The sequence below is a fragment of the Phocoena phocoena genome, chromosome 15 (assembly GCF_963924675.1).
Source record: "Phocoena phocoena chromosome 15, mPhoPho1.1, whole genome shotgun sequence".
Taxonomy (NCBI): Eukaryota; Metazoa; Chordata; class Mammalia; order Artiodactyla; family Phocoenidae; genus Phocoena; species Phocoena phocoena.
In genome coordinates this window covers 83,443,896-83,587,282 of record NC_089233.1, presented here as the reverse complement: position 1 = coordinate 83,587,282, position 143,387 = coordinate 83,443,896, and the positions used below count along the sequence as shown (strand labels likewise).

The 143,387-nt window shown below is 47.3% G+C and overlaps 2 protein-coding genes across 12 annotated transcripts; both read right to left on the bottom strand.

Moving 5' to 3' along the window:
* Window positions 1-50,363: 50,363 nt before the first annotated feature.
* Window positions 50,364-104,241, bottom strand: GNAS (GNAS complex locus). Of its 11 annotated transcripts, none has more exons than XM_065891891.1 (14): window positions 102,336-104,241; window positions 101,995-102,114; window positions 64,713-64,785; window positions 61,733-61,777; window positions 57,489-57,543; window positions 57,282-57,401; window positions 55,456-55,553; window positions 52,211-52,265; window positions 52,000-52,073; window positions 51,806-51,864; window positions 51,577-51,697; window positions 51,279-51,409; window positions 50,993-51,060; window positions 50,570-50,716 (listed from the first exon to the last, which is right to left on the bottom strand). In XM_065891891.1, exons 1-14 carry the CDS (start codon window positions 104,239-104,241, stop codon window positions 50,570-50,572), a joined length of 3,072 nt encoding a protein of 1,023 aa, XP_065747963.1. The 11 variants fall into 11 exon arrangements, with proteins under 11 accessions (XP_065747965.1, XP_065747972.1, XP_065747969.1 ...); XM_065891896.1 differs by lacking the exons at window positions 101,995-102,114; window positions 102,336-104,241 and adding exons at window positions 61,198-61,200; window positions 68,476-68,614; XM_065891893.1 differs by lacking the exon at window positions 101,995-102,114 and having other exon boundaries at window positions 50,364-50,716.
* Window positions 104,242-116,469: 12,228 nt separating this feature from the next.
* LOC136134397 (neuroendocrine secretory protein 55-like) lies at window positions 116,470-117,195 on the bottom strand. The gene has a single exon (XM_065891903.1). The coding sequence runs from the start codon at window positions 117,193-117,195 to the stop codon at window positions 116,470-116,472; it is 726 nt and encodes a 241-aa protein (XP_065747975.1).
* Between the last annotated feature and the right edge of the window lie 26,192 nt (window positions 117,196-143,387).

Genomic DNA, 143,387 nt, shown 5'->3' with positions numbered 1-143,387 from the left:
TCTTCTTTTTACTTTGGATTTTCTCTTCTTTTTCTGGTTCCTAAAGTTGACGCTTAGATGACTGATTTCAGGTCTTTCTTCTCTTCAGATATATCTAGTTGATGCTATAAATTTTCCTCTAAGCTCTGCTTTCACTTCATCCCACAAATCTTGAAGAGTTGTATTTTCATTTAGGTCAAATTTAAAATTTTTTCTCTTGAGATTTTTTTCTTAGACCCATGTGTTATTTAGAACTGTGTTGTTTACTCTCCGCATATTTTGGGATTTTCCAGATATATTTCTGTTAATGATTTCCACTTTAATTCAGTTGGGGTCTAAAAGAAGACATTGTATGATTTTTACTTTTTTTAAAAAAATTAATTAATTTATTTATTTTTGGCTGCGTTGGGTCTTCGTTGCTGCACACGGGCTTTCTCTAGTTGCGGCGAGCGGGGGCTACTCTTCGTTGCAGTGCGTGGGCTTCTGATTGTGGTGGCTTCTCTTGTTGCAGAGCATGGGCTCTAGGCACGTGGGCTTCAGTAGTTGTGGCACGCAGACTCAGTAGTTGTGACTCACGGGCTCTAGAGCGCAGGCTCAGTAGTTGTGGTGCACGGGCTCAGCTGCTCCGCGGCATGTGGGATCTTCCCGGACCAGGGCTTGAACCCATGTCCCCTGCACTGGCAGGCGGATTCTTAACCACTGCGCCACCAGGATGTCCGATTTTTACTTTGTAAGGTCTGTTTTACAGCCCAGAATGTGGTCTATTTTGGTGAATGTTCCATGTGAGCTTGAGAAGAATCTGTAATCTCCTGTTGGATGAAGTAGTCTACAGATGTCATTTATATCCAGTTGATTGACGGTGCTGTTAAGTTCAGCTCTGTCCTCACCGACTTTCTGCCTAATGAATGTAACCATTTGTGACAGAGGCGTGCTGAAGTCTCCAACTCTAACAGTGGATTCGCCTATTTCTCCTTGCTGTTCTAATAGTGTTTGCCTCAAGTATTTTGATTCTCTGTTGTTAGGTGAATACACATTAAGGATTGTTATGTCTTCTTGCAGATTTAACCCTTTTGTCATTATGTAATGCCCCTCTTTATCCCTGAAAATCTTCCTTGCTCTGAAGTCTGGCCCATCTGAAATTAATATAGCTACTCCCACTTTTAAAATTAGTGTTAGCAGGCTCTAGCTTTCTCCATCCATTTACTTTTATTCTAATTTTTAAAAAAAATATTCATTTATTTATTTGGCTGCACTGGGTCTTAGTTGTGGCATGCAGGATCTTCACTGCCGCATGTGTGATCTTTTAGTTGTGGCATGCAGGCTCTTAGTTGCGGCACGCAGGATCTAGTTCCCTGACCAGGAATGGAACCTGGGCCCCTTGCATTGGATGCGAGGAGTCTTAACCACCGGGGAACTCCCTATCCATTTACTTTTTTTGTTGTTGTTGTTGCTTTTTTGCAGCGCGCGGGTTTTCTCTAGTTGCAGAGAGCAGGGGCTACTCTTCCTGGGGATGCAGGGGCTTCTCATTGCGGGTGGCTTGTTGAGGAGCACGGGCTTTAGGCACGCAGACTTCAGTAGCTGTGGCTCGCGGGTTCTAGATCGCAGGTTCAGTAGTTGTGGCGCACGGGCTTAGCTGCTCCGCGGCTTGTGGGATCTCCCTGGACCGGGGCTCGAACCCGTGTCCCCTGCGTTGGCAGGCACACTCTTAACCACTGTGCCACCAGGGAAGACCCTATCCATTTACTTTTAATCTATATGTGTCTTTATGTTTAAAATGGGTTTCTTGCAGACAACATATAAGTAGGTAATGTTTTTTAATCCACTGTGACAATTTCTCTCTCAATTGGCAGATTTAGACAATTGCTATTTAACGTGATTATTGATATTGTTGGATTAATTAATATCAATTGGATTAATCATTTGGATTCATTAGATCAATAAAAAATAAGAAAAATAAAAGTTTGGATTTTACCTTCACTTATTTACCCTCCAGTGCTTTTCCTTTCTGTATGTATGCCCAAGTTTCTGACCTCTATTCTCTTTCTCTCTAAGGAACTTTTAACATTTCTTGCAAGGCAGGTCTACTGGCAACAAATACTCTCAATTTTTGCTTTTCTGAGAAAGTCTTCATTTTCCTTCACTTTTTTCTTTTTTTCTTTTTTTTTGCGGTACGCTGGCCTCTTACTGCTGCCGCCTCTCCCGTTGTGGAGCACAGGCTCTCGGACGCGCAGGCTCAGCGGCCATGGCTCACGGGCCCAGCCGCTCCGCGGCATGTGGGATCCTCCCGGACCGGTGCACGAACCCGCGTCCCCTGCATCGGCAGGCGGACTCTCAACCACTGTGCCACCAGGGAAGCCCCTTAGCATATTTTTTTAAATTTTAATTTATGTATTGAAGTATAGTTAATTTACAATGTGGTGTTGTAAATCAACTACACAGCAAAGTGATTCAGTTATATCTACATTCTTTTTTTAATATTCTTTTTCATCATGGTTTATCATAGGGTATTGAATATAGTCCCCTGTGCTATAGAGTAGGACCTTGCTGTTTACCCATCCTGCTTGTAATAGTTTGCATCTGCTAATCCCAACCTCCCAATCCTTCCTTCCCCCACCCCCCTCCCCTTAGCAACCACAGGTCTGCTCTCTATGTCCGTGAGTCTGTGTCGTATGTAGGTAGGCTCATTTCTGTCATATTTTAGATTCCACATGTAAGTGATATCATATGGTATTTGTCTTTCTCTTTCTAACTTAGTATGATAATCTCTAGGTGCATCCACGTTGCTGCAAATGGCATTATTTCATTCTTTTTTATGAAAGCCCCTAGCGTACTAATCAGATTAAAACAACAACAAAAACTCCTGGTCTGATCATTCCAACCTCCCTGCCATCTCTAACTCTGGTTCTGATGTCTGCTCTGTCTCCTTAAATTGTATATTTTGCCTTTTAGTATGTCTTTTCATTTTTTGTTGAAAGCCACCTTTCGACGTGCTGTCCTGGGTAAAAGGAACTGCGGTTCCTTCAGTAAGGCCGAGGTCAGATGTGGGCGGAAAGGAAGGGTTCTCTGGCCCTAGACCTAGTCTTAGTCTCTTGATGAGCCAGTGCCCGGCGGACTGTGAAAGTTACCATTGCCTCTGGCTTTTTCTTGCCCCTCTTAGGTGGGTTGGGTTGGCTGGAGGGGCTGGAGTTGTGTATTTCCCTTCCCCCAGGTAGGTTATGCCTGATGAAAACCTAGTAGGCTGGGCTCTGCTAAAGTAGTTTCTCCTGAGGGCACGCCTTGTTAAGAACGGAATGCTCTGGGGTATTTAAACATGACTACTTGCCTCTCCCCCTGCTTGGAAGGAGGAAGAAACTTCTCTCTGACGGTCGGTCGCTGTGAGGACCCAGTAAAGCCCCCGGAGGCAAAACCACAAAAGCTTGGGGTTCTCCTACCACTGGTCCCCCTAAGTTTTTAACTCTCACAATTGTCTACACCGAGTCTCCAGCAGTTCGTCAAGTAAAGTTCAGTTTTTCCGACCTCGACTTTACCTACCCCAGTGCCGGTCCCCACGGAGGGTTCTGCTCCAGTAAGTCGTGATTCTATCCGCCTGTGTGTCTTTCTAACCGCCTGTGTGTCTTTCTAACCTGGGAGCTAGCAATTTGCCCTGTGATCTCACTTCTCTGATGGATCTAAGACTTGTTGCTTTTTCAGTGTGTTCAGTTTTTTACTTGTTAGGATGGAGTGGTGACTTCTAAGCTCCTTACATGCCAGACCAGAAACCAGGAGTCCCATGTTTTTCTTTAAAAACTTATTTTGGCATTTATAGTTCCTTTGCCTTTACATGTAAATTTTTAGAATCAGCTTATATATTTCTACAAAAATCTTTCTAGGATTTTGATTGGTATTTTACTGAATTTATAGATCAATTTTGGTGGAAATTACATCTCAATAATATCAAGCCTGCCAATCCATGAATGCAAAATCTCTCTCCATTTACTTAGGTCTTATTTCATTTTCTTTCATCAGCGTTTGGTATTTTTCAGGATGCAGATCTTTCACATATTTTGTTAGATTTTAGCCTATGCATTTCAGGATTTTTTGTGCCCTTGTAAATGGTACTTTAAAAATTTCCATTTTGTAATTGTTCTTTGCTAGTGTATAGAAACTTGATTGACTGAATTGACCTTGTAATACGGTGCCCTTGGTAAATGCATTTATTAGTTCTAGAAGCTTTTTAAAAGTAGAATCTTTCATATTTTCTACCTAGACAGTCACGCCATCTGTGACTCAAGAGTTTTTTTTCTTATCACTTTTATTCCTGTTCTTGCCTTTTGCTCCTCTGGCTGCGGCCTCCAGCATGATGTTGAATAGAGGTGATGACAGTAAATATCCTGGCATTGTTGATTTTCGGAGAAAAGCTTCCGTCTTTCACTGTTAGATATAATGTTAGTTGGTTTTCTGTAATTGCCTTTGATTGGGTTGACGAAGTTCATTCTATTCCTAGTTTGTGGAAAGTTTCTGTCATAAATTATTGTGGATTCTGTCAAACACTTAAAATTTTTCTTTCTTTTTCTTTTGCTTGCGTTGAGATGTTCATATAGATTTTCTTGTTTACTTTATTGAATTACATTAATTGATTTTTTTTAATTTTTAAAATACATTTATTTATTTTTGGCTGTGTTGGGTCTTCGTTGCTGCGCGTGGGCTTTCTCTAGTTGTGGCGAGCAGGGGTTACTCTTCGTTGTGGTGCGCGGGCTTCTCATTGCGGTGGCTCCTCTTGTTACCGAGCACGGGCTCTAGGCACGCTGGCTTCAGTTGTGGCACACAGGCTCAGTAGTTGTGGCCTGCGGGCTCTAGAGCGCAGGCTTAGTAGTTGTGGCACATGGGCTTAGTTGCTTCAAGGCATGTGGGATCTTCCCCGGGCCAGGGCTCGAACCCGTGTCCCCTGCATTGGCAGGCGGATTCTTAACCACTGCGCCACCAGGGAAGTCCCATTAATTGATTCTTGAATATTGAGCCAGTTTTGCATTCCCAGGGTAATCTCCTCCACTTTTTCATGATGCATTATTCTTTTTATGTGTTGATGAATTCAATTTGCTAATATTTTGTTTACGGTTTTGTATCCAAGTTCATGAGGGATATTGGTCTGAAGGTTACTTTTTCTTGTAATATTTATTTCAGGTTTTGATACTGGGTAATGGCCTCAAAAATGAGTTGGGGAGCAATTTTTTCTCTTCCGCTTTCTGGAAGATTTTGTGAAAATTTGTATTCTCCCTTAAATGTTTGGTAGAATTCACCACCAAAGCCATCTAGGCCTGGACATTTGGTTTGGTTTGATTTGGGGTTTGTTTTTTTTTTGAATATTTTAAACAACAATTCAATTTCTCTATTACATATAGGAATATCTAGATCACCTATCTCCTCTTTCTGAGCTTAGGAAGTTTATATCTTTCAAAGAATTTGTCCATTTTATCTAATTTGTCAAATTTATAGGTATAATGTTTAAAATATTACCTTATCCTTTTAATGTCTAAGATCTGTAGTGTAAGATCTTTCATTCTTCTTTTATGTTGGTAATCTATATCTTCTCTTTCTCTCTTTTTTGCTTCTTAATCCGGCTAGAGGTTTATAAATTTTATTGATCTGAGGAAACACTTTCTGGTTGAATTGATTTTTCTCTATAATTTTTCTGTTTTCAGTTTCATTGGTTTCTATTCTACTTTCATCTTTATTATTTGCTTCTTTCTGCTTACTTTTTCTAGCTTAAGGTGATAGCTCAGATCACTGATTTGATACCTTCCTCCTTTCCTGATATAAGTATTTAAGGCTATCGTTTTTTTCTCTAGGCACTGCATTAACTTCATCCTGCTTTTGATTAGTTGTGTGTTCATTTTCATTTAATTCAAAATATTTTTAATTGCCCTTGAGACTTTTCCTTGACCCATGGGTTATTTAGAAGTGTGTTGTTTAATTTCCAAATATTTGAGGGTATTTCAGGTACCCTTTGTTCTTGGTTTCTAGTTTAATTCCTTTGTGGTCAGAGAATAGACTCTGTGTGATTCCAGTTTTTTCAAATTTGTTGAGGTTTTCTTTATTTCCCACAATATGGTCTAGCCTGGAGAATGTTCCACGTGTACTTGAAAATATGTGTGTTCTGCTCTTGTTGGGTGCAGTGTTTTATCAATGCCCCTTAGGTTTTCTTCATTCAAAAGACATTTTAGTTGGGTTTTCTGTGTCTTGCCACTTAAAATGTTCCTGCCGATAAAGAATTATGATTGGCCTGAGTCATTTGCCCAGTCCTGTGGCTATAGGTCCGGGTTCTCTGATTGGCATCCCATTCACATCATTGGACTGGAGTTGAGGACAACGGTTCCCTAAAGGCATTGCGGTGCTGGCCAGGCCAAACCAATAAATGCTGACTACGTCCAGTCCTTAGCTTTCACCTGTGCATGCACACACGTATGTTTGCACAGACACTTGCTCATAATCCCAGTAAGTATAACGTTTAAAATTCCTCTGTAGGCATCTCTTAAATGACTCCAGAATCTCACTTATTTTCCAAATGAAGATAATGCAAGTCACCACCAAGTAAAACACAGCTGCAAGCCCAGATTCTCCGGATGAGATACATACATGGCTTTTGATCCTGTCTGAATAATACCCCTCCCGCTGCAGTAACCTATGTGCTAGATGATGAACGAACACACTTCTACCCCTCCAAGGATCTCTTGGTGCAGAGAAGCCATAAAAAAATATTAAAAAATCCTCAAGGCAGCTGTTACTTCTTACCTTCTTACATGTCTGTCAAACATGACACTTTCAATATAACTGGCCAGGCCAACACGAGGTGTTCAGTGGGGCCAATTTAAGCCCCAGGGTGAGACAGGACTTTGAGGAAGGACTGTAAAGGAATAACGAAAACATCTAATGCATTCGCTGAATCACAGTGAACACCAGTTTCCAGACGCTGTGTTGGTTTTGTCCATAAGGAGAGGCCACCTGATTTTAAGGGTGTGTTAATTCACTGACATCTTATGCGGCGGACTGTGGATTCAGTGTGGATGTCATAAAAACCACCAAGCATACCCCTTCCAATTATTTGATGGTTGCAACAATCTATATTTTTCTTAGGTGGTATTGCTTTTGATTGCTATGTTGGAGGAAAGGAGAAGTTCCAGTGTTTTCTTTTCGGTTCTGCCTACCGTGGTGGCAGCTTACTCCATGCCCTAGGAAGCCAGTCAAGGGATTCTGCCTGACACTGAGAATCCATCCCAGCTGTTTACGCTTGAACAGAAAATAGCCCTGGGATGAGCCTGCCGTAGGTGCACCCGATCCTTTTATCTCTGGATCCACATGGTCCTAAGCCAAACGGCAGGCAGCAGCGATGATCAGCGTTGATAGCATCCCGATACTTAGCATCAACTTGGGATGAGTATCCAGTAGCCCAAAGACTTGAGTATGTCCGTTCCTCTGGGGCACATTTCTCTCCGGGGAATGTGAGGAAGAAGACTTATAATTTGCCTTGATGCTTGGGTAGGTCTTAAGGCTACCTGACATCTACTTTAGTCTAAACTAGAGACTGAATCAATGAAGTGAACCAGCATTAAGAATTACATAAAAGGCCTTGACCTGGTTGATTTTCTTCAGTTGGGCCTATTCTCATTAGACCTGGACTTATTTTATGGGGAAAAAAAATGGGTCATCTGTCACTTTAATTCTTGAGACTTTATAATTAATTAACCACAGCTAAGATCACTGGGCACCACACCGTTTCATGAAGTTAAATAAACGTGCCTGTCCGGTTGCCTGTTATGATAACTCGGTCCACTTTGCTTCTGGCAGGTAAGAGTGGCCACCTGGACAAACCACCCTTGACTCCTCCCATCCCCACTGCAATTGGTCAGTGAGGCCCATTGCAACCCTCCCCTCCTCGCTCCCCCAGCCAGGAGAACAGTCTATTAAAGCCCATTTTATTTATTTTTTTGTTTCGTTTTTGTTTTTTTGCGGTACGCGGGCCTCTCCCGTTGCGGAGCACAGGCTCCCGACGCGCAGGCTCAGCGGCCATAGCTCACGGGCTCAGCCGCTCCGCGGCATGTGGGATATTCCCGGACCCCAGACCGGGGCACGAACCCGCGTCCCCTGCATCGGCAGGCGGACTCTCGACCACCGCGCCACCCCTAGAGCCCATTTTAAAAGACTGACATCTTTCTCACCAACGCCTTCTCGTTCCTCAAGGCAAAGGTATGCATAGTCTTTCCAGGCATAATGGGGGACACAGCGCGGGCAGGAGGTGGGGGGACTGGGTGAGTGGGAAACATGGGATGGTTCCAGTTCGCCACTCCTGTCTCCTGAAGTCTTTGAATTCTTTCTTCTGTTTGATGCCGAAGTGTTACTGGCCTTCCCATGTCACTTTGCACAGAGCAGAGTTCAGAACCTTAGCCGAAACAGCAAACTGCAAAAGCAGCTGTCGTGCCTCCTGAAAGAACGCACTCAAATCCATAACTCTGGAAAAGCGAACCCCACCCTCCCTGCCCAAGTTCCCCAAGTCCATTCTCACCAATACATCCAAGACGTGTGCCTGGACACATTAGCAAATTCCTGCCCTTCCTCCACAGTGTAATCCTTTTTCCTACCCTGGTTCTGCGTTTCTCTCCAGACCACGTTGGGTTTGGATGCTGGTTCCCAGCCAAGTAGAGGTTTGAGGTAGGGAAACGGGATCTTTCCCGGGAGGGGGAGGGTTTTTCCTCAGGGAGGGGAGGCACAGTGAGGGGTGTTTCAGAATGATGGGGCCTGGGGGTATCGCAGACTACTCCTGGGTATTTTAATTTCATTTCCGACTTGTCGGCCTTTCTTTCTCAACCATTGCTGTAACTTTCAGTTAAACATACTGTAGACGGTGAACTTGACTGTTTATATTCTGCAATCATAGCATCCATCTGAGATGGTTTGGTTTCCGGTAGTCTTAGGCCTACTTCTAACCAGTACATAGTAGAAAGACTCTGAGATTCTATTCCCTTCCTCAAGGCAAGTGTTTTGAGATTTGGGCTACTGGTACTTTAAAGTTTGCTGACGCTGACAGAAGCAACCAGCTTCTATTTCCCAGCTTCTGCATTTCTCATACCCTTTAAATTGGCCTCTGGATAAAGTTAAGGGAAAAAGGCTCGGTGTATGTATAGGATGCTACCTTATTTTATGCAGACATAATTCTCACACCATATAACTCACCTTTTCAAAGTGTACAGTTCAGTGGGTTTTAGTATATTCACAGCGTTGTGCCACCATCACTGCTTTTTAGTTCCATAACGTTCTCATCAGCCCAAGAAGAAACCCTGTACCCATTAGCGGTCACTTCCCATCCCTCCCTGTTCCCAGCCCCCGAAACCACTAATTTACTTTCTGTCTCTGTGGATTTGCCTATTATGAACTTTTCATATAAATGGAATCATATAATATGTGACCTCTTGTGACTGACTTCTTTGATTTAGCATCATATTTTCAAGGTTCAGCCATGTTGTGTTTTATATATATATATATATATATATATATATATATCAGTACCTTTTTCATGATTAAATAATATTCTATATATGAATATACCACATTTTGTATATCCATTCACCAGTTGATGGATATTTGCATTGTTTCCACTTTGGGGCTATTATGAGTAAAGCTGGTAAGAACATTTGTGTATAAATTTTTGTGTGAACATGTTTTTATCTCTCTTGGGTCTATATCTAGGAGCAGAATTGCAGGGTTGTATAGTAACTCTATGTTTAACTTTTTGAGGAACTGGCGATCTGTCTTCCAAAGCAGCTGCACCATTTGACATTCCCACGAGCAATGTGTGAGGGTTCCAATTTCTCTGCATCCTTGTCAACACTTGTTACTGTCCATCTTTGATTGTAGCCATATTAGTGTGAAGTGGAGTATGTTACCTTTTATGTAAACATGAAGAGGAAAGAAGAATATATCTGTATGTAATTGCTTATTATTTTACAGAATAGCTCTGGGACATTATACGAGAAACTAGAAATACTGATCGCTTCCAGGGAGGGAAACCAGGAGCTGGTGGCCAAGGTGGGAGGGAGATTTTATACTCTCTACTCTTCTTGAAGTTATTTCCATTTTAGATCATGTGGAAATAATTACCTGTACAAATAATTAAATTAACTTGAAGTTTAAAAAAATAAAAGTTACATTTATTGATGTATAGCAGGGCTTGGCAACTATGGCCTGTGGACCAAATCTGACCTGCCTCCTATTTTTCTGTGGCCCATAAGCTAAGTAGTTTTTCCATTTTTTTAAAATTGAAGTGTAATGGATTTACAATACTGTGTTAGTTTCTCTTGTACAGCAGAGTGATTCAGTTCTACGTATATATATATATATATATATACACATTCTTTTTTATATTCTTTTCCATTATGGTTTACCCCACGATACTGAATATAGTTCCCTGTGCTTTACAGTAGGACCCTGTTGTTTATCCATCCTATTTATAATAGCTTGCATTTGCTAATCCCAGCCTCCCAATCCATCCCTCCCACACCCCCCTCCCCCTTAGCAACCACAAGTCTGTTCTCTGTCAGTTTCTGTTTTGTAGGTAGGTTCGTTTGTGTCATATTTTAGATTCCACCTCTAAGTGATATCATGTGATACTTGTCTTTGTCTGACTTACTTCACTTAGTATGATCATCTCTAGGTGCATCCAGGTTGCTGCAAATGGCATTCTTTCTTTCTGAATAGTTTTTACATTTTTAAATGGTTGAAAACAATAAAAGAAGACTCTTTTACAGCACATGAAAATTATTTGAAACTCCGTGTCCGTAAACTTTTATGGGTACACAGCCATACTCATTTGTTTACGTACCTTCTGTGGGTGTTTTCCTGCTACTGAAGCAAAGGTGAGTAACTGCAGCAGGGGCTGTGTGGCGCTTTCGTGGTTTTTATGCCACTGGTTGGAACAAGGCCAATTGGCAGTTGCCCAGTTGGCACCCAATGGCATTTGGAGTGTCATACGTATTGCCATACTGTGACTTAAACGCAAAGTTTCCAGTGCATATCCTTTATGTCAAAACAAGAAAAAAAGACAAAAGCGGACTGACTGTCTTGCTGGTAAGGCATAATGGAGTGTGGATTCTGTTGTTACCACATTACAAGGCGAGATGTTGAGATTCTTGTGCGATGACACTAAAGCTGTGCTTACAGAGTACAATATACATCAACAGGACCAGACTGAGCATTCATCAGAATATTCCCAAATCAGAGGGAAGTGCGGCCAGAAAGATTAGAAAATTTAAAACGATATCTCATCATGACAGAATTTTTCTTCACACAAATAAAAAATGAAAAAGGATCCACTACCCAAATTAGTTGTCAAGGGGCTCATTTGTTAGCCAAGAAAGAAGCCATTTGTAAATGGTAAGATAATTAAATGGTTTTTGATTGCAACAGCTGAATAAATGGGTCTGGGAAAAAAATGTTTTTTAAGAATATTAGCCTCGTATTGAGAGTAGTAGCTTGAAGAATTTAGGACATTGGGGACGAGAACGACTTAAAATCAGGGCAGATGCTGCTACTCAGTTGGTGTTTGTTTAAGAAGTCAATACTAAGTTAAAAGTGACTAAAGGGCTTCCCTGGTGGCGCAGTGGTTGAGAGTCCGCCTGCCGATGAGGGGCACGCGGGTTCGTGCCCCGGTCCGGGAAGATCCCACATGCCGCGGAGCGGCTGGGCCCGTGAGCCATGGCCGCTGAGCCTGCGCGTCCGGAGCCTGTGCTCCGCAACGGGAGAGGCCACAGCAGTGAGAGGCCCACGTACCACAAAAAAAAAAAAAAAAAAAAAAAAAAGTGACTAAAGAATTAGCCTCTCTGAATAGTCTGATTGAAAATATTCTCGCCTATAGTTCAAAGACATTGATAAAACGCAAATTCAGTACAGCCTGAAATTCAGTGCAACCTTAAGTAGAATTAACTAAGATGTGTTACAACCAGAAGTATTAAAATATGTGTGCATTAAATAGTACAGACTTCCAGTTATAAGATAAATAAATGCTGGAGATGTAATGTACAACAAGATGACTAGAGCTAGTACTGATATATGACCCATAAGAAAGGTAGGAGAGTAAAGTCTAAGAGTTCTCATCACCAGGAAAATTTTTTCCCCTTTTCCTTCTTCTCTTTTTCTTTTTTTCTTTTTTTCTTTTTATTGTGTCTATATGAAACGATGGCTGTTAGCTGAACTCCTGTGGTCATCATTTCACAGTATCTGTAGATCAAACCATCATGCTGTACATGCCTGAATCTTGGACAGTTTGTATACCAATCATTTCTCAGTAAAACTGGAAAAAATATGTGTGGAGCAGCCGTTGGCTTGGTTGGACAAAGATGCAAAGATTGTGAAAAAGTCAAGTGTTTAAATCTATGGTAATTCACTGTATTATCCGTCAGCAGGCACTTTGAGGAGAATATCTGAATCTATCACGTATTATTGAACCAGTAGTATCAATAATGAACTTCATTTCTTCTTGTGGACATAAACATCAGTGCTGTGAAATTTTGTCAGAAATACAAGAGGGATATCCTCACTTGTCCTAACACAGAAATTTGAAGGCTTATCAGTGGCCAAGTTTTACTGAGATATTTTGAGCTCTGAGTCAAATTGAAATTTTTCTGAACAAGAAGGACCTCTTTGCTTCAACCACTATTAAAAATATTGAATGGCTTTGGAAATTGGATTTTCCTGTGGACTTGAAAATGTTTTTTAAATGAATTCAAACTAATATTAAAAGTCAAGGGACTTCCCTGGTGGTAAAGAATCCGCCTTACAATGCAGGGGATGAGGGTTCGATCCCTGGTCAGCAAACTAAGATTTCACATGCCGTGAGGCAACTAAGCTTGCACGCCACAGCTACTGAGCTCGCGTGCCTCAGCTAGAGAGCCTGTGAGCCACAACTGCAGAGCCCACGTGCCCTGGAACCCACGCGCCACAACTAGAGAAGAGAAAACCCACCGCTACAACTAGAGAGAAGCCCGTGTGCCACAACGAAGAGCCCACATGCTGCAACTAAGACCTGACACAGCCACACACAAAAAAAAAGTCAATACAGAGCTTATATGTAAAACACATTGTTGTGAAGTCATTTCAACTTTACTGTTTGAATCACAAGTAATGTCAAGCTGCTTTATATACTTCCCGTGCTTTAAAAGTTGAAACAGGGAAGATCTCAATTCCCAAACTTGCTGTGCATTTAGTTTTTGAGTTCAAACTGCAGTTCAAGTTGTGCTTCTTAGACTTTGATGCAAACTCAAAGGAAATCTGAATATTTAAAAATCCATTTAACTGTGTAACTGAGCAGCTTCCACCCAGCCTTCAGCTGGAACTGATCAACCTGTAATGGAATGATGTGCTAAAAGGAAATATCAAGAGAAGAACCTGATAGAATTCTGTAATCTCCTTGTATGTGATGAAGATGCTCAATTAAAATCACAGGCTTGTGCACTGTTACCAGTTTCGGCAGTACCTGTCTGTGTGAAAAAGCATTTTCAAACATGGAAAACAAAACCTCATCACAGATCAGCATCTATAGATGAATATTTGCATTTGATTTTGATTGTAGGGGACACTAACTTTGATCACCAATTAAGCAAATATTATCCCCCCCAAACTATTCCATTCTTCTCATTAGTAGACCTATATAACAAAAATTATAGTTATTATATTTTGAATTTCATCAATTAAAATTTTTTCAAGTTTGTCTCCTCTCTTGTTATATAAGTGTGTACATTCTTGAGTTTGCCCTTCACCCACAGAGCCTAAAATATTTATTATCAGGTGCTTTGTTAAAAAGTTTACATGTTAGAGCAGTTGAACTTAACAGATGTATACAGACCACTCCACCCAACAACAGCAGCATACATATTCTTAAGTGCACATGGGGCATTTTCCAAGATAGACCATATATTAGGCCACAGATTAAACCTCAGTCGATTTTAATAGACATTATACAAAGTATCTTCAACCACAACAGGACAAAGCTAGAAATAATATCAGAAGGGAAACTGGGAAATTCATACATTTGTGCAAATTAACACTCAACCAATGGATCAAAGAAGAAATCACAAAGAAAATACTTAGTGATGAATGAAAACAAAAAACATCACAAACCAAAACTTACAGGATGCAGTGAAAGCAGTACTAGTGGTGGAATTTAGAGCTACAAACACCTACATTAAAAACAAGAAAGATTTCAAATTAACAACCTAAATTTACAACTTAAGGAACTAAAAAAGAAGAACAAACTAAACCCAAAGCTAGCAGAAGGAAGGAAATAATAAAGATTAGAGCAGAGATAAACAAAATAGAGAATAGGAAAACAACAGAGAAAATGAATGAAACCAAATGTTGATCTTTGAGAAAAATCAACAAAAGTTGACAAACATTCAGCTACATGGGCTAAGAAAAAAAGAGAGAAGACTCAAGTTGCTAAAATTAGAAATGAAAGTGGGGACACTACTACAAATTCTACAGGAAAAAAAATAGATAAGAAATTACTATAAAAAGTTATAGTCCGGGCTTCCCTGGTGGTGCAGTGGTTGAGAGTCCGCCTGCCGATGCAGGGGACATGGGTTCGTGCCCTGTTCCAGGAAGATCCCACATGCCGCAGAGCGGCTAGGACCGTGAGCCATGGCCACTGGGCCTGCGCGTCCAGAGCCTGTGCTCCGCAACGGGAGAGGCCACAACAGTGAGAGGCCCGCATACCACACACACAAAAAAAAGTTATAGTCCAAAAAATTGGATAACCTAAATGAAATGGACAAATTCCTAGAGACACCAACCTAAATCATGAAGAAATAGAACATCTGAATAGACCTATAACTAGGAAGGAGACTGAATCAATAATCACAAATCTCCCAACAAAGAAAAGCCTTAGACCCAATGGCTTCATTGGTGAATTCTACCAAACATTTAAAGGAGCGCCAATACCAGTCCTTCTCAAACTTCTGCCAAAAATTAAAGAATGGGGAACACTTTCTAACTCATTCTGTGAGGCAAGCATTACACTGATGCCAAAGCCAGATAAAGACACTACCAAAAAGAAAACTACATACCAATGTAATACACCACATTAAGGGAGTGAAAGGGAAAAAAACAAAACAAACCACATACACATGACAATTGATGCAGAAAACGTATTTGACAAAATTCAACACCCTTTTATGATAGAGTGCTCAACAAACTAGGAATAGAAGGAAACTAGCTCAATATAATAAAAGCCAAATATATCTTTTACCACTGAGTATGTTAACCCACAGTTAACATACTCAGTGGTAAAAGACAAAGATTTTCCTCTAAGATTAGGAACAAGGCAAGGTGCCCTACTTTCACCACTTCTATTCAACATAGTACTGTATATTTTAGCCAGAGCAGTTAGGCAAGAAAAAGAAATAAAAGACATCCAAATTGGATGCCATCTGTTCCCAGATGATATGATCTTACATGCAGAAAACACTAAAGATTATACACACACAAAAAAACTGTTAGAATTAATAAATAAATTCAGCAAAGTAGGACACAAAGTCAACACGCAAAAATCATTTGTATGGACAATCTGTAAAGGAAATTACAAAACCAGTTCCATTTACAGTAGCCTCAAAAAATTTAGAAATTAACATATCAAGGAACTTGTACAATGAACTCTAAAACATTGCTGAAAGAGATTAAAGAAGATATCAGTAAATGGAAATGAATTCCATCTTCATGAATTGGAAGAGTTAATATTGTTAAGAGGTCAATACTACCCAAAGCAAACTACAGACTCAATGTTATCTCTATTGAAATGAAATTAAAATTTTTCTATTTTTTACAGAAATAGAAAAACCCATCCTAAAATTCATATGGAATCTCAAGGAACCCTGAATAGCCAAAACAGTCTTGTTAAAGAAGAACAAAGCTGGAGCCCTTAACACTACTTGATTTCAAAACTTACTACAAAGCTACAGTAATCAAAACAGTGTTTGCTAACATTGTATTAGCGTATAGACAGACATATATATCAATGAAATAGAGTAGAAAGACCTGAAATAATACATAAATACATCATCAAATGATTTTTGACAAGAGTGTTAAGACCATTCAATGGGGAAAAGGACAGTGTTTTAAAAATGGTGCTGTCAAAACTAAATGTCCACGTGCAAAAAAAATGAAATCAGACCCTTACCTAACACCATACAAAAAATTAACTCAAAATGGATCAAAGATCTAATGTATGTAAGATGTAAGACCCAAAGCTGTAAAAATCTTAGAAGAAAACATAGGGACAAAAGCTTCACAATGCTGGATTTGGCAATGTTTTCTTGGATATGAACCAAAGGCACAGGCAACGAAAGAAAAAAACAGAAAAATTGGACTTCCTAAAAAATTTTAAATCTTGTGCATCAGAAAACAATATTAACAGAGTAAAAAGGTAATCTACAAAATAGGAGAAAATATTTGCAAGTCAATAAGGGATGAGTATCCAGAATATAGCAAGAAAACTAAAACTCAACAACAACCAAAAATCCTCATTAAAAAACAAAGGAGGGCATCCCTGGTGGCGCAGTGGTTGAGAGTCCGCCTGCCGATGCAGGGGACGCGGGTTCGTGCCCCGGTCTGGGAAGATCCCACATGCCGTGGAGCGGCTGGGCCCGTGAGCCATGGCCGCTGAGCCTGCGCTTCCGGAGCCTGTGCTCCGCAACGGGAGAAGCCACAACAGCGAGAGGCCCGCGTACCACAAAAAACAAACAAACAACAACAACAAAAAAGGACTTGGGAATTCCCTGGTGGTCCAGTGGTTAGGACTCCGTGCTTCCACTGCTGGGGGCCCGGGTTCAGTCCCTGGTCTGGGAACTAAGATCTCGGCAAGCCGTGAGGCACAGCTGGGAAGATAAAAAAAAAAAGACTTGAATAGACATTTCTCCAAAGAAAATATAAAAATGGCCAATAAGCTCATGAAAAGATGCTCAACATCACTATTCATTCTGGAAAATGCAAATCAAAACTACAGTGAGATACCACCTTACACCCATTAGGATAGCAACTATCAAAAAAACAAAACAAAACAACCAAACCCCTAAATAAACAGAAAATAACAAGTATTGGCAAGGAAATGGAGAATTGGAATCTTTGTGCACTGTTGTTAGAAATTAAAATGGTACGTCCACTGTGGAAAACAGTATGGCAGTCCCTCAAAAAATGTATTTGTATGGCCGCACTGCGTGGCTTGCTGGATCTTAGTTCCCCCAACCTGGGCCCCGTCAGTGAAAGTGCCAAGTCCTAACCACTGGACCACCAGGGAATTCCCCGCTCAAAAAATTTAAAATAAAATTACCATATTATTCATAGTTCCGCTTCTGGCGATATACTCAAAGAATTGAAAGCAAGATCTTGAAGAGAGAGTTTTTACACCCATGTTTATAGCAGCATTATTCACAACTGCTGAAATGTATTGATAGAAGCAACCCAAGTATCCCTCCATGGGGGGATACTTGCAACATGTGGTCTATACTACATACAATTGACTAGTATTCAGTCTTCAAGAAAAGGAAATTCTGACACATGCTACAAAATGGATGAGCCTTGAGGACATATGTTAACTGAAATAGGCCAGTCACAAAAAGAAATACACTGTAAGATTCCATTGATATGAGTTACTTAGCAGAGTCAAAATCACAGAGACAGTGGAATAGTAGATGCCAGGGGCTGGGGATTGGGGAGTTTAAAGGGTATAGAGCTTTCATTTTAAAACATAAAAAGAGTTATGGAGATGAATGGTGGTGATGGTTACACGATGTTATGGATGTATTTAATACCACTGAAGGAGAAAGATGCTTTTCTTTCTCTGGCCTCCTGTGTTAGATATTTGGAAATAGTCACCCCAAGTCTTCTTTTAGAATAAAGTTTTAAATTTCTTTGGAAAAAAAATGTTAATAGATGCTTAAAAGGTTAGAATTAATGATGATGATAATAATAACAACAGAAACCTACTTGGTCACAGTTGAAGGATGCTAGAGGGTAAATATATTATTTTGAACACTAGTAAATAAAGATGGAGAATCCAGCACTTCCCTTGCCTATGCTATACACATTGTATATTTGGGTAACCAAATAGATGAGAGCAAGTTTCTTTTCAAAAGAAGCATTCCAGCTAATACATGGAAAAGGAATGCTACTATGAGTTTTTGACCATCTTCCAGCCCCTGATGAATTGATGTAGACACTGAACATCAATGATGCTTTCGACAAAAAGAGGGAAAACAAGACAACATGTTTTTTCTAATGAAAGTAACAGCCCCACCTATGAAGTCCAGACTGTGGAAATAAATTGTTTCAAGGAAGAATAAAGGGAGATGGAGGGGGACCTATGGACCCAAAGGAACTTGGAAATTATGTCAAGGAATCTTATTATTGGATCCTTATTGATTTGTTATTTTTCAGAGCAGTTTTAGGTTCACAGCAAAATTGAGTGGAAGATACAGAGATTTCCCTTCATACTCCTTCCCCGCCACCCCCAGCTTCCCCCGTTGTCAATATCCCCCTCCAGATGGTGCATTTGTTACAATAGAACCTACACCACTGGCATATCATGATCACCCAAAGTCCATAGTTTACATTAACGTTCACTCTTGGTGTTGTACATTCTATGGGTTTGGACAACTGAATAATGACATATATCCATAATGACGGTATCGTACAGAGTAGTTTCACTGCCCCCCCAAATCCTCTGTGCTCAGTCCTTTTACTGATACCCCCTTCCTTCACCCCCGATCTTTTTACTGGCTCCATAGAATGTCATATAGTTGGAATTATACAGTATGTAGACTTCTCAGATTGGCGTCTTTCACTAATAATATGCATTTAGGTCTACTCCATGTCTTTTCATGGCTTGATGGCTCATTTCTGTTTCATGCTGAATAGTAATTCCGCTGTCTGGGTGCACCATAGTTTATTTGCACATTCACCTACTGAAGAACATCTTGGTTGCTTCCAACATTTGTCAATTATGTATAAAGCTGCTATAAACATCTGCGGGCAGATTCTTGTATGAACATAAGTTTTCAACTCCTTTGGGTAAATACCAAGGAGTGCGATTGCTGTATTGTATGTTGAGAGTATGTTTAGTTTTAGAAGAAAAAGCCAGACTGTGTTCCAAAGTGGCTGTACCACTTTGCATTCCCTCCAGCACTGAATGTCTTTTGCAGAGTAGAAATTTTTAATTTTAATGAAGTCCAGCTTATCAGTTATTTCTTTCAAGGATTATATCTTTGGTGCTTTATCTAAAAAGGCATCAACATACCCAAGGTCATCTTGGTTTTCTCCTAGGAGTTTTGTACTTTTGTGTTTTACATTTAGCTCTATGATCCGTTTTGAGTTAAATTTGTGAAGGGTTTAAGGTCTGTGTCTAGATTCATTTTCTACATACGGACGTCCACTTGTTCCAGCACCATTTGTTGAACAAGCTATCTTTTCTTTACTGTATTGCCTTTGCTCCTTTGTCAAAGATCAGTTGACTTTATATATGCGGGTCTACTTCTGAGCTCTGTTGTCCCATGGATCTATTAGTCTGTATTTTCGCCAGCTCCACCCTATCTTGTAGCTTTATACTAAGGCTTAAAGTAGGATAGCATCAGTCCTGCAACTTTGCTCTTGTCCTTCAACATCATGTTGTCTATTCTGGGTCTTTTGCCTCCAAATACCTTATAGATTCACTTTGCTGATATCCACAAAATAGTCAGTTTTGATTGGGATTGCAATGAATCTGTCGATCAAGTTGAGAGAGACTGACAACCTGACTATATATATATAAACATCTTTATTGGAGTATAATTGCTTTACAATGGTGTGTTAGTTTCTACTTTATAACAAAGTGAATCAATTATACATATACATATGTTCCCATATCTCTTCCCTCTTGCGTCTCCCTCCCTCTCACCCTCCCTAGGTCACAAAGCACCGAGCTGATCTCCCTGTGCTATGCGGCTGCTTCCCACTAGCTATCTGTTTTACATTTGGTAGTGTATATATGTCCGTGCCACTCTCTCACTTTGTCCCAGCTTACCCTTCCCCCTCCCTGTGTCCTCAAGTCCATTCTCTACATCTGCGTCTTTATTCCGGTCCTGCCCCTAGGTTCTTCAGAACCTTTTTTTCTTTTTTAGATTCTATATATATGTGTTAGCACACGGTATTTGTTTTTCTCTTTCTGACTTACTTCACTCTGTATGACCGTCTCTACAGACCTGTCCTCTTTCATGTGAATATCCAAGTCTCCTTCTCACATGGATATTTCTTTCCCCTCAATGCTTAAACACACTCAGATTGCTTCCATCTTAAAGAAGCAAAACAAAGACCAACTTTCCTTGACCTACCTTCCTTGGGTCACCCCCCAGCCCCCAATTTCCTTCTCTCCTCAACAAACACTTTGTAAGGATTACCAACTGTCCCAGTTACTATGGTTACATAACAAATGACCCCCAAACTTAGTGACATTTATTATTGGTTTCTTTGGGTCAGGACTTCAGGTAGAGCACAGTGGGGATAGCTTGTTTCTGTTCCACAATGTCTGAGCTTTGGCTGGTTATCCCAAAATCTGGGGCTGGCTTTGCCTGAAGGCTTGTTTACTCACGTGAGGAGGTGGGTGATTGCTATCAGCTGGGATCAAAGTGGTCTCTTCATGGACTACTTTGGGCTTCTTCCCAGCATGGCAGCTGGATTCCAAGGATGAATGTATTGAACAGAACCAGAGGTTGTTAAATTCACTGAGACAGAAAATAGAATGGTGGTTGCCAGGGGCTAGGGAGGGGGGACAGTCGGGGGTTAGTGTTTAATGTGGACAGAGTTTCAGTTTTGCAAGTTGGAAACAGTTCTGGAGATGGGTTGCACCATGATGTGAATGGACTTAACCCTACTGAACTGTACATTTTAAAACGCTTTAACTGGTACATTTTATATTACACAACTCGAGAGAGAGAGAGAGAAAGAGAGAGAATAAATATGAACCAGGGAAGCTGTGTCCTTCCGTATCCTTTTAATGACGCAGCCTCACAGACCACATGGCATCAAACCCCCGTTCTCTGTTGGTGAAAGAAGTCACAGGTGCCCCCAGATTCCAGGGTTTGGGGATAGAGTCCACATCTGGATGAGCAGAGGCGAGATTCTAGAGGAGTGTGTGGAGCCAGCGTCACTGCTGTGGGCGTTTGTGGGAAGCTCCGCTCCCCACGTTAACCGTCACAGCCTCCACGGCCTCAGCGCACAAATCCCTCTTCTCTCTCGTCTGGCTTCTGCTTTTTAACTACTCTTGTGGAAGTCACCAGTGACTTCCATGTCAATACATCAAATAGGTTTCTTGCTTTATTTTCTTGTGATGTATGGAAACGTTCAAATATATTCAAAAGTAGAGAGAATCCTCCGACTTCAATTATCAGTATTTACGAGTCAGTCATTTGGAAGAAAATCTCATCTCACTATACCTCCCCCGCAGCAGCGCTGGACAGAGGTGACATCTCCCTTCCCTTGAGACATTGGCTCCCTTGGCTTCTTGGCACAAACACCTCCTGGTGCCCCTTCCCTTTCCAGACCTTTCTTCCTCAGTCTATTTCTTGATTATCATCCTCTCTGAAACTCCAAAGGTGAGGGCACGCCAGCACCTGCTCTCGGCTTTCTTCACCATCACCCGGTCTCACTCATGCCCTTAGCGTCAATCACCACCCACGTGCAGGTGACTCCTGGGGCAGAGACCACCAGTTGAGACCAACGTCCATCCTCTCTTTCTTAGGAGCCCTGGCTTCTAGCTGGGCACCAGGCTGCCAAGCTAAAGCCACATTTCCCAGCCTCTCTCTCTACTTTTAATTTTTAAAAAATTTTATTGAAGTATAGTTGATTTTCAATGTTGTCTTAATTTCTGCTGTACAGAAAAGTGATTTAGTTATACATATATATTCTTTTTTTTAAATAAATGTATTTATTTTTGGCTGCGTCGGGTCTTCGTTGCTGCGCGTGGGCTTTCTCTAGTTGCAGCGAGTGGGGGCTACTCTTCGTTGCAGTGCGCGGGCTTCTCTTGTCGCGGAGCATGGGCTTTAGGAGCGCAAGCTTCAGTAGTTGTGGCACACAGGCTCTAGAGCGCAGGCTCAGCAGTTGTGGCGCACAGGCTCAGTTGCTCCACGGCATGTGGGATCTTCCCGGACCAGGGCTTGAACCCGTGTCCCCTGCATTTGCAGGCGGATTCTTAACCACTTTACCACCAGGGAAGTCCCTATATTCTTTTTCATATTCTTTTCCATTATGGTTTATCACAAGATATTGAATATAGTTCCCTGTGCTATACAGTAAGACCTTGTTGTTAATCCATTCTATATATACTAGTTTGTATCCACTCATCCCAAACTCCCAATCCTTCCCTCCCCTACACCCCTCCCCCTTGGTAACCACAAGTCTGTTCTCTATGTCTGAGTCTGTTTCTGTTTCATAGACAGGTTCATTTGTGTCATATTTTAGATTCCACATATAGATGTTATCATATGGTATTTGTCTTTCTCTTTCTGACTTACTTCACTTAGTATGATAATCTCTAGGGGCATCCATGTTGCTGCAAATGACATTCTTTCGTTCTTTTTTATGGCTGAGTAATATTCCATTGTATATATGTACCACATCTTCTTTATCCATTCATCTGTCAATGGACTTTTAGGTTGTTTCCATGTCTTGGCTATTGTAAATAGTTCCCAGCCTCTCTGGGAGTACTATGGGAGGCTGGGAACTATTTACAGCTGGGGGTACTATTTGACAAAGTTCTGGCCACTAGGTAGTGAGAGGAAGTGACACATACCCACTCTGGGGCCTTCATAGAGAGGACCCCGGCCTCTCCCTCCCCGGGGCCCCTTCTGATGCTGGAATGCTGTCGTTGTGATGAGCCAGGCTGCCCCTGCAGACAAGAGCATCACCCCACGCAGGTAGAAGCAACCTGGGCCCTGGAACACCTCGTGGAGTGGGGCTACCCTACCTTCTCAGTCATCTACATGTCATAGAAGTGACATCCTTCCATCCTATTGTACCCCTGTTACTTCAGTTCATCAAAAGAAGCCAAACTTATACCCTAACAATCAATTCCATCAATTCTGTGATGCATTTTTTCACATTTTATCTGAAATCAGAACTATTTGGTCAGAGGCATGTCATGGTTGAATCTCAGTGCTTTTTTTCCCCTTTCTTAGTGGCATCTAAAATAATGGTGCGGCTTCCAATCGGTGGCATCTTAGATGACGTGAAATCCAGTCTCGATGCCACATGTGTCTCCTCAACCCAGACTGTCCTCAGAACTCTGGACTTAGTCATCCAATTGCCTACTTGGCATCCCTGCTTGGGCATCTCAAAGGCAATGAACTCAGTGTATCCGTGACCTCCTCTCCCCCCTCCCCACCCTCCACCAAAGCTGACCCTTTGTCCAGCTCCCTGTCTCAGTAGACAGCACCACTGCCCACCAGTGACATGCACCAGAAGCCTAAAGCATGACCCTTGAGAACCTCCTCTCTCCAACCCCATATCCTATCCATCACTGTGTTTGTTTTTCCTCCTCACTTTTTTCCACTTTTCCAATGTACATTGTCATCATCTCTGTTTTGAATTATGGCCTCACCCTCCCAACCCTTCCCCCTTCTTCCTATCTAACTCACCCCCAATCCAATCACCCCATCGTAGCCAGAGGGATCTTCTAAAAACCCGGATTTACTCATTTCATTCTCTTTACCAAGAATCCTTCAGCAGGCCTCCCATTGCTCTTAGGATAACGTCCCTAATCCTTAAGCTGGCTCTGAAAAGCTTTGAATTATCCACCCCTCGAGCATCAAAGGGGCCTGAAGCAAGTGTACAAATGGAGCTTACTGGGTCTCCACCCTCCTCTTTCTTCCTTGCCTTGGTCCCACCTTCAAGGGACTGGACATGCATGTGTGTTGACACCCATGCCACACATCCAAGCTCTGTCCACACCCTCAACCACAAACCACTGCCCCTTGGTCACTCCTCAGGCCCAGAGTGTACACACCAGGACTCCATCTGCCCCTGGAGGGTGGCCCTGGAGGAGAAGCCTGAGCGTGTCCATTTTTCTATCCAGAGTTGGCAATCTTTTAAAACTTTTTCCTATCTTTCAGACATGTATTCCATTTCCCTCATCATTTTCTGAGATGTTATTTCATGTCATTTTCTCATACTTCCGTGGGGGTGTCCACTTTGTCTGGAATCTCTAAGAACTCTTTGGCACACATGGGATCCCAGTACTTTGATGTGTGGGTTACAAATGTTTCCCCCCAATTTGTCCTTAGTCTCTTAATCTTGCTAATGGAGATTCTGGTTGTTTGGTTGGTTTTGTGCTATGGAAGTTTAGAAGGCCGTCAGTCTTTGTCATCATGGTGTATGATTTTACTGTCATTGTTGGAAAGGCATTTGCTGAGCCCCTAATTCTTTCAATCACCAATATTGTATTCTTTTTTTTTTTTTTGCGGTACGCGGGCCTCTCACTGTTGTGGCCTCTCCCGTTGTGGAGCACAGGCACCAGACACGCAGGCTCAGCGGCCATGGCTCACGGGCCCAGCCGCTCCGCGGCATGTGGGATCTTCCCGGACCGGGGCACGAACCCATGTCCCCTGCATCGGCAGGCGGACTCTCAACCACTGCGCCACCAGGGAAGCCCACCAATATTGTATTCTTGTTCTCCTGTGGTTTCTTCCCCCACCATCCCATATCCTTGTCCATATGGAATACATATTGATGTAAGGAATGAGGCAGGGATCTGGCCTGGATCTGGCATTTCTGGGTTCTGCTTGTCCAGCATGTCTTCTCTCTCCTTCTGGCAAGAACCCCTCTTTCCTGTGGGGCACCCTCTCATTGAGCCTAAAGTGGCCCATCCACCACCCATCCTTGACCCGTGTCTGACCAATCAGATGACTCCATCCCTCTGGCCACAGTGATTCGTTCAGAAAAGGGCATGTCTTGTAGGTTGGACCAATCAGAATTCTTCCCTAGGACTTTTTTCTACCAAAAACATTAGGAAAGAACCAGGTTTTCTAGGCTTCAGTTGTTAAGGTACTATGTGAGTTTGGCTATTGGTGGCCACCATGCCCACCTTAGAGAGAGCTTATTGGAGAAATAGAGACAAAGATGGAGACCTGTTGATATTATTGGGCACCTAGATCCAGCTCTCCTACCCATTGGACTTTTGAGGTACATTGGACTTTTGAGGTACTTGAATGTATTTAAAAAATACATTCCTTTTTTAAAAAGTTTTATTTATTTATTTATAATACATTCGTTTTTTAAAACTTAGTTTCAGTTGAGTTTCTGTCTCTTGCAAACAAAAGAATCCTGATGGATACATGACCTTATTTTTTACATCAAATGCTAAGCCAGGGATCATCTATTGCTTTGCCCAGAAGAGCATCCCTTTCTCCCTCCCTCCCCCCGCAAACTCCCCATTTATACTGGGAAAGCTTTTTCTTCTGTTCCAGCTTTGTGGTTTAAATAGAAGCTGTCACTGTATAGGCCCACCTTCCCAGTCACCTTTGATTGGCCCAGGAATGGCTTCTGATTCAAACCTAGTCTATCTTCCTTTCTTTAATTTTTTTTTTTTTTTCCCCAAAGAGTTAGGAGATGAGATGCAATCCATTAAAATAATATATAACTTTCTGGGAGATCAGGAGTATATTCACATTCATATTGTTTAACATCCAAAAGATATTAAAGACTATAGAGTAAAAATTTCTACCAGAAACTCATAAAAATCAACAAGAAAACTATAGTAACCCTAATAGGAAAAAATATAAGAAGATATGAACAGGCACATTACAGAAGAAGAAATGTGAGAGGCTGATAAGTATACGAAGAGATACTTAAACTCATTAGAAATCATAGACTACAATTTAGAACAATAACAGCTATCACTTTATACCTACTGGACTGGCAAAATTTTAAAAGGTGGTTATTCCACAATGAAGACCTGGCGCTGCCTAAATAAATAAATAACTATTTTAAAATAAATAAATAAAACGTGGTTATTGCCAAGCATTGGGAGGATGTGAGGATATACCCACCTTTGTGCCTGCTTATAGCTCAGACTGGAACAGGCACTCCTTAGTGAAATGAAATATATGCTCTACTGCCCAGAAATCCCACTCCTGGGTGTATGTCCCAAGCAGTGGCTACATGGGCCTGTAGGGGACGCATATCGGTATGTTCATCACGCCATCGTTTGGGGGAACATGGAGTTGAAGGCAGCCTGGGTGTCCATGGTGGTCACTAAGACTGTCTACAAATATCCCAGCTTTCTCTTTCCACAGCCACGTGGTAGGAGTGAACTTCCCTGCCATGTAAGGTAGGGGGGACCATGTGAAGTACTTTTGCCATCAGAATGTGGGCAGGAGGGATGTGTGTCCCTTGCAGATGGAAATCAAGAGTCAGCGCGTGCTTTGCTACATTCTTTTATCTACAGTGGACATGCAGCGTCTATGAGAAATAAGCCTTAGTGATTTTAAACCATTATACAGACATACCTCAGATGCTGCAGTTTTGGTTCCAAGCCATGGCAATATAGCAAGTCACGTGAATTTTTTTCTTTTCCCAGAGCATATAAAAGCATGTTTATAAGTGTGCAATATCATTATGTTTCAAAAAACAATATATGTACCTTAATTTTAAAATACCTTATGGCTAAAAAATGCTAATATCATCTGACAAGGCAGGATTGCCACAAACCTTCAATTTGTTAAAAAAAAAAAAGCAGTATCTGCAAAGTGCAATAAAACAAGGTATGTCTGTAATCTGGGGAGTATTTGTTACTGCAGTGTAACCCACTCTGTCTGACTGATACAGAGGCCACAAGTAGACATTGGAAACCATGGAGGAGACACATACACAGCATTGTGGACGGATATTAAAAACAGTGCTGGATGACTATTCACAATAGCCAAGACATGGAAACAACCTGAATGTCCATCAACAGATGAATGGATAAAGAAGATGTGGTGTGTGTGTGTGTGTGTATATATATACACACACACACACACACACACAATGGAATACTACTCAGCCATTAAAAAGATGCAGCAACATGGATGGACCTAGAGATTATCATGCTAAATGAAGTAAGTCAGAAAGAGAAAGACAAGTACCATATGGTATCACTTATATGTGGAATCTAAAATATGACACAAAGGAACCTACCTACGAAACAGAAACAGACTCACAGACATAGAGAACAGACTTGTGGTTGCCAAGGGGGAGGGATGGGTTGGGAGTTTGGGATTAGCAGATGCAAACTATTATATATAGAATGGATAAACAACAAGGTCCTACTGTATAGCACAGGAAACTGTATGTAATATCCTGAGATAAAGCATAATGGAAAAGAATATGAAAGAGAATATATATATATATATATATATATATATATATATATATATAAAACTGGATCACTTTGGTATACAGCAGAAATTTACACAACATTGTAAATCAGCTATACTTCAATAAAATAAATTTTAAAAATTGCTGGATGGGAAAAAATACTGAAGGAGGTCTATACCATCACACCATTTATATCAATTAAAAATAATGTACCCCGGGCTTCCCTGGTGGCGCAGTGGTTGAGAGTCCACCTGCCGATGCAGGGGACACGGCTTCGTGCCCCGGTCCGGGAAGATCCCACATGCCGCGGGGCGGCTGGGCCCCTGAGCCATGGCCGCTGGGCCTGTGCGTCTGGAGCCTGTGCTCCGCAACGGGAGAGGCCACAACGGTGAGAGGCCCGCATACCGCAAAAAAAAAAAAAAAAAAAAAAAAAATAATGTACCCCATGTTGCTGAGTGGGGTCAGAAGCAGGAATGATTGTCACATCCTTATATCAGTATGTCAAGGGCAGGGACTTCCCTGGTGGTCCAATGGTTAAGAATCTGCCTTCCAATGCAGGGGATGCGAGTTCGATCCCTGGTCAGGGAACTAAGATCTCACATGCTGAGGGGCAACTAAGCCCGTGTGCCGCAACTACTGAGCCCGTGCGCCACAACTAAAGAGAAGCCTGCCCTGCAGCTACTGAGCCCACACACCACTAGACAGCCCGCGCGCTCTGGAGCCCACGTGTCACAACTAGAGAGAAGCCCATATGCCACATCGAAGATCCCGCACGCTGCAACGAAAGACACTGTGTGCTGCAACTGTAAGACCCAATGCAGCCATAAATAAATAAATAAATACTAAAAAAATATGTCAAGGGCAGTTGTGGATACAGAATTCAGAGAGGGCAGTTCTGAAAAGCTCTTGCTGCAAAAATATTTGATAAACTATTCTTGGTTTGATGTGGTGAAAGTTCTGTAGAAGATTCCTGGAGATAAATATGAAAAATGGAATTTAAATATTGTAACTGCTGCTTCTCTGATGAACAAAATTGAATGACTGAAGGGAATGTTACTTGATATTTTGTAATAACCTATAAGGGAGAAGAATCTGAAAATTTATATATATATATATACATGTATAACTGAATCACTTTTCAGTACATCTGAAACTAACAGAACATTGTGTATTAACTATACTTCAAAAAAATCCTAAGAATTAAAAATCCGTCCAAATCTATTTTTAAAAATTGAATGCCTGAAGGTAGGCAAGCAGAGCTCACTGGGATTGTTGGAAACTGGTGCACAGTATACTGTAATCCCTGAAGGAGGATAAAAGAGCAATAAGAGAGGGTTGAAAGTAAAATTTGAAGGTCTAATGAGTGGTGAGTGAAGTCTGGTATGTGTCTGTGTTTAGTTTGGTGGTTAATCTGAATCCAAGTTTGTTGGTGCTGGCTGATCATCTAATTATTTAGGGACTAATGAGATACCATAAAAGTACCCAGCACAGTAACTAACACATATTTAATCCTAAATACATCATTTCGTTTGTTGTTGGCATACATTTTTTCACTTATTCTTAGAGTTATCACATTTGTCAAATCCAAAGTTATAAACTCACTGGACAAATACAAATACTGATTAAATGCATGTGATCTCTTCAAAATATTGAAATCATATCTGTATGTTAAGAAGAAACATGTTCAGGGCTTCCCTGGTAGTGCAGTGGTTGAGAATCCACCTGCCAGTGCAGGAGACATAGGTTCGATCCCTGGTCCGGGAAGATCCCGCGTGCCGCGGAGCAACAAAGCCCGTGTGCCACAACTACTGAGCCCACGTGCCACAACTACTGAAGCCCGTGCGCCTAGAGACCGTGCTCCACAACAAGAGAAGCCACCAGAATGAGAAGCCCGCACACCGCAACAAAGAGTAGCCCCCGCTCACTGCAACCAGAGAAAAGCCCGCGTGCAGCAACCAAGACCCAACGGATCCAGAAACAATAAATAAATAAAATAATAAAATAAATAAAATTTTTAAGAAACGTGTTCAATATTAAATTCACATGCAAATTCAAAATAGGTAATGACATCTGATATGTCTTTTTCTGTGATTGTACTGTTTTAATATATAAACTTGTTTTAATTTTTAAAAAATGTGCCCCAGGGACTTCCTGGCAGTCAGGTGGTTAAGGTTGTGCGCGTCCACTGCAGGGGGTGTAGGCTGGATCCCTGGTTGGGGAACTGAGATCCCGCATGCTGTGAGATGCAGCCAAAAAAAAAAAAAAAGAATAGGTACAAATATGCCCGGAACAATCTACACGTTTTCCCAAGGACACATACACACGAAAGGATACACGTCAAACATACTGGAATTGCTGTCAGTGGTGGGAAGGGAAATGCAGCTAAAAGGGAATAAGTAGATCGGTAAAACAAGAGGCACCTTGCACAGACCAGTGACGGCCTGGCTGCAACCTGGGGACCATCGTTAACTCTTTTCCTGAGGTCCAGTAAGGGGAAAAAGATTCTCGCCTTGTACCTCCTCCCTAGAGGCATCCAATAATACCCGTTTACTACGTATCCTGCTGGGGTGGGTTAAACACATGCAAACAAATATATGTGCTTCCCCCAACACCACACACGCATGCAGCCTTTTTATACAAACGGAAGCATGCCAAAGGGTACACTGCTTGGCCCGTTGCTTGTTTCTCAGTCCATTTTTGATGGTGAAGTTGGAAGAGCTGGGGCGTGGGACAGGGTTGTCACTATATGAGAAAAAAAAAACGCTGGGAGAATAAATCCATGATGCAGATATCCACCCTTGATCTTTCTAGAGTGTTATGAATCTCCATTCAACCCCCCTTTTGCTTAAGCTCTTTCACATTGAGTTTCTGTTACATGTAACCAAATGAATCTTGATCAATACAATCGAATGCCACTTGGATCGTATATTAGGTTTCCATACTCTTGGGCCTCTTTTCTGGATTTCCCGTTTCGTTCCAATGCTCTGTTTATAACATGTTTATAATATTTAGAATGTGTTTTTTTTTTTTTCGGTACGCGGGCCTCTCATTGTTGTGGCCTCTCCCGTTGCGGAGCACAGACTCCGGACGCGCAGGCTCAGCGGCCATGGCTCACGGGCCCAGCCGCTCCGCGGCATGTGGGATCTTCCCGGACCGGGGCACGAACCCGTGTCCCCTGCATCGGCAGGCGGACTCTCAACCACTGCGCCACCAGGGAAGCCCTAGAATGTGTTTTATAGCTAGTCAAGCAAGTCTGTCCACAACCTCCATTTTCAGAATTTCATCTGCTTTTCTTTTATATGATTCATTCTCCCAGATGAACTATAGCATAATTTTGCAGCTTTCAAAAAATCAGGGGAGGGAATTCCCTGGTTTCCCAGTGGTTAGGACTCTGCCCTTCCACTGCAGGGGGCATGGGTTCGATCCCTGGTTGGGGAACTAAGATCCCGCAAGCTGCCTGGTGCGGCCAAAAAAAAAAAAAAAAAGACCCGTACTCTGAGGTTGCATTACATTTAGAGGTTGGTTTAGAGAGAATTGTCATCTTTAAATGTGGAGTCCTCCTAGCCAAGGAGGGATTTTTTTTTCATTTATTCCCATTTTCCTTTCTGTATTTCAGTAAACTTAGTTTGTTTTTTTTACTTTATTTTTGGCTGCATTGGGTCTTCATTGCTGCGTGCAGGCTTTCTCTAGTTGCGGTGAGCTGGGGCTACTCTTCGTTGCGGCGCGTGGGCTTCTCATTGCGGTGGCTTCTCTTGTTGTGGAGCACGGGCTCTAGGTGTGCAGGCTTCAGTAATTGTGGCACACAGGCTCAGTAGGTGAGGCTCGGCGGCTCCGGAGGGCAGGCTCAGTAGTTGTGGCGCACAGGCTTAATTGCTCCGTGGCATGTGGGATCTTCCCGGACCAGGGCTCAAACCTGTGTCCCCTTCCTTGGCAGGTGGATTCTTAGCCACTGCGCCACCAGGGAAGTCCCAACTTAGTTTTTATCTAATAAAATCCTGCACTTGTTACGTTTATTCTTAAGTATTTTATAATTTTTCTTGCTGTTGTGACTGGTGTCTTTTTCCGGTTTTACTTTGTAAGAGGTTTTTGTTAGTATATATGCTGTAGGCTCGGAGTGTATTTATTCTGTACCTAGTCCATCAAGTGGTTTTAGGGTGGGTCTAATTGTTGCAAGAAATGGAGACTCCCTCAAAGTAATCAAAAGTGTGTGTGTGTGTGTGTGTGTGTGTGTGTGTGTGTGTGTGTGTCGGGCGTCGGGGAAATTGAGTGGTGGCCGAGGGGAATCCAGGTAAGGAGATGAGGCCGACCGCAGAGGCAAGGGACCTGGGAGGCGGGTGAGAACCCAGGAGCTGCTTGCTCGCCCTTTCTGCTGGAGGTCCTCTGCTCTCTCCTCACGGCTCCTCTGCTTACCTGCCTATCAGCTCCGTTCTACCAGCTCGGCCATTTGGCTCCTCCAACGTGCTCCCGGTTACGATTTCAGCTCCAAAGTGGTCCAGCTGCCCCTACCTGGGTCCCCTGTAATGCTTCCTCTGCAGCATCCATCACCCGGTGGCTGCTTCAGTGTGGTTCTTTCCTCACATCCCTGAGGGAAGAAATCTGATGGCATCACCTCCCCTTTCTGTGCCCGCAGGTGCCCTGCGTCTCCACCTGTTCCTCCCTCCTTCAGTCCCCTGTAGCTGGGAGAATGGGACCATTTGGAATTTTAAAATCACACACAGACACACACGGACACGCTCATGGAGCTTTTGGCCGTCAGCAGAACCATTTCTGTTTTTTTCAAGGCGCGGAGGGGGCAGAGCAGGCAAAGCTTCCCACAGCCAACGGAGAGCTCAGCCGGTTCCAGAGAGGGTGGAGAGGCGAGGTTAAGAGCAGGGATTCTAGGGACCTCCCTGGTGGCCCAGTTGTTAGGACTGGGAGCTTCCTCTGCAGGGGGCACGAGTTCGATCCCTGGTCGGGGAACTAAGGTCCTGCACACCGTGCAGTGGGGCCAGAAATAAAAGAGCAGGGATTCTGGAACCAGAGGGGGATGGGAGCTCCAGGAGCCTCATAACCTCAGCCAAGCGACACCTCCCTGTGCCTGTTTCATTCTCCATAGATGGTGGCATTAAAACATAATGTAATGTAGTATAATGTAATTTAGTTCACGTAATTTAATGTGTGATATTATGCCCCATCATACACATGTAATTATGATATAAAATATATAGATATGTGGTAATGTAACATGTCAATAGATATTAATCTATATCATAAAATATAGTGTGGTATAATAAATTATATATAACTGGTAATATATCACCTTATACATGTGTAATTATAATGTGAAAAGTTATATCAGTATGTAGTAATATAAAAAAAACCATTACTAATAATCTGTAATAAAATTTATAATGTACAATATAAATTATATATAATTTAATATATAATAATATCTAATGTAAAATTCACCTATAGGTGTGATTATAATGTAAACTATATTATATAAATATATCTAGTAATATATTGTTAATAATCTAAGTATCTTATGACACAAATAGGATTTAAAGCCTCTTACAATTGTTAAAAGTATTGAAGTATTTTGACAAGGCCTAGCCCATAATCAGCACTCAGTTAGTATAAAATTTTATGGTTATAGTTGTGTAGTTTATGAGTAGCAAAGTACTAAACAGTGCCTGGCCCATGGTGACTACTCCATTGATGCTAGCTTTTACTGGTATATAGTAGGTGAGTATTAAATCAGTGCCCAGTGCACTTAGTAAGTTTTCTTTGAGATTTTCTTAAGCTATACAATCATGTCATCCACACATAATGACAATATTACCTTCTACTTTCTTGTGTTTTTAATTCCAATTATTATTATTATTTTGTCTAATTGTACTAGAAGTGCAACCTTTCAGAGCAAAATTAAATAACACTGATGAGAGTAGATTGTTTTGTTGTTCCCGGCTTCAAGAATGTTAAGAGTATTGCTAGCTGTTGGATCCATTCTCACAAACAATGATATTAAGGAAGTGTCCTTTTATTACTAGTCTTCCAAAGCCTTAAAAAACAAACAAACAAGCAAACAAACAAGCAAACAAAGCAACCAGGAAGGGACCCAATGCTCTCAAATGCCTTTTCAGTCCCCAACGAGCTACTGAAGTTATCTTCTCTTTTGACCTGTTAAATGGGAATCATATTGACCAATTTTGTGATACTCATCTTTGCATTCTGTCCCTAAACCCATCTTGCTCTGGTCTGAATCCTGTTTGCTATGATTCAGTTCGTCTCTCACTTTGTAAAATACATCAAGCACCAGGGTCAGGAGGCAAAGGATCCATATCATTCTGGGGAAGAACCAAGTGAGCCAGAACCAAGCTCAGCATGACAACATTCCTCTAAATCCTACCAACTGGTGGAACCAGCTTTGACAAACCCAAAGCAAAATCTGTCATAATTGCTTATTTTGAGGACAAGGGCAGAGACTAACTCTCAAGACTCATTTGAATTTAAACTCTTACAGTGAAGGTTAGAGTTTCAGAAGACACACTAAGTTGTACCTGGAGAAGCTCCTGATCAGATGTGAGTATGAGTTAATTCTATGTCTGAATTTAAAACTCCTAACTAAAAAAAAAAAAAGTGACATCAGTTAAATTTTTATTTGCGGTTCATAGGTGTAAAACAAATCCTTTTTTTTTTTTTTTTTTTTGGCAATACGCTGGCCTCTCACTGTTGTGGCGGAGCACAGGCTCCTGACACACAGGCTCAGCGGCCATGGCTCACGGGCCCAGCCGCTCCGTGGCATGTGGGATCTTCCCAGACCGGGGCACAACCCTGTGTCCCCTGCAACGGCAGGCGGACTCTCAACACTGCGCCACCAGGGAAGCCCAACAAATCCTTTTTTGTAGAGAAAGAAATAGAAGACAGTTTTACTTTGTTTCGGTTTTCTTGTTTGTTTAATTTTATTGGAGTATAGTTGATTTACAATGTTGTGTTAGTTTCAAGTGTACAGCAAAGTGATTCCGTTATACATAGACATATATTCATTCTTTTTCAGATTCTTTACCCATATAGGTTATTGCAGAATATTGAGTAGAGTTCCCTGTGCTATACAGTAGGTCCTTGTTGGTTATCTATTTTATATATAATAGTGTGTGTATGTTAATCCCAAGCTCCTAATTTATGTCTCCCCACCCACCCGCCGCCCACGTTTCCCCTTTGGTAAACACAGATAAGACAGTTTTACTTTGAGCACACGACAGGTTTCATCGAGGATCGAACCTTCATTGATTGAACTTGTTGCAGGCACACAGCAGGGACCTCATGGTGTCTCAGCTACTATTACTAGTCAATAAAAGTAAAAGCCTTAAGACAAATTATAAGCTACTATTATGACTTCAATTAATTGCTGAAACTGTTATAAGAATATTTGAACCTCTATATGATGGTAATGGAAATGTTTATAGTTGTGGATAGAAGCAATTATGGAATTCTTTATGGGGTAATTTGTCAACTGATTGTACAATGAGCTATAATTTTATGGGTAAAGGTTGAATGCTTTGCTCTCATGTGCTGTCACTTGAATTTAACCTGGCTTACCTGCTGATTTTTAGATTTTCCAGTTACTAATTAAGGAAAGGCCTCTTCGCTTTTGTGAAATGTATTCATTTCTTCATTCGATTCTGGTTCCTAGAGACAAATAAGAATTATTCTAGCTGTTTCCGTGACAATAATTCTGTTTTTCTGAGAAGGTGAGAACATTTGAGGTTTTCCTTAAAACCAGTCTGATTTCTCCCTCACGTTTTTACCGTTTTTTTCTTTAGGAGCCCCTATTTTTCTGATCTACAGCTTTTTAGTGGCCATTCTATTTGCGATCTGATACTAAAAGAGGTTTTGGTTTGAAATTAAGAGGAAAAATGTAGCATCAAATCACACGAATGAAACTACATGAAGGGTTCATCAAACCTAAGGAATCTAAGACATTACAGTCTTGAGAGGCATCAGAAAAATTTTGTCATTGTGGACTCTGCCACCAAAGGCTACTTGATAATTGGGAAAGGAAGAAAGAGGGAGAAATATTGAATAACTAAAGATTTACAAAATGCAATGGGATTTAAAATGGGTCTTCAGATGTTTGCTAAACACTAATACATCATAAAACCCCAAGAACATAATTTAGAATGCCCCCACTGATCAGTTACTACGATATCCCCAGTTTGCCAATCTATAAAATTCTAAAGCAGATGCCAGATGATCAGGGAGTAAATGATGAGCATACACAAAAGCATTCTTAACCTTTGCTTCGGGGACTGTTCAGTAATCCCAACCCTCTGTGTGGTTTTCCATTCCTCAAAGACCTTGTTCCCTGAAACCCAACTCAATAGAGACTGTCTTTCCTTCGAGGTACCCCGACCTTGGGGAACAGGGTCACAGTACATTTTTTCGTTAGCTGTTTCTCTCCTCTTGGAAAAAGAGCAGAACCAATTCTTGTTACTGGTCCATGGATCCTCATTTCTAGCAGCTGATCTCAATTATTCTCAGACCTGAACTTCATCCCTCAGCAGCAAAGTGGAGGAACAGTATTGGTAGGTGGGGTCAGGGAGGTCCTACACTCACCTTCCTATTATTGGAGGAGCCATATTGATGAGCTCGTCGATTTCAAGAGAAAATGGACGCAAACGCCCTCCGGTTTCTCCAGGTGTTTTGTCCCCAAACTCATGACTTTGTGCCAGGTGCTCTTCTGGGCTCTGTGGTGAGGCCGTTGATTCCAGATTCTGATATGTGAGTCTTTCCATCTTTCACTCTCTTCCTAACCCCAACCCCAAGTCCGACCTCCTTCCTCTCTGCCAGAATCTCAGCTCTTCGTGTGTATTTCTGTAGAACCTCACTTAGGAAAGGAAGGAGTCTGGATGCAAGGCCATAGACCACCTACGTAGTAAGTCCCCAAAGACCCTCATTACAAAAGCACATTTGTGTCTCAAAATGTGTGCTTGAAAGACATGGAGGGCACTCAGCCTTCCTTGGGGTTGGGCCCAGCGGCTCGAGCGCCTTCCTCAGACCCTCACACTCTTCTTACCCTTCAGGTCTCGGTTCCAGTGTCACCTCCTCCAAGAAGCCTTCCCCGACCACATCTTTCTAAGCAACTCCACCACTGCATCACATCATGTCACTTTACATAGACCTTGTGACCCTCTGACTCACCTCGATTATTTATTAGGTTACCATTACTGTCTCAATCTCTAGAATGACAGAGCTTTCCCACTCGGTTCACTCCTGTCACTCTGGAGCCTAGCACAGCGTTTGGGGGATAGTAAGTGTTCAATAAACATGTGCTGAGTGGATAAAATAGTCTGTGCTGTGACAAAGAGAGAAAATTACTCTCAACAGATTTATGCAGAGAAACTACCAGAACACCATGGCGATAAAAAACGAACCCAGGAATTTATATTAGCAATCCCCCTGCCCCGGTCCCATTGAGCCCCATGTCAACGAAATCCCCATTTTGGAAATGCACTTTGCCTCTCAGTAGAGAAGTACTCCATGGGAACAGAGGCCAATCTGCCTGGTCGCCATCAGCAGGTCCAGCACTGGTCTACTGGAGGCATTGGGCGAATCAGTGATGGGGAAAGGGTTTCCTAGATGGCGGATTGTCTATCATTCAGCAACATCACTGAGTTTATTTCCAATACGACAATTTTGGGTGTTTTTTTTGAAGCAAGAGTCTTGGGTCAGAGTTTAAAATCGCAGGCTCTAGAGTCCCATTATCTGGATTTGAATCCCAGCTCTGCCACTTACGGCCGTGTGATCGTAGACCAAGGAAGTTGTTCAGCTTTCTACTCCTTGATTTCCTGGAAAACACAGATAATAGTAGCCCCTCGAGTTATTCCTTGTAAAGCACTAAACCAGGTCAAGCAGGTAGTAGGCACTAAACATTATAGCTCTTCCTTTTGTCATTAATTTACTTTGGCACGTCTCTCGTGGACCACTGATGTGATTACATCTAATTCTTTTTTTAAAAGAATATTTATTTATTTATATATTTGGCTGTATCGGGTTTTAGTTGTGGCATCCGATCTTTCATTGTGGCGTGGGCTTAGTTGTCCCACGGGCGTGTGGGATCTTAGTTCCTGGACCAGGGATTGAACCTGTATCCCCTGTATTGGAAGGCAGATTCTTAACCACTGGACCACCAGGAAAGTCCCTACATGTAATTCTTATTCATCGTTCTTTGCCGTGGCCACTCGTAACACTGGAAGTTTTTAAAAATTTAATCTTGAGATTTAGGATTTTTTTTTCCTTGTTCTAAAATTTTTGTTACAAAATTAACATATTCAAAATTAGATAGGTGTCATGTACAGCATGGTGACTATAGTTAATAAGACAGTATTGTCTATTTGAAAGTTGCTAAGAGAGCAGATCTTAAAAGTTCTCATCGCAAGAAAAAAAAATTTTGTAACTGTGTGGCAATGGATGTTAACTTATTGTGGTAATCATTTTGTAATATATACATGAATCAAATCATTATGTTGTACACCTAAAGCGAATACAATGTTATATGTCAATTACATCTCAATTTAAAAAATTAGGGTAGTATAATGAACCCCCATGGACTCATCCTCCAGGTTCAACCAGTATCAACTCACAGCCAATCTTGTTTCGCCTCTGCCCCCTCTCAATGATGTCCTGGAACTGGCTTGCTCTGCCTGCCAAGACCTGATTTTCTTCCCAATTCCATGTTCAGTGACACACTGCTGGGAGTTTGCAACCAACTGTGATGGGAGTATTTACATCATGGAAATTGGCAAATGCTACAAATCAAGCCTTCCTTCTCTCTGCCACCTTCGGGCGGGAGAGCCTGTTGTTAAGGGATTACCAGACTATCCACTGCTCCCACTCCCACCCCACTGGATTCTTTTGGGACCTCATATTACTTTGTTTCAGTGGGTACACCTAAAATACTAGAATTCCTTAAAAATGATCACTATAATTCCCCTGTCACGTACTAAAAAATTAACACCAATTTTTAAAATATTGTCAAATATCCATTGTTCAGATTTTCCTGATAATTTCATTTTTTAATTTTTTTCATAATTTTAAAAAGTAGTTGGTTTGTTCAAATAAGAATTCCAAATAGGTCTATCCTATGGGATGCAATCAGCAAAATCTAAACTATGGAAAACTGTAGAGGACAATAACCGTTTTCCTTCAACAGCTAAATTGTAAAATGTAAAAGAAAAAGAGGGAGAAACCTACAAATTAAACAAGATTTAAGAGTCATATAGGGGCTTCCCTGGTGGCGCAGTGGTTAAGAATCCGCCTGCCAATGCAGGGGACACGGGTTCGAGCCCTGGTCCGGGAAGATCCCGCATGCCACGGAGCAGCTGAGCCCGTGCACCACAACTACTGAGCCTGCGCTCTAGAGCCTGAGAGCCACAACTACTGAAGCCTGTGTACCTGGAGCCCGTGCTTCACAACAGGAGAAGCCACCGCGATGAGAAGCCGCGCACCACAACAAAGAGTAGCCCCCGCTCGCCGCAATTAAAGAAAGCCCACACGCAGCAACAAAGACCCAACGCAGCCAAAAATAAATAAATAAATATTAAAAAAAAAAAAAAGAGTCCTATAAACCAAATACAAGGGACTTCGCTGGTGGTCCAGTGGCTAGGATTCTGTGCTCCCAATGCAGGGAGCCCAGGTTCGATCCTTGGTCAGGGAACTAGATCCCACATGCCGCAACTAAGACGCAGTGCAGCCAAACTTAATTACTTAATTTTTTTTTTAAATAATTTTTAAAAAAACAGCACAAATACAACATGTGGGCCATATCCAAGCAGTAGTTTTCTATGCTTTCTCCTAAAAACTTTATTGTTCTACCTTTCACATGCTGATTTTCCCCCATCTTTATTGAGGTGTAATCGACAATGGAAAATGTATATATTTAAGTAGTACAGCTTGATGTTTCGACATATCACCACATTACGCTCATTAACATATCCATCACTTCACATAGATAGCATTTTCTTTTTATTTTTTTTTTCTTTGTAGTGAGAACACTTAAGATCTACTCTCCTAGCAAATTTCAAGCATACAACACAGTATTAACAAAAGTCACATTGTGTACATCAGATCCCCAGAACTTATTCATTTGCGTAACTGAAACTTTACCTCCTGAACAATATCCCCTCCCCCGAGCCCCCCCCCCGAGCCCCCCCATCACCCCAGCCCCTGGTAACCACCGTCCTAACTCTCTGCTTCTATGAGTTTGACTCTGTTAGATTCCACATATAAGGGACATCACACAATACTTGTCTTTCTGTGTCTGGCTTATTTCACTTAGCATAATGTCATCCAGGTTCATTCATATTATTGGAAATGACAGGATTTACTTCTTTTTTAAGGCTGAATAATATTCCATTGTATATACAGTATTTTCTTTATGCATCTGTCCATAGACAGATTTAGGCAGTTTGCATATCTTGGCATTTGTGACCGACGCTGCAATGAACAGGAGAGGAGGGATACTTGAGATACTGATTGCATTTCCTTTGGCAGATACCCAGAAGTAGGATTGCTGGATCATATGGTATCTCTATATTTAATTTTTTGAAGAACCTCCATACTGTTTTCCATAATGGCTGCACTAACTTACATCCCACCAATAATGTACAAGGGTTCCCTATTCTCCACATCCTCACCAACACTTATATTTTGCCTTTTTGATAATAGCCATTATAACAGGTGTGAGGCAATATCTCATTGTAGTTTTGATTTGCATTTCCCTGATGATTAATGGTAGAGTGCCTTTTTATATACCTGTTGGCCATTTGTATGTCTTCTCTTGAGAAATATCTACTCATGTCCTTTGCCTATTTTATAATCAGGTTTTTTACATTTTTTGCTCTTGAGTTGTGTGAGTTCCTTACATATTTTGCATATTAACCCCTTATCAGATACATGGTTTGCACATATATTCTTCTATTCCATACATTGCCTTTTCACTCTGTTGATTGTTTCCGTTGCTGTGCTGAAGCTTTTTGGTTTAATGCAATCCTACTTGTCTATTTTTACCTTTGTTGCCTGTGCTTTCAGTGTCATATCCAAAAAATCATCACCCAGACCAATGTCCAAAAGCTTTTTTCCTATGTTTTCTTATTTTAGTTTTATGACTTCAGGTCTTTATTTAATCCTTTTTTTTTTTTTTTTTTGCGGTACGTGGGCCTCTCACTGTTGTGGCCTCTCCCGTTGCGGAGCACAGGCTCCGGATGCGCAGACTCAGCAGCCATGGCTCACGGGCCTAGCCGCTCCGCGGCATGTGGGATCTTCCCGGACCAGGGCACGAACCCGTGTCCCCTGCATCGGCAGGCAGACTCTCAACCACTGTGCCACCAGAGAAGCCCAATTTAATCCATTTTGAGTTTATTTTTTTAGCCATTCTTTAAAAAGTGAAGTATAGGGGGCTTCCCTGGTGACTCAGTGGTTAAGAATCTACCTGCCATAGCAGGGGACACAGGTTCGAGCCCTGGTCTGGGAAGATCCCACATGCTGCGGAGCAGCTAAGCCCATGCACCACAACTACTGAGCCTGTGCTCTAGAGCCCACGAGCCACAACTACTGGAGCCTGTGTGCATAGAGCCAGTGCTCCGCAGCAAGAGAAGCCACCACATGAGAAGTCCACACACCACAACAAAGAGTAGCCCCCGCTCACTGCAACTAGAGAAAGCCCACGCACAGCAACGGAGACCCAACGCAGCCAAAAATAAATAAAATAAATTCATTTTTTAAATATTTAAGTGTAGTTAATTTGCAATGTGTTAGTTTCAGGTGTACAGTGAAGTGATTCATTCTTCTGCTTGTGGATATCCAGTTTTCCATATACCATTTAATCAAGAGACTATCCTTTCCTCATTGATAATCTTGTCAATAGTCAGTTGACCATAGGTGTATGGATTTATTTCTGGGCTCTCTATTCTGTTCCATTTTTCCTTATGTCCATTTTTATGCCAGTACCATACTGTTTTGATTACTGTAGCTTTGTAATGTATTTTAAAATAAGGATATGTGTTGCCCCCAGCTTTGTTGTTCTTGTTCAAGATTTTTTTGGCTATTTGGTATCTTTTGTTGTTCCATGCTAATTTTAGGATTTTTTTTCTATTTCTGTAAACAGTGCCTTTGGGATTTTGATAGAGATTGCATGGAATCTATCGATCATTTTGGGTAGAATAGACATTTTAACAATATTCTTCCAATCCATGAACATAGGATGTCTTTCCGTTCTCCTATGTTTTCTTTAATTTCCTTCATCAGTGTTTCATCATTTTTAGTGTACCAGTCTTTCACCTCTTTCGTTAAGTTTATTTCTAAGTATTTTATTATTTTTCTTGCTTTTGTGATGGAACTGTTTTCTCAACTTCCTTTTAGGATAATTTGTTTTCTGTATAGAATTGTGACTCATTTTTGTAGATTTTTTTTATCCTGCAACTTTACTGAATTCATTTACTAGTTCTAATAGTTTTTTGGGTTATTGTTGAGTCTTGAGAGTTTTCTACATATATGATCATGGCATCTGCAAAGAGAACTAATTTTACTACTTCCTTTCCAATTTAGATGCCTTTTATTTCTTTTTCTTGTCTAATTGCTCTAGCTGCAACTTCTAGTACTATGCTGAACAACAGATGAGAGTGGGCATATTTGCTTTGTACTGAATCTTAGAGGAAAAGCTTTCAGTTTTTCCCCATTGATTATTGTGTTAGAAGTAGGCTTTTCATATGTGGCCTTATCGTGTTAGGTTTCTTCTACACTGATTTTGTTGAGAGTTTTTATCATGAATGGATGTTAAACTTTGTCAAATGTTTTTCTGCATTGATTGAGATGATCATGTGATTTTTAACCCTTCATTCGGTTAATATGGTGTATCACATTGATTGATTTGCACATGTAGAACTATCTTTGCATCCCAGGGATAAATCCCACTGGTTCATGGTATATGAACTTTTTAATGTGTTATTCAATTTGGTTTGTTAGTATTTTATTGAGGATTTTTGCATCTGTGTTCATCAGGGATATTGGCCTGTGGCTTTCTTTTCTTATCTTTGTCTGGCTTTGGTATTAGGGTGATGCCTACCTCATAAAATGAGTTTGGAAGCACTCCCTCTTCTATTATTTTGGAAGAGTTTAAGAAGAATTGGTATAAATTCTTCTATGAAAGTTTGGTAAAAGTTACCCAAGAAGCCATCTGGTCCTGGGCTTTTCTTTGTTGGGAAGGATTTGCTTACTAATTCAATCTCCTTATTTGTTATTAGTCTGTTCAGGATTTCTGTTTCTTCTTAAGTTTTGGCAGGTTGTATGTTTCTAGGAATTTATCTATTTTATCTAGGTTATCCAGTCTGTTGGCATATAATTGTTCATAATAATCCCTTATGATCTTTTTTATTTATGAGGCATCTGTCATAATGGCTCTTCTTTCATTTCTGATTTGTAAAATTTGAGTCTTCTCTCTTTTTTTTTGCCAGCCTAGCTAAGGGTTTGTTGGTTTTGTTTATATTTTCATAAAACCAACTCCTGTTTTTTTTCCTATTGTTTTTCTGTTCTCTATTTGATTTACTTCTGCTCTAATCTTTATTATCTCCTTCCTTTCACTAGCTTTCGGCTTAGTTCTTCTTTTTCTAGTTTTTTGAGATGTAAAGTTATATTGTTTATTTGAGGTCTTTCCTCTTTTTTAATGTAGGAGTTTATGACTGTAAACATCTCTCTTAGTGCTGCTTTTGCTGCATCCCATAAGTTTTGGCATGTTATAGTTTCAATTTTGTTTATCTCAAAATACTTTTTAAAAATAAATTTATTTATTTATTTTTGGCTGAGTTTGGGTCTTTGTTGCTGCGTGCGGGCTTTCTCTAGTTGCAGCAAGTGGGGGCTACTCTTCGTTGTGGTGTGCGGGTTTCTCATTGCGGTGGCTTCTCTTGTTGCGGAGCATGGACGCTAAGCGTGTGGGCTTCAGTAGTTGTGGCTCGTGGGCTCTAGAGCGCAGGCTCGGTAGTTGTGGCGCACAGGCTTAGTTGCTCCACAGCATGTGGGATCTTCCCGGACCAGGGCTCGAACCCGTGTCCCCTGCATTGGCAGGCGGATTCTTAACCACTGTGCCACCAGGGAAGCCCTCAAAATACTTTTAAAATTTCCTTTTTCAAAAATTTCCTCTTTGACCTAATAATGGTTCAAAAATGTGTTATTTACTTTCCACATGTTTGTGAATTTTCTCATTTTCTTAGTGTTTTGATTTCTAGTTTCATTCCATGTTAGATGGGAAAGATACTTGGAATGATTTTGATCTTCTTAAATTTGTTAAGATTTGTTTTGTGACCTAACACATGATTTATCCTAGAGAATATTTCATGTGCATTTGAGGATAAGGTTTATTCAGTAGTATATATCTGTTAGGTCTTTGTGTCTATGTGGTCTATTGTGTTGTTCAAGTCAGCTGTTGGATAGAACATCCAGAAAGAAAATCAGTTATTAAAAGGCTATGGATTTTTGTATGTTGATCTTATAAACCTATTCTTTTCTAAATTCTCATTTTTTAGTAATTGTTTTTCTGTGAATTTTTTTTGGGGGGGGAACTTATGGTATTTAATTATATCATTTGCAATAAAGAATAGTTTTACTTCTTTCTTTCCGACTCTCAGACCTCTGATTGCTTTCTTTTGTCTAATTGAATTGGCTTATATTTTCGATAAAATGATAAATATAGTATGGCAATGTGAGGCATCCTTGTCTTTTTTGATTCTTGTTCCTGACATTGGTGGAAAAGCATTTAGATATTCCTCATTAAGTAAAATGTTGTGTTCTGTAGAAAAATATATTTTATATATGTATCATACATATATAATTTATATATATAACATTTATATAATATATGCTACATAGACTTATATTAAGGGAGCATCCATTAATCACTATTTTATTGGATTTTAAAAAATATAAATGGGTGTTAAATTTGGCAAATCTTACTATTTTGCCAATATTGAACCAGGTTTGAATTCATAGAATAAATCTTACCTAGGCATGATGTCTCATTTTTTTAAACAAATATTGGATTCTGCTTGCTTATATTTTAAGATTTTATGATTGATATTCATAAATGAGATTGGTCTGTAATTTTATTTTTGGATGCAATGTTTGGCATGTTTCAGAGTCAGTGTTATACTTCATAAAAATACTTTTGAAAGTTTCCTTTCATTATATGCTGGAATAATTTTAAGTAGTATTGGAATTATTTGACCTTTAAAGGTTTAGTAGAATTCTCCTATAGAATTACCTGGGTCTGGTGCCTTTTTCCTTTTCCTCATTATAAAAAAAAAAACTTTTCCCTCCTCCCCTCCATCCTAAAATTTTTTTTCAGTATATATACTGAAAAAAATAATCAAATCATAGATGTACAGTTCAGCAAATTTTCTCAAATAGAGTATATTTGTTTAATCAGCATTTAGAGCAAGAAGCAGACCCTGGTGCCCCATGAGCCTCCTTCTTGTTTCCTTCCACTCACTAGCTTCCCACAACAAGAGCCTGAAGCCCTTTTGTCATGGTGCTCTCTAGGCTCTGTATTTTTTCCCCCCTATGTTAAGCGGTCTGCTTAGATTTTTTTGTCTCCAGTCAGTTTTGATAAACAGTATTTTTCTGGACAATTATCTATTTCATCTAGGCTTTCAAACTGATTTATATATAATTATGCAAATTAGTCCTTTATGATTTGAATGTTTTTACCTGTTATATTCCCTAATCCTTAAAAACTACAGGTTCTGGGTATATCTTTCTAAAGTTCCATCATGGTCCATGGGACAAAAAATTATAAATCTCTGTGTGTGTGTGTTTGTAATAGTGTTATTGAACGCGTACTTTTCTGTCTTATCTAGCTAGCTAGCTATTTATCTCTCCATCTAACTATTTATCTTGCTATCCTGGTATCTATGTATATTTCACATGGTAGAGAGAACAAAGGGCATTTACAAAGCATTTGCATTCCTGATGACAGAATTGATTGGGCTGTCCTTTTCTTCTCCTTTCTGCCTTAGGCTAAGACATGGTACCATTTTGCAACAACAGGAGAGAAGCCTCGAGAATTGTGGAGGCATAGGCTCTGCCATTGATGAGCTGCTGAGATAACACCAGGAAACACCTACCTCCGGAATTCTTGGTAAGTAAGAGGTATAAGCCTCTGTTTGTGCCGCTCCAAGTCAGGGTTCCATTATTTGCAGCTGAATACATTCCTAACTGATAGAGGAAGTAAGATAGGCTAAACCAGACAGTTTTAGTTGTTCATAGTATGTAAATGTTTATATACAGAAAAATTATTGTAGAGACACCAAATTCGCCAACTCTAAGTTAGGAACCTGAGTAGCAATTTCACAAATTAAGTGCATATTGCATGGCCTTTTTAGTGTAACCATTGTTAAAAGCATGATTTGCATAAATTATTCACAATGTTTTGGATGTATTTTACCCTTTTCATTTTTGTACAATGGGATACAGATTGGTTACATCTTGTACAGATGATAGGGTATATCCTCCTAGGGTTTCAAAATGATTAAATGAGATAATCCATATAAAGGGCCTAGGACAGTGCCTGGCACATGGTAAAGTGCTCCATAAATGTTAATTATAATGTTTTAATAAGTAATATTGATTAAAGAATAGTGATGATGGGGCTTCCCTGGTGGCGCAGTGGTTGAGAGTCCGCCTGCCGATGCAGGGGACATGGGTTCGTGCCCCGTTCCGGGAAGATCCCACATGCCGCGGAGCGGCTGGGCCCGTGAGCCATGGCCGTTGAGCCTGCGTTTCTGGAGCCTGTGCTCTGCGACGGGAGAGGCCACAACAGTGAGAGGCCTGCGTACCGCAAAAAAAATAAAATAAGGAATACAGTTTAAAAAAAAAAAAAAAAAAAAGAATAGTGATGTTTGCTACTCATACTTAGATGACTAGCTCCTTGTTATCCTTTGCATTCCCATAAGAAAAGTCACCTCCTCTGAGAGGCCCTCCCTGGCTATTCTATCTCAAGTGGAATCCCTCCCCAAATAGCTCCCATTCCCCATCACCACCATCCTGTTTATTAGCCCAGAGACCTTTTCATCATTTGTAATTCTTTTAGTTATTTATTTGGTAAATGCATGTCTCCCCTGATAGAACTTACCCATGAGAGCAGAACTCCCAGTGGCTGGCATAGGTTCTGTACTCTCTATATATTTGTTGAGTAAAAAGATCACCAAAAATGTCCAAGAAACCATTATCATAAGAGAATACCATTTGACATAGAAAGGCTGTTCTGAGGTGGCCATTTCTTTGGGGATAATTTTGCCTACATTGAAATAAAAGTGAAGATGGGTAAAATTTCTGCCCAATTCTAGACCCTCCTCAAACTAAATAAACCCTCAGGGGGCTTAGTGGTTTATTATTATTATTATTTTTAATCTCAAAAAGATCAGAGAATAGTTATTTTTAATATTTGGCCTCTACAGCTTTATAAAGTGGAGCACAAATTGTTACTTTTAGAAAAATATGTTGTTTTGCATTTGAGTAGGGATTAAGATTAAGTAAGATTCAGCTAACAATTAAAAAAACTAATGGTTTATTGTAATCAAATATTTAGATGAAATTCTTCATGATTTTTTGGAATTCTGAAGATCCTAGAATTTAAAATAGCCCTGTAAGAGTTACGTTTGGTACCAAGTCAAAGGGAAAACGAAAATGAAATTGTTTTAGTAGAAGGGATAAATCCCAAGGGGGAGAAGGGACCCTGAAACACATCTGAGTGACTGGAGGTGGCCCCATGGCAAACCTCTGAACTGGGGGTAAGGCAGGAGTGTGTCCAGTGCCATTCTCTGAGGGACGAGGACGTCCCTCTCCCCACCCCGACCTGCTCACGACCCCCACCCCCACCCCACCATCACCACTGGATATGGAATCAATGGAGACATGCAGGATTTCCCCTTGGGGTCATGGGTCCTGGGATCCTGGCAGCTGGCATCCAGGAGAGAAGAGCAGTAGACCTTCTCTTTTCTTCTGTATCTTTTAGAACTACAGGACATTGTAGTAGCCAAGCAGTGGGCTTTGGCTACCTGAGTTTGAAGCCCATTTTCCCTGCTTAATTCTTGGGGCAAGTTACTTTGGCCTCTCTAGGCCTTGTAAAATGGCAGTAATAGCTGAACGGGTCTCATTGGGCAGTGATTTAATTGGCACATAGTAGGTGATGGATAACCGTGACTTTTATTACCCTCTTTCTGGACGTCATGGCAAAGTCTCTGCCAGTTTTGACCAGCAAGGGCCGGGGGTTCTGGGATATCGTTTTCTATGTATAAATGTTCTATAGCCTGAGAATTTGCTTCCTAATTGTGATGGCTATGTGGCTAGCACTATGACAATCTTACGTGGATTATTCAGAGAAGGCTCTAGAATTTCTGTGTGGGCGGGGCATACAGGCGGCCATATTGGAAGAGGGGCTTTGGGACTTTATTCTCCGCCAGCACTTTACTTGGATGGGTGTTTGTATGGTGGGCTGGTCTTGTACTTGTTGCCTAGGGTTTAGTTAATTGTGTTTATTTGGAGTACTTTGGACGATTATGGGAATTTGGGGACTGGTCTTCTGGCTATATTTGCATAGCAAGCACTCGTGTAGATTATATGTTAATTTGGGGGGGCGGTTTGAGGGTCGTTTTGTAACGAAATCTACAAACAATTTTTATGTGGAATGAATGTTACATAGGAAGCTTTGGGAAGGTTTATGGACATGGGGTATTCGCTACTTTTTCTGCCCTCCGTGGGGCATGCTTTGCTCACCTCTGGTATACTCTGCTTGAGGATTAATTGCCTGGGATTAATTTGACCTAGAAAATGGAACAGGAAGTAGGTTTTTGGCCTGAATTACAGAATCAACTTGATTAATGTCCCATTTGGCCAGTTTCAGAGGGTGCAATGATTGATGCTGGGGGCAAACTGGTCTCTCCCTCCCACCCCTCCAGGAAGCCACACCATGGGTGACCGTGAACTTAAGGGATGAGCCTGGGGGGGTGAAGGACTAGGGAGCCCAAGTGGACCTCAGGTCCAAGCCATAACCCACCAAGGACTCAGAGTTTGATATGGGGCCCATGAGTGCTGGTGGCCACCCCTTCCCCCAACAGTGGTGGAAGATTATTTGTATTTCACTTCACTATGAGTGAGGTTGCATGGTTTCCCCAATGTTAATTAGTTATTTGTACTTTTTAAAAAAGTAAAATTGCTTGTTCATGTACCTTGCCCATTTTTGTGAGGTGCCTGCTTATTAATTCTTCAGAGCTCTTTGCTTATTAGGGAAACTAACCCTTTGTTACAGATTTTTACCCAGTCTCACCCCCACCCCATTCATATTTGATATTAATTTTTGTATGGTCATCCCCCACCCCTTTATGTTTTTTTTATAATCTTAAGTCATGCTTAGAGAGGCCTTCTATAAACCAAGATTTTAATTATAAAAATTACCATTTTTAAAGTAACTTTTTGTACTTAAACATATGTGTTTGACCCACGTTGAGTTCATTCGTGTATGGAACAAGGTAGGGATAATTAGTTATTTGTACCTTTTTAAAAAGTAAAATTGCTGGTTTATGTACCTTGCCCATTTTTGTGATGGGCTTGCTTATTAATTCTTCAGAGCTCTTTGCTTATTAGGGAAATTAACCCTTTGTTACAGGTTTTTACCCAGTCTCCACTCCCACCCCCATTCATATTTGATTTTAATTTTCGTATGGTCCTCCCCCACCCCAGCGCCTTGTTTTTTAAATCTTAGGTCATGCTTAGAGAGGCCTTCTATAAACCAAGATTTTAATTGTAAAAATTGCCTTTTTAAAAAATTAATTATTTTTTATTAATTATTATTATTTTGCGGTACACGGGCCTCTCACTGCTGTGGCCTCTCACTGCTGTGGCCTCTCCCGGAGCACAGGCTCCGGACGCGCAGGCTCAACGGCCATGGCCATGGCTCGTGGGCCTAGCCGCTCCGCGGCATGTGGGATCTTCTCGGACCGGGGCACGAACCCGCGTCCCCTGCATCAGCAGGCGGACTTTCAACCACTGCGCCACCAGGGAAGCCCTAAAAATGACCTTTTTAAAAGTAACTTTTTGTATTTCAACATATGTGTTTGACCCACACTGAGTTCATTTGTGTATGGAATGAGGTAGGGATCCAGTTTTTTTCCCCAAATCGCTATACCATTTCTTTCTGATTATATGATAGCTTAGTAGCAGCTTTATTCCTCCTCAACCCCCACCTCCCGCCTTTACTGAGATATAATTGACAAAATTTTAAGATATTTAAAGTGTAAAATGTGATATTTAATATACATTGTACACCATTCCTTGAATAACTCTTTTCCTGATTGTAAACTGCATTCCTAAATTCCTCCCACCCAGCTGAGTCCCTGTCTTAATGCAGGACAGACAGCTGAAATTCAAACACCTCTTTGGGGAGACGAGGCAAGCAGGCACACTGTGAGACAATACATAAGGGTGTAAGTTGATAGACTCTTTGGATAGGGCAGCAGTGATCAAAGCATAGAACTTTTTGGATGGGGCTTAGTGGTTTTCTATGGGGCATGGGTTCGAGAGGAGGACAGCGTGGACACTTTGTATTGTCTGCAAATTGTTTTCAGAAACCCAAGGTTCGGTCAACAAAAACATAGAGTGGCAATATTTTATACCCACTTATAACCTTGGGGCCTTGTCACCTCCCCACGGGGGCCTCCCAACTTCTGATGCAGTCAAAACCCTGAACAATGGGTGTTTGCTTGCAGCCACAAATAATTCACGGGAGTCACATCCTTTGCTCACATTTAATTTTTATTTTGATTTTTTTAATGCTGCACAACACAATACTTATTTCATTTGTTTCATTTATGTCATTTATTCTTTTATTTCTTTATTTCTGTTTGCTGCTGTTATTTTACTTATACTTAAAGAGAGAGGGAACGTTTGTGGCCTTTTTTTCCTTTATCTTTTTCTGTAGGCCGCCTTAAGCTTTCTAAATTTGGAATATTTAAGCAAGCTGAAGGGTAAAGGGGGTTTCGCAAAATCACTTGAGGGAAAGGAAAGGTTGCTTTGTTAATCATGCCCTATGGTGGGTGATCAACTGCGTGTACAATTACGTTTCACTTTTAATTAATTGTGCTTAAGGCCTTAATTAAATTTGGAAGTTCCCTTCTTAGAGCAGCTCATACTGACGGAGGTGCATGCGCTGGATGATGTCACGGCAGTCGTTGAACACACGGCGAATGTTCTCTGTGTCCACAGCGCAGGTGAAGTGAGGGTAGCAATAGTGGCGCCCGTCTCCACTAGCAGTGCTGATTCTCTGTGGGCACAGAAGGAAACTCGGTCAGTGCCGCCTCTCCAGCAAGTCCCCCTGTCGGCAGTGGGGTCACCTACCAAGGACTGCCCACCAGTCATTGATGTTATGTTAAAACAAACCCAAGTTGAGGGGCACAAAGGCTAAATTCATACTGACTATTGGTGAAATAACACTGAGGAACTGGATGGTTTGATCCCCAAATTTAGAAGTAAGGAAACTTACACCCCTAAGAATAAGAGAACAAGCAGAGAGAGGGAACCAAAGACAGTCTCTACTCACCAGAAATTCATCTCGAATGAAGTACTTGGCCCGGGTCACGCGTGGGTCCTCTCCGGGCTCAGGAGTCGCTGCAAAGAATATAAATATTTTGTTACTTAAGTGATTAAAATAAGGTTCTTTGGCTCCCCCTACAGATCCCTTATAGTGTGGTGGTGGTTGAGGGAGCGGGGGGGTTCCATTCTTAGAGGATGTTCATTTAAAAAATCCAGAACAGAAATCTTTAACATATGCAAGACACCCCGTAGGACCAAGGGGGCACTGATCAACTGCAGAAGGCCACACATACCATCCTCAGGAGTAGTGTAGCGAGCAAATTCTGGAAAGTAGTCCTCAATCTTCGATTTTCCAGCAAGGACTTTCTCAGCGAGCAGATCTTGCTTGTTGAGGAACAGGATCACAGAGATGGTGCGCAGCCATCTAAGAAAGAGAGACACAGGTTTAATGCTCAGGAAAGGAAAGGATTCTTTCTGCAAGGGGTTTGAGATGCTTGCCCAAGAACTTGCACAAGATTCTTTTCTACTAGCCGTGCAAATACAGGGCCTTGAGATCAGTGGGGAGGAGACCAGGGGGGTCACCACCCAAACCTGTTGTTCCAGATGCTCTTGAAGAGGTTCAGCGCCTCCTGCAGGCGGTTGGTCTGGTTGTCCTCCCGGATGACCATGTTGTAGCTGCTGCTGGCAACCACGAAGATGATGGCAGTCACATCTTCGGCACAAGAAAGCAAAAGCAGTGCACGTTAGAAGAGAAAATGATCCTTAACGATGAAAAAACCAAAATGTCCTTAAAGAGCAGAGAAGCCCATGGCTTCCGTACCATTGAAGCACTGGATCCATTTGCGGCGTTCATCACGCTGGCCGCCCACATCGAACATGCTGCAGGAGAGAAATGACACCTGGTCACGCCAAGGGCCAACACTGGTCCACCATTCTCCCTGCCAGAGGGAACCTCAAGAAATCTCTCTCTCTCTCTCTCTTTTTTTTTTTTTTAAAAGGGAGCCATTTACTTACTGGAAGTTGACTTTATCCACCTGGAACTTGGTCTCAAAGATTCCAGAGGTCAGGACACGGCAGCGCAGCAGGTCCTAAAACAAAATCTTAGGTCAGGGGAGCTCACCCAAACCAACCAAAACATTATTAATAATTGACAGTCTGGAGCAAAAGTCTTGACTAGTTCGGAAAGAAGGCTCTGCGTCCTCTGCTTGTGAGACCGTGTGCATACCTGGTCGCTGGGCACATAGTCAGCCTGCTTGATGACGTCAATCTTGTCCAGGAAGCTGGGAGGGAAAGAAAAATGCACAGGGGTGAGCACACACTCACGCCACTTCGCCCACTATTCCTGCCTCTCTGCCAAGTCCAGCTAAATGGGAATGATCACCCCACAGTTACCTGGCATTAAGTCAATGTGGAGTTTGCTTGTGTTCCTTATGAGTCCAAGCTTATGCCTTAGAAAAGGTTAGAGCAAACAGACTTTAAGATAAATGTACCTGGCTGACCAGTGGGTCTAGGAGCCAGGAGCTCGGGGTGGGCTCTCAGGACCCCTGGCCTACAGGCACAGCACAGGTCAGTGCAGAGCTCTGGTCTTGCTTTAAGCTTAAAAGGCCGGTTCTGTGCATGTCAATTAGCTGAAGGCCCAAAATCAGGTCTGATTTTGTGCCATTTGATAAAGACTGAGTAAAATATTCAGATTTTCAAATTGTTTGCCTTTGACTAAAATGGCAAGTAGTTTGAAAACTGTACCCTTCCACGCCACACAGTTTTTTTTTTTTTTTAAATGAAAAAGATGGCACGCTTTAAAGAAACAAGGATTCCCCCCGCCCGCCCCCTCCCCAGCAAGGAACTAATGAAAATAAGATTGAGTTACTCAGAAAGGGTATCCCTTCCTTCTACTTTTAAGAAGGGGCCCTTTTGGCCCTTACCACAGTGAACAGGAAACAGACACAAAGTTCCCTTCCGTTCCACTGGGTCCATGAAATAGAACAGTCCAGATATTAAACTTTGAGTTTTCAAAAAACCTCACGGCCATCCAGGTTAGGGGCCCTTATCTGGGCAGGGAGCAAGTACAGTGGAGGGGCGGGGGTGGTCTCAGGGGCCATCATTAGTGATGCAAAAGCCTTAGAGGGAAAAGCAGTGTTTTCTATCTCCCGCTCCACAGCCATAACTGTTCCCAAAGTAAAAAGTATCTTGCTTGTGTTGCCTGACTAGATACACTGTTAGGAAAAATAACTTCTAAAAGATTGGACTAATTTAATTACTGTGAAAAGTTAATATTAAAACCAGCTTTTTGGGGGGCAGGGGTCTGGATTGTAAAGTGGGCTAATCAGGAAAAAAATCACAAAGAGAGAAAAGTCTATTTACAGAAATTCTATAAGGTTTCCCCCCCTCCCCGCCCCTTCCTTTTTACCAGTTTAAAGTTAGTCTGGCTTAGAGGATATACCGACTTGCCCAATCAGTCTTACATTACAGCACCGGGCCAGAAATAGCTCCCCAGCCGCCCTGGCCTGCAGCACGTTGCCATGGCAACAGAACCACAGTTCTATAAATAGATCATCAGCACCAAATCTTGTGAGAGAGACATCTGGAGTAAGGCCAGCCAAACCCCAGCTCAACAAATAAAAATAGGCACCTTAAGGAACGGGCAAGGTACCAGGAGCTCAACTTTAACATAAAGGCCGTTAAACCAGAAACACGTTGGTCACTGCAAAGGCAGGGCTACTTTTAATCATCGGGCTGGGGAAGACATTTTCTAAGATTCAAGCTATGTTCCCTTTTTCCCTGGAGTTCCCTTGAAACTTTCCATAAATTGTGCAAATGTTGCCATTTTCAGATAAAGTTGCAGGAGTAACTGAATTTTGCCTTAAAAAAACAACTTTTAAATGGTGTGAGATTCAAAAAAAAAAAAAAACTGGCTAACTGTTCATCAATGAAGTTGTTACACCCTCCCCACTTCCAGAGCGCTCAAAACTGGGATGGTTAAACCCTCCTAATCTTGTACCTGTACTTCTGACTTGGATCCAAAATACAAAAGGCAAACAATTCCAGGATTTCCATTTGTTTTGCGTTACTATAATTAGCACTTCCAGCTTTAAGCTCAAACTTTTGAGAAAATCAGGGGCTTTGTTGAAGAAGGGGTGGGGGTGGGAGGGTCACAGGGACTGGCCCAGATGGACTGTTTTTCTGCTCCTTGAAAAAATATACAGATTTGCTTGTATATTTAAAAAAAAAAAAAAAAAAAAATCACAAAATAGCTACAGGTGTGACAACTGAAAATAATCAAATGCATTTTCGATGGGAAAGCAGGGCCAGGGAAAGATAAATTGATAGGTTTCACAGCCCCTAACATCAGCTTGTGTGATGTGTCTCTAACAGGATTCTGGGGAGCTTGCTTCGCGTTCGCTGTTTGAGCGCTGTCACCTCTTCCTCCCTCCTGTTTATTCGAGTGGTTTTCACAACAAGGTCCTCCGGCGTGGGGCTCCTACGTCATGCGATCTTAGCTTGTTGTGAGCCAGCCGGGGTACCTTGGTCCTGGTTACTTAATATTTTCAGTAGCAAAATTGTTTGTGAGTTTCAGTTACTTACATGAGAGAGGCTAAAACATCACAAACCTCGCTTGCCCTTCCCCCGGTCAAAAAAGACAATCCAACTTGAGAAAATGATAACTGAGCCCGCTCAGTACATTTGTGCAACGTCAGCAAACAAACGATACCTTTAAAATATTTGTGATGGCTCTGAACCTCCCATATTTGCTATGTTATGTACAGGATGAGGAGGGTCATCGACTATTTAAAAGGCAACTTTCCAGCTGTGTTATCGCATCCACTGGAAGGCAGCCCATGAAAGGACAGAGCAAGGACCCCATGGGGGGAGCATCCTTGAATTAAGGCCCAGTGTGAATGAAAAAATAAGGATAGGAAATGGAATTCAACACAGTCCCCGACTCTAGATGAACTAGAAATATGGCACTGTGGAAGCTACTGTAGTCACCTACCTGACAGCAGAGATAGCAAAGCAACTTATCCGTCACCAAGGAGGAGGAGGCATATTTTTGTCCTCACTGTTCCTCTTTGTCAGGTTTTTACATGACGGCAATAAAATAGAATATTTCTACCTGATGCAAAGTGTGAGAGCTGCCCTATCTCCCCAAACGCTTGGAGGTCAAGTCAATTAATTACTTCAAGCTCACTAATTATGAATGTCACTTCATTGCAGGCAATTATCGTTTTGCTCTAACAGGCATTGTTTGTATAAAAAGAATGTCACCGCACTAAAATGTGCACTTTAAGGGCTTTATAAAACAAACGAATCAGACTAGAACTTTCTAACCGCAGGTGGGAATAACTGGCTGGCTTCTATGAAAAGAACTCATTCACAAGTAACTTGAAGAGTGGGAGTCGAGGTTTGTAAGGTTCTCTCCGTGCGCCCGTGTGTGCCTATCTCACGTGCGGATGTGGAGCCGGGGTTACTCACTACTGGGCACAGTCGATGAGCTGGTACTCGTTGGAGCGCTCGTAGCAGGCACGCACCCCCTCGTCCTCCCACAGAGCCTTGGCGTGCTCGTAGAATTCCTGAAAGTGAACAGGAGAGAGAAGGTTTAGACGCGGGAGCTGCTCCAAGTCAATGAGACCGGAGTTCACTCTGCCACCAGCCCTGGGTGTGCTTATTCCCAATTTCGGGGCGAACTCAGGAGTGGGCGTTCATAAAGACCTTCAGTGTGCTAAACGTATTCAGAAATCGAATCCAGCCGTCCTCTCATTGTGAATTACTGTTCCTGGGTAGTTTTCAGCCTATAGTTTTTGGAGTGGGGGGCGGGGCCGGAGTAGACTACTGAATCCGTTTGCTCACCCAACGGCTCATCTAGGAGAACTAGTAACCCATTAGGAGGCGCCGCAAACGTATGATTCCGTGCCGTGGAAACAAGACGTCTTCATTTGTGAAGATGTGGTGGGATCGAAATTTTCCTTCCGGGAAAATTATTTGAATTTCAGAAAAACAATATTATGGTTGGGAGTTGCTGGCAAATCCGACCTTGTCCATCAATGCCCGTCGATCAAAAGAGCAAGTGACCTCTGCGTGGTTTTAAACTGCAGCAGGTCACGATTCACATTTCATTTGAACAGAATAACATTTTTAATTGTATCGGGGCAATTGGGCCCTTACAAGGAAAGAGAAGGTTCTTCTGCAATGTGAATGCAGCAAGAAAAGGGTCAAAAGTAGGCAGGAACGTGAAGTTCAGCTAACAGAAGGATCCTCTTACGAGGTCACCGTCCTGGTGTGTTTTTAACGGCCTGCCTTTTTTCTCCTATTAGAAATACAGAATCACGTCTCATGAAAGAGTCTGTGTTTGGCATTATGTGTGCTGTGTTTACTGCTCGACTTCTTTTCCATTTAAAAGAATTTACCTAGCCATACTTACTAATACTGCTTCCTTGCTAGGAGAAGTTTGCAGCCAAACCCATTTAAAATACACAAACACAAATTCCCACGAAAGCCTGACAAAAGGCAACAATAAGTCATTGTTTTTGCTGTAGACAAGTCTTTTCCTTCTGGGCCTTATAAACTTGCCCATCTTTCCATCTTGTTTCCTGTTCCCCTCTTATAAACTATTCTTCCCCCACAAAGGGGTCAAAACATATACGCTCGGGCCACAGGCAATCTTGTGTTCCCTAAAAATAGTTCTTTATGGAGCAGACAAATCTTTGTAAGCAGTGTCCACGCCAGCCAGGGTGCATAGAGGACAGTGCCTGGGTTATGATTTATTTAGGTGAAGGTCTTTTCTTTCTTTTTTCTGAATAATGAGAAAAGACTTCATTTGCCCCAAGACAAGGACTGACTTTAGAAAAACCTTAATAAAGGTTAAATGGCAAATGGTTTCAAATGAGAATATCTTCCGTTTGTAAAACTCAGAGCTGGCACCTCATTTCTGCTATTCCTTGGTATCTTAGGATATTCTCGATTAGCTAGACAATTAGCATTTGTGTGCCATACTTAACAGTTTGTGTCACAAGATGTGTATAAGGGAATAATGACGGCTGCCACAACTCGTGACTTTTTCTCATAAAGGTTTACAGTCTAATACGGCGAGAACTGTAGTACTGAACTGTGACGTTTACTTGTGGGGACGGGCGAGCCAAGACTCACGAGGGGTGACAGAAATTCGCTCATGAATCTTGACCAAAGCTCTAATGATTATCTTTCCTATCAATATCACGGAAATGGGTTTTGCTGGCAGCGTGCCTGTGTGGGGGACATCCCAGGGGGTGTGTGGGGTGGGAAGGGGCACGGGCTTAGCTTACGGGAGGGAAGTCAAAGTCTGGCACGTTCATCACGCTCAGAATGTAGTCCACTCTGAACTGGTTCTCGGGGTTGGCCAGCTCCACGGGGGGCACCAGGTTGCTCATGGCGGCCACGATGGTCTGAAAAATGACGGAGCAAAGCGGTCAGGGGAACAGCGCTGTCTGACAGGGAGGCTAAAAGAATGACAAAAAGGACCAGGCACGTACTTCAATGGCCTCTTTCAGGTTGTTTTTGATGTCCTGCACTTTGGTTGCCTTCTCACTACAGTGGGATTGAAAAGGAAAAAAGAAAATCATATTGCATCACGCTGACTCACAGTGTCGCTTCAATCACGATTTTCCAACTAAAATAGTATTCTGTTCTTGAAGGAGTGGTGGGTTCAGATCGGTGCAGAGGTTGGAGGTTGGTGAATAAAGGTGGTTTCAGATGATAACCTCCCAGACTGTGTCCTGAGGACACGCCCAATTGGGGCAGATTACCAAGTCGGCATCTAGATAAGGATCAAGGCTACTGTACCAGAAGTGGGGGCTGGCTCATCACTATTCAGGGGTGCTTCCATTTTCTTGAGGCCCACACCGCACACCAGCACTCCGGAAAAGGTTCCTACTGGCCCTTGCTAGCATCCCTGCTTTGGGGGTGGGGTTGGGAGGGGGAAAAGTTCAAGGTGTGCCTTGGGGCTTCCTCAGTCGCTGGATGAGCACACGGACAACCAGTGGATGAAATGCAGGTGGTGGTGTTAATTACAGATTTGAGGGCTTTGGGGCCCTACGTGTTTATCTCAGTAGTCACTGCAGCCAGCAACAGTGGATGACATTCCTAGTTGATGATGTTAATACAGATCGATCCCTCGATGTGAATAAGGTAAGAAAACGTTCTGCCCCCGGAAGGCTTTATGATCTGGGATTTATTGGGGGGAGGGGAGGGAGGCGGTGTGGCTCATGTCCCTCCGTTAAGTAGAGGTTAGCGTTTGTTGCTTATTGATTTTAACTTGGGCACCTGGGACGGCCTGTGCGTAGCTGTGGAACCATCTACGTTGAGGGTCCCCGGGACCACAGATAAAGGCCACGCCCTTTGGCTCTGTGGTCCCCTGACGTTGTTTGTCCCCCTGTGTCTTTCAGACACTGTCCTTCATCACAGGCACAGCCAGGGAACATTCTCGGGTTTGTGTTTTTAGGGGTTAAGGACCTCTTGCTCAGGGTGTAAATCTTGCCACTCTACTGCCCAGGCGTCACCTCTTGGTTTGGGGGGTGGGATGGGGTACTGAACCCACAGCCATGACACACCTACTGCGTATTGGGCCCTGGGGTGTGACAGCACCGTCACGAGGACCTAAGGTGCTGTCCTCACAGAGGAGGGAACTGAGGCTGAGGGAGGGAGGGTCTGAGTGACAGAGGCAGGACGACAGAGGGGGAGACAGAGTTTACGTTTTTCTTGCCGGGATTTTTAAAGAAATGTCTTTAAAGAGGGTCCCAATTTTTGACGTATTCACGGGGTTAATTGCCCAAGAGTCGTGCGACGGAGGTAGAAATTAAACACGTGAGCCCCTCAAGGCAGAACACGACAGGACATTAATGCGGAGGACACGCGGGGTGGGGGGGGAGAGGGGGCGGGTAACAGCAAAGTGCAGCCCGGGGGGGGAGGTCAGCATGTGAAGTGGGGAGGCGGCTCTCGGGTCGGGGGACCACGGCGGTGGGGGATGGGGGATGTCACGTGCTCTCCTGCAAGAGCCCCGCCCCCTCGAGAACCGGGCCTTTCCTTGCATATTCGTTTGAGGGGTGGGCCCTCGTTTTCTGAATGATCTCATCGCATTTCATCCCTACCCCAGGGGCAAACTGGCCTTTGAGACCCCGCCCCTCTCACACCGGAATCAGGAGCTGCTTTAGAGGTGCTGTGCTCATCAGGGGCTGAGGGTATGGGGCGACAGACAGATGGTACCAGGAACCCCCTCATGGTCGGGAGAACTCCAGGCACGGATATGAAAGCTGTGCTGCCAACCAGGAGAGTGGGGTCCGTGCCCCAAGCCCCCAGACTCTTAACGCAACGACCCTAGGCTTCAAGGGCGAGTGTCCCGACCCCTCTCTGTGGGGCTGTTCTGCTTCGTACGTTTCTGAAAATTACTAATCGTGTCCAGACTTGGTGCTACAGTCTGAATCAGGTATTTAAGACGTTGGAGTTTTAAAAGGACACGTGTTTGTCCCTAACGTTCACCCAGGAATTCAAAGTCAAAACCCCATAGGACAAATCCATTCCCATTCATTAGAAACAAGCTCCATTTCCGTGGTACTGAGAGCCTTTAACCTGTTTTTATGGCCCCTCCAGAGTTAAAATTAGATATGTCCGGGTATTTAATACCCAGATGAACAAAGAGCAAGAGCAAAGTTATTTCCAGAAACCTGATTCTTTCATTCAGTTTGATATTTTGGTCTAAGTAGTAGTATAATTGGAAAACTTCCAGTCTTAAATACGGATATTCTGAGAACGTGTTCAGTATTCATCTACGTATGTGAATAGGTGTGGGAGTATATCAAGTATAAAACAGCTAAAATAGAAATCTAAAATCTAATTCGGGCGTGTAATACTAAAGCATAAAAATTCCTCCATTGAAGCAGTTACTCTGTAGATGGAGCTATGATTCTGGGGGCTGGCAGGTTTATCATAATTTTTACTATCGCTTAATGAACTTAGTGTTGATGGTGACATTCGGAGAAAATTCCTCAGATGTCTCTAAGCTACTTAATAAAGCCAAAGTGTGTATCAGTTGCTAGAATTCTGATGGACTGGAAAATGGGGGCTGGAAGTACTTATAGGATATTGTAGCTTCTCCCCCCACCCCCCATGTATAAAGTAGATCAGGGCTGCTTTCTACGCTAGGTTTGAATTCTAAGAGCTGCCCACCCCGCTTCCCCCCCCCCCCCCCGCCCCCGCCTTCAGCTAAGTATTAGGGGAAGGCTATGTCGTGCTAAGTTCTATACCTTTTTTATCTTTATGCCTTTCTTTTTTCCCTTTGGTGGGAAAAGACAGAAGACAGACGCAAGATACAGGGATTGCTGAGACATGCAGATAAGTTTTATTTATCACATATGTTAATACTTATTTCTACTTGTAGAACACAGTCACAGATAGAAGAGCAGGCTGTTAGTAGGTATTAGAAGGGTTCAGGGGTCTAGCATAGCATCTAGTACACAGTAGGTGGCTCAGTAAAGATGTGTCATAGCTCTCAGATGCCAACTTCTGGTACAGTAAACTGTCAATCACTTTTTATGTAGATGCCTTGGATAGCTGATACACTACATTTTTGTCAATTAGGAATTTTTTTGTTGTTGTTATCTTTAGAGGTTAGGTGGTAGGGCCCCATCCCCCCTCCCCCCGCCCCCCTCCCCAACAGAATAGTATTCTTATTAGAAGTTCCTAAGACGGGCAATTCCAGCATGCAAAGTGTGATGGGACATAGCCGGGAAGATGAGACACTGAAGCCATCATCTAGGGGTATTATTGTCTAAAAAAAACAGATGAACAAACATGTGTCAGTTACTTGGTCCCGACCCCCCCAGTATCCTTTGCCCCTCCCCTCCCAGGCCACAGAAGCTATTTCTTTGAGAGGCCCTAGGCTAGGTCAGTCGGCTCTGCATGTTCTCAGGAGAAATAGCTGCTCCCCCACTGCAAGCTGAATAAGCAAAGCAGTGCTCAGAGGGTTACCTGGCATGCGTGTGTGTGCGTGTGTGCGCGCGCGCACGCACGGGCGTGATGGGCAGTGCGGATGCAGGAAGTGAAGAAAAAAATAATTTGATAATGAATGGAAAAAGATGGAGGCCATCATTAATTTCCTGTCCACTAGCTAACGTAAAGTGCCTTGGGTTAAAATAAAGTTGACAATTTTAAAAAGACCAGAGGCTTTTCGAGATCATTCTCAACAACGACCTCCCCTCCTCCTCGTCATTTTGTTTTCCCAAAATTAAGGACAGTGTGGCACCACGTATTTTAATAGAGGTAAAAAAAAAAGTGCCCCCCCCCCGGAGGTCTGAAATTTTAAAATCAGACCAACCACTAGATAGATGAAATTTAGTAGTTTTAAAAATAAGTAGCCAGTTTTAAAAGCAAGTAGCCAATTCAAATGGTGAGCTGGGGGGTTGGGGGGGAGGATAGAAACCATATGGAAAAACATCAATTGTAGAGAAACCCTAAACTGATCGTCTAAAGTCGAAATCTATAGCCTTCCCCCAGCTGGATCTAATTATACTTTAAGGTTGGCCAAAAATAAATTGTTTTGCACTTCACTTGCTCTGAAATGTTAAGAAATGATGCTGTTTGCAGACATATACCAAGATGAATGATGGCCCTTAAATGATTTTGGTTTTCTTCCCGGGTCTCTGTGTCCTCAGTTTCCCAGTATGACCTTCGTGTGTGTCAAATGTGCGTGTGAAGAAGTTTCTCTGTTTTTGAATGTGCCTACCCATCGCTGTTGCTCCTTGCGGCCTGCGGGTCCTCTTCGCCGCCCCTTTTAAAGAGAGATTGAAAGCTCACCTAATCTGCAAGGCACCGCAATTTCACAAAAAACCCACACAGCCTCTCTACATTCCTAAACAAACGGCCACCATCCTCCCGTTAATTCTTAGGTCGCCTTTCTGGCTAAATTGGGATGTCTACTGAGACTGCAAGCCGTAGAGGGAAGAATTCCACACCTTCGGTGCAGTGTTGGCAGAGTCCTCTGGGGACTCCCGTCGGGTACAGAAGAGACGGATAATTATTTTCTTGTGCTTTCACTAAACGTACATGCATCAGGGAGCTAAAGCAGTGATTTATCCCACAATTCTTTGGAGAATACAGCAGCGCATAGGCCCCTGATTGTCCCAGACGTCAATCTTCACCATGTTGCATCTGAACACAGACATGGGTGCTTTTGGCCCATGATTTCCTGGTGCCAATATTAATTTCCTCCCTTTTTGTAGTCGGGAAACTACATATGTTATTTCTATATAATTGCTCCCCATAAACTGTCATCAATTAAAAGTGTGCCTGGACCATAAGGCAACAAAAAATAAAAAGAATAAAACCCACCCACTACCACCAACCCTCCCCACCCCCCAAAACCCAATCTTCATGAATGGTAGGAAATCCTCCTTGAAGGTGGGATGGGCAAGATGGCTTAAGCTGTCTACGTGGGTTTGTACTTGATTAGCTTATTAGCTCAACCAGTGTTAATGGCACTTTTTTTTTTTAATGTAAGATAGAGAGTTAGCGTTGAGTTAGGAAAATCCGCATTTGACCTCTGTATTTCTGAAGGTCAGATTAATGACATGTTACTCTGCAGATGTACTTGGCACAGCAGTCTGCGGACGGTTAAGGCAAATGTAATAGCTCAGCCCAGCCCTGACAAAGCGCACATTTATGGAGGAAGGAGGGAGAGACCCTGCACCACACAAAACACCCTTTCGCGGACGGATGTCCCCACTTCACAGGGAATTCCTAGTGGAAAAGGAAACCGCTTTTGTTGCAATACCACAGCGAGGAAAAAGAAAAAAGGAGGCTCAGTTGGACAAGATAAAAATAAGGTTTCTAAACTCACGTAAAGAATTCCCCTGTATGTCACTTTCACGGGCTAAATTTAACATCCTCGGAGATTACCTATGGCTTCCTCTACAAAGCAGGCAAACTGGGAATGTCGCTTCCTCTTTTGAAAAAATAGAAAAGAGAAGTTCTGGTTTAAATGCCTCGTCTGCATTACAAACGGGCTCACTTAGGGAGGAGAATCCTTTCCCTAAAAATTAAAACATTTTAGGGCAATCTGCAGAGTAATAAAACTTTAAGTTAATTTATGTCAAGGATGTCCTATCTTCTGTTGGACTCGAGCTAAGGTAAACAGTGGCTGTTGCATCCTTTTAAAAAATTCGAGCCATGTCCAGTTTTAATCAAAATATTTATCTAGAGGGTCCATGGTCAAATTATTTTTGCTTAACTAGCCTCATGAAGAAGCTCTACCCAGCAAGTTGCAGGGGGGAAAATTATGCAAGATTTTTCTTTAGATTACAAAATCACAGCAAGAAGCCTATTTCAGGTTTTTTGTTTTAATTGACGGATGGCAACTCTGGTGGCAAGGCTTCAGAAATTAAGAATTTCAGAACTGGTTTGTGACAAGTGAACTAACAGCATTGTATGTGCGTATCAGTAACTCATCAGGAGCCATTCATAAAATTAATAGTCCATCCCTCTGAATTTTAAAGCTTAAAAAGCATCCTAAACTAAAATGTCCATTTGTATGGGTGATGTCATCCTTTTCTCCACCCCCCCCTTATTTGGTCTAAGAAATTCTAGAATTTTCCATAAAGAGCCTGTTTTCCATAAACTGCCTTCAGCTCAGTTCTTTTACCTCTGAAAGGTGATAAAATTCATCTTTGTCATGCCCCCCCCCCCTTAGCAGGCGACAGTAACTTTTTTTTTTAACTGGTTTGTTTTGGGTGCACAATTGAATTAAACTATGCCCCTTTGACTCAACCTTCCCTTTTGAAACCAAGGGGGAAGGCAACTTTCAATTGAATCCAGGTTTAAGAAAGGGAATAGGATTGCTAACCAACTACTAACTGCAAACTAGTGGCTTCAGGTGTTTGTAATCTAGTGAGGTTAACTGCTCTCAACCCCGTGAAAACAGTCTGGGTCTGGGGAGATTTGTGCCCCTTATTTGCATCCTTCCTGGCAAGTAGAACGCCATGCCCGTCTTTTACATCCCTGATATAGGCATTCTCGTTTCATCTTTATTCTCACTGCGGTATTGTCACATTGTCCTATAGCAAAATGCCCTGAAGGACTTTTCAAAGGCAAAAGTACCTCTTGGTCTGGCCGGAAGTGCCCAACTCCCAGTCTTTCCATCATTTAAACGTCTCCTTTTTCTTTTCTTTAGGCAAGACCATCGATTTTTAAAAAGGGAAGCAATGATCTACCCATGATAATTCCAAAGGGGGTGAGGGGTGGGGAATGAGGAATTATGAACAAGGGCTGACTCTCCCAACTTAGTTTTATGTGAGAATATTATTGAAACCATGTTTCCCTAGTAGTTTACAACATCCTGCACTGGTGCATTGCGCTGAAATGTGCTTGGGGGCGGGGGGCGTCTCTGCAGTGGTCAGCGTCACCAGGCAAAAGGGTGGCCACGGCCAGAGTCAGCTATGTCTGAGACCCACTGCACCAAAATCTGCCACAGACCCGTCACAGGGCCAACACTGGGGCTTTATTATTATTACTGTTTCGTTGCTGCGCCAAAGAGTAAAAGGAGGGAGAGGAGAACAACCCCTAAAGAGCTCTTCCCTGGATTTTCTAACATGTAGGCTGAAAAAATTCAAGCGGACGTTGCCCAGCCCCCAAAAGCTACCTAAACTTCCTAAAGGTTAGTATCCAATGTGCTACTCTGCCTGTGCCCTTGCCACAGATTTGACACTTACTCTCCATTAAACCCATTAACATGCAGGATCCTCATCTGCTTCACGATGGTGCTTTTACCAGATTCTCCAGCACCTAGAAAATGAAAGTAAGTCTCAGGTTAAGAGGGAGGCATTTTACACACTTTGGGCAGGGAGGAGAGAGAAAGAGGACTGCCGTTTTCTCCATAGAAGCAACACACAAAAAACAAACAAGAGACTTGCAATTTTCCTTGACATTTCGACGCAGAGAAAATGAAATAAACATCCAACTTTGTGTGTACCTGCAGTATTCCACCGTCAGAACAAACAAGAATGAAAGGTTTTGGTTTGTTTAGGCGTTTTGTTTTCTTTTTCTTTTTCCTTTTGGTTGCCTTAAAATTTGTGGGGTGGGCAAAGGGGCAAAGAAAGAATGACGCAATTCTGTCATGGGAGGGGGGGGGTCAAGAAAATTGCTGTTAAAGCCATGAAACTGGATGTTTGAACTATGAGCGTTCACTGGTAAAAATGTACACATTAATGTATACGGCCACATAATTCACTGCTCGTCAGATGTTTCATGGTTAAAATACCCCAGTATTCACAAAACAATGCCCCGGCCCTGCAGGCGCCCCCAGATCACGTACTGACGCAGCGACTGCCTCTTCAACATTTTCTCAAGGCTGCTGCGTTCTCTGCAGGGTTCTCGCCCCCTGGGCTACTTAAAAATCAACCCCTCAGCCCCATACTATTACATTTTATCCACTTCTCCACACCCCTCCCCCTTTTCCTGCTAACTTTTGTTTTCCTAAAGATAAACTCTGGATACAACAACCATGGGGGGGGGGACACCATTGATTTGCTGTCACCTTCTCGAGAAACACATTTAAATATTAAATACAGGGCTTGAGAACTACCCTATTAGCATGTTAAAAGGGCAGGACTTTAATCAGAAGGGAAAATATTCCTGGGAACCACTGAATTTTCAAAGATTCCAAGCCCTTCCCAACGAACAGAGCTAGAAGGGGCACATGCCCCCATTTTAAACCACCTTTCATTTGTAAAAACATATATTTTATGGAAAAAACACAGTTCCACCAAGCTAGAAGGAGGATTGCTAGTTTCTCATTTTCTGTTTTTGCAAATGGATACTCTCTCCAACAACTAACCCTGAGGGGACAATTTTTGTCCTCCTCAAGCACAAACCTGTTTGGTTTTTTAGTCCTCTTTTTCACTTTTAATTTTATTAATTGTTTTGTTTTACTGCCCAGAGAGCAAAGCATTCCTCCTTCTCTTGCCTTTTCACAAGGCTGTAATCAATATCTGTAAAAAGTTAAAATCAGTTTCCACAGAAACATTGATTTCAAAGCAAACATTCTATCTTAATGAGCCTAACTCTCATAAATTAAAATATTAAAGGTACGATTAAGAGATTCCATGAAGAGAATACATAGTCTTAATCAGAATCTCCAACACTCTCGTGTTAAAGTGTGTCTCACCTCTCTTTACGGGCACAAACAGGTCCGTGCCTCAGTTTCCACATTTAGGAAATTAGAGAATTGGACTGAAAAATTACTGCAAGATCTTTTGTGATACTGTAATTCACTCAGATTTCATATCATTAAATTAAAGAAGAGGATTCTGGGCATCACTACTTTTCCTCTTTTGCGTGGGAGGGCATCATTTGGTGAGAATCACGATTTAAAGATGCAAAATGTGTGGCACTGCCTTGGGCTGCAGACCCCCACATGCCAGAGCCTTCAATAAATTATGGTAATAGGGCTAGGACACCTGGGAAAGGTTAGCCCAGTGATGCCAGGTGTGTTCAGAGCAACAGTCTCAAGTGAAGACTTTGTGATCTCCGTGCAAGGCTGTTAGAAATTTAAGGTACCATTAACATCACACTTGTTTTAAATTAGTATTCAGCTAGCAGGAGTGTTCCTAGGAAAGATTCTAGACTTTTCTAGGCTTATACTTTGAAATCAAATTACATTCACATAGCATAGTTCCACCTTTATAAATTTTTGACGACACCTCAACGTACGTACCATTTAATTCTTGTAATTGCAAATGCATAAACACACACCAAAGGGACTTATTTTCACTTAATAATTTTCTGCTTTACATAAATCTGGACCCAGGAGAACAAAGACGTGACCCATCCAAAAAAAAAAAAAAGCAAAGCAGACGCCACCACAAAGAAAAAACAGCCCTTTACATTTTATTCTTCATAATCAAGCTGTTCTGTTGATATGTGACCATGAACTAGGTCTTAACCTAGCAAATTCACAAATTAACTCAGATAGCCAAATTACTAAGGAAGTGGAAAACTTCCATACTAATTAATGCTTGTGTAATTCTTCTGGTTATTTCAACAATTTCTTTTATGCTTTTGTTTGATTTATTTTCCCAAAGCAGCACCTTTAAGACAAAGGAGGAAAAGGCCATCTCCTTAAAGTTCACACACCCCCCCCACCCGCGTTTTTTTTTTTTTTTTTTTTGGCCAAAGAGGAAAAACCGCAATCAAAAGAGAAAACCCCAAACCAAACAACCAAATGTCACTTGACAAACAACTAATGTAGTCTCATCTCCTTCCACCTGGAAAAAAAGTCTTTTCCTTAAAGCATTCTCAATCCCCCTCCCACCTTGAAAAGGACAAAAAAAAACCACGCCATTTCCAGACCAAGAAGCCATTTACAGACAAATGTCATTTTCCAGTTCTGATTTGTGCATGTCTTTTTTTTTTTCTTTCCATTTTTTTCACAAAGCACTCTCAATGTGGCCGACTAACAGGAAAGTGTGTGTGTGTGTTAATGGTTTGGGGGGGCGGCAGCTGCTACAGTTAATTCTCTTCTTTGCTTTTCAAAGAGCCTGCATATCTGGAAGGGGAAAAAAGGTCATACTGTAAAATGACGTGTCATTTGGCTTCACTGGGCACTCAGAGTACTAACTCCATTTTTTTTTTTTCGGCCTTATTTTATTCGATTCTCCTTCTCTTCCTTCCACGGCCCGGCCCGGCCCGGGACACGTCTGCTCCGCGCACACAGTGTGTCCTGCCCGCAACGCACCAAGTCGCGCCCAGCGGCCGCCGCGCTCCCTCCTCCGCCCGCCCCCCCGCTCCGGCGCCACGACTCGCCCGCGCCCCCTCCCCCCTCGCTGCACCACCTTTACCACTCCGAGCCCTTCCGAGGGGCTGATGTCACCCGCCCCCACTCTCCTCGGCCACTTCTCCCGCCGAACCTCTCCCCTCGACGAGGCCCCCTCCGCCACCGCGGCGCCCACCCCCCCCCCCGCGTCACCCCCTTCTCCGCCGGCCCCTCTCGCTTTCTCCCCTTCCCTCTCCCAACAAATCACACACCCAACGGAGGCGGGTCCCCTCCCTCGGCCCGCCACCCCATTTCCTGTCCCCGAAACCCTCTTTTTGTCGCAGTCTCCCGAGCCCTTTGGGACTCCCCCTCCCCCTCCCCAACACGCACCCGAACCCCTGGCGTCGTGTAGGCCTCGCGGAAAAAGAGAGAGAGAAGAGCGAGGGGGAGGGCGAGAGAGACACACAGAGCGAGCGGCCAGGGGAGGGGACCCACGCCCGCGTCGCCACGGCCCCCGGACCCATTTTGGGCCCCCGCCCGGCCGAATGGCGCCCCGGGGTCCCCCTTCCGGCCTCGCCCCCGGGAGACTGAGCCCGCGGGCGGGCGGCGGGCTCGGGAGCGCGCGCCCGGGGCGGGGGGCGGGCTCGGCGCGCGCGGCCTGCGGGGCGCCCCGAGGGGCCCCCGGGCCGGGCCGGGGCCGGCGCCCCCCGCCCCGCCCTTACCCAGCAGCAGCAGGCGGTGCGTGGCCCGGTAGACCTGCTTGTCCTTCTGCAGCTGCTTCTCGATCTTTTTGTTGGCCTCGCGCTGCGCCTTCTCCTCGTTGCGCTGGTCCTCGGTCTTACTGTTTCCGAGGCAGCCCATGGCGGCGGCGGCGGCGGGGCGCGGGGCGCGGCCGGGCTGCGGCGGCGGCGGCGGCGGGGCCGGGCGCGGGCGGCCTCACGCGGGCGGAGAGGGCCGGGGCAGCCGGGCGGGCGGGCCGGGCGCGGGCTCGGCTCCTCGGGGAGGAGCGCGCGGGGCGGACTGCGGACCGCGCGGGGAGGGTGGTGTCGGTCTGACCGACCCGAGCGCGCGGCTCCCGGCCCCTCGAGCCGAAGCCGAGGGGTCTGATGGCCGCCGCGGACCGAGGCGGACCAGAGCAGGAGCTGCGGGAGCTGCTGCCGCCGCTGCCGCCGCCGCCGCTCTTATTGCCTCGGCCGGGGCCCCGCCGCCGCCCCGACCCAAAGCTCCGCGGCGGGCGGGGGGAGGCGGGGGGAGGAGGAGGCGGCGGCGGCGAGGGGGGTGGAAGGAGGAGGAGGAGGAGGAGGGATGAGGAGCGGCCGCGGCGGCGGGGAGGGCGGGAGCTGGTGGATGGAGGCGCCCCCCCCCCACGGGTACCCGGGGAGGGGGGTCCCTCTGCCCGCGCCCGGGACGGGACGGGCCTGGGAGACGCCCCCTCGCCCCCCTGGCTCGGGCCCCAAGCGGGGCCGGCCACGGGGGGAGAGGGGGCGTCTCCGAGCCGGTGACGACCCCTCGCACGACGCCAACGCTCCACCCCCCGGGCCGCGTCGCCCAGCGGCCCCCGAGGCCGAGCCCCCTCCCCCCTCCCGCGGGCGCCGCCGAGGGGCCGGGGTGGGCGGAAGGGGAGGGAGCGCGAGCCAGAGCCCGGACTTAGGAAATTTTTCGAAAAGAAGAGAGAGACAGAGAGAGCTAGAGAGCAGGGAGTGTGGAAGAAGCGAGGCGAGCACGAACCAAAGGACAGAGCAACCGAAAAGGAAAATGTGTCCAAACACACACACACAAATACTCAATAAAACTCCACACTACACAACGATGGTGGTGTCTGGTGGCGGGGAGGGGGCGGGGGTCTGACTAGATGAGCCGCTCCTCGCGCCCCTGGCGCTGGGCGCCATGGCCCGAGCCGAAGGCACCCGAGGTCCCGGAGCGCTCACGGCCTCTGCGCTTAGCCCGGCCGCCCACGAAGGAGAAGAAGGCGCAGCCCAGGAACATTCGGAAGCAGCAGATCGCCCCGAAAAAGAAGCCGCAGCCGCGGCCCTGCTCCGGGCGCTTCTGCAGCAGGAAATCGAGCACCCACGCGGGGCTGCGCACGGAGAGGACCGGGAAGGTCAGGAGCGGCAGGTGGGCGCTCAGCGCGCTGATCTTCAGCAGCCCGGACCCCCACACGGCGCCCCTGAAGCCCCGCAAGGCGTCGAATAGGTCGTCCTCGTCCTCGTCGCTCGAGTCCGTGTCCCACTCGATCCAGATCCTACTCGTGGCCCCGGCGCCGGCGCCCACGCCGCCCCCGCCGGCGCCCTCCGCGGCGCCCTCGTCTGCGCCGCCGGCGGCGGTAGCGGCGGCGACCTCCAGGCCTCGGGCCTCCTCCTGGGCTTCTGGCACCTTCTTCTTCTTCTTCTTCTTCTCCTCCTTCTTCTTCTTCTTCTTCTGCATCTTCTCCAACTTCTTCCTCTCCTTCTCCTTCTTCTTCTCCTCGTTTCTTCTCTGCTCCAATAGCTTCCTCTCGATCTTCCGCCGCTCCTTTTCGGTCAGCAACTTCTCGGAGGGCGCCTCTTGCTCCGGCTTCTTGAGGGGCTTCTCGGTGTCCCCTTTCTTCCGCGGCGCGCGCGGCTCGGCCAGCGCTGCAGCCACCGCCGCAGCTTCGGCAGCCACCTCGGCCGCAGCCAACGCTGTCTTCCTCTCGCTCTCCACCGCCCAAGCTTTGATCTTCATGGCCATCTTCAGCATGGTAGCTCGGCCACCTCGGGGTGCCTGGCTCTCGCCTGGCCCGGGCGCCCTGCTTGCCCCCGGCCTCGGGCTGGCTGGACCCCGTGCGCCCCGTGTCGGGGGAGTCGGCTGCGATCCCCGCTGCGCTGCCCCGGGGCCGCGGAGCGCGGCTGCCGGGCTTCGTTCGGGCTGCTGGGCTGGCTGCCTAAGAGTTAGCGCCAAAAAAAGGTGAGCAAACGAAAAAGGGGCGAGAACAAACCAAAAAGCACCCAACAACACGAGAAATCAAAAAGCAACAAGAAACGTCAAACAACTCAAAAAAGAAAAGTGCAGAGGCACGATGGCACGAGGTTGCTGTTACCCTCAGGCGCTCCTTGGTTAAGCTCTTGGGCACGCCAATGGAGAAGAGAAAAGAGAAGAGAGAGAGAATTGGGGGGTGCCCGGGAGGCGCGGGCAGGGCGGCAGTGCTGGGGCGCCCCTGCCCCGTCCCGGCCCCGGTGGCTATTTCCCCGCGCCGGGCGACTCGCACTTCCGCGGGAGGCCACGGTGCCCCCGGACTTACATGTGAGTGAGGTGCACTCACACGCAAGGCAGTGCCTGCCTGCCTGCCGGCCGCCCGCCGCCGCCCCGCGCTGGGACAGGGGTTCGCTCCAGCCGCGGCGCCGCAGCCCGGAGCCAGAGAGCCTGCGAGCCAGAGAGCGAGCCGCGCCGGGCCGGCCACCTGACGCAGCCCGCTCCGCGGTGCCGACGCGACTGAGTGTCCCCGCCGGAGAGCAGCGCTCCTAAGCAGCCCGATGACGCCCCAGCCTCTTCAGAGGACGGACCCACCGTGGCGGCCCCTATAAACCGAAGGGGAAGCCGAAAAATCGGCCCGCCGGGGACGCGCCCAAACGGGCCGCCGCGCACCCCGGGGGTGCAGGCCGGTGCGGGGGCCACGCGGGAGTGGGCGCGGGGCGCAGGGGACGCGGTGGCGGGGGCCGAGGGGGCGCCCAAGACGGTGGGCGCCGGACCCCGCCTCCCAGACCTGCCTCCCAATTTTCGGTGAGTGGTGTAGCCCTGGGCGGCGTGAAAAGTGTGCGACGGCGGCGCTTACCCCTGCTGCGCGCCTCCTTACCTCCAGCTTCCCGGTTAGCGCGCGCGGGGACCGCCACCCACCCCTCCCTCCCGGCGGCGCGTGCCCGGCAGCGGGTCGTCCGATGAGAGGTGTTATGTGAGCGCGAAAAACGAGCATCGCAAGAGCAAGCAGGCGCCGGCGACTCGAGAGCCGAGCGGTGGTGGCCGGGGCCGCGAGGTCTGCGTCCCCGGAGTCCTCCTGGGCGGGACAGGTGGCGGGCCAGGGCGTCCCGGTTATACGAGGCCGGGCCGGGGTGCCGTGGGGGGATGCTCTGGAACAGATGGAAAAGTAGTTTATTGAACACGAATTTGTTTGAGAATTGTTTAAAGACTTTCAAGTGTCCCACCCCAGCCCTGTCCCATATGAGGATGCGGTACAGCGCGGTGGGTGAAGAGCAGTCACACCAAGTTCTCAACGACTCGGCCGCGGCTCACTTTTCCTGGGACCTTGGTTGAGTCTCCTGGTTGAGCCCTGCGCGTGTCTGCTTGGGTACAATTCATTCATTCAGTCAATAGAAGTTTGGTCCGTGCGGCCCACCTTGGGCCCAGGTGAGTCAAGAGTAGCCCAGCCGTCAATCTAAGACTTGGCAACTGCCTTTGGTGGGTCGCGGCTGCCTGCCGGTCAACCCCAATCCATGAAGTAGTCGTGAACTCTCTCCCGCCTTTAACTTTCTTTCACTTCGAAACAGTAAAACTTTGGATGTTTGGGGGGACAGAAAGAAAGGAAGAGGCAGCCGACTTGTAAATGGAAACACAGCTAACATACCTAGGGGGTGGGGTGATTGTTCGGTTTGGTCAGAGGCCTTGAGTAAACTGTCCAAATAGTGTTGTTTTCTTTGAAAATAGACACTGTTAACCATTCAACGGGACTGCTGCAATCCCCCGCTTCTCCTCAGTTTGCTCAACTCAAAGTAAGAAAAGTGTCAGATGAAGATGTCAGCTATTATTGTTCTTGGCCCCATCCAGTACACCTCTACCCGCCTTCTACAAGGCCTCACTTTATGGACCTGAAAGACAGCGGAGGGCAATTCAAAGCCAGCAGAGAACACTTGGAATTAAGAACAGGAAGCGAAATCTTCACGCCAGACCCTCATGATCTACATCTGCTACCTCGCCTGACTGCGGGTCTCAGACTCTCTCGAACTCTGCAGAAAAGTTGCTGTGCTTGCCCTTTCCTCCTCACATCCAAGTAAGCCAGGTCTCAATCCCACTCTGGATATGGTCTCTCCTTCTTACACAAAAATACACCCTCTTTCGACAAAAACTCAAAGGAACTACCGTTCGTCTAAACAAAAGCCGATAAAAATATTTACCCTATAGACGGGGATGTTCTCCTAAGCAAATTCGACAGTAAGGCTGTTTGCAAAGATCATGACACAATCATTCACCAACTAGATTAGAAACTACCTAAAGACGGGGCCCAAGTTTTATACCTTTATATCTTAAATAAAAACCTGTTGGTTGAATTTGATTAATCAACTGTCATTTTTAAAAATTGGTGAAGACTTATAAGGAGGAGGAATAGGCCAGAAATTTCTGTTCTTCTCCGTTTGTTCCAAAGCATCTTTCCTTCCTGCTTCTAATGTGGCAAAGCGCAAATACATCGTATTTAAGAGCAAGAAAGAAAATAGTAACCAATACAACCTCGATACTTATGCCAGTAGCTACACATTACTACAATGAATATAATGAAGGCTCCTTATTTGGAAATCCCTGAGTTGGGTTACCATCTCCCCCCTTTTAGATAAATATCACACCTGAACTTTGAAAGGAGTGAAGCTGTCCCATGTCATATACTGACATATATTCCAGGCGAGGCACAATCGAGACTACTGTCCTAGAATGAATAAAGCAAGGTCTGGCTTCAGTCATTTCAACTTCTAACCTGGCAGGCCATCCTTGAAAAAAAAAATTTTGTTAAGCGTAGGTTTCAGCTATATTTTATTATGACCAACCACTGATGGACAAATAAAGCATTTACTTTGTAAATAAACGACAGCAGGTGGAATCAAGGGTTTACGGGTAAGCAAAGGCCACTAAGAGCTCTGAAACACAAGCTCGTTTGTGGTCTGTTCAGCTTTCTGTTTTCACCGGACACAAAGTGAAAGATGAGATTTTTACTTAATTGGCGTGGTGAGCTGATACCGTCTACAGTTTTCAGTCTAGCATTTGACCTACCTGGGCCTTAAACATTTTAATAAAAATTTTTAAAAAAAGGCTCTCAGGTTTGGAGGCCACCATGCGTGACCTTTTCATATGAATCAGTAATTTATTTTAATAGGTTGTTACCATTTTAAGCGCCTGGTTTATGCTTCACAAGTGAGCAACCATTAGCATAATTCTTGGAACAGTCCAGACTCTAGAGTTTTCCAGTGGAAGGGGCCTCTTTTTTTGGCTCAGGGAGAGACGGAAGTTGTGGAAATTTTAAGCTCCAGAGAGGGGCAAAGGGCCAGAATGTCCTGGGTGTAAAATGCCTGGTTCAGGTAACTTGCTTCATGCCAAAGCCAGCAAGTTGGGATAATAACACAACCGTAACCTAAAGCACTAGGTCACCTCACGATACAACTTGGTAAAACAGATGGGGGTCCCACCGCTATACACAGGGCCGGCCTAGCAAAAGCTCTTTCCAGCAATGCAGATTTTACAACAATGGATGGATTCGCATGTCATGTCGGGGTTTGAATTTTGTGGTCTTGTAAGCGTTCCCTGGCTCTTTTGCACCTTCCTGTCTGAGAAAGAATGCCTCGTCTGCTCTTAAAAGAAACAGACTCGTTATAGCTTAGTATCTTGAAAACATTTTTACACTTAATGATGTAATTCAGTTTTTGGACAAGGGTGTTCTTTTTGGCCTTTCATTAGATGGGGTCACTGTAAGATCCCAGAGAAAACAGAATTATAATATTATTTTAATAGCCTAGGAAACAATAAATAGGTTTCCACTGAAACAGAAACCTTAGCTGTAAGGTTTTGATAATAGCGCTTAGCACTTCAATGGTGCTTTGTCTTTAAAGCACATTTCGCACTTTATTTAACTAGAATTACTGAAATTGTTGCAAATGAATGTGGCTTGAAGCCTGCACGATACCGATGAGGAAGCAGGTATTGTAAAAAGCGTTTTCCTAGTTCCAGTTAATCCCCGGTGAGAAGGTTCTATTACTTAGGACCATAAAGTTCTTAAAAATCTAATGTAGTGATTACCTAGGGCATTTTTTTTTTCCCTTGGCATATTCACTAGTTAATAACGGCAACCACAAAGTAATCCAAAACTGGCATTCAGAACTAAACATGGTGCTCAAGTTAGTAAAACTTCATTTCAAAAGCCCTGACATTAAGGGACTAACTAACCACAAGGCCATATGAAATCTCCCGATTTAATTTCTATCAACTAATTTTAAAAATAATTTGTTTTTAATTTAGAACATACTCGAATCCAAACAAAATATAGGGGCACGTTGGCCAATGTGTTTGGACCCAATTTCTTGAGCCCGTGGCTTTGAGATACCAATCAAACATCTACTTAAAACCACAGTTCACAAAACGAGGGCAGTTGGGACTTCTGTGCCTTTATGGATCTTCCTTGACTTTGATGCGTGGACACCATCGAAGAGAGAAACTTCCTGGTCTCCATGGATGCCCAGTTCCCAGGACGGTTAGTGCCCTTCTCACAACATCCCCAGGAGCCCCAGAGTAAGTGGGAGTGGACTTTTACCAAAGCCACCATCTACTTTAAGAGGGGGAAACAATAAAGTAGAGACTACGTGCATTACAACGTTCCTTTTAAAAACTTAAACCTAAATAATATGATACATATGGTAGCCTTGAAAAGATTCTAGATGGATAATTTGGATTAAGGGCTTACTGACATCAACCACAGACCGATGGACCCACTTACTGGAGATCTTGGGGCGGGGACAAAAAGATGTAAATTTGTTACCACTCTATAGCAGGAAAGTTAAATTTTCCTAAGCCAAAATACCTTTAGCCTCCCTTGGGGGCGGGATTTCACGAGGACTAAGGTGATGGGAAAGCCTGTTGCTTAGAACTTTTAATTTGGCCTCGAGGATGGGAACTCATCCAGGATGGGGAATAATGCAGGGAGGACTAGTTAAAAACAGGTGCAGGTCAGCTAACTTTTGTTTTTATTTACAAGATGCCTTATTTAAATGACATTTTGATCCAACATCTTATTTAACAAGTACCAACAGGAAAAAACAAAACAAAAAGCAAGTTGGCTCAATCAAGAGAGTCTCAAAGTCCTAATAAGATCTCTGTAGATAAAAGAAGCTCTTTAATTGCTCTGATTTTAAAGATTTTACTGTTTTTTTTTTTCTTTTCATTGCATTCAATTCTTCAAACTTAGCCCCATATGATTAAGAGTTCAGAGCGTTAAACACTCTGGATGAATCAGGTAATAAATTTCCTTTCATTAAATGCTGCTTTGTGTATACATATATACATAGGAAACAACTGCTAAATACAACTTTTACATCTTGGGGTTTTACTTTATTTACCTACCAGCCAAGCATGGGTGACCGTTTTCAAACAGGCTTGCACTTAGTTACTAGCCTCAGTTTGGGACAAGTGAGATTCTGACAGGGCTGTAGGTGTCACCTGCCCTCGTAGCTGAACCCTCCTCTCTAAACCCACTTCCGTCTGCTGTTGGTAAACCCGGAATTAAGCAATTAATGGGACATAATTAGTCACACGTTTAATTTATCTAAAAATGTAGGTACCTTTTCATCTGTCTGTGTTTACCCACACACGTTGAAATTGAAAAACGTGTAATTATCGTTTAGCTCCACCCCTTTCCCCGGGTCTTTATTTTGAGGGGGCACAAATGCTTGGCTCCCAGAGGTTGAAGGGCAGCCTCCTCCTTTGCACGTGGCTACACATAAGTCCCAGCCAGAGGCTGTGCCCGCCACTCCCTCCCTCACTCAGCACTTTATGGAGGGCTTGGCAGCCCGCACAGCCCCCTCCCCGACAAGTCAGGAGCCCACTCGACTCAGCGGAGCCCAGAGGGCACTGTGGCTTCCTAAGGTCTTTGCCGACCTCTGGAAGTCAGGAGGAGGAGAAGACTATCCAGCCAAAGCATCAGACATTTGCAATCAGTCTGGGGATCAGATGAAAAGGAGATGTTTTTATGAGCTACAGACCTCAGCTTTACCCACACCCACGTCCCGGGGTCTCTGCCCGCCGCCCAGAAAGGGGAAAGAGGCCTCTGCCCGCTTTCTCCAACATTCCTGTCTCTCAGTCGCTTAAGTCTCTACTACCTTCTCAGATTACGGCTCCTTTTGTGCTAATTACGCTGAAAAAATTGAAAGAATGTCGCTGACTTTACAAAGAACACAAAGCAAGGCTTGCTTTAAAAACTAAATATAGCCAATTTCTTTCAGAAGGCAGACAACTCAGCTTTCAAATGATCTATACTATGTGGATTAACTGCAGATGGACAGTTATGAAGACCCAGGTAACAGAAGGGAGGATACATCTAACGTGTGTGTTGCTCCGGGGGGCCATTTACATAAAATCCCAAATCTGGTTAATGATCAACTTTCCCCACCCCACCCACCAGCACTTCATTGTAAATGAAGACTGCCCACAGGGACTTCCCTGGTGGCCCAATGGTTAGGGCTCCGCGCTTCCACTGCAGGGGGCGAGGGTTCGATCCCTGGTTGGGGAACTAAGATCCCACATGCTGTTCGGTGTGGCCAAAACTTAAAAAAAGAAAAGACAAGATTTGTCAATGATGGCAGACTAATGTAAGCTACCATGAAAAAGGAAAGGGGTGGAATGCCAATGTGTAGAAGGCTATGTATTACGCAGGTAAAAATATAAATGAAAGGAAAAGAAAGTCTAACTTCTCACTCTGGGAGGCTGTGGCTGCCAGAGAATGAGAGGATGTTGTTTCTGCAGCTCCTGTTCGCCATTATATAAGAAATGGTCTTTTAAAAGGAGAACTGGGAAGTGTCTGTTACTGGCCAAGAAAACTATGGATGACACCCCCGCCCTCCCTCTATGAAATCCTCTAAGGGTTAATATCTAAGGAACATTAAATACGGAATCGCTCATGCTGAAATAATGCCACAGCTGTGACCCTTAGGGCTGAATTTTGGACACCGGCACAAGTGACAGGTGTGCTCGATGTATGCCCAGCTTGGCTGAAGTGATGCCTAACTCAAGTCACCCCCTGCTCACCCCACCGCCCCCCGCACCCCCGATTAATTGGTGGGGACTCTGGAGCCAGCCGGGAAAGGGCCTTTTGCCACGGAAGACCATGTGTGCTCAGCCGTCAACAAAAATGCCAGCCTTTGAGGGGGATGGAGGCCCTGCTCCCTGAATAGAAAACAAGAAAATCAAGACAGACCTCAGAAGACAGGGGAAAGAGGAAGTGGGAGCTGAGAGGTCTGATCGAGATCAGACCCTTCTAGGTTTTAAAGCAAACAGATCTGTCCTATAATTGGCTCTTGAAGGATTTTAGCAAACGAAGCAAGCCCAGGGTTCTAGGAAATGTGTCACCAAAATTGGTATTATTAGAGGAAGTGGCACAAAGCTAGAGATACAGAGTCTAATCTGTAACATACTAATTACACCTATTTTTATCCCAGGGTTGCAGTGACCTAACACCAAGAAATGAAAACTCTAGAGAACTAGCCCTTCACGTATGCAAGACATGAACACCCTGAGGGCAGTGGCCACGGGGCAAAGGTTTCACCGAGTCCTTTAATCTGACCTGGGGTTAGAAATCAGCAGTCACGAAGGTAGCCAACTTTCGAGGGAACTTGGCAACAGTGGAGGAGGGCCAGTGAGGCTCCAGACCAAACCTTGGGAGCTCCGGTATGAAGTCAGCATGCTGGTAAGAGGACAACTCTGGAATGTCAAAGTCCGGCCTGAGCAAAATGCCTACGGGGTGTCCTGGTCTGCAGAGGGCAGAAAGAAAGCTCTGCTGGGCCGAAAAGGAGCCTAGATGAAAAAGCTTGCGTTGGTCCATCCCACCAGCCACACAAAGGCCCTGATGCCAGATGGCTGACGGACAGCGAACCACCTCCAAAAGTCGACAGATCTCCCGCTTTGGGGACTGGTTCCAATAAGGATGCTTCTCACTATGATGGCTGAAGGCATCAACCAGCTTAAAGCAGCATTAGGTTTTTTGCTTCCTTATCCTGAAAAGACAAATCTCTACCTTCTGAGTACCAGGATGTTTTCATAATTGTACTCTCCGCTTCAAAAAGCCTAGCTGTGAAAGAATCTTTCAAAGGAAGTTGATATAAAACTTAGTTGGGACCCAAAGACATCTAATCTGCCAGTTAAATGGCTATTCCATGCATTCATAACCATTCAAAGCATCCCAATGTCTAGAAAAACCTCACTGACCCCATCCTATCATGATGTTATTATTAACCCGGGCCTCAGGGGGGCGCCCCAGAGCAGGGGAACTTAAAGTCATTCTCAGCCTTAAAAGTGAATTTCTTAAACGGTTTTCTATTAGTTAAATCAGTAATTAGTCTAAATACATCATTTCAGTAATCTGCCATGAGTCAGTTGAATGCAAAATGGGGGGAAAAACTGTGGGCTAACTAGGGTGATCCCCAAGGATACAATGTTTTAATCTTAGATATAAGATAACTTTATATTTCATTTGCCTGGCACATTCTTAAATGTGTTAATTAGATGTGTATTCCTCAACCTGGCATAACTACACATCCTGTAGATTTACTGAGCGTACAGAAGGCAGACAGGGCAACTTTGTGGAAAAAAAAGAAGAAGAAAGAAGAAAACTAAAGAATAGAACTCTACAACAAAAATGTAGTTTCTAAAATGGATGCCGAAGTAGAAAAGATATTGAGAGAAAAATATATGTGTATTTCAGCAAAACTACAAACACACCAAAACAGGTACCAGCACAGCATGAAAACCCCAGGGGAACAAACCAAAAAATCACTCTAATTTATAGTAACTGAACCCTTGGCTTTACCTTCCTCCCAACACCTGATAATTCTGTGAAATCACCCAGCTGTCACTCTTTTCCTTTTAGAAACATGACACTGATTTGTCTTTATTAGAATTCAGAGGTCTGCTTGATGGGGCCCCTAATAAATGTAAGTCATCATCACTTCTTGACCTCTTTCCCCGGGAAATTCTTGGTACGCGGTTAAACTGCTGAAAACATATTTGCAAGGTTCTGTGACTGTAACATAAAAATAAAGGATCAAGGCTGGGTGGCTTTGGAGGTCTGAGCACATCCGGGCTCCGCCCTGCCTGCACCCCAGAGGGAAAATAAAGGCAGATCGATTAGAAACAGCATCTGGGGGTAATAGCAACGCTCTGCTTTGGGCTGAGCTGTCTGCAAATAGGAATACTCTGCACAAGACTGAAGTACAGGAGGGGGTGTGCCCAGGAGCCCTTGCCCCTTCCTCTGCCCCTCCTAGCGTCCCCTTCCTCCCCCACCTGCCTGGCTACTGAGTGCCTTGAAAGAGCAGGAAAAAACCCTGTAGCCCAGAGAGCCTCAATTAGCTATCCACATGAGAAAGAAAGAAAAAGATTGATGATGGAGTCCTAGTTATGGTGACTTTGAGATAAAAGGATGGGGGGCGGCTTTTTCAAGAAACTGAATCATGACGCTTTTTTTTTCTTTTTCTATAAAAGCAACACTTGTCGTCCTTATTTGTTCACTGGCTGCACTGGGCTGGTGGTACCCTAAAACAAAATGAGGGCAGGTGGTCTCAGCCTTCACCACATCCTAAGATGGCCTCAGGCACCAGACAAATCTTGACCCTGACCGTGATGTTGCCAAGAGCCTAGTCATAAAGACCCCCCTCTGCACGCCTGCCTGTAAAGACTGGTGTCCCTACCTCCCCTCTACTGCAGACTTCAGATGGCCACTGCAGAGAAAGCGAGAGGGTCTATGACATCTTATTCGTGTCCCCTCTACTTCCTCATTCCTCAGAGAGCAGAGGAACGGCTTCTAGGTCTGTTCCCTCCAATTCCTAAAAATAAGTTTCCCTACAGCACTGGGTTGGGGGGATGTCAGGGTAGGTGGTCAGATGAGCTGTTTCTCAAATATTTGACAAACCGGCTGTCTGTGGACAAAACCAGTTGCTTTTCCATGATTGAACTTTCGACCAAATTGATTGGATGCTTTGGTGTCAAGAAGACAAAAACTCAAGTCAAAAAGATCACCAGAATAGGAAATTGTGGGCGACAAAAAAAAAACAACAACAACAAAAAACAAACAAACAAAGACCATACTATAGTAGGAAGCATTACTTTTTCTAGCAACAAAAATCTGAGTTTTCAGGTTGTGCTAAATGACTCAAAATTCGCCAGTGAAGAGACGGCAGAGAGAACGGATTTTTTTAAAGGTTATACTGTTCCTATTTACTTGGCCTCGCTGCTGCCAGAAAGTGGCTTGGAGCCCTCTTTTTTAGCACTCTATAAAATGTAAATGGTCTAAATTAAGAAGCCATGTAATCTCAACCAATATTAATTCTGACATGAAAAATGAGACCAATTCTTCAAACAGGATTATGACCCCCACCACCCGACATTAACCGATCACCTCACCCTGTTTCTCAAAGAACGGGATATTTTCCTTTTCCAAAGTGCCTATTTATTTCTAAGACTGGATCAAAACCCTCACACACTTTCCTTATTCCGACATTGAAAAGGTACAGCCTTCTAATGTGGGCTGCTCTGACACCCCCCTCACCCCCCACTCAGCAAGCTTTTTTGTCTTGTCTTTTTTTGTTTTTTTTCCTCCAAACTGAAATTCCTCTAAAATATCTAAACACTCCAACGGTCGTAAGTTGGGATGCTGCCCCTTCCTCCTTGCAGACTGAACTGCCGGCTCCTAAAATTGTTTTCCAAGCAGAAAAGGGAAAACTGAGAAAAATAAAGATTTTTTTCCCCTCATGTTTTCTCCTCAACCGGCCCATTGAAATCAGCAGGATCACGGTTCCTCCGTCTATGCAGCAGGCAGAATCACCGTGCGTCCAGATAAAGAATTTGCCTCTTGGCTGGGCTCAGATGGGGACACTGCAGTTTTTCTAGAAGAAGGAGGCATCTCTGTATCCCTGCAGTACCGCCTCAGCATCCCAAGACCCCTACCCCTTCCCATAAGATCTCGCAGATGTTGCATCTGGCTTGTGAATCCTCTTGGTAAGTGCAAGAAATAAAGTGGCTTTACTCGGAAATGTCCATCGTTCACCTACCGCACAAAGCCCTAAGTCCCTGCTGTTTCATTATCCTCTACCCGGTAATCATCATCAAAATCAGAAGGGTCTCCAGCAGCACGATGATTCAGTCAGGGGCATAAGGGATCCCAGGAAAATCACGGATTGTTTGGGAGAACTTGCCACATAGAGAGCCTCCCTGGGGAGAGGGGAATAAGGCCCCTCGGTGTTTATTGCAAGGCTGCGGGGTGCTCTCTCTGGGCGACATCACTTTTAACAGAGACATCGGGTAATTTAGTTACACAAAAGCAGCAGAGGTGAGCAGGGTCAGATCATCTCTCCTGTTCTGTCCTTGAGGCTCTCCAGCAGCCTGCACTTGGTGTTTGCAAGGCACGAAAGGGTCCTAAAACGGAGGAGGGGGCTGAAATAATGCACCTTCTATGCCTTTTTGTCCCCCCGCCCCTTGCTCCCTCCATCCCTGGGGACCCGCGGGCAATGTGGATGCATGTGGGTGCTTTCTTCCTCACATTCCCAGGCCAAGGAGCTAAGGCTCTTTTCAGCTGAGAGACTGTGCCAGCACGAATCCCAGGGCCACCTTCAGGGGCTGTTAGCAGCCCAGTTGGGGGCGGGGGTGGGTGGGGGTTCCTGAGGGCTCAATGTCTAAGGTCAACGCAGGGTGGGGGGAAGGGGAAATGGGCCCTTTCCCTGATTCTCGCTGGAGCTGAAAGAAACTGATTAAATCTGCTTTCCACCTCTTTTCCCATCGCTAAAACGCCGCCTCTGCCCTCAGAACAGCAGCCCCAGGCCTGCAGGGCTCTCTCTGGGCTCCTCTGCAGCTCCAAGGCCCTGGAATGGCCATTTGAACCAAGCACCTGACTTAAAAACAAAAAAAACAAAAAAAAACACAACCCACCATTTTCAAGAATGAGACGTAGGGCCACTGAAAACCCCTCGGCTGCTTTCAAAGCCGATGGAGCAGAACACAAGCTAGGCCCCCCCCTCCCCGCGCGCCCTCCAAGGCTCGGGGTTAAAGTCACAGCTCACCCCACAGAGGGGAAGGGGGAAGCCGGCACCCAGCAGCTGGCTAAGTTCTGCCCTACCGGCCCTTCCTATGCCCGGCTCACCCCTGCCTGCAAACAGCGGGCCTGACCGGCGCAACGGGGACCGGGACCCAGGACCGCGCGGGGGGCGCTTCCCTCCCTCCTTCAGTGTATACATCAGCCCGCGGTGACAGCCCGCTTTGCACTCCACTCGCATCTCTTTCAGAGCCCCCTCCCCTTCCCCCCACCACAAGCTTCCTCGGTAAAAAACCAAAAACCATCTTGTTCTTTCATCATAATTAAAGTGCTGTCAGGGAAAATGGCATGGCTGATTTTTGCCGCAGCTGAAATGACCCTCTGCTTTCCTCTCCTCTCATTTGCTAAAGTGGTCCTTTCTCTGCCTGAAATCAGGCCCTTTGGTGATGGAAATTTTAGCAGGAAGCAGAGAGTTCTAAGCAGATTCCTAACCTTGGGAGGGTGGGGAGAGAAATCGATGTTTTTGGAGCTGGCCCCTCTGCGGCAGCAGCCTAGGTGCTGCAGGGCTATCCCTCCCGGCTGCCGCAGCCCTCTGCTCCGTCCACGCCCGGCTCCCTAATTACCAGACATTGTCAGGGGTCGCAATTTAGCCACATTTGGAGGTCGATTCTCCCCGTTGACTTATCTAAAGGGCAGGAGGAAGCTGCTTGGAAGGAAGTAAACAGGTTCTGGATCTGGGAAGATAAAATCCAAGCGCCTTCCTCGCTCGGAGGGAAAGCGTGACTGCATATTTAATATCCTCGCCAGCCTGCGTGTTTGTGTTTGAAATAAAGCTATAACTTAGACGCATAATGAAATGCCCTCCTCCTCCCCGCCGAGTGCTACCGAGCCCCTGGGTGACACTCCTGTCACGGCCACTGCAGTGCCCCGGGCTCTCTCTGGCAATGGCATCTCATCTCATTTTGTGAAAACGTCATTCTGTCCTGTTAGCTATCAGAGAACTTTCTAAAAAGGACATTTCAGGTGAGCAATGCAGTAATGTTTAAGGGTGAAAAAAAAAATTAAAAAGAACGAAAAGGAACCCAGGGCCCTGAGTACTTTTGAGCTGTGCCTTCGGAATCCATGACATTATTCAAACTCGTATCATGTGAGGAATTCATAATATCCATCCCAGCCTTCAACTACTTCGATTTTAAGGAAACATTTCAAAATTAACTTAATTTCCTTTTCCTAAATATCATGCATCTTGGAAAGGCCCCTTCTGAGTTTCACTGGGGAGCTTAATTGGCAGGCTTCCGGGTTTCTAGAAGGGTATGCTAATATCTGGCAAGTCAAAATGGCAATCCAGGCCTCCCTCAATTGAATCATTAGTTGTTAATGCACCTCTGAGTAACTCCTAGCTCAGGTGTGAAACCAACCCAAGTGTCACTAAAGCACCACTTTTTCCTCGGGCTGCAACGCGGGGTGGTGGGGCTGTTTATGTAACACGCCAGCAGCAACCTTGTTTGTGCTGCTTCATTATTTGCTGGCCTGGACTCCTGCCTCCTTGCTCCTTTCTCCCCCCAACCCCCGACTTTCCCCCCCCCCCACCCTTTTTAGAGAAAGCAAAGCAGCTGTATAGTACTCAAATCTTTTATTTCCTGACTATTCTGTGTGTCAGAGCAGTGGACGCTGGAGAAAAACATGGGGCTTGTTATTACCGGCCTGAGCCGGAATGAGTCAGGCACCCGAAGCTTCCATCTGGACCTGACTCTGCCATTCGGATGGGGGCCCCCTCCTACCACCCACTAAGCTGTACCTGGAGAGCTGGGGTGGGGGAGAAAGTCCTGGGGTCACGGGGGCAGGGGAGAGGGAGCCAATTCACTGAACTGGGGGTGCAGAGAGCTGGGCTGGGGAGAACGGGGCTCAGGTGTCAACTGCCCTAACGCCCCCTCCCCTGTCTTCCTCCACCGCCTCCTGTTAGAATTCTATTCCACTATTAAAAATGTGACTCTCTCAGCTTCCTGGCCTCGGAGAGCTCTTTATTAAAATGCAAACGTCCCTTAAGGGTAGCTCCGTAAGCCTCTGCCGGCTAATGGGATTAAGTGAACAGAACACAGCCACCTGCAGGGAGGTAAGGAGGCCTGGGGGCCAGCCCCACCTTCTCAAATTTGCCAAAGGCTCATCCCTGAACAGGCAGAAAGCAAAATTCAGCCTTCCCCGTCTCAGATGTCTTTGAAAGGGGACTCTGTAGCCAGAGCCTGAGTCCCAGCAGTGGGATCGTTTGCTCACTGTAATTCTTGGCGCCCTGGTGGCCCCATCTCTTTCCAATCATTTCTCTTAGGATGGACATCGTTTTCAAGGTATCCTAGCAGAGTGGTCCGGATTCAAGAGAGGAGCATCAGGCCAGCGGTGGGGAAGTAATTGCACATAACTAATTCATTTACAGAGGCAGCCACTTGTAATAAAGGACGTTTTCAAAGTGACTTGGCAAACTGATTTTTTTTCCTGAGCTGGTAAACAAGCTTCGCTTTATGCCCTGAAAATGGGTTTTCACTCACATTGATTTCTTAGTGTGCCTCTCAGGTGAAGGGCATGAAAATTTCACAAACAAGGAGAAGCCCAAACTTAATAATTCTGTAAACCTGAATTTTACTCATGGAATCAAACCAGTCCCTGTCGTCTGGGAGTTCCTTCAGTTCAGTAGCCCTCACGAAAGCACTTCCCTCATCGTATAGCTAAAATAAAAATTCTCCATCTACCTATCTGTACACACACACATATTTTATAAAAATCACATACCCTGTGCTGAGCATTACAGGAGACCTTTAGATAAAACGACTCTTCCAAGGCTACTGAAGAGATGATTGAAAAGTTTGTGAAAGAAAAACTGGAAATTAAATTCTGGAATTAAGAGTGCATTTTTCTTCCCACAATGACCGGGAATTAATTATACTATTGAATATCGCAGATCTCTATTTGCATTAGGAAACAGGAAAAAGAGGCCCAGGGCTCAGGATCTAAGATGGAGGACGGAAGCTAAGATGGAGGACAGGCCAGGACCTAAGATGGAGGACGGAAGCTAAGATGGAGGACAGGCCAGGACCTAAGATGGAGGACTGGAGCCAAAATGGAGGGCAGCCCGGAAGCTAAGATGGAGGGCCCAAGCTAGGTGAAAACACTCCACAGCACCTCAGGACTTCTGGCTGCAAACTACAAACACTCCCTCACCCCACCCCTCAGAATACAAACCCTAGACACAGAAGATTCTAAGGTTCGGTGGAAGAAGTTTGGGGCTACCCCAAAGAGAATCTCAGTCCTTGAAGATCCTGGAAGGCATAGTTAGGCTCCAGACAGATCAGAAAACAAAGAGAGATGGGGCTAAAGGCAGTTCTCTCACCACCCCAGGGCCAGGCCTCTGGAGTCCCTTCTGAAAGCAAGCCCACGCCTCAGCTCTCCCAGTGAGCCCCAGGACAACACCTCCCAGAGAAAGGCATCGGTTCCGTAGCATCTCTGAGGCCCACACTGCGCCTGCAGAAGGCCCGTCCCCGCTGTTGGCATATAACTGTTCAGCCCCAGACTGGCATGGAAATCTGAACTGTATGCCCGTCCAGTATCTACAGACGGGTGTTAGTTTTGACCCAAGCGGATCCTTCGGGGTTTTCCGCAATCTCATTATCAGGACTCAACAATAATTTCATGTAACCACCGATTTGCTTTGCTTAACTAGGTTGGAGTAGTGTCAGAAGGCCGCTAAAGTCTGTTTTTTGACAACCTTTCCATCTTTTCTTAGCTGCCATGTCTATTCCCTATTTAATCACCGGGCAGCGACGGTCCACGCTTAACTTCCTGGGGCTGTTTTGCTCAAAGGGAGCAGCAATGTCTTACACCTTTATCTTCCCCACGCGGAAGGGCACATATTAGGTGTATATTGAGTGAATGAATGAATAAATGGAAATGCCCCAGCGAAGGCCAACTCACCGACCCGGCCAAGGATTTCATCCTTCTGGGAGGCTTGGCAGACACCTGAGCAGCTACTGCAAGTTAACAGATGCTACTAGAAAGGCAAAAAGGAAACAGCCATTTCGACATCCCATTTAACCCCCAAATTAGGAAAGAACTTATCGGTGAGGGAAAATGGGAGCATTTGCACCGAGAACTGGGCAGTATTCCATGCTCTTTGCCAAGCTGGACACAGTCTACTTATGAGGTAAACCTCAGATCTGCCAATAGTCAGAAACTTGAAAAATTAATTCGTGACAACTGTTTTCATTTGGAACCATGATTTCCCTCAATTAGGCGTGTCACTGGATGCTAAATTCCCATTAAACACTTTCCAACAACTTTTTCTTTATTTTTTCTGAAGAACAGCCACGACCCCCTCTCCCCAACGATTCTTAAAGGTCACAGAAGGTCCATTTGATAAGCATATTGGTGGCAAATCCCCTTTCCTGACTCTTAGGACAGCAATTGTTTTTCCCCCTACTGGCCCCTAATGGGCAATTTTGCTGGGTTTCAAAGCAATGCAAATTTAGCTCCAATCAATTAGTAACACATTTCTAACTTCTGGGGGCTTGGGAAAAGTGTGAACTTTTCCTGGTGGAGGGAAGTTAAACCTTGAGAACAAACCAAATCCTGGCCAACCTAGCAAACCTCTTCTGCCTCAGTGGGCTGTGTTTTTTTTTTTTTTTTTTTAAGTCCCGAACTTGGGAGAATGGAGCCCTACTACAACAAATTAGGACAAGACTTTGTTGGGTTTTTTTTTTTTTTTTCACTTGAGCTAATGAATAAGGCACAGGACACAGAGGCAGCTGACGGAATATTTTCCCCACTAATGCCAGGAAGCTGAAATCTGCTCTCGTGTTGTGCTTTTTTTTTTTTTTATAGCCTGAGAGATTTGCATCTGGGTGTGATGTGCACTTGGGGGCCCCCCAGCACAAAGCAATCAATCTTGTCTCCTGCTGCAGAATCCCCCTCCCCCTTCCTCACTGAATAGAGCTGTCTCCCCTCTCTAATGAACATACCCAAGAGAATAAAACTTGTTTTTCAAAAGTGTGGGGAAGGAAGAAAGGAAGGAAGGGAGGAAGGAAGGAAAAAAAAAGCACACAATGCCTATACTGGGTCTGGCCGGAGCCAAGTTCTAGAGGACGCTAACCTATAAACTTCTAAGGATTTCCTCAACGTCTGAGATGTATACGTAATATACAGGGTGTTTGCTTTCAGCCTTAAGATTTGCTTTGCTTTGTCTTGAGTAATTATCAAAGAACTCATAAAGATTGGCCTTTTTTTTTTTTAGGTCAAAAAGGTCCAACGGGTGCCAGATTTCTTAAAATCAAACCACTCCGTGGGGTAAGGCTGGTGAAAACACTCGGAAAGTTAGGTCATGCCAGAAGGGGGCTTATTACTAATTAAAAAAAAAAAATTGAGCTATCATTTTAGGGTCAGGAGAGGAACATTTGGGAAACTGAAAAAGGGCCGACTGTGGGAGAGAGGGCAGTGGTCAGAGCTCAGGGGACAGTGGGGAAGGGAGGTGGGGGCCTTGGTCCTGGCACTCTCCACCAGCCCTCCAGTCCCTGTACTACTCGGTGCGCTCCTGGGACCCACATGGGCCCATGGGGCCCATGGGGCAGAGGGACGGGGAGGGGGCGATTCCCCCCCCCCGCCCCGCCCCCGCCAGACTCCTGGGCCTGCCTCCCCAGTCCTCCAGTTGAGGGCAGCCTGGCTCCTCAGCTGTGCAGGCACTGGCAGCTCTCCATCCTCTGCCTGGGGCAACTTGCATTCCTTGCACCCCACGCCTCTGCCTCGGCCCTTCCAGACTCTAAGTTCCTAGAGGGCAGGGACCACGTCTAGTGTCTAGAGCTAAGTATAGCAAAGGCACTTTTTCTTTCCTTCTCTTTCTCTCTCTCCCCCTTCTTCTCTCCTCCTTCTCTCCCTTTCAAACTTTTCATTTCATCTCTGTGTTTCTGTGGCTCTTTCCTTCCTTTTGTACCTTCTTTCTCTGTCTTTCAACAATAAAGAACTGGTTTGGGGGGAGCTGGTTTTTAACTTTGGAGTAGTTCACAAAAGTTCGGGGGAGGAAACACAAAAAAAGGAATTCAGATTCCTTCCCCCCTCCCCCCATCCCACCCCAGGGAAAGCGCTGAGCTAGTAAAAGAACCCTGAAAAGACACAATGGAGAATGTGGGAAAGGCGCTCAGGAAGTCAGTGTGTGTTGGCTGGGGGGTGAGCTAAAGGTGAAGTTGTTTGCACACCGCGATTAGTACCCTCTTTAGAAACATCCATACGTCTGGGTAAAGAACAGGAGGAGATAAGGAGATATAAAATCCTGACAGGATAAGGGCGGGACGGGGGGGATTTCCTGTAATATTATAATGTCATTTTAACAATAAGTACGACTTCTGGAAGAAAAAGGGAAAGGGGTCAGGGAAAGTATGGGGTGTGGATTCCCAGTCCTGTGGGCAGCGAAGGTGGGCGGTTTGGCCCTGTGTGGGAGACCCTGAGTTCTAAGAGGGCATGGCCCCCTAGAAGGTAAAGATGTGCGTGCTGTCCGGAGAGGGGGGGGTGGGGGTGGGGGAGGCGGGGAGAAACTGGCAAAGAAACCCATCAAATGAACAGACCAAAGCCCCCTGTTCCCCCAAAGCACAGAATGGCAGGATTGGTGTTAAAACTAAACTCCCAGGAACCCAGCACAGGATGAGACCGCAACCTGAGACATCCCCTGAAACCTGGGGCTTTTTTCCATAGGGCTTTCCTACATTTCATCTAGAAAATTCTAAGTGATCCCACTTCCTGCGAGCATCCCAGCCATTCTGAGCTCTCTGCTGACCTCTGGTGGGGGAGGAGCTCTACTGGCCCAGAAAAGGTGTTAGAAACTGGGCAGCACACCTGCCCTGCTTTCCCAGGGACCCCAGCATCCAGAGGAACCCCCTTCCCCGGGGTGGGGGGGCTTTGTTAACCCACCTCGTCCAAGGTTCAGGGCTATAGGTCGGAAGGTGTGAGAAGGAAAAAGGTCAGAAAAGCTTTAAAGGAGCCCCAGGTGATTAGGAGCTTAAGAGAAGCATGTTGGAATAGTTTGTTGACTTAAAGAAGAGGATTTTTTACTAGCAGGGCGGGGGAAGCTTTTGCCCGAAGTTAATATATTTTATTCAGTCCCTTTGACTTTGTTCAACTATAAAAGAGGGAGGGAAGAGAATGTATCTAAGAACAGTATATGGAGGGTAAGTTTCGTTGGAAAGGAATAAACTCCCATGACGGGACTTGGTAGGTCCTGGCATGGTAAGTTCACGTGGCCCTTCTCAAATAGATGACCTCATGATTTTACAGCTGCTGCAGGGAGGGGAGGTGAGGTGGGGGGAAGAAACGGCAAGGATGCCTGTTCTCTTCGGAACCAAGGAACTCGGCCCCAGACACCATCAGATCTCACCTCCCCTCCACTGGAACTTGGCCTAAACAAGACAGAAGTGACCTTCCCCCAAGTCCAGGGTTGGGCCTGAGATGGAGGGTGCGGGTCCCATCCTTAGACGGAGAAGACTCTTGAATGAGTGCTCAGCGGGTTTGCAGCCCTGAGAGGTAGAGAAGGGTTGTAAAGGGGAGAAAATTAAAACTAGCTCTGAAATCTGAGACCCTCAAAAACCCAATGATGCTCCCACGAATGAAAAAACCATAAGGATTTACTCTCAGCCAGTATCTTCTCTATAAGACAGCACCGAGCATTCACCCCAAAGTCTACTCTCTCATTTCCCTGCATCTTCCCATACTGTCTCAAATGCTAACTCCTCCAGGAAGGCTCCCTGGGTTTCCCTGCTGGAAAAAAGGACCTCAATCCACCTCTGAATTTCTTTTCTAGCCCTTGATTGGGGTGAGAAAGAATGTCCCACTCTCCTCTGCATCCTGCAGAGATTCTCCCAGGGATGGGTTCTCAGAAATTATTAATTATGTGCCAAAGGGCAAAAGATAGGCCTAAAATTGCCTGTACAAGCTGCCATTTTGAAAAGGATACTTTAAGAAAGAGAGAGAGTGTGTGTGGCGGAGCAGGGGGGTGGTTTGGCATACCAGTTCTACTACAACTTTTAATAAGAGAGTTAAAGAACTTTTAAAGTGAGAAGGACATCTCTCTCATTTTTCAGATGAGAAAAACTGGGTCCCAGAAGATAAAGCAATTTGCCCAAAGGTCTCAGAGACTGGTTCCCAGAAGACCTAGGGCACACACACGGCCTAGGAATTTAGAGGTCATTGTGATAGTGTGTGTTCCCGCACTGGCTAGGGTCTAATAGAGCCACTAGTTAAAAGGGACAGGATTGGGACTTCCCTGGTGGCGCAGTGGATAAGACTGCGCTTCCAATGCAGGGAGCCTAGGTTCCATCCTTGGTCAGGGAACTAGATCCCACATGCATGCTGCAGCTAAGAGTTCTTGTGCCACAACTAAGGAGCTGGCGAGCCACAACTAAGGAGCTGGCGAGCCGCAACTAAGGAGCCCATCTCCTGCAACTAAGACCTGGTGCAACCAACCAAATAAATAAATATTTAAAAGATAAATAAAAGGGACAGGGTTTGACCTCATATATCAATTGTTCAACTGGAACACCTTTAAAACTATCCCTGGGCCTTGAGGGCGGGAGCTGTGTCCCTGGGAAAGAGGATTAGGGGAGGGGCCGTGGAATTCTGCCTTAGGTGAATTTTGAAAAGCCAGGCTCTCAATAGTAAAAGCCGAGCGCCATCTGCCAGCCAGTTCTGAGCAGCCTTGCTTTATTTTATTGTCTCTACTTCTCAGCCCTAAGTCGTTGGTGTTCTCGTCTCTTTCCCTTTAAAAAAAAAAAAAAAAAAAAAGGTATTTCTTGCTCAGAAACCCCCTTAAAATAAGAATCTTATTCTTAAAAAAAAATCGCAAGAGAGAGAGAAAAAAAAAGGGAAAGCAAGGAAAAAATGAGGGAATCTCTTAAGAGGCTGATTTCTGCTCCCCCATTTCTGAGCTGTGCGGACCTCTGGGGAGAATGGGACAGAGCACGCCGCTTTCTCCATCAAAGGCAGCCCTGGTGGTCTGTCTCCTGACCCTTTCTTCCTGGCAGGATGAAAGATCAGTGCCCAGCTTGGAGCCTGCCTTAATATCAGAAGTCAGACCCTATCTCTGGGGAGTCAAGGTTCTAGGGCCAGAAAGAAAGAGAGAAGTGAGGCCTCTGCCGTCTGGCAACTTAAGTCTCAGGATAAGATTTCTGCAAGGGTTTTGGATTTGTCCCTTGGGTCTTTACCTCTTTCTACATAAAGGTGAACACAGGGAGATCCCCCCTGTCTTTCTGTTGGATGGCCCACCAAACTTAAGCCCCTATCTTGACCATGGCAGAATCATCATAACATGTACTTTTAAGAGTCCAATTTTGTGGCTTCCCCGGTGGCGCAGTGGTTGAGAGTCCACCTGCCGATGCAGCAGACACGGGTTCGTGCCCCGGTCCGGGAAGATCCCACATGCCGCGGAGCGGCTGGGCCCGTGAGCCATGGCCGCTGAGCCTGCGCGTCCGGAGCCTGTGCTCCGCAGCGGGAGAGGCCACAACAGTGAGAGGCCCGCGTACCGGGGGGGAAAAAAAAAAAAAAAAAGCGTCAAACTCTGGCTTTTTCTGGATGTCACCTGGCAAATTCATGGAATCTCTGAATAGAGCAGTTCAATCAACCAAGGTTCCGGAAATGAGAGCCCGCTAACATTTACCCAGTGTGCTCTTTCCACGATCCTGGGCCCCTCTGCCCGCCCCCTCTACAATCAAGGCAACGTGGGGAGACAGCGAAGGATGATAACAAGCTCACCCCATCCCAACCGCCCAAGGATAAAGATTCCTGACAGCGCTCCAGAGTGACCGGATCCCACCGGGAAAAGGCCCAAAGACTTGCATTTGGAAAGGGCGACCCTCCATCAAGTGTCCATCTTAAAATCAGCCCTGGCCGTTTGTTTGCAAAACAAAATGATCTAATACGCTTCCCTTTTAGCAGCTAAGAAGGAAGAAATGAAATCACCTAAGTGTTGAATTATAAATAGCTATTATTTTCTGGCAATCCAACTTTTAAAAATTTTCCCCTAACGTCTGGCATTTGTTTTTGGGTTCTGCCTGGAGCCTTCTAAGCATTCCCTTGGAAAGATGCTGCACTTGGTCCCAGGCAAAAAGTCAAAATCAACATTCAAAAAACATGCCTTGGGTAGTTCTGAGGATTCTGCAATAAGATCATCTTAGTTAGGGGGCACTTCACTTAACTAAACTTGAAACCTATTAAAAAAAATGATATTTTAAATTTAACATGTCCAATATATAATTGATCAAACTACCAATCAGTTTCCACCCTTTACCCTAAAGTAATCTTAACAGTAAAAGCAGAAGTCCAAGTTCATATAGGTGTCTGGAGTGGAGAGTGGGGTTTTTGTTTTCTGCTTTCCCTTCTAGACTTTGCAATTAACTTAAAGGCCACACATTCCAAATTCTCTAAGGAAAAAGAAAAAAAAACTTAAAAAAAAAAAGTTAAATCTCTGATGAATCTGTAATAACTGTATTGGAAGATCAGAAGGGGGCAAAAATATAAGTGTTTTAGGCTCAAAATATAATAAAGAAGCGATAAAGTCTCCTTCCATAAGGGATACTTGGGGGAGAGACTCATTAGGTGCAAGCTGGGGGCCTAGACCACTATTTAAAAGCAAAATGATTTATTCAGCTATACTTCATTAAAAAATTTTGTAAAAAATAAAATTAAAAAATGATGTATTCCTGTTGTGATTATTCCAAGATATTGGTTATAGAATCTGCCCTAGGATGAGGGGGTGGGCAGGGTGCATCTACCATCTTATCAAAAGCCAAGTGCAACTCTCTTGATCAGGAAATGTCCCTAGGTTCTTATTCCTGTTGGCACAGGTATGTTTTATTCCTAAAAGATCTCATTTTACCTTCCTCAGTACATTCAGAGGCATTCCTTCCACTGCCCCCTATCCCACCCCTACAGCTTCCTGCCTTGAAATATCAGTTGCTATAGGTTAGGGGGCACCTCCATCCAGTGGGCTGGTTCCCTGTGGTCGTGGGGCTCAGGTGACCCCCAGGGCCCACGCCCATGGCAGGCGTGTACGCACTGCCAATCACAGGCTCCATTTGCGTTTTGTGGGACACACACAAGGTGGGTCCCCAGCCATCCCAGAGCTGATATATGACCAGCAGCCATCTGAGTATCAGTGCCAATTATCTTGGCCACCCTCCTCCACGACGCACAGTGAATTAACGTACACACACCAGACGGGGAGAATTCCCTGCCTGCTGCAGACAAAGGCCCCTAAAGAACCCCTAAGTGGTAGATGTGATCATTTAAGGGTTAAAGTCTATGTAAGCCCCGATTTATCCTGGCCCATTGATTAGCTACGGGACTGACTTGGTTAATCAGAGTCTTAGACCGATTCGTTATTTCCACCCTTTTCTATTCTATTTAGGGTCAGCTGGTGACTTTTTAGGTCACCTTCTTTTCAGAGATTTTTGGAAATTAGTTCTACCCTGGAATGTAGGCTCACCAACACTGGCATAAACCTTTCTGACTGGTTATTAGTAACTGAAGCCAACAGCCTTTTCTCTGAAGATAATTTTTTATTTTAAGGTGTTCACGTTCTGACCTGTATGATCTCTACCTTCCCCAGGATTTGATGTTGATAATGTTAGGGCAGTGGTTCTCAACTGGGGATGATTTCTGCGCCCCCCTCCACCCCAGGGGATACTTGGCAACGACTACAGGAAGTTTTGGTTGTCACACTGCGTATGTGGTGGTGCCTGGTGGGGTAGGCTGTGGCTGTGTGTGTGTGTGTTACTGGCGTCAAGTGGGTAGAGGTCAGAGAGGCTGCTAACACCCTACATCGCACAGGATGGTCCCCATGGCAACAGAACGCCTATGGAAGACCCCTTTGTTAGACAGAGCCCCCTGAAAATGCTAATATCCCAGCACAGAGCCAGCAGGGAGAAGTCAGAGCGTAAACATAATAGGCTAGGTCTGAGTAAAGCTCTGGGTCCTGTTAAATCCAGGCTTTGTCCTGGGCTGGGGTGGGAGGGTGCAGCTGGAGTGGGACCCTCCTCTGTCTCTGCTGGCTCTTCCCTTCCCCTCTCATTTTCACTATAGATGTGACACCTTTCTTCTGCCTGTGCCGTCTCACCATCTAGTGGCCACCTGAAATATCAACTCACCTTCACCATCTCTGCGCCATTCTAGATTCAGTCATTAAAAAATCCACATTGGGGGGAGGCAGTGGGTGGAAGGACCCCGAACGATGTATATGATTTTATTAATAAGTTAATTAAGCATCTTGTAGGCCTAACAGACCTATATAGAGAACAGCTATAAAGAATGAAGATGAACACTTTCTGTGATTTCAGCAGCCCACAAAGGCCAAAAACCTTAGGAGTTACCTTATATAACCACAGAGAAGCAAGTAGCATCTACTTAAAAGGGGGTGTCCAAGTGGCCCCAGCAATTTAAGTAGCTATATACTTCCTAAGTAACACTGCCTATTCTCCACAGATTGGTTTTTCTTTTTCAAAGGTAACCATCAGCTACTTTTACAGCTAAAGAAACAGGCCTAGGCATGTGGTCCCCAAGATCAGCAGGGTGCTGGGATGGACACTAGCTGAGACGTAGGACCTTGTTCCTATTTCCCTGGGTTGAGCCCTGGCAAGCAGCCCTTCTTGGCCCTGGACTCCATCACAATGCCTGATTTTAATTTCTGTGCCTCATCTTACGAATTATTCTTTCTTTGCAAAAATCCCACAGCTGCAAACTTACCTGAACGGAGGTTCCCTATAAAAAAAGCCTCCAAGGTCATTTGCAAATTAGCAATCAGTTTGAGGCAAGGCAAAACTGTTCAAATAGGAAAGAGGAGAGAGGTACTCTGGTCTTTGGATTGAGGGGGAGAGTCAAGAGCTGGACAAATCGAGTTCTTTTTCCCTCAGAAGAATCGACGCTCCATGATGACACGGAGCTCGTGAAAGCTCGACTGTGCCACTCCTTCAGAAGTGGGTATGAGAGATCTTCCTTCCCATTATCAACTCATTAAAGGAAGTTTAAGGTACGTACTCTGTCCCACACATCGAGTATGTGTGACAACTTCAGAAACATTGACTGACTCATAATAAATTCGGGATCCGATAACAATTTCTACCTTTATACCTCTCTCCTCGCCCCAAATTGAATCATTAAGAAACATTTAGTAAGATCTAATGTTCAAGTTCTGTGGGCAGAACTCCAGGAGTCGAAATGCTCGGGAATTCTCCTGAGGTTTAACAAATTACTCTGCAATGCAACGTGGGATTTTCCTTCTAAGTAAGGACGGCAGAGGCGCACGCCCTTGATTTTCATTGCTGTGTCACAGATCGGTTACCTAACATCCTTCTCTATTACAGCCCCCAGTTGCTGTCTGGGTAAAACTACTCCAGTAATTCTGATTGGAGGGGGCTACACCTCTCAAGCGTTTGCTGTCTGAGAACAGAGCATCCCATATCTCAACTAAGCGTGTGATGATCAACAGGAAAATTCAAACATGGTTTTTTTTTTTGTGTGTATGTTGTTCCCTACCTCGTTCTTGGAGGTCTCCTCATCTTCCATTCCCAGTGGCTGGCCTTCGTCACCATCTGGCTGTCGGGAAGGAAAACTAGAGACAATCTTTTTTTTTTTTTTGCATGTGTAATAAGCACAGAGCAATCCGTGCTCAGGACCCCGGGCTCAACCATAGTATCCGGTTGGTTTATAGATAGGAGCTAATAAAAAGAGGGGGAGTGGCAGAGGGGGCTGTGGGCTCCGAGAGGGAGGTAGGCGGCACTTTCTCAGGACAGGTAAAAAGTAAGTTCCCGCCTCATCCTGTTGCGCACCTAACAGTGACCCCACACGATCATAAATTTGGCAAAGAGTCGTCAGTCTACGGCTTGGGTTGACCCTCATTTATAAAACGTGTACAAAGAGTGTACTCTGAAACGTCGAGACAGAAAGACAGGATGGGTGCCTGGGACTTTTAGAACTTTAGGTCTCATGGGGAATACAGAAAACAAAAAAAACAACCAGGGACTTCCCTGGCGGTCCAGTGGTTAAGACTCCACACTTCCAATGCAAGGAGCATGGGTTCGATCCCTGGTCGGGGAACTAAGATCCCATATACCACATGGTATGCCAAGAAAATATTAAACAAACAAACAGAAAACATCAAAAACAAAAAAACAAACCCTCACTTGGACCAGGGAGAGAGAAGTTCAGGAAGAAAAGTAAATTTCTAAACATAATGGCTACCATTTATCAGACACTTACATGTGCCAGGCCCTGGGTTCAAGGCTTCTCTCAATTTCTAGTATCTGGCCCCCATTTTAGAGGAATTAAGGAAAAGGACACATCTTCCTCTGATTCTTCTGCAAACACCCCTCCCCTCCCTTGGCCTACTCCAATGGCCAGTTTGTATCTGGGGCTTCCCACTAGCCTTCCTCAGTTTTATAAAGGCCACTTTGACTTGCTGACTCGTTAGCAGAATCCCAAAGAGAGAGACTCAGGCCCATCTTTCTCTCACTCCCTGAAGAGATGAGGATCTTATGCCCAGGTGACCACAGGCCACAACAGGAATCTGATGGGACAAAGACCCTTTCAGTCTAATTCAATGGAATCTGTTGAGGTTGGTGTTAACAGGGCCCGAGTCTGAGTTCCTCTTACTGGGGGGGCCACCAGAGCTGGAGAGGGTTAATTAGAATGGCCTAACTGTTTTAATTGCTGGTGGGAACCCTGTCACAGCAACTGGCCCTGCCCTTTCTGTTTTGAACATTGCTACACTTGCAGAGGAATCCGATTTTGAAATGGACAACTGGCATGTTAATTTCACATTCCATTAGAAACCCTAGGAGGCACAAGGCGGGTTGGGAAGAACCCTGCCTTTGCCACAGGTTAAAGAAACCAAGAAGTGTGGAGACCAGTTTTCATTTGCTATTTACATGCCTCCTAAAAGTCACTTAATGGAGAGGGATTTGGAGGGCCACGGTTTTGCTGGGGTGAGGGGTATGGTTTATTTGGTGGGAAAATTAACTCTATAAAGAAGACACACGGTTGGGATGGAGAATTTCAAATCGAGTCAATTAGGTTACCATCTCTAAAAAAAGTTGTTTTTTTTTTTTTTTTTTTTGTTTAATACCAACCTTCCCCCATAAAAGTCAAAGGTGATTTCCAAGATTAGGTACTGACACTCACTAAGAAGGAATTAGCCCCGACTGAAAGGAAGGAATACTTTTAAGAAATAATCACTATGAAGAATATTGAGTAAGAGTTATTTTAATAGGGTCATTAGATCCAGGCCAGGAGATTCTAAACAGTCTATTACACTCTAACACTAATAATGGAGGGGCTATGCAGAAAAGCAACTGTATTTTTAAATGAGGATGATAATGATTTTTTAGTGGAAACCTGAGTAAAGAAAAAAGCTTTAGACCTTGCTAAAGAACACTTCTGGGGGGTTTTAAAAAGACTTTAAAGAAAACCTGCATTTAAAAAAAGAAGTCCAACAAACAAACAAAGACTGCAGTGTTGGCAGACGAATGACAGCAAATGTGGAAACAAAATATCACCACAGCAGTGACAGGTATCCCAGCAATGAGGAGGCTCACGTTTCACGTACACTCAATGGACATTTATAACCAAGGATCTGTCTGGTTCTGGTTATTATTCAGGAGGCAGAAGACTGCGGGACACCTGTCATCTGACAAGGGATTTTAAGAGCACATAGCGCACTTAACAATAATCACGCCTCACACTGAAATGACGCTTTATAACTTATTACCACATTTTGGGGGTAAGCACTGAATTAGAAACTTCTGATTCCTTCACTTACCTTGCAGTCTTTGAGCAAAAGTCCCTGACATTTAATCTCTGAGCTTTTGGTTTACCTGCCTATGAAATGGGGTCCCATCACATTTTTACTGCCCAAGGCTGTTGCAAAGGACAAACGTGACTGGAAGAAAGGCTTTTAAAAATACAGTAAAAAAGTGCTATCATTATGTGTAATCATTACTCTTACAGGTTACTAACAATTCTGAAGGCAGTGAGGCTATCCCTCTCAAGCTGGGGGTGGGCGGAATGTACAAAAAGGTGACAAACCCCACTTTTTTTGGCTTAATACCAGTTTTCCATGGTATATGTAATGTAGGCAAATGATAAAAATTAACATAGCTGTATAGAAAGGCTTTTTTTTTTTGAGAAAAAATCTATGGAAATTGGATTTTAAAAGGCAAGGAAGAGATTTTTGGCCTGGTAAGCCATGCCCTTCCCACTGCACCAAACAGCTCAGTGGAGGCATTTTGAATACGGAAAAATGGCTGAATTAAAAATAAATAAAAAAGCAAAGCAAAGGGCACTCCAGCAGGATGAGATGGATGCCTCACTGTTGCACCTGGTGGCGTAAATAAATTATCATACAATAGCATTTGCCTGCACAATTTTAATAAATTCAGCAGCTACTAAGAAATTCTAGCCTAGAAGTCCCTTCAATTCTTAACAAAAATGAGGGAATCACCCAAATTAGGTTTCCAAAACATGTTTAAGCCACCGAAATTATTCAGAAAGGCAACAGAAACATGGAAATAAGTCTATTATTGGCTAGTGTTGAGTAAGAAAAAGGCTTCAACTTTTTAGCTATTCTAGAATTTCAGTCATGTTACTGATTGTCTATCTATTTCTAACTATTTATCTACCATTTTCCTTTTTAAGAGTCCCTGTAATGCGGTTAAGCTGTTTGGGCAATAAAAATGGAGAGGGTATATACACAGAAACACATACAGTTTTAAAGCAACAGATGAATCTGTACGTCACCAATTATCAAAGGATGGTCACTTGATCTTCCCTTTTCAGTGCTCAGTGTATACGGATGTCTTGTTTTATATGTTAGGATCTAAATGTTAGTGAAAAGGCTTGTCCTAAATGGAAGTGGGTCTTCATCCTGCCTCCTCTCCCCCTCTGCAATCAGTAATTCAGACCCAGCGGGGTGCCTCTCTTGTCACTTTGGCAAAATGAAACCTTGTCAGATTGCAGCCTGGCTCAACAAGCCACACTGCCACAGCAGGCAATCTGGCTTTCTGAATTCAGGTTCACGCTAGACAGGGCCCACGTTTCACTGGACTACACTGAATGCAAACGGGCTTGACCTGGGTGCAGGGCCAGGATGATGGCAGGGTGACCCCAGCTAATTTCCTTTACTTAAGGTGAATTTTTCCCCCTGCATATAAAACATGGGTAAGCAAGGGAGACTTCTACTATTCTTAAGGCTCAGCCCCAGACACGGGCTGTTTGCTACAGAGTTGATGCGTGCATAACCTATGGTTTAAGGCTCCAGTCCTGATTTAAGTGGATGGTGCTCCCCAACCCCCAGAATAGGGGATTCAGGCCACGGAGCAAAGGAGAATTTAGTGAAGATCTGCTTGAAAGTTTCATTTCACAAATGAGGCAACTGAGGCCCCGGCATATGAGGGGCACTGGCCAATTAGGGCTCAAGTGCACGCCCTCACTTGGCTCTCCTGTCTGCCCCCAATTATGGCCGCCTCCCCCATCACAGGTTTGCTACCCAGAGCTATGCTTGGGATATTGAAATGGGGCTCTTGTGGCAAAATCAGTTGTCTGCAGGAAAACAGCACGTTGTCATCTGAGGCGCTGTGCCTTCCACGCAGTTGAGGTATCTGAAATGTGAAACTGTCTCCCTCCTGGATGCTTTTGGGGAAATGATGTTGTCTGTATTTCCCTGGGTGGGCATAAATAGAATGACCATCACATGTAAAACTGTGATGCGTAAGAGGCACATATCACAACAGCAAACAGTGATGCCCGTAGGTCATTAATGGACACCATCACACATTATAAAATATTTAGCAAACAAACATAGCACCGCCTGAAAAGTTGTGATCTTGAAATCCCTTGAGAGGTCTTAGAGAATAAATAAAGAAATTAAGATTGTGGAGTTTCACATCTGAAATTTTCACTTAAGCCCCACATTCAGACCTTTGCTAATTGCTGCTTTGATTAGCTGTGGAACGAGAGTCAAGCTGTGGGGGGGAGGAGGGAGGTCCTGGAGAGGGGAGAGGACCCTGAAAGCTGGCATAGGTGAAGGGAGGAGGAGGGGGAAGGCCAGGGCCACCAAAGGTACCCTTCCAATGGGATTATTAACATCTTTTTAATGTTTCTGTATCCCAAGCCCATATGCAGAGGATCTTACCTTTGAGCCTCTTTGCCCCCAGCTAAAGCTGCTTGAAAGAATTCACATGCAAACATTTACATGTCTCACAGTTTTATCACATTCTGTCCACACACTTAAAATACACTGGAAGCATTTTAAAAAAAGTTTTATTTTAATTGCATTTCAAACACAAGATGGGCATTCCACTCCCAACGCACAAACCCTCTCTCTTTACACCAGGCCCCTCCTACTGTATTCTGTAAAAGGGTAAATGATTGGCTTACCTCAGGCTCTTCCCTAGGAAGAAAAATGATTTCATATTTTTTAAACATGGCCACGCCCCCTCCCACCTCCCCAGCCCCTCCCCCCCGGAACCAGACCCGTGTGGTTTGGGATACGGGACTCGTCTACAGCGGGTTAAGTGTTGGGGGGGGGTTTCTCCCCCTCCTCCCTCCATCCCCCGCCAGGTGAGCAGAGTGTGTGCAGAATACCGAATTTCTGCGCGCAGCCCCGGACGCCCCAGATACCTGAGTGTCTGGTTTTTCAACCGTAAAGGCGGGAGGGTTGGGCGAACGAATGAGAAGTGAGGAAACGCTTAGCGCAAAGGGAGAAAAGAGAGAAAGACAGACAGAAAACAGGTTACGGAGGCCGGCCGGAGGCGGCCCCCTCCCCCCGCCCCGCCAGCGGCCCGACATCCTGCCCAGCGTCTCCCGCTACCTTCTCGGGCGTTTTCGCGCCGCCCACTGCAGAGCGCCAGCGCACAGGTACCACCCGAGTGTGCGAACACGTAAAGTTTTTGCCCGCGCAATGGCGCAAAACACAAGACAGCCCGTTCCCCGGTACAAGTACACAGTCGGCGGGTAATTTGGGGGTGCCAGGGGCGGGAATGGAAGAACGCTTGAGCATATCATGCACAGGCGGACACAATATGGACACCAACACACACCAACAACAAGCCGTCTTACTCCAAGCAGCCGTGCCAGGCGAGGCGGGGACGCACCTTCTCCAATGACCCCAACCCACCAACGGCCCCAGCCAGCCTAGCCTGAGCGACCCCGGAGCCCTCCCCTGCAGTTCCTGGCTCACCTGAAGCCCCCGCCTTTCTTGCCGTCCCCCACCCCACGACTCGGCGACGTCTTACGGTCGCTGGCGCTGGTTTGTCCAGCTGGAAACGACCCTCAGTGTTGTACGGCACCACTTTTCTCCCTAAAGGGCATACACTTCGCCACCCAAGCCCACCCGAGGCCCCTCCCGCTCCCGGGGCAAAGTTAGGGCCCCTAGCTGGAACTTTCTGGCAGGTTCTTCCCGCCTTTGCCCAGACCCCCTCCTCCCGCCGCCGGGCCCCAAACCCCACCGGGCAGCCCTGCCACCCACTCCCGGGGCCCCCGGGCGGCCCTGCTCCCCACGGGCAGAGTCCGCCGCATTACCTAGAAGCAGCAGGCGGTGCGTACACATGTAGCCCATCTTCTCGTTCTTGAGCTGCTTGTCGATGAGTTTGCTGCGTTTCTTCTCTGCGCACTTCTGGGCGCGCTTCTCCACGCTTTCCTTGTGGGTCTGTCTGCGCTTCTCCGCCAGGGCAACCTTCTTGACCTTGGGGCTGAGGGAGCCTCTGGACTGGGGGCTCTCGGATCTGCAGAAGCAGCCTCCGAAGGCCTGAACGAGGAAGTTGCGGAGCAAGTTGCGCTGGGTCTTTCGGTGGCGGCGGTTTCGCCTGGACTGAAACCAGCGGTGGCATCCGAAGGTCCCATCGTCGGATTCGTCTCCGCTGTCGCTGCTGACCGATATTTCGTCGTCGTGGCCGCGGTAGCAGCTGCGCTCAGACCTGCCCCGCCAGGCATATGCGCGAGGAGGCTGCGGAGTAGGCGGATCGGCAGCCTGGATCTCGGGGCTGGGGGGTCTAAGGAAACTGATCTTGGGTCGGGCTCCAGAGGCTGGGGTTGCCCAGGCGGCGGGAGCGGCCCGGGGGACAGGGGTGGCCCGGGCGACAGGGGCGGCCCGGGCGACAGGGGCGGCCCGGGCGGCAGGAGCTGCCCGGGCGGCAGGGGCTGCCCCGGCGGCTGGCGTGTCAGGGCCGGCAGGGGCTGCCCCGGCGGCAGGAGCATCAGGGGCTGCCCCGGCGGCTGGCGCGTCAGGGGCTGCCCCGGCGGCTGGCGCGTCAGGGGCTGCTCCGGCGGCAGGGGCTCCGTCTCCGGGATCGGGGACTTTGCCTCTCTCCGCGGCAGCGTCGGCTGAGCCTCCTTCCATCTCGGCTGCTTCTCCCTCAACTGGGGGTCTCTCTCCCTCTGCTTGCTCTCTCTTAACTGGGGCTCGGGAGACCTCGATGGGCGGGCCGTCAAGCGCGATTGGGGGGCTGTCCACGTTGACGGGAGCGTCGTCGACCCCAACGGGGGCGCTGCCAATCTCGCGCGGGGGTCCGGAGATCTCCATCGGGGGGCTGTTGCCCGCGAAGTGTGGAGGAGGTCTGACAGCCTCTCGAGATGGGCTGCCGATGATGCTTGGGACCCAGAGGGGGGGCTCGTTCGCGGCGGGAGCGAGGAGGACCGCACTCGGGGCCGCGACTGCCGCGATCTGGTTGCCGCCAAGGCCGTCGATTTGTGGGATAGCTTGGGGGAGCCCAGGGGGTGGGCTGTCGTCCCCAAAGGCTGCTCCATCAAACTCAAATGGCACATCCTCCTCACGGGGAGGGCTGCATCCTCCTCCGAAGCCTGCTTTCTCAGGTCTGAGAGCCCGGGGCTCCTCGGGAGGAGCCCTAGAGACCCCCGCACCCGGACCTCCTGGAGCGAGGTCTGAGACCTGCAAGAGAGGTTGGTTGCAGCCTCCCTGGGCAGGCTGCTCAAACTCAAAGGGCATAGCTTCTTCGGGAGGAGGGCTGTAGCTTCCCAGGCTTGGCCTGGCCTCACCGAAGGCTCTGGGCTCCACGATCGGTGGGCTGAAGGCTTCAAGGCCTGCATGGGCCCCAGTGGTGTCTCCAGGGTGCTCCAGGGTAGGCCAGAAGGCTCCCAAGCTGGACTGCTCGACCTCGAAGGGCATGGCTTCTTCAGGAGGTGGGCTGTAGTCTCCATGGGCTCCGGCTTCCTTGATGGCCTGGCTGAGGTCCTGGAACTTGGGTCTGGAGACTTCTGGGGGTCCACAGGCCTCGCCTTCAATCTCGACGGGGATGGGCTCGCTGTGAGGCGGTGGGGTCTCCATCTCTTCGGCTGCGCCAGGCCCAGCACCGGGGGCAGCTGCCCCTGGGGCCTCCAAAGGTGGTTGCTCGGGCTGTTCGCCGAGTTCAAGGGGGATATTGCGTTGTCCTGACATATTATTGCCGTCGAGGCAGTTGCGCACGCCCATAACACGGTGGCGGTTTCTTAAAATAAACTTGGGGCCCCGTAAGACGGAGCACCCGACCGAACTAGGGTGAAAAAAATATTTTCAAAAAAAAAAAAAAAAATTGAAGTACCAGCTGGAAAGTTCTCCAACCGCACTTTCTAACCCTAGTGAGGTCTAGGGGTTCAGGACCTCAAACCCCAGACCATGGCAGAAGCAAGTCTATTGTTGCTGGTTGAGTCTTGGCTCCTTTCTGGCCACTTTTTATCCCCTCAGGCGGCCCCTGGCCCCCCCCTTAGGCCTGCTTCGTCCCCTCCTCTCTCTTTCTCTCAGCTCCAGGCCAGCCCCGCCTGCTTGGATCAGAGGAGCGTGCCGATTCGGTCCGAAAATCGCTCGTAGTGCTCTTTCTCTGCCACCAGGGGACGCCAGCCCCGGCCGAGGTGGCTCCGGGAGCAGGCTCCGGGAGCCGGGAGCCCCGGACTTTGGGTAAGGGGGCTGATGAGCTCAGGCCTCGCAGGGACGTTTTGGTTCCTTCCAGTCCTCTCGCTGACTGATTTGGAGTCTTTCTCCTCTCTTCTCCCCTGGCCAGAGAGAGAGCTCTCCTGCGTTGCGGGACACGTGATGCAAGACGTGGGCCCCGGGCTGCTTGAGCGCAGGAGCTGAAACCCTCCCTCCCAGACCCAACAGACTCTCCTCGAGGGGAGGGGGGACTGCAGGAGTGTTTCATAACCCCAAATTACCCCTGAACCCCTGAGCCCCAGCCCCCAGCCCTGGGCAGCCTCGGATCCCGCCCAGGTCTGGAGCGCAAGGCTTTGCGCGGGTGGGAAGGGGGTGCAGGCGCGCGCGGGGATGGGATGCGACAGGTGGTCGTGAGCCCACCGGCGGAGCAGGCAGGAGGCGAGGGGCAAGGGGTGCCGAGTGTGAGCACGCAATTTGTTTTTAAAATGTGTTGGGGTACTTTCCATCGCTTCTGCGTTTTTGTTTGCCGGTTGCCGAGGCTGGCTCCTATAAAGCACCTCTATGTCCCCCATCCCCACCACACTCTGGGGTCTCAGCAGTGGCCTGCGGTGGCGCAGGCAGGGTTCCTCCCCGTTTATGGGGACTATGATAAATACAGGGGAATAAGAGGGTCTCGGGCATCTACCACCGAGACTCTCTAAGCGGTAGCTGCCGCGGCACGGAACGCGGGGGCGTGGGACGCACACAGGGACCCCACAGACTGTAGGCCCCAGAGTTCCGGGGGTCCTACTGTGCGGGGGGAAGGGCTAAATGGAATTTCAGTTGAAATTTACAGCCGGTTTAGGGTGGTCTCAGAGACTGAGAAACCCCATGCGCACCAAATCCAAAAATACACACCGTGCCGCGCGGGCAGCTGCGGCCGCTGTGCGCTGCTCCCCGCCTCGGGCACCGGCTGCGGGGGTGGTCAGTCTGCTCCTCTAGCCCCGCTCCAGCCCTCCTCCAGCCCCCTTCCAGTCCTTCTGCTGTCGCTGTGGGTCTCCCAGAGCAGCAGCTTTACTTTTCCAGCGCTTGAGCCCGCTGAGGAGGCACACGAGTCTTGCCACAAACCCGGCAGTCGCCCGGCTGCATTCCCGTCGCCGTAGCGCGTGGTGGGCTCCGAGCCGGCGGGGATCAATGCCTACACCACTTGGGTGGGCTCGTGCGTGCATGCACACTGATCTGGGTTTGGGGTCGGCGAAATCTGGCTTTGAGCCCCAGGAAAAATTTGCTGTTCGCGTAAGACCCGGGACTCGGGCATGGCATCGTATCTGACTCGCCAGTGGGTGACAGGGACCTGTGAGCCACTTTTAGGTGTAAGGCAGCTGGGCAAGAGTCAGGTGGTCGCCTGGCCTTAGGGCGGGGGGAGGGGCGGCGGGATGCGGCAAGTGGGGCGCATCGCCGGGATCGCACTGCCTGGATCGCTGTATCTGCCAGCCGCAGTCGAGCGAACCACGTACGCACGTATGCTCCAACCTCGTGAAACCTAACGCAACCCTCTTCAAACGAGGGGGTCACAGCCAGAGCGCCTCACTGCCCCCGCACGTGGCCGCGCTGCGAGGAGGAAGCTGACCAAGTTGGACCCCGGGTAACGTGTGGAGCCTCCCCAAGGGCGTCTCCTCTCATCTCTTCGGGTCTACACACTTCCAAGTGCCAACACTGAACTTTGGTTCAAACTTTGGACAACTATCCCCACGCGTAACGGCTCAACCTTTTGGGCATCCACTGAATGGTCCAACTGGGTCGCAACAGTCAACTCGCTCCCCTCCGACCCCAGCGCTGGGTCGGCCATTGGGCTGGGGTCACGCCAATCAAGGCTGCCTGGCGAATGAGCGGGGGGCGTCGGACCGGAAACCGGATATGAGTGGGAGGTCCAATAGGGGGCGCCGCGTTGGAACGCCCTAAGAGGTTATGCGGCCGGGGTGGTTAGAAGCGGATTGGTGGGTGGGCGTATGGCGGCCAGGCCTGGACCGCCACGAGGCTGGGTGGCGCCGTGGGGTCGCTCTTCCTGGCGCCCCAAGTCACCAAGGCTGAAAGGGGAGGTGAGGGCTCTCAGGGACCAACCCTTGTTCTCGCCGATGGCGGTGGGCGAGCCCACCTAACAGGGATCGGCCGCCGGGGTGAGGCGAGGAGCAGGCTTTCCAGGGCCTGGAGGTAGAGGGCCCAGACCCTGAGGAGAGGGGCTCACTGCCCCGCTGCAGAGGAGCGGCCCCAGATGGATAAGGAGTTGAGGTCGCGGGGGTGCTGAGCCCTGCCGAAGTGGAAGGTTAGTAGACGTCGCGGTTTGGAGCCTCAGGGAGGCCACGATGGGGGCCCCAGAGGGACGGTTTGCTCTCGCCAGGGCTCGCGCGCCGCCCACGTCAGCAAGGAATGGGCACAGGGTCTCTGTTTTACCTCCTCACGAGCCGGTAGCATCCTGGTTGTTTGCCAGGAGAGCACAGGCATTGGCGGGATACAGATTGGGCAGAGAGCAGGCCTCCCTCGCAGAGGCTAAGCGACATAAAAAGGAAAGAAAAGACCTGCAACTGGGGGGACCTTGTTGGAGAAAATAGAGTTTCACGTGGGCCTCTGTGGAGGGATAGGTGTCTAGGCTGTGAACAGAAGGGGGGGGATGGGAGACGTTGGCCTACCATGAACAAAGATCCAACAGTGGGAAACGTGGCACATGGCTGGGTAAAGAGAACAGGCCACCTTGCCGGGTCTGGGAGGACCAGTGGGGGAGAGAGGCAGGAAAAATTGGGTAGGATGTCTCAGGGCAGGCAGTTTTGAGGTTCTTTTGGTAGGAAATGGAAGAGAGACTGAATTTTTTGTCCTGCAAGTGAGGATTTGAGCCTAGTTTTAGGACAGGTTTGAGGCAGTGTGGAGGATGGTCCTGTCGAAGAGAACAAAGGAGGCTGTGTCTGGTCATGACCTTTAAGGGAGCGAGAACCACGCACAGGGAAGGAAGCAGGAGGGCTGGAGGGAGGGACTCAAGAGGGATCCCAGAGGACCCTCCAGCGACTTCTGTGCGACGCACCAAGGGTGGCGGAGTCAAGTCTGGCGCCTGGATGATGGGACACCTGTGGGATAGGGACGTTGTGGAGGATCTGGAGAGAAGCTGGCATGGTGGTGGAGCCAGTCTGGTTGTAGACATGGCAGAGGGGAAGGAAGGACGTACAGTCTGGGTGGAGATTTTCTGCAGCTTATTATTTAGGAGGAAGAGACCAAAGTTTAGAAGGAAGGTAAAGACCCCGAATTCAAAGGGATGGTTAGCCTTCTTAGGATGTGAAATCACTAGATCAGAGAAAACCTTCAAGGGGACAGATATGTTTGGTGATAGAAGCTCAAACACCTGGAGCACTGGAGAAGAAAAGGGGGGGACATTACAGGAGAGAGCAGCGGGCCTAGGACGGGATGGGTGGGAGTACGCCGGAGTGAAGAATTTAAGAACTGGTCAACAGATCACATCTCGATGGTGGTTTCTTAGCCTCTGCACTGGTGACATCGGGGGCCAGGTAATTCTTTGCTGTGGTGACTGTCCCGGGCACTGAAGGACGCCTAGCAGCATCCCTAGCCTCTACCCACTAGATGCCAGTAGCATCCCCTTAGTTGTAGCAACCAAAAATGTCTCTAAATTTTGTCAAGCGTCCCCCGAGAGGCAAAATCACCCCCAGTTGAAACTGCCCCACTGCTGTGGGCGGAGAAAGGACCCTTAGACTTGAGTAGGAACTGCCTTTAACAGTTAAAGATAAGTTGGACCAAGGAGAAGAAATTCCAGCATTTAACTCCAGTGTTCCCCTTTTTGTCCACTCTTATTTTTCTCTAGTTACTGGCTACCAGAATCTGAAAACCCCAAATCACTTGGATGAGTGGGGATCAGAGCTGAAACTCCACCACAGATCAGCAGTGGGACCTGAGAGGTTGCAGCAACGTGGCCGATGTTTGAAAGGCAGCTGGGTAGCCTGACCACAGGGACCCGAGGAACGGGTATGGTAAGAGCTGGGGGCGGTCAGCTGGTGGGCTGACTGGGGGCCACCCTGATTGGTGGGACTATCTGGCGAGCCCATTCGGGGCTGGCGATCTTGGCTGAGACGGAAATGTGGCCTTCACCTGGATGGAGATGGCCAGAGGGCACGGTTTTTAGGATCTGCCATTGTAATTTTATAATCGCAGAGTATCTGGGGCATAGATTTCCAGTTCTGGAAGGATTTCTATCGGGGAAGAGGTGTATCTTTTCTAGGAATGAGCAGGAAGGGGGAAGAAAGTTAGTTAATGGGTTCACGCAGCCCAGGAAGAAGAAGGCAAGATAGGCTAGTCAGGGTGCCTGAAGGAAAGCTGAGCTGGGGTGAAGCTGCGGGCCAGGGTCTGGACCCTATCTGACGGGGAGTGTGCGAGGGGCTGCAGTGAGATGAAGTGTCCGTGACAGGAGGAGAGGATTGGCTCTCAGTATCCAGGTGAAGGGTTCTTGAAAATTATAATATATTCTTAGCTACTCGAAAAGGGTAACTTTTCTCCACTTGATGCATTAAGAAAGGATGGGAAAATTACTCATGTTTCAGTTAAAAGCTGCACTTCTAAGGGAAGTCAGTCTGTTCAGACCAGACGGCCCAGGTGCCACACAGGTAGCAGTCGGCTGGCTTTTTGTAAAGAGGTAAAACCCCAAACGGAAGGACGGTGTTTCTTCACTGTTGACTCTGAAGGGCACCAGTGCCACCTGCAGGGATGCGGCTCCACACGACTCCCTGGGCCTCCCCAACTCCATCTTGCGCTATATCGACGCCTCCATGGCAGCACACGTCATAATCAGTGAACAATCTCAGGGTACTTATGTTCGGGGACTCTTACTCATTGCCCAAGGCACAAGCCCCATCCAGATTTTAAGTAGCTGCCTGTCAGCTTGCTTTTTTAGTTCATCCCTGTATTCAAGAAAGAGAAAGCAAAGTGGAAGAGGGTCCCTTGAGAGGGAGGGGGGGTAGACAAGAGAGAAGAGAGCAGAAACCAGGAAAACGTGATCTTTGGGGGCGGCGTTTCCTCCTAGCAGGGCGCTGGGTGGGGGGCAGTTTGCGGAAGAGCCTTCTCTGCAGCCCCCTCGAGTCATTAGCTGCCAGTGGGTTACTTTCAAATGAGGAGGAGAATCTTTCCACGGGTTGTGAAGAAAAGGCAAAAGCAGAAAGGGGAGGACAGAGGGAAGCGAATTCAGGCGATTATGTTTCTCAGCCTCCCGGTGACAAATGTTTTCTGAGCGCTGACTGAGTAGCAATAAGACTTTGAAGCTGTTCAATTAATTACTGTTCAGTTAGGACTCGCTGCACCCATCCTTCTCCCTTTCAGCATCTCCTGCCAGCCGTGGCCGGTGCAGGCGGCAGCAGCCTACTGCTGTCTGCAGAAGGGTCTGCGTGACCGGGCTGTTTCAGGCGAATGCTAAGTGCAAGGAAAATGCCTCAAGTGGATGAGGCTTAGGGGCAGATGCAGGGCTGATGGTGCCAGACAGTGGCAGCCAGATGTATGAGAAGACTTGACTTGCTCAGAGGAGCCCCAGGGGCCAAGGGTTCCCACTATGAATTCAGACCCCCCGTTCAGCTCACTAGCTGTACTCGGCAGCCCTCGTCTCGGACCGGCCACCCGGGTCTGGCTGCAGACCCGCAGGCATCTAACCCCCTGCGCTTGTAGGGTGGGTCCAGACATTGTCCAGTCACCTGGGTGAAGGTGTGGTCTCCACACTGGCTGGTGATGCAGCAGAGTATTTCAGGGGGAGAAGTGGTGGCTCCAGTGCCACCCCAGGAAGGGGACTGAGGGGGCAAAAGTGGGGGGCTGGGATGGCGGGAGGGAATCCCGGAAGAGGAATTCGGCTTTAGTGGAAGCTCTGTTGGAAATTTTGGTAATTCATGTTGGAAATTCCAGGCACCCCGGGTGATTCTTGGCATAGTGGTTTGAATTTAAGGGGAATGGTATATTTCACCTTCGCGCACAACCTCAATTACCCAGAGCGCAGTTTCCTAATGAAATCTAACTGAGACAGCAACATAAGCCAGGGCACTCAGAAGCCGGCTCTCGCGTCTGGGAGGAGAAACTTGTCTTCTTCAGCGGGGGCGGGGTGGGGGAGTCTTTGGCCCTGCACCCCTTAACACCGCTCAAGTTTGAGATTCGGGGACTATCCCTGAACCGGAATCCAAGACTTAGGATTTGAGCCATATGAAGCAAGATTTCCTAGGCTGTGAATCTTTCCATTTAGTTGAAGCAGCTGAGGTAATACGTATGGCAACTCTACAGCACCTACGAAATTGACATTTCTGGGCCAGGCCTGTAGGAGACTCTCAGAGGGACGGTGAGGTTAAGGGTGACTAATCTGAGACCCCGATTAGCAGCCATCCCTTGTCATCCTTGACTGTGAAAAAGGCTCTTCCTGATGCTAAGCTGGCGTTGCCCCTGCTGCCACCACGTACTTGAAGGCTGCCATGGAGTCTCCCCTAAACCTCTTTCTCCCCCAATCTCGTGCTTCAACCTGTTCTTTCTAGCCCTAACATTTATAGGCTTTGTGATCCCCATCTCCAGACCTCATCTTTTCCTTGTCAGGTGTCTTGTCTCTTTTTCCTGTGATCCCCCCAAACCTTCTTTTCCTTTTGTCGTTCTCACGTCTACCCCCCATTACAGCCACCACCTGCCCTCTGTCCATGAAGCCTCCTCTAGCTATGGCCTGATACCTGTGCCCCCCCCAGCTAATTGGCCACGGGCTCAGCCTAAAATAAGCCCCAAAAACAGGCCGTGTCCACATGTGGAGCTGGGGGAGGCTGCCTTCCCGGTTCTACCCTGGAATAGGGAGTTGGGGGGTGGGTTCCGTGCCGTCAGCTCATCTCAGGCGTCCCGCCTCAACTGGCTGAGTGCTGTCAGCAGGTGACGGTGGCCCTGCACTGCAGACTCTTGGGCTTGGGAGAACTGAGTCCCTAGGCTGTCTACTCTGGCTTCTCTGCCGTGGGAATTAAGTAGGCACTAGTACCAGTGTCGGTACCGGGGGGCTTGGGGAAAAAACATGAGGTGTGAGAAAGAGAAACCAGACTTCGGTAAAATCCACCTTATATGTAGCCTTTTAATACGTAGCCCCCCAGAAGTTTAAGATACGAAACAAAAAGTTAAATCACTCAATTTGACATAAACCAGTTTGTTTAACATTTGCTTTCTTTGTCTCATGCATTTGCAACAGAGACAAGATTGGTTTGGGGGGAGTGCCAAAAAACCTTAGCTATTACCAGATCCCGCAGTACAGAAACACAGACGATATATCTCTATATCTGTGGCATTCACATTTCATGGGCGAGGACTAATTAAGAAAAAGATGTCTGAAGAAGCTCCTGGGAGGGAGTGATAAGAGAAAAAAAATACAAAGGTTGAGAAAACTGGTTTATCCTAACTAGCTGCAGCCTCTGGGCTATTTTTTCAGGTTTCACCTAATCAGGGCACTTGAAAGTGTTACCAAAGAATATATTCAACACTTGTGGTCAGTTAAGCAGCGGGGCTGTTAAGTTTGCTCTCTCCCAAAGCGGCCAGCATCTCCCGGCTGCAATGCTCAGGGCCAGGCTGGCTCCAGGGCTCCCTGCCCCGACCCTGAGATCAGGGAGGGCAGGTGGGAAAACCAGCACACCTAAGACAAACACTAAGTATCTGCTCTTGAGGAGGCCCCCCCCGCCCCCCCCACCCCATTAGTACTAGAACACAGTGGAATTCTGAATTCTCTAACCTGCCTGCTTGCTTACTTACTTATCTATCGTTTATTTCTAACTGGCCTCGAAACCATTTTTGCCCCCAATTCAAAACCAGATTTGGGAAAATCAAATTAGATCAACACAAAATGGATTTCTTCCCAACTGGTGCTTTTATTCTATCAAGCTTTAACGTTCGGGGCGGGGGTGGGGGGGCTCCTTTAGCATTAAAATCATTGGTATGAGTCAAATCGAGCAACTCCAGGCTTCTTAATCAACCTCCAAGTGTTGGGAGCGGAAAGGGGTGCTAGGACCATCTCTTCAGCTACTTCATTTTCCACGTGAAGAAACAGGCAGAGGCCACCGGGTCTGACCCGGGGCTGCTGGGCAGGGCCAGGGTGAGAAGAGCCTGAGGTCTTAGATCCTGCTGCCCACTTCTGGGGCATCAGGATTTAGAAAATAGCGTCGTTAATGTCAAACCCTTAGAGCAGGATGAGGAATTCCATCCCTCATTCTGGAACATGGGGATTAAAGATGTAATATGAGAATCTCATTCCCCCTTTGCTGGACAATTTTTAAGAGAAGGGTAGCACTTGAGCTGGCATATGACATCACTCTGGAAGCTTAATTTGATTCTAGTGATTTGCTGTTATAGGTCACCTTTCTGTTAAAGAGACATACTTTCCCCAAACACCAAGGTTTCTGCTCAGTTTCCTCTCCATAGCCTCCCTTTACATGAAGAGCAGTAACAATACAGACAAATTAAGTAAAATTCCATGCAGGTTATTTAAAACAAACCTCCTTCTTACCTACACTGAAGTTTCAGCTTTCTTTCTCATTAAACCCTCTATCACAGCTGCTAAAAATGAGGGCTGAAGCGTAAAGGGCTGATAGCAATTCCAAGGGGAAAAAGTTTCTAGCGCGTTAAAGAAACATCATCTTAAAACAATTCCAAACTTTAAAATTCCCAATTCCTGAATTCTGATAAACAGATTAAAAGTCTTGTTTGCCAAACCTCAGAAGTAAACCTACGCCAGACTGTTGACACCACACAGTATTTGAACACGGCTGCATGACTTTCCAACTCAGAAAGTTCAAAGAGCACCTTTGTCCAAGAAAAAGCACATTTCTATGAAGCAAATGATTAATGTCGCAAAATGAAAAATCCTGAATATCAGAGCTTACAATTTAAGTAGCTTTACCCTCCTTCCCCTCCTCTTCCCCTTTCTCTCCAATCGAAACCTTATAACCGGCTGGTAATTCACCCCAGTGGTCAACTCTTAAGGTCTGCTTTTTCTAAGACAATTTCCTAAGTTGCAAGGGCAAATAAGCCCATTCAAATGCTAACACCCCAGTTGAGCAGGGTGAGACAAAGGGCTAGTCGGGAGACTAGTGAGTTGGGAATGCTTGGAAAACTTGCCAGAAATGCCGCTAGAAAAGCGAGGCCGCTAAACACCAGTGCCTCAGCTAGAGAGTGTTGTTTTGAAGCGTCTCTGTAGCAAAACCCCCTCTCCATAGGGTGAGTCCTGGTCATAGGGGTTTGGTATGCTCCTCAGTTGTTGTGGATGTGCCTAATGGCTCTTCCACCCTGGAATCAGGATGGAAGGAGAGGGGGTGGGGGAGGGGAACTGAGTGGGGGAGGGCGGTGGGGGTGGGTAACAGGTTTTCACAATCAGGTCGTTTATGGAGGAGCGTCCGAAAGATGGCAAACTGTGTGTTCCTACATGGGCCCCCCCCACCCCCGCCCCGCAACAACTAACCTGGTATATTGGTTACTGTTAAGAAAGACAGCCTCTCCATGTGCAGGCTTCAGGTTAAAAAAGAGCCCAAGACTGGGGTGACAGGTGTGGACTAGGCACTGACGACTTTAAAAAAAAAACTTGTATATTCATCCTGCAACAAGGCGATATGCTAATTTCTCTAATGAAAAACGCAGCTCTGCAGGAAAACGCGTCCCCCCAAACTCCCCAGCCTGTGAGGGCAGCCCTCACACAGAAAAGCACACCAAAAAAGCCAACCGCACCCCTGGCTGATTTTGCCTATTCACCAGAGACATAGTACTGGGTGAACTCAGGCTGCTAAGACGTTAACAGAAAAAACAGAACACTTAATGCCACGGAAAGGAACGCAGAACCGCTGTTTTTTACACTAAGTAGAAATGTCAGCTTTGGGGAGCCCCTTTTCACTTAGGCAGTTTCACGCTTTCAAGACAAAGCCAGGGCGCACCGGACCCTTCTACAAGTCCTCGGCAGTCTCCAGACTTCTGGACATATCCCCGCTGCCCAGGGAAGCCCCCTTCCCGGTATTTACTAGTGAAGACCAGAAAGGCATCCAACAGCCATTAGTCAGCGAGCGCCGCAGCCCAGAAGAAGTTCTGGGGCTCCGCGACGCCTTGCCCAGGGAAGAGACCTGGAAGGAAGACCCTTTAACGTGTGTTCCTTCTGGCCGCAACCTTATCTTAGGAGTCTAAGAACCTGACCCGTCGTCTTTTCAAGTTTCAAAACGTTTCACTTTCCCCCCCAAATCATTCTCATCGGAATAGCTCAAACCAACGCCAAATGAGACGCGCGCGCACCAAGATAAAGCCAACTTCCAAATCGGGTGAGGTTTTGTAAGTACATTTCACTAACCAGGACTTTTCCCCCAGGACTGGTGAGAAAGGCACACTTTCCGCACCGAAGGTGCGTTACCGGATTGCGGCCGTTTTTGTGCTCCGACACCAGGGCAGCTTCGCCTCCAGGTTACAGATTCCAAACTTAGCTCCACCGGAGCTGAAAATGGCCGGTGCGCGCAGCCTCCCCTCCCCTCCCCTCCCCTCCCCTCCTCGAGGCTGCCGTAGCCGCCGGCTCCTGCCCTCTCTCGACCGATCGCCCAAGGACTTGCGTCGGATCCAACACCTTTCCCCAGCTCGGCGGGTGCCGCGCTCTTTGGGGACGCGTTGTAGGGTTCCCTGGTGATAGGCACGACTCCCTCTCCAGCTTGTTCCTTGTTCCGCTTTACCTTTCCGCTCGTGACCACCTCGCTGACCTCTTAGCCCCTCTCTTACATCCCCAGGCCCTTGCGCAAACAGCCCGGGACCTCTCCAGCCAAGCTGCACCCAGCCCCGCCACCAGACTAGCTGCGCCAAAAGGCTGGTGATGCCCCGACGTGACCAAGCCCACGCCACCAACCCTGGTAGCCCGTTGGGCACCTCCCAAGACTCCCGTACCTCCTCTGCCTGCCTTCCAAGCACCGGTGACTCGTGGGGAACCGCCGGCCGGCTCTTAGAGGTCAGCTCTGGGGCGTGCGGGCAGGTGCGCACGCTCTTTGCTGCGGTCTCCGGCCCCGCAAGCACCCGGAGACGGGCGTTGGCGGCCAAGACCGGCGCACAGCCGCGGGGGGCACTGGCGCCGAGGTCTGGCGGCTCCAAATTGACAGCGACGGGACCTGGGCTCTAGGCTCCGAGTGTCTTAAGCGGCGCGCGCGTGCGCGCGCAACTTTCCCCGGGAGCCGGCAGTCTCCGGAGTTGTCGCCCAATCCCAGCCTGGTTAGTATTCGCACATTGCAACAGTGTCGCTACCGCCGGGCGGCTCTGCTTTCTGAAAGTTGGCGCGAGCACCTCCGAACCACGTTTCTGGCACCCGCCAAGGCCAACTGGTTTGAGACTACTTACTCTAGGAGGGAAAAAAGCATGTAAAACAAAGTACATAAAGTACTTACCCGTGCCTTCTGGGTGTGCAGCTCGAAACCTGGGGTGCTCCCGGAATTCAGTCGTGCATCCTGGACTCCAGCTCGGAGACCTCAGGCTGTCTCCAGAGGGGCGCGAGGAGCGCCCCGCCGCCCCTCCGGCCGACTGGCCTTTGGCCCCCCGGGCGCCCGCCAGCGCCCCGGGGGAGATTCGCGGAGCTCTTCCCAGCTCGCCCTGCGCCCCAGCCTCCAGGGCTAGCTAGCTGAGCCCGCTCTCTTCCCGCCTTCCTTCTAACCTGCCTTTGCTTCTCCCTCCCTTCCTCCCGCCTTTCCTGCACCGACCCCAGACTCCCGAGTTTAGCGGTTGGGCACCAACCTGGGTCAAAGAAAACAAGGAGAATCTGGGGCGCGTCCTCCATTAGTGACGCCGGATGGGGATGGGTCCCCTTTTGGAAGGAGACTCCGGAGATGGGTCGCGGCGGGTGGGCTTCTTCGGCTTGCAGCGGCGCCGCCGCTGCTTCTTCTCCTTTGGCTGCTCAGACTCCTCGGGGTCCCTCGGATCCTTGTCCTCGGGCTCGGGCTCCTCCCCTTGTCTGGGGCTCTCAGACTCCCGAGTGCTGGGCTGCGCGCGACTCGGGGAGGCGTTGGGGCTCTGCAACCTCAGGGCGTTGAGACGCTCAGTGAGAGACTGGTCGAAGGTGCGGCGCTTGGCCACCACGGGGCCGCGCTCGTCCTCGGGCTCGGTCTCGGGCTCAGTGGTGGGGGCGGTCTCAGGCTCGGTCTGGAAGTCGGTCTCCGACTCGATTTCAGACTCGGTCTCGGTCTCGTAGTTGAACTCTTCCTCGTACTCCAGGCACTCGGGGAGGGAGAGCTCGAGGTCTGCCTCCTCGTGCTCGTGGTCGGATTCGGGGGGCTCGGGGAATACCTGGGCGGCGGAGCGGTGGTGGGCGTTAAGGAAGCTCCGGCGCTGGGCAGCCGCGCGCTGCTGGGCGCGGGCGCTGGAGGTGGCGAGGGCGCGAAGGAGAGCAATGGAGCAGGAGAGCCAGAGGAGTGCGGTGGCTGCCCGGCGGCCTAGGGGTGGGCACAGATCGTTGTAACTGTGGCGAGCTCGGCGCCCTTGCTGAGCTCGGGATCTGCGATCCATCCTCACACACACTCGGCGAATCCGACCCACCCTCTGGCTCTGCAGAGAGCAGCTCCGAAGAGCATCGGCTGCTAGAGCCGGAAAAGGTGCTCCTCGCGAGGTTAAGAAGCTGGGTCCGTAGGTCCCAGCCCCACCTCGGCACGAGGAGAAAAAGGAAGCACCTACCTTCTTGAGCACTCAACTTTCTAAAGCTCCGCGCCTCTATTTGCCTCTCTGGGCAAAAAGAAGGGATGGGAAAAGGGGAGAAAAAGTCTGTCTCCTCCCAGGCTCCTCTCTCTAAGTCTTAGACTCTGCAGCCTAAGACTCGGGGAGAGGTGCCTCCGCTGGTCCTCTCGCCTGGGAGAGGAAAGAGGAGACTGAGGCGAAGACAAATGGGGCGGAGAGGTTCTGCAAAGTTGCGCGCCCGGACTTCTGCCGGGCATGTGCAGTAGGGAGGCGGGGGCGGCTCCGCGTGGGCTGCGCAGTGGCGCCGAGCCCGAGGCGTAGACCCTAATGGGCCGGCAGGTGGCAGGAGGGAACCTTGTTTGAAAGGATTTGGGCGATGGGAGCGGCTGGGGGCCTGGCGGGTGCCAAGGAGCGAGCGAGCGAGCTAGCTACGGGTTAGGGTGCTTGCGCAGCTAGGCATGGGTTCTCCGTGGGGTCCGTACCGCTCCCCAGCTTCTCCAGGGTTATCGATAAGTTGAACAAAGCCCGAAGCAGCTAAAAACCAGACCTCAAAATTGCGGATATTCCGGAGGAATGAGCTTCTGTACGTCAGTATTAACGGTGCGGTTCCGGGCATTTTCCAGGGGCTCAATAGTCTGAGCATGGTAACCTCAGGCAGTCATTAATCGTGAGATCACCTTTGGCAGACCTGGTACAGTGACCGTAATCTGAGCAGTTTCCAATCCCCCCAACCACCAATGCGGTCTCAAGAGACTAATTAGTTACCTAATGGGTAGATGAGCATCTTCCCTAAGAAGGACCCCCACACACAGATGGAGTGATGGTTTACACGTCCCCAAGCCCGTTGGTGGACCACCCTGAGCTCTAGCTGAGAACATGTGCCGAAAGTCTAATTAGCTGGAACCACTAGTTAATATCTGTGCTATTCAGTAGGTGCAGCCAATTGTCTGCCCCTGGGGGGCGCTGCAGGGCGACCAGCTATCAAGGAAACCGCTGGGTACCACTCAAAGCTCTTTTCATAAATAGGTTTTCAACGAAGTGAGTTCATTCAACAAAGTGAGTTCATTCAACAAATGTTGAGTGCCTAGCACATGCCAAGCTCTGTTCTAGGTGCTGAAGATAGAGTAGGAAGAAGAAAAGGAAAGAAAAGAAAATCTTACATCAAGGAAAGGATACTTAGGATTAATCTGCTGTTACTCAGAGCATTAAACCGCTCAGGACTCCCTCCTTACCCACCAACATTGTTTAACCCGGCGTGCATTCTAGTGAGAAAATTATTGGATCAACCAGAGCATTAGGGCTAAGGGACCGCTCGACACCCTAGGTCATGTCGTTGAGCCCCAAAGGAAATGAGTCCATCTCTTTCTCAGCCCTGGAGAATCAGGTGAATTCCATGTCCTCCTGGAGGGGGATCCGTGGAGTGGTCGTTGCTCAGGCAGGATGGTGCTTCGGAAGCTCTGGGGTTCCAGCTGTAACCTGACTGCTGCTTCTGGGTTGTGCATGCCCTCCCCGTTAAAATACGGAGCATCACTTTTGCCCTTGTGACAGGTCCACCGGTGGTATAACTCAGGGCAAAACCATCTTCCTAGAATCTGTGGAAGCAACAACAAGGCTTTACAGGTGCGACAGGTGGTTTTTCTTGTCTTTGAATCAACATGGGGGAAACTTGAAGAGTCCATGAGGTAATTCTGCCTTCCCTTCTGAGGTGGTCCACCAGGTGTCCCCTCCTGGCACTGCTTCCTGGTGCCCGAAGTGTCCTGCACCCACAGCTGTTCCTCAGTGTGGTGTGACTCACCCTTATCCCTTGCGCACCATGCCTGCCTTAGAGCTGCTGAACCCAGAGTTAAGACCTTAGTGAGATCCTAGCGACTGTTTTGACACGTGGAGGTTTTGTTTCTGCATCTTCGCTGGGGGTGGTCTTGAATGCTCCTGCCCTGTCTTCTTGGCTGTGTCTATCTTGCATCTTGTTTTCTTCGAGTTAGTTTGTAGCATTAAAATACTGATTGGTCTAATAAAGTGGGATTGATTGCAAACCTCGTAAAAAGACAGACGTCTGCATTCTCGTTGTGCCCTCCTCCTTACCACTCTGCAGAGCGACTGAAAGGGTTTTATTATCACAGGTGTCTGGATGGCTCCAGTCATCATATGGATGGTATCAGGGGACACGGGACAGGGCCCTTTGGAGCTGCAGACCTCAAATCCTGGTCTCTCAGCCCCAACCTGAGACATTTCCAAAGGTTCTGCTCACGCTGACCCGCCCGCTTGCTTTCTTCAATCAGCTCAGCCCCCCTGACAGTGAGTGGAACATAAAGACATCGTTCAGGTGGTTCTCAGGGCACATTGGGAAAAACTCAGGAATATGTGGGTGCTGCCGAATGCCCTTTCAGTGGAGACAAAGGCCAGCTGTCAGCAACGAGGTGGATTATGATTCTTTAGCGTACATAAGAAAGTACTTCGTTTTGCAAAAGGAGTGCTTTCTGCCTATAATGGAGCTGGCAGCCCAGAGCCGATCCACTAATATAGATACACCGAGATTGCCTGCATTATTAAAAAATGTGCATTACATAATACATATTTTTGGACTAGATTCTGCATTACTAATGCACTTCCTTTGCAAGATGCATTTTAATCAGCAAATGAACATTTAACAAAGCACTGCATTTAGAGCCCCAGTCATGTATAGTTACCGATACATTTCTGGCGTACATTCGGCACGGGCTCTGGGGGCAGGAGGACGTCGCTGAAATACTGTTCCGTCTCGCACTTAGTGCCGGGGCCGAGCAAATGGCTCTGTGCAGAAAGCGCTCTTTAAATGCATTACGTGCATGACTTTAAAGTGCTCGCTGCGGAGGGAATTTCGAAAAGGAGCAAGTGGGTGATGAACGGCCTCGGGTTGTTACCAGGCGAAGGAACCAGGGGCTCTGTCTGTCTGCGGCAAATGAAGTGCGGACATATATCAACATATATCACCGGCGGGGCTCTCTGCCAGAGGGAGGCTCCTGGACCCATTGGACGGGAAAGCGCAGCTCCCAGTTCATTACGATCAGGGTCTTATTTGGACGAACCGTGAAGAATAAGTGTCTTCAGCCCCTTAAAGGATTGTCCCGTGGAAAAGGCATTAAGGTGTATTTTCTGTGCCTCGGGAGGGCAAAATTAGAACCTATGGGAGGCAGTTTCAACAGGCAGATTTCAGTTCAGCCCAAGGAAGGATATTCCAACAATTAGGGCTCTGAAATGGAACGGCTGTCAGGAGATGGTGGCTCTTTGTCAGAAGCGGCGTTAAATCAAAGGACAGGTGACCACATATTAGAGATGTTTTCCCTGGGACTCCTGAGCCAGGTGGAATTAGAACTCCACGCTCCCCGAGTTCTTTTCAAGTCAGATTCTGGTGCCATGAAAGGGATCTGGAGGCCCTGGGAGAGGGGCTGGGGGCTCTGTTGATGGACATGCTCTTCCGACTCGGCTTCTATTTTAGAAGCATTTGAAAGTGCAGGTGGCTCAGCGGCAGGAAGGAATGTCTGGGTGGCAGTTTCAGGACACGAGCAAACAGGTGTCAGTGATGGAGGCTCGGCCAGCGGTGGGCCTTTTGTGACCAGGGTAGGGCTCTGTGACTCTCCGCTCCGCAGCTCACTTGCTGAAGCAAAGAAATCCGTCTCTGTCTATTAATTGTATCGGGCCTCGTTGCCTCCCCTCCCGGAGCTGTCTCGGAAATTAAAAATGAAATTGGCTGGTTATTAGTCTCACGTTGAGTCACTTCTGTGACCAAGACACTCTTCCAGGCATCGTGGGGAGACGGAGGTGATTGAGAAGTGACCAACCCCTGTCATCTGACAACATGCATGTCAATGTGAAATGCCTCCAACTATTAAAGAGTGGATTGCCAACAGGTGCCACATTCTAAATCCTCGCCAGATAGATAAACCAGGGAGGGAAGCTGCCTGACAGTGGTTACAGTCAGGGAGAGCTCATCTGGTGGTTTTCTGAAAGGTGGGCTTTTACCTCGTCTGACTTTGAGGTTTTCTTTTCTTTTTTTTTTGAAGCCCATTAGAGGAGTGCTTTCAAGCCACCTGTTCCCGCATGCCTACTGTGTGCGAAGCCCTGTTCTAGTCACTCTGGGGGAGACAGATGACTCACGTGAATTCTCAAAAGGCTCGCCAGGCCATTGTCATGGGTCCCCTCGGCACCAACACGTTTTCCAAGATGAGACACAAAAGTTTGGTTCTGCTCCGCCAGGCGAGTGGGTACAATCACTCTTGAACACATTTTTGTGGACAGTCATTGATAAGGACTAATTTTAGAGATGGAGAGCTTTTCAAACCTTCCTTTGGGTAGAAATGAACTCAGGGAGTATGACGTGCTCCCCACCACTGACTGTGGCAATCAGCCAGAAAGGCTCAAGCCCACTGGGAATTTGGCATTGCCTTGCTGCCTGCCCACCCCCCCCCCCCCGAGAGGTCTGGGTACAATACAAGAGCATTTGGCTCGCTTTTCTGGGGTGCCACGTCGCTGTCACTCAGACGGCGCTGGTATCTGTCGGCTCTCACCAGTAGAAAGGGCGATGAGCCCGGGCTCCTGACTTGTGATTTTGGGGGTGTGCCATCTAGAGCCAGAAGCAAACAATAGGGGGAAATCATCATCTCTTTGACATGGCTGGCTTCTGTCCAGGCCTTTGTTGGGGTTACAATGTTCTATTTGTGCCCTTCGTTTTTAAAGGGAGATAGGATCAGAAGTGAACTGTGTCCCTGTGCAGAGCTGCTGGGGTCATCCTCTCAGAAGTGGCCCTTCTTTTCTCTTGGCTTTGTGCGCTGTCAGAGGTAATCCTACCAACGCAACACCCACCTGCCTGCCTACCTGCCTACCTACCTACTCCTGTCATGGGAGGGGCAATTTCTAGGCTCCTAATCCAACAGGAAGTGTCTGGAAGGCCCCTCCCCCAGGCAGAATGTAAGCTTGGGTGGGCAGGTCCTCCTGGGGCGCGGTGCCTCCCTTCCTCTGCTCTGGCTCTGGCTCTCAGAGCCAAAGCTTTCATTTGATGTGGTCCCTGGTTCACCCTGGACTCTGGCCCTCTGCCTGGCTCTGTCCTGGAGAAATGGCGCCTGGATTCTGTCACCTGCCCTGCTCCAGCCTGCCTGGTGCTCTCCCGTGGCCAGCGCTGCCCATGGCCCCGGTGGTGCTGGTGTCAGCTGTGTCCTCTGCCCTGCAGAGCTGCCCCTCCCGAGGCTGGTGGGCGGTGGCTGAAAACACTGCTGATTGCAGAGGACCACTCGGCTGTCGGGAACATCCTGTGGTGCGTGGCGGAGCTTTTGTCCACCCGGGCCCCCGGCCACTAGACACTGACAGAGAGCCTCAGAGTTGTTTTTCTGTTCTCTGCTGAGGGTCTGACTCACCCCTTCAGACGTGGCGGGGGAGTGAGGCAGCAGCGGGGCCGAGGGAGAGAGGCTTGCTGGTGTCCTGGTTCAGGCACTCGGAGCTGTCCTTTCAGCCCAAGCTCTTCAAGACGTGATTAGACCAATTTAACATATCTAGTCACTGAGGCTTCGGTAGATTGGGACTGTTTCTATATGTGCAAAGTGAAGTGGAGAATTGAGGCAATTATCTTCGGACAAATGATGCTGGGCTCTGTAATCAGCCCGTCCTCATAACTGGGGAAATCAGCCTCATTCATCGTGACAGTGCTTTGACTTGAAGAGGATTCTAAGGTATTTGTTTCTTGCTCTCGGCTTTGTTTTTCCCAGTGGCAGTCGGGGAAGGGCCATCCTGCCCGCACAGGTGTGAGGGTCTGTGGCACCCCGAGGCTGTGGGACCTGTCAGCTAGGCAGGGGCCAGGGGATGCTCTGGATCAGCTCCCTGTCAGCAGGTCCACGGCCAGGTGTGGTCCAGGTGACCGACCTCTGCTTCCTGCTTCTGGTGGAGGCCTACCCCCCGCTTCTTCCTTTGTGCATGAGAGTCCTGAGATGTTGGGGCAGATGATGGACAAGGTCACCTCCATTGCCAGGATAATACAGGTCCCAGCAGGGCCCACAGTTAGACGTGAACCACCCAAGGTAAAGAAAATGTCACAAAACTAGAAGAAAAAAGAACAGGTCTTCTCAGATCAGAAATGAAAACTCACTATTGTCTGGTGATGACGACTTCTGGAGCCTCCCACCTTCATACTTTTTTTTTTGGCTAAAAATCATTGTAAATTGGGAGTTTTTCCCTTTGCTGGTCTAGAAACTCCTTCGTAAAAGAGCCGTTACTTCCCTCCCACCTCTCCACTCCTGAGGGAAGAAGGAAGAGCAAGACTTTTGTTTTTCCAAATTGCTGAGGTCTGATTGATTCGCGGCAAGTGAGGACGTCAGGCCTAATTGCCCTTGAGAACCATCCGTGTAGTTGGGAAGCCGAGAACAGCAAGAGGGCCCTGTGGGGCCTGCTGGGTGCTGGGCCGGTGGGCTGCAGCCCCTGACTAAGGAGCCCAGAAGGTTCCCTGTCTGGCGCCCGCTGCCAGCACCTCCGCCACCCCACCCTCACACTCATAATTAGAGAACAAGATGAATCTAAGGAATTTCAAGTTGTGTTTTGGACAGCCTCGGAGGTGGGAGCTTGAGATGGCCCTAAGAATTCAAAACACAGGAATACGAAACACACGGGAATAGGAAACACACAGGAATACGAAACGTTTTTCTAGATTGTCAGGAAATCTTCATCTTTGTCACTTTGAAATTTTCTGATGTTGCTTAATTAGTTTTTTAAAAAAAAAACAAACTCTGAAATTCCTATTCCAAATTGAGATGGGAAGGTTTTGAAAAACATCAGCCTGTCCTCAGGACAGCGGTGGCATAGTGCGGCTTCTGTATCTTTTATTGGTAGCGAGTTTACTTCTGCCGCGTTTGTTAAGCTGTGGCATCATTCCCCATTGGTTTAGTTGGTTTACAGCCTTAATGATCATCGTTTCATGCTATATTTTAAGATCTGCTGGGGCAAGAATCTTCTTACTGCGTATTATCTCAGACTCCTCTGATGGTTTTGTCCATTTATTTTTCTATAGAATTTAAGATTCGGGACTTCCCTCGTGGTCCAGTGGTTAAGAATCTGCCTTCTAATACAGGGGACGCAGGTTCGATCCCCGCGTCCATGTGGGAACTAAGATCCCACAGGCCGCGGGGGAACTAAGCCCGCATGCCACAACTAGAGAGAAGCCCTCATGCCACAACGAAGACCCAGCACAGACAAAAAAAAAAAAAAAAAAAAGAGGGCTTCCCTGGTGGCGCAGTGGTTGAGAGTCCACCTGCCAATGCAGGGGACACGGGTTCGTGCCCCGGTCTGGGAAGATCCCACATGCCGCGGAGCGGCTGGGCCCGTGAGCCATGGCCGCTGAGCCTGCGCGTCCGGAGCCTGTGCTCCGCAACGGGAGAGGCCACAGCAGTGAGAGGCCCGCGTACTGCAAAAAAAAAAAAAAAGAAGAAAAAAGAGTTTAAGAATCATTCTTGTCAAGTTCCATAATGACCCTGATGATGCCTTGACTGGAATTTCATTTAATCTATAAGTTAGGAAATAGCGTCATTTTTTTCTGTGTTTAGCCATCAGCCGGAAGTATGGTCTCTCTCTTCGTTTGAGTTTCTATTTCTCCCATTAAGGATTTGTGCTTTCTTTATATAATTCTGATGTATACATGTGGAATTTGATACGTGAATATATATATTTCCCAAGTATTTGATGTGTTTATTGCTACTGTGAATGGACCCTCTTTCATCATTATATTCAGGCTGTTTCCCTTGTGCTTATAGGAACGGTATTGATTTCTGTGCATTTTTCTCCTGTTCTGCTACCGTTAGAATTGGTTGGTTTATGAGGCAACCAGGAGCCTGCTCAGGCCAACGCTCAGCGGAGGTTGCCGCAGGAAGATTTTGTAGAAGGGAGTCCCGCACAAGGGAGCGGCTTGAGCTGAGTCGGTGGTTGCCAGATGCCAGTGCGCGGTGAAGTGAGAGAAATACAGATGCTGTAGTGGGTTTTCATCAGGTTCAGTTTATTCAGGGAAGGGGCTGTCCTTGAGATGGAGGCAGCGTAAGCATCCTACCTTTTGGTATTTCAGTGTCATTTCTTTTTGAGTGACAAGAGATAGTGATATGGGTTTTCTGGTTTTAAGATTTTGTTTTTAAATTTGGTTTTTATTTAGTTTTTTTGTTTTGTTTTGTTTTTGCGGTACGCGGGCCTCTCACTGTTGCGGCCTCTCCCGTTGCGGAGCACAGGCTCCGGACGCGCAGGCTCAGCGGTCATGGCTCACGGGGCCCAGCCGCTCCGCGGCACGTGGGATCTTCCCGGACTGGGGCACGAACCCGCGTCCCCGGCATCGGCAGGCGGACTCTCAGCCACTGTGCCGCCAGGGAAGCCCTTATTTAGTTTTTTAAATGACTTTACTTAGCATATTTAAAAAAAAAGAAAAACTGGGTGGCAACCCAGGTTGGCATTCCATATTTATTTGGAAATTTTAGCATTGTCTGAAATCTCAAAATCAGGAACTTCCAACTCATGTCCTTTCCGACGCCACAGTTTTGTGATATTTGGTAATTCTGGGCTTTTTTAAATTTTAAAATAATTTTTCGTTTATTCTTTTGTCTTCTAGTTAGCCATATCGTTTAGTTAAATTGGTGTTTTTATTCTTTCATCTTTTTCTGGTTTCTTCACCCTTCCTTTGTGTGTCGCCATGTTCTCTGAAAGTATGCGAGAGACAAGAATCTTTGCTCCTTTTCTAAATGAGATGGGTGCAATGGCGCATCCGCGTTGTGTTTCTTCCTTTAAAGGGATTTTCTCTTAATGTCTTTTCTCTGATAGTGTTTAGGTGTGTTTTAAAAGGAAACAAGATGGTATCCAATGAGAGGAACTCAACAGAGGGAGTTGGGATGAGAAGGAAGAAGCCAGATTTGGGACCAGCTGGGCTGAATATACACCTTGCCTCCTTCTGCTTCATAGCTAACCAGTGGCATTACCTGTCTGGTCTTCTGCCTCCACAGTTGCAGAATAAGATCCTTCTAGGGTCCAAAGAAACCTCCTTCCAGGGTTGTGGAGGTGATCACATGAGGAAAGAAATAGGAACTGCTTAGTAGTGGTTGATGGCAAGCAAACTGGTACTGAGCTGCTGCAATGAGAGTTCGTTCGGTCAGTGGTAGGGTAGCTGTCACTGATGGTGGTGGTAAGGGTGAAGAAGCAGGAGGGTGATGGTTAGGATTGGCAGGAGCCCAGCGAGGCAGAAGGGGCCTAACGGAAAGTGGGAGAGGCCAGTCGTGTTGGGTCTTGTCTCTTAGTGGCCTCTTAGATACCACATCTTCTTTATCCACTCACCTGTCATTGGACACCTAGGTTGCTTCCATGACCTGGCTATTGTAAATAGTGCTGCAGTGAACATAGGGGTGCAGGTATCTTTTCAAATTATAGTTTTGTCTGGATGTATGCCCAGGAGTGGGATGGCTGGGTCATATGGTAGCTCTATTTTTAGTTTTTTAAGGAACCTCCATCCTGTTCTCCACAGTGGCTGCACCAACTTACATTCCCACCAGCAGTGTAGGAGGGTTCCCTTTTCTCCACGCCCTCTCCAGCATTTGTTATTTGTAGACTTTTCGATGATGGCCATTCTGACTGGTGTGAGGTGATACTTCATTGTAGTTTTGATTTGCATTTCTCTAATAATTAGTGATACTGGGTATCTTTTCTTATTCCTGTTGGCCATCTGTATGTCTTCTTTGGAGAAATGTCTATTTAGGTCTTCTGCCCACTTTTTGATTGAGTTGTTTGTTTTTTTGATGGTAAGCTGTATGAGCTCTCTGTGGCCTCTCGATGGAAGGTCTTAGAAGCCATAGTTTGATCTACAGAAATGCACTGAGTACCCACTATGGGCCATACTCTGTATTAGGCACCAGGATATGAAGGTGAGCTCTCTCCGACCCTGTCTCTCCACCCGGAGCTGGGGATCTGGAAACAATGCATCACCACGTGAAGGAGGTTCTCATTACGCCCGACTCGAGCTAAGGGCACTGGAAAAGAAACGTGCTTTTTTTTTTTTTTTTTTTTTTTTTTTCCAGAGTATATGGCGGAGGAAGCTGCCCTCGATCTGGGCACATCAGGGAATACTTTACTGGGAAGATGATATGTGCACACTTGAGCTGTGAACTGAAGGATGAATGTGGGGTGGGGGTCGGGCGTACAGTTCCAAGGTCAGGAATAGCGTTCACGAACCCTCTAGTGAAAAGGATGACGGGTTAGGGGAACCAGCCGAAGGTCAGCGGAACTGGGGCACAGAGTGAGCTGGGTCTGGAGGGTGGGCAGGGGCTGCCACGCAGGGCCTCGTTGGCCTGGCAGGACGAAACGCGGTCTTTATTGTGTCTTAAACAGGGAAGCCTCTGTCCTGATGGACAGGAGGTGCCATCATCAGGTTGTCGGTTTCAAAAGTCTCTCTGGCCACGGGGTAGGGGGTTGGAATTTGAGGGGCAGAGAGATGGTGGTGGCTGGGAGCACGACTTTGAGAGTTATTTAGGAGGTTGACCAACAAGGCCTGGCAGCAGCATGGATGTGGGGCATTGGCTGGGTGAAGGATGACACCTGGCGGAAATGGCTGAAGTCATTGCTTTTCCCTGGGCTCGAGGGGGCGTGGGACCTCGAGTTCTGATGGGGTGAGTGGGGTGAGAGGCGGCCATTCTAACTAACCTGTGGGGTTAGGGTCTTTTTTTGGGGGGCCGTGCTGCGAAGCATGCGGGCTCTTAGTCCCCGGCCAGGGATCAAACCAGTGCCCCCCGCAGTGGAAGCACTGAATCCTAACCACTGGACTGCCAGGGAAGTCCCTAACCTGTGGAGTTAGAAGTGCCTTTGGACCACGTGTGAGGAGGAGTTGACTAGGCAGAAAGAGGTCATGGGTCTGGAGCTCGATGGAAGGGCAGCCGTGGGAGCAGAAGGAATCTGGCGCTAAGGGGGGTACCAGGGAGGGGCACCCCGATGGAGGACAGAAGCCATCCCCGAGCTGGAAGGGACCTGGGAGAGCAAATCTTAGCTTCTTGGCTGTACAGGTGAGGAAACAGGCTCAGAGGCGGGTGGGACCTGCCAGCTAGTGGCAAAGCCGTCTCTCAGACGGGATCTTTTGTGGTCCAGGTTCAGTGCCTGGTTCGCTGTGCCAACTGGGGGCCTTCACAGAGACACTGAACGCGAGCCAAGGGCTCGGATGTCAGCCCCCTGATTCCAGGTCTATTTCTTGTCAGCACCCAAATGGACAGTTCAGAGCTTCACATTCTTTTCTTGATCCACTTTAGAACTGACGTTCTGCCGGCTCCTTATTAAAGGAAGAGCAAAGCAAGAGCCGGCTACAAGTGTTGGGAAGCTAGAAATAGAACTATACCAGGCCCTTACTAATCAAGCCTGGCAAAGTCCACATGGCAGCCAGGAGAAGGACTTGGGCGCGGTTAAAGCGAAGATTGTTTGGCGACGCTCTCTTTTTCTACCCGTTATTCAAATACCCAGCCAACTCCAAAAGCACCAGTTACTACCTAAAGCTCGTCCCTCAAGTATGGGAATTAGGTACAAGAAAGGCAAGTTAATCTTCCTCAAGACCCTTTCTCAGGATGTCTACTCCGTGAGACCCGTGGTATATTAGCAGCTTCTCCCAGCCATTACCTTAAAAATTTAATGTTTAATTAGACGTGGAACATATGAATTAGATGCGTTACATAAGAAGTTAAAAATACTAACTAGAGCTAAGGCTAAAGGCTGCCTTAGTGACCCTCCACCAGCCGCGGGCTCCATAACCCACCTCTCGAATCCCCCTGAGGTTACCGGCTAGTTTCCACAGAAAAATGGCTTTTTAAAAAAAACACAAGCAGCGTCTATGCCACCTTGTGGCTTTTCACTTGGCCCCGTATCTTAGAGACCCTTCTGCACTGGTTCCCGTAAGCTGCCTGGCTCCTGGGTTGTCACCCGTTGTCTCTGGTCTGAGTAGAAGATACTGACAGTCACCTCCCTGTTGACATGCTCTTGGTCCCTGTTGGAAGAGCGTTGCCCCCCCGTCCCGGCACCTACTCCGTGTGTGCGTTCACAGGGGTTTCTCTCGGGTCAATCTCAAGCGGTGGGACTGCTGGGTCCCAGGTAGACACAGGGCTTCGGCTCAGCCGCCCTTCAGTACGAGGCGACCGGTTCGTCCCCACCAGCGGTGCATGTGTCCCCAATCTCAACACCACCCCGTTCCTCTGACCCAGAGAACCCAGACCTCCCTGGGTTAGGAGTGAGGGCTCGGGGCTGGGCCTCTGGCGCTGTGACCTTGGGTTCATCATTCTTGTCTCTAACCAGTCAAGGAAAAACGTTGAACTTCAGTGAAGTTCGTTTCAGAGATCTGCCACGAAGGCAAGGGGCGGGAAACCTCACTGAAAGATCTGAGAAGAGAGAGGCCAGGTGTGCTGGGGTCGAGGCCACTTTTAGTTCTTCCTGAAGGTAACTGAGCTCTTTTAGAAACAGCACCATTCATACCACTACCTCGGGGTGGAGAGCTCTGCTGTGCTCTGTTGATTGCAGCCCTCATCGCTGGATTGTTTTGAACCTGAGCGGTAGACCTCCTGTCCTAATCCCGGATCTAGACAGTTTAGGTTGGGAATGGCCACAATTCAAAGAATGCCCTCCAGCCTTTGAAATCCAGGTCTCTGTCCTCCCCCTGCTTCCCACCCTACTCACTGCAGACATAGACAAGTTAGTCACGGTGCATAACTAGTGTGACCAAATCATTTGTCAGCCAACCGGGACACGTTTGAGTGTGCAAGGCAGTGCTAACTGCGGGGGGATACTGGGATGACAGGTAAAGCAGGACTTCCCTGGCAAGCTGGGCTGTATAGGCACCTGGCTTTTCCTTAATAATAATACTGTTGTTAATAATGTGACACTACAAATAAATGAATGAGGTAATACAGTGAACAATAATATAATTATTTTTAACATGTTTAAAAGAGTCAGTTCCCATTTCAGGTATTTTTAAAATAGACTTGTATGTTATGAGAGCAAGGTCTGCCATTGAGAGCACCTGTTAAGTTGGGTGAACTGCCTACACGAAGAGTGACATTTGTTCATCTGTGTTTCTTTCTGAAGTCATTGTGGAAACTTGGGGAAAAGAACAAACTCAGGAGAGGAGAAACAGGAGCTTCTCCAGGGGTTCCTTGGGGTTTATGACCGCGAGCTGAGCCCAGCGACCCCCCTTGTTGGGGCTTCCTTTGGTAGCAGCTGCAGTGGGTAGGGGGGCGGGCTCTGCGCTGGCAGAGCCGTGGAAACGCCCCGAAGCACAGGGCCTCGAGCAGAGAAGGCTCAGTCCCAGCTGGGCGGCCGGCCTGCTGTGTGCAATGGCCGTTTTTAGGCAGAGAACATAGTCAGAACTTTCTGAGCCTCAGCAGTACCTTAGAAGTTAGAGAACATTTACAGCCTCTTAGAAACATCGAGCTCATTTGTGCTCAGAGTTCGCTTATTTCTGTTCTACCTTCACGATTTTTGCCATATCCGCATCCTCTAAGCACGTAATAGTTTTCTTTAAACCGACTTGCTTTCTTCTCGTAAATGAGTTTGGTTTTAAAGGAAAATTATATCAGCGTCACTTAGCTTCTGGCTGAGTATTTTTTAAATACACGCCAAGATCAGCGAGTAGCTCTTAAAACGGACAGCCCCTCTGTTGCCTCGTGCCCCTCAGAATCAGAATCGCCTCGGCCACCGCCTGGATCTAGTCCAGCGCCCTCTTCTCCGAGACACATACTCACGTGGACCCCAGGGAGGCTGTGAAGACAGGTGGTCTTCCTGTCCCCCTCTCCAGTGACTTTTTGCCATCAAAGGGGACAAATTAGAGTTGACCCCAGTATGGAGTAAGGCCGCTCCTAGCGGAGGCGTGGTGGGAAGGATTCTGGTTCCAGCCAGCTGCACCCTGTGGAGTTTCAACAGGACCGAATGGCTCGGGGCGGATTTTCTTTCCATGACATTTGCCTTCTAATAATAAATCGACAGATGTAGTTGTCTCGCTCTGCCTTTACCGTGACATTTGCCGTCACTTCGCATGTTTTTGTTTGCAGACGCAGCCAAGAAACACGCTTCTCCGGGAGGCTTCACCCTGTGCCCTTGGCCTCGGCAGAGCCGTGTTGCAAGCAGCGGCCACTCAGGCTCGGGCCCCTCTTCCTTCCCGCCCGGCTTCTCGCAGGGCCGCCCTCTCCCCTCAGAGCCACGGCCACTCCTCTCCTTCGGGGCTTTTCCGGGAATTCCGTGGGGCAGTGGGGTCTTTCCTTCCCATCGTGCTCTCTGTTCTTGACTGGCTGCCAGAAAATGCCGGAAAAGAGCCCGTGCCTAAAAGTCCATATTCAGACGCGGTAGGATCCGCGTTTCATAAAGTTCAAAAGCAAGCAGTATATGCACGAGGAAACCGCAGTGATGTTCACGATAAGCACACGATAAACCCCAGCTGACATCTTTGTTGCCTATGCAGAGAAGGTGGGCAGGGCAGGGGAGCAGGGGGTTTAGTCGATAAGGTTACCGACTGCGCTTCCTTGGGTCGGCTGGAGGGTTACAGGGCTCACTGTAGGATTTTTAAACACTAAATTTAAAAGGTCTGCATCGGTGGAAGGGACATCTGGCACCAGTCCAGGGCGTGCAGGGAGTGGACTGCCAGGGCCTGCTCGCTTCTCTGCTGCTTGTACAGACTGACCGGTGCCCGGAGAGTTCCGGTGCACGCTAGGCCCTCAGCAAACTTGCTGAATATTGTTTTCACATGTATGTTTGTAAAGTTGCAATGGGAATTTCCAGGCGCTCCGAGGCAGCGATGAGGCAGGTGGAGCTGAGGTCCAGGGCCCCAGCACAGCTGCGTGGCATAAGCCCCGGCACCCTGCTTCCCTTGTCACCCCCAACCTTTTCTCCAGTGGCCTTTAAAGCATCTAAATCCCAGAAATCATCTCATTGCACCCACTCTTCCTGAGTTCTTTTGGGGTCTGTTGAAGCCGCCCTCCTCCTACGCCCCTGGGGAGAGCGTGTCAAGGTCACGGGCCCTGCTTTCCCTGCCTCTTCCCCACGGGGCGTTTAATCACTGCACAGACCGAGGGGACCCTCGCCAGGGGAGGGGACCCTTACTGCTGTGAGCCCCAGGAGGCTCCTAAAGCCACCCCCCATCGTTTGGGTTCCCTTTGAAAGGCCCCCCGATTGCTCACTGGAGATGTCCCCAGTTCCCAAAGCAAAGGTGGACACATTTCCAGTGACGAGGCAGGTTGCAGCCATGGTCTTTCTAAAAGAATGCCCGACGGGCCCCAAATCAGTGTGATGTCAGTTGTCACCGTCTGTGTGGAAAGATTTTGCCACGGCCAGCTGCTGGTCCTCTTTGTGCTATATTAATACAAGGGCCACGGGGCCCATCGGGGTCGGAAGCCAGGGAGAGAGGGACAGCTGTGGCAGACATCACACCACGCTCCCGGCATGTGCTCCGTGTCACGGGCACGCAGATGGCTCAGAGGCCCCCAGCCCGCGCCTGTCTTCTCCTTGTAGGGCCAGGAATGGGCTAGAGCTGGCAATACACTTGATGCAGGAGCCAAGCGAAGAGTGGCGGGATGGGGACGGAGGGCTCGGCCGACCCCGTGTTCCGGGTCAGCTGCTGCGTTTACTGGAAGCGGAGGCGTGTGCTGGCCGAGTGAGGCCCCGGCATTCAGACAGCTGGGGGTACTGGGTTCTACATGCCAAGGCTGCACAGATATTTTTAAATGTCCCAGGACAAATGGAAGCCCAGTCGGCAGCAGGGCAGAGGGGCAGGGGGATTTGGAGGACACCACTTCACCATAGCTAGATTTGGTCGGGAGAGCTGGGCAGGATTAGTGTCTGGGAAGAAGCCCAGCATGCGAAGAGGTAGCAGGAGGGTCCTGTGAGTGAGTGGTAGGCCCTGGCAGGCAGAGGAGGGCAGGTGAGGGCGCAGAGCAGGTGCAGGGGGCAGGGGACGTGCCCAGGACAGGTCTGGAGGTGGGAGGTTGGCAGGACTGAGCCCCCAGCTCAGAGGGACGGGATGCAGATGCAGCCTGTGGCTCAGGCCCCTGGCTCTGGGTGTCAAACAGACCAGAGCACCAGGCTCACCCTGGTCCACCCCACGCCCCTGAGCGACGGCTCATCTGCCCGGGCGCTTCCTCCCTCCCCCAGAAGGCCCGGGGCTCTGGGAGACCAAGCCGCTAAGCAAAACCTCATCGGTGCACACCCGCCACCCCAGAGTGGCGGTGGAAGCTGCCCCCAGGCCTGAGCCCACCCGGGGACAGGTTGTGTCTCAAGTGCACAGATGTTTTTAGGTCCGACTTCTGATAGCCGCCAGCATTTTGATAGTAGGCGATCTGACCAAAAGCTTTGGAGATTTGACTTCTCTTGGCCTAAGGGAGCCTCTGGGTGTCTGGGGCCCGCCATCCACAGGCCCCCAAAGCTGAGGGGGTGGCCGCCCCCTGTCGGCGAGCCTCACACCCGCCACCTCACCGTCACCTGGCTCCGTCACTCAAGGCCGAGCAGGGCCTGGCCTCTGTAGGCATTTTCACTTGTCCTCCGGCAGTAAAGTGGAGCTATTATTATCTCAGAAGGAACGAGGGCCATCAGAATTAGCCTCTGAGCTGCTGGCCGGGGCCTCCTTGACTTTGCCGTGACATTGGGCTGGGAGACCTGGGCTCATGGACAAGCCCTGAGTGGCCCAGCCTGGGGAGGAGCAGGTAACGGAAGGGGGCAGCGAGCCCCTCACCAGGCCTCGGCCAGGCCCATGGGGCCAGCGAGGTGGCCCAGTTTTCTCCCCATGGCCGCTTCGTAGCCTGAACAGACACAACAGGGTCAGGGCAGTTACCCCGGCTACACCGGCATTTGTGTGTCTCTGGGCCTCTCGGCTGTGGCCAGGCGGGGGCTCAGGAAGGTGCTGAGGAGGCCAGGGCAGGGCCGAAACCTGGGTGTGGCTCCTGGGCACAGGGGGAGGAGAAGCGGAGGGGGCCGGGCTGGGGGTGGGGTTCTCTTGGGGCCTCTGGGGCCCTTGGCTGGTGGCGGGCAGCCCTTGAGTTCATTCCTATTCCTATGCAGAGTTTCCTCCTTGTCCTCTGCAGGTCAGACTTCTCTGTTGCTTGTTCAGGCCCCTGGGAAGGAGCCACGGCAGCCATGACTGCGGCTGGGCCTTCAGAGCCACCTCCGTGGACGCTTAGTCGGAGATCCCTCCTCTCCCGTTTCTCCTGTGGGAGAAGCGCTGGGTTGGCTGTCAGCACACAGCCTGCCCCACGCTCGGTCTTTTTGTGGAGAAGCCCTACTCCTGATTTGTTTGTTTCCCTTAGTTTGACGTGTCTCGTGGTGCCTGCCCTCTCCCAGACACGAGGAGAATACATTCATTCACTTAGTCTTGTAACCTTACGGGGAAGCGGAGGCACAGAGAGGTCAAGTAACTTGGCAAATGGGGGAGCCTAGGTTGGAAGTCAGGTGGTGGGTCGGTCTCCAGAGCTCACTCTCCAAGCCGCTGCCTTTGAATGCCTCTCAGGGCCTGAGGGGGCTCCAGGGAGGGGTCTGAGATGGAGCTTGGACTGAGTCAGGAGCCTGCTGGGTCACAAGCTGGGGAAAGGCCCTGGCGTGGGCAGAGCTGGCCATGGGCCGTAGGGACAGCAGAGTCCAGCTTGGCTGCAGGAAGTGGGGGGGGGGGGCGTGAGAGGAGGGCAGCAAGCTGAGGGGTCTAAGCCGTGGTCTGAACCCACGCCTCCTAAAGTCCCCCTGCTGTGACCTCCCTGGTGGCGCAGCGGTTAAGAATCCGCCTTCCAACGCAGGGGACGTGGGTTCAATCCCTGGTCTGGGAGGATCCTCCGTGCCGCAGGGCAACTAAGCCTGCGCGCCGTAACTGCCTAGCCCACACGCCACAAATAGAGAAGCCTGCGCACTGCAACTAGAGAGCCCTGCATGCCTCAGTGAAGACCCAGGGCGGCCAAAAGGAAAAAACAAAGCCTCCCTGCTACCGCGGAGGAGATCGTCGGAGGCAGGAAGGAGCAGCGGGGGACCAGTCAGTCCAGATGAGGCCTGGCCGGAGCCACCAGTTGGCGGGGAGAGTGTCTGAGATGATCTGGGGGGCTCACAGCACGGCTGGTGGGTGCATGAGAGGGGTCAGAGGTGACTTGGGGTGGCTGGGGTCTGCTTCCCAAGGCCAGTCTCAGGGCGGCTTTCCCTCTGGGTCCTTGTTATTGACAGTATAGAAGAGGGTCCCTGGTACATCTGGGCCCTTCCTCAGCCCTTGGGCTCAGCCTGTCCTCGGAGCTGGTTCCTTCTGGCCTGGAGCCCACATGGTGGGGAGGTTGTCCTCGTTGGGAAGATGGCCGAGACTGGCGAAACCAGTGTGCACGGTGACCCAGCCTCCGGCAACGCCTCCCTCCCGCTGGTCCCCTTCTGAAGGGGCCACCCATCTTCATCCTCTTGCCAGGGTGTTACAGGGGTTTTCTGGGGTTTTTGGACCAGAGGGGAAAGCGATGCTGGAGAGAGGGTCAGTGCCGGGAGCCGCTTCTCCAGTCCCCTGACGGGAGCAGCAGGCTGGGTGGGCTGCGTGGGCGCCTGGTGCCGCGGGTCCACTGTGACGGGGTCTCTGGGACACCCCCAGGCTCCCACTGGAGCCCCACCCGGCGTCCTGCTCTCTCTGGGTGATTGACCTTCCCGGGGGCCCGAGCCTTGGCACAAAGTGCCCCAGGCCCCCGCCAGCAGATGGCACAGCTGCAGTAACCCAGCTGGCCGTGCCCCTTTCTCAGGAGACACCGGGGGTGGGGCTCCTGCGGCCCCCGCACCCTGGACACCTCCTGGACCTGCTCTTGAACCTGGCTGTGTGGTCACAGGTAAGTGACACGACCCACGTGGCTTTCCCTGTCCGTACCATGGTTGGGCGCAGGGACCACGGGTTCCACCAGCTCTGTCATTCCATCCCGAGCGCCACACGGTAGGGCTCCCCACCCCCGTGCCTGCCCCGCAGAAACAGCAGGAGCTCGCGGCCCCGACTCCTTCCTCCGGCCAACTGGACGGGCTTCAGAGAAGCTCTTCTAAGCCTGGCTAGGGCCCCGAAGGAGTCAACTCCAGGCAGGTGATTTGTCTAAGATCACAAAAAAGGCCTGGGGGATCTCGACTCAACCCATTTCATTAACAGCCTGCTCCCCTTCATCTGAAGAGGGACCCCATTTTCAAAACCATGACCGCTTCTCCCTTAAGTCAGCAGCAGACGACAGCCTAAAGATTGCCCGTAAATATGCGTTGCCCTGAGGGCTGTTTTGGCCATTATAGAAGGACGCCAAGTCAAAGGTCCGTCAGAGTGTGTCTTTGGGGCATTGTGGGGTGTGCATGGGGGCTGCCTACACCTGTTAACCCTCTGCCCGCTTTCCTCTCTCTCTCTACCCCAAGCCTTTCTGCTCTCGAGCGTCCTTGGAGCCGTCAGCAGCGGTGTCCCCCCCTGAAGCCCCGACACGACTCTGCGTGGTACCCCTGAACCTCCATAATGCCACCTCCTCGATTTGAAACCGCAATGCTTCAGCCCCTCCTTGACGGGCGTCTAACCTAGCCCTCTGAAGGAAAGGTTTGCTAAGAAAACAGGATTTTATGCACAGCCTCGGGAGGTAAGGCGTGGTCTTCACCCTCCACCAGAACCTGCCTGTTCTTAAGGGTTTCCGTGTTGTGTGATCTGCAGGTTAGAGGTGGGTCACGTTGAGCTTTGAATAAAGGCCACAAGTTGCCTCTTAGAAATACCTTGTCACAGCTGACCTTAGGTTCACCATGGGGCTTCTGTAAGATGGTCTGATTAATTCATGGTGGCCACCCCGCGGCCCATAGCCGCCTGAGACAAGAGGATTTACTGTACCAGTTTACTGCCAGGCCGTATCAGCTGATAAGCAGGAAACTATAGACCATCTGTTTAAAAATAAAAATAAAATAAAAAATTAACAGCGGCACAGCCCTAGAGCAAACACTTTGTACTGCTGCATAGTAAACGAGCCTGTTGGATGTAGTGACCTTGGCTGAGGTAGCCATGGGCTTGTCCCTCCGTCCCTGCGCGTCCGGGGCGCCGGGCTGCTCAGATCTGTGGCCTTCCGGCCCCCACGCAGCACCCTGGAGGGCAGAGCTCCCCGCCCCGCAGAGCCCCGGGCATCACTCCCGTCCTGGCCGCACCCAGGCTCCCCCCTCCAGCTCTGGCCACATTTGCGGGTCTCTAACTCTCTTTAGGCCACAGCGACTGTCCCCAGGCAGGATGTCCAGCCCCATCAGCCGAGAGCCCCCACGTTCAGTCGCGTGGACCCATCGTGGAAGCCGGCCTGTGGGGTGGGCGGGACACGGGAGCGTGGGCCGAGGAGGGCTTCCTGGGGCCGCGAAGGACGGGCCTTTTGCTTGGCTTTGCGGTGAGCTGCCAGCCCCGTTTTGATTTGCAGCTTTTGCTCGGTACTGCACGGGGTCTCCTTCGCCTTGGCACTGGCTGGGCGGGGGAGGCGTCATCACGGCTCTCCTCGGGTCCACACGCAGGACGACATCGTTGGCGCGGCCCACCACTCAAATCAGGGCGGCGACAGAACCTTCCGAGAAAAGCCTTCAGAAGTGAAATGTCGAGGCTGCCGTCGTGCGTGAGACGGTGGCAGAGCCGCGATCCACTTCTCTTCCTTTCCAGGGTGCCCTGAGGCTGCTGCCGAGCCCACGTTCAAAGGCTGTTTCTTCAAAGTAAACGGTGCTGCCTTCGAACTGGGAGGGGAAGTGGGCGGTTGGGAGGCAGGTTTCCCCGTGCGTGTTGAACGGCTGGGGCGTGGTCTTTGGTTCATGATCGTGTGAGAACTTGGGGTGCGGACAGGGAGGTCCAAGTCCGTCTGGGCCCCGGTGTTGGCAGGGCCGGGAGGCGGCATCAGGCACAGCCCTGTGGGAAGTGACCGTGAAGGACCCTTCCGGAGGGCCCCCCCCAATCCTGTTGTGCTTGGTTCAGAGGGTTGGGCGGAGGCTTTCCTGAAGGCTCTGAGGAGTGCTGCACCCACAGGCTGTGTGCTCAGGCGGTGGGACGTGGGCACTCGGACGAGGGAAAGGCCGGCCCGGCCACGTCGTCTGCCTGATCCCCCCAGGGAGGCCCCAACGCGGTCAGCTGCCCCGTGGTGGCCAGCGGGCATCGAGATGCAAGCCCGCCTGTTTTTCCGCTGCTCCAGGCCTCTGGTGTCTCCCCACCGCCTGGAACGCAAAAGCCATGCCAACCTTGGTCTTGAGCCTCTGCAGCTCCCCAGAGGCCCCCGATGCCCTTCAGCCTGCACCCGGCCTGTTCCTCCCCTCCTGGGGGTCTTCCTCGCTCTCACCCTGGCTGCCCACCTGGCCTGGCCAGTCCTCCCCACCCTTGGGAAGCCCCCTGACCGTCCAGCCCTCACTGGGCGTCACAGCCCCTCTTGTCTCGGTTCCTTTGCTGGATGCTTGTTTGTTGCCCACGCCTTCTACTTCTTCTAGACTGAACCCCAAGGTGACGGCCAGATCCACCACGTGGACTGTTACACTCTCCAGCTTCTGTCTCCACGCGTGGCACAAAGTAGGTGCCTGATAAATTTGTGTAGAATGAATAGGCGGGTCTCTTTGTCTTTGTTCTTTCTCCACCGAGCTCAGCTCCGCACGTGTAGCCTGTGTATGTGCACTCGTCCCTATCGGCCCTTCCCAGTGTGCCCCTAACTCATGGTCGATGCTTTAGGGGTCCCACGGGAAGCCTAAAACCCACCTACGCCACCCCAGACCACGTCGGGTCAGTTTCGCTGCCATTTCTCTCGGTACAGTTTGCTCTTTTCCTTCATGGCATTCAGCACAGCAGGGAATCGTGTGCTTATTTCCTTAATGCCCGTCTTGCCCACCACACTAAACCCCGAAGGGCACACGTAGAGCCAGACGGGCTTTCAGGTGATTGCTGGATGGGTGGGTGGATGGGTGGATGGATGGATGGGCAGAACAAAAAGATTCAGACACTTGAGGGTGTGGAAAAGGCAACCGAACTTGAAGAATGTGTCACAAGTGCAGAGTGGCTTCCCGGCAATTCCTGGGATGCGCTGGGCACAGGCGGGTGGTGTGGAGGCAGGACGTGTCCCCAGGGAGTACTGAGAAGAGGCAGTAGGAAGACACCTTGTTCCCAGTAGAGCCGTGAATTCTTTAAGACAGATTCCTCCGAGGAGCTGAGCCCATCCCAATGGCAGTACGTAGTTGACGTACAGCCCCTGGGGCCCGTTTGCGGACCTCGCAGGCCGTGGCCTGGCTCCACGGGCTGGGGAAGGGGAGCTGAGGGGGCCCCACAGGAAAGGTGCCAGGTCCACAGTGGCTTTGCGCTGGGGAGCTGGGCCCTCAGAGACGGCCGCCCCTCTGCCTGCCCCAAGAGTTATGCCATCCGGGCTTGGGTGCCTTCCGCAACAGGGTACCGGGCAGAAGAGGCCTTGGGTGAGTAGGACGGCGAGGCCAAGGGCTCTGGGGAAGGCCAAGAGACGAGGTTTAAGATGAGGCCCTTGCTCCCAGGACACCCTTAGAGCAGGGAGAAGCAGTGTCGTGTGGCTTCGGGAACTGTGTAAGTGGTTGGTCGCGAGCTCTACGGCGAAGTCCGCCCGCCCCAGCCGTCTCCTCTCTCCTCCACGCCCGGAACGGGGCACAGAGCTGCCCGCCTCGATCGCCTGCTCCCCTCCCACCCGCCCCATCACTGCTCCAAACCTTTTCTGTTCTGCAGGCCCACGTCTCTCACCGCCCCGGCACTGCCGTGGGCTTGGCCTCCCTCCTTCGGTAACACCAGCTGCCAGCCGTCTCTCACTGTAGCCCTTACTTGTGTCTTAGGGAGAACAATGCGACCGTCCTCTCCAAGGCCAGCCTTTCTTCTTGTGGCTTCCACCCCACTCCCACCTCCCCCTTCCCGCCACTCCAATAAGCCAGTGGGCACATGGCACGTCGTGGGGCTGAGGTCCCTTAGCACACAAGAGAGGCCAGCATCCCTTCCACGTGGAGTTTCCTCTGGTGGGAAGAGGAAGGCCTAAATGAGAAAGAGGAATTATGTAGTGTATTAGAAACTGATAAAAGTGTAGTGGGGTAGGAGAAACAAGAAAGCAGACTATGCAGAAACAAGACGAAAAGACAAACCTACAGACTGGGAGAAAATGTTTGTAAACGATGCAACAGACAAGGGCTTCGTTTCCAAATATACAGCCAGCTCATACAAGTCAGTATCAAAAAACCAAACAAACAGCCCAATCAAAAAATGGGCAGAAGACCTAAATAGACATTTCTTCCAAATGTGGTCTCTATGGACTGCATAGTCTGTACAGATAGGCAACAGACACATACATGAAAAGATGCTTCACGTCACTAGTTAATAGAGAAATGCAAATCAAAACTACAATGAGGTATCACCCCACACCAATCAGTGGCCGTCATCAAAAAGTCTACAAATAACGAATGCTGGAGAGGGCGTGGAGACAAGGGAACCCTCCAACACTGTTGGTGGGAATGTAAATTGGTGCAGCCACTGTGGAGAACAGGATGGAGGTTCCTTAAAAAACTACAAATAGAACTACCACATGACCCAGCAATCGCACTCCTGGGCACATATCCAGAGAAAACCCTGTTTCGAAAAGATGCACGCACCCCAGTGTTCACTGCAGCTCTATCTACAATAGCCGAGACGTGGGAGCAACCTGAATGTCCCTCAACAGACGAGTGGATAAGGAAGATGTGGTACATATATATATAATGGAATATTACTCAGCCATAAAAAGGAATGAAATCGGGTCATTGTAGAGACATGGATGGACCTAGAGATGATCATACAGAGTGAAGTAAGGCAGACAGAGAAAGACAGATATGCCATCACTTATACATGGAATCTAAAGAAATGATACAAATGACCTTATTTACAAAACAGAAACAGACTCACAGACTTAGAAAACCAAATTTATGGTTACCAAAGGGGAAAGGTTGGGGGAGGGATAAATAAGGAGGTTGGGATTAACATATACACACTACTATATGTAAAACAGAGAGCAAGGATCTACTGTAGAGCACAGGGAACTATACTTAATATCTTGTAATAACCTGTAGTGGAAAAGAATATGTATAATTAATTTACAACGTTGCATTACTTTCAAGTGTACAGCAGAGTGATTCATATATATTTTAAACATTTAATTTTAAATGTTTAAAAAAATCATAAAAATAAACAACCCAATCAAAAAATGGGTAGAAGACCTAAACAGACATTCCTCCAAAGAAGACATACAGATGGCCAACAGGCACATGAAAAGATGCTCCACATTGCTAATTATTAGAGAAAAGCAAATCAAAACTACAGTGAGGTATGACCTCACACCAGTCAGAATGTCCATCATCAAAAAGCCTACAGATAATAAATGCTGGAGAGGGTGTGGAGAAAAGGGGACACTCCTACACTGTTGGTGGGAATGTAAATTGGTGAAGCCACCGTGGAGAACTGAATGGAGGTTCCTTAAGAAACTAAGAATAGAGTTACCATATGATCCAGCCATCCCACTCCTGGACGTATTTCCAAAAAAAATGAAAACTAATTGGAAAAGGTACATGTACCAAAATGTTCATTGCAGCTCTATTTACAATAGCCAAGACATGGAAGCAACCTAAGTGTCCATCAACAGATGAATGGATAAAGAAGATGTGAGATACATACATACATACATATATATATATATATATATATATATATAGAGAGAGAGAGAGAGAGAGAGAGAGAGAGAGAGAGAGAGAGAGAGAGAGAGAGAGAGAGGATGGAATATTACTCAGCCATAGAAGAGGATGAATTATGGCCATTTGCAGCAACATGGATGGACCTAGTGAAGTAAGTTAGACGGAGAAAGATAAATATTATATATCACTTATATGTGGAATCTAAAAAAATAACAACTTACTTACAAATCAGAAGCCTACTCACAGACATAGAAAACGAATTTATGGGGGAAAGGGGGCGAGAGGGATAAATTAGGAGTTTGGGATTAACAAATACGCACTACTGTATATAATAGATAACAAGGACCTACTGTAGAGCACAGGAAACTATATTCGATACCCTGTAATAACCTATAATGGAAAAGGAGCTGAAGCTGTCCACTTGAAGCTAGCACAATGCTGTAAATTAACTATTGTTAAATTTAAAACATTAAAAAATCAAAGGATTAGAATATCATAGATGAGAAAGTATCACGCATCACTTCTATTTAAATGTATTATTTCATGAGAAGAAAAGAAAGCAGGTTACGACTTTAATGGGGGCCCCTCAAGTGTTCCTTCCCACTTGTATCCTTCTGCCTGGAGGCTTCTCCACCTTCAGCACCGCGGACATTGGGGCTGGATCACCCTCTGCTGGGGGCCGTCCTGGGCACTGTGGGCTGTTGAGCGGCACCCCTGGCCTCCGCCCACGAGATGCCGCCCTCACCAGTTGTAACAATCAAAAGCGTCTGCAGACAGTGCCCAGTGTCCTCCTGAGGGTATTCATGCCTAGTTGAGAACTGCTGGTGCAAAAGTAGCTTAAACAAATTTTACCTTGACCTGCTTGGCAGGGAAAAAAGAAAAAAAAAAAAAAAAGATTTAGCACATCACCTCTTTCCCTCTTTAAACGTGACCTAGACTCTTAATGCACCAGGGCAGCTGAGTTGTAAAGAAAATGCCCTTCAAGGGTCCTGATGATTGAGGATGTTTAGCTCAATATAGAGACTGATGGATGGATGAAGAAATGGTCCTCGGGCAGTGTGTCTACACGGGCGAGTGTGTCTACACGGGCGAGTGTACCTACGTAAGTTTCCCAGCTCTATCCAGGGCTCTGAGAAGCAATGACACCCAGTAGCAACAACCACACCCAACGCTCAGATTTTGGTTTCTAATACCACTTTCCAGTACAAGGAACCAGTCTCCTTGCAAAAAGAGCTTAGGCCTGGGCTGGGACAAGGACTGGACCATCTGACTACCCAAGTCATAGCACTGGGTCATAACCCAGTGTGTAAAATCAACGTCCACGAGACCACATGGATATCACAACTCCAAAGAATTCATATAGATGC

Excerpts from the sequence above, each read along its gene's own strand:
- GNAS (XM_065891891.1), bottom strand. The coding sequence starts at position 104,241 with ATGGGCGTGCGCAACTGCCTCGACGGCAATAATATGTCAGGACAACGC. Across the intron at positions 102,115-102,335 it reads GCACCGCCTGCTGCTTCTAG|GGAGAAAAGTGGTGCCGTAC; the intron begins GTAATGCGGCGG and ends TATGCCCTTTAG. Across the intron at positions 61,778-64,712 it reads GTTAATGGGTTTAATGGAGA|GGGCGGCGAAGAGGACCCGC; the intron begins GTAAGTGTCAAA and ends TCTCTTTAAAAG.
- LOC136134397 (XM_065891903.1), bottom strand. The coding sequence starts at position 117,195 with ATGGATCGCAGATCCCGAGCTCAGCAAGGGCGCCGAGCTCGCCACAGT.